The sequence below is a fragment of the Amphibalanus amphitrite genome, unplaced genomic scaffold (genome assembly GCF_019059575.1).
Source record: "Amphibalanus amphitrite isolate SeventyFive unplaced genomic scaffold, NRLGWU_Aamphi_draft 000552F_arrow, whole genome shotgun sequence".
NCBI classification, from domain to species: domain Eukaryota; kingdom Metazoa; phylum Arthropoda; class Thecostraca; order Balanomorpha; family Balanidae; genus Amphibalanus; species Amphibalanus amphitrite.
In genome coordinates, this window is record NW_024882046.1 from 254,043 (window position 1) to 364,108 (window position 110,066).

At 47.3% G+C, this 110,066-nt stretch overlaps 4 protein-coding genes and 1 long non-coding RNA gene across 7 annotated transcripts; 2 read left to right on the plus strand and 3 right to left on the minus strand.

The window, feature by feature from the left end:
• Window positions 1-29,249: 29,249 nt before the first annotated feature.
• LOC122393761 (procathepsin L-like) lies at window positions 29,250-31,232 on the minus strand. 2 transcript variants are annotated; one of them, XM_043390097.1, is made up of 3 exons: window positions 30,701-31,102; window positions 29,509-30,301; window positions 29,250-29,466 (listed from the first exon to the last, which is right to left on the minus strand). In XM_043390097.1, the coding sequence occupies exons 1-2, from the start codon at window positions 30,944-30,946 to the stop codon at window positions 29,510-29,512; spliced, it is 1,038 nt and encodes a 345-aa protein (XP_043246032.1). In that variant the 5' UTR covers window positions 30,947-31,102; the 3' UTR covers window positions 29,250-29,466; window position 29,509. The 2 variants fall into 2 exon arrangements, with proteins under 2 accessions (XP_043246032.1, XP_043246031.1); XM_043390096.1 differs by having other exon boundaries at window positions 29,250-30,301; window positions 30,701-31,232.
• A 20,243-nt stretch (window positions 31,233-51,475) lies between these two features.
• Window positions 51,476-87,136, minus strand: LOC122393759. 2 transcript variants are annotated; one of them, XM_043390094.1, is made up of 12 exons: window positions 86,843-87,136; window positions 85,849-85,974; window positions 85,245-85,325; window positions 84,582-84,725; window positions 82,196-82,393; window positions 81,922-82,026; window positions 79,037-79,272; window positions 78,036-78,308; window positions 75,551-75,892; window positions 74,332-75,084; window positions 73,567-73,768; window positions 51,476-51,884 (listed from the first exon to the last, which is right to left on the minus strand). In XM_043390094.1, exons 1-12 carry the CDS (start codon window positions 86,844-86,846, stop codon window positions 51,838-51,840), a joined length of 2,511 nt encoding a protein of 836 aa, XP_043246029.1. In that variant the 5' UTR covers window positions 86,847-87,136; the 3' UTR covers window positions 51,476-51,837. The 2 variants fall into 2 exon arrangements, with proteins under 2 accessions (XP_043246029.1, XP_043246028.1); XM_043390093.1 differs by lacking the exons at window positions 51,476-51,884; window positions 86,843-87,136 and adding exons at window positions 71,565-71,853; window positions 86,385-86,580.
• On the plus strand, window positions 57,690-60,670 carry LOC122393762. The gene is made up of 3 exons (XR_006258744.1): window positions 57,690-57,713; window positions 59,077-59,198; window positions 60,510-60,670. It is a non-coding gene; the product is annotated as an uncharacterized LOC122393762 (long non-coding RNA).
• A 1,014-nt stretch (window positions 87,137-88,150) lies between the features above and the next one.
• On the minus strand, window positions 88,151-92,040 carry LOC122393760 (cathepsin L-like). Its single transcript, XM_043390095.1, has 3 exons — window positions 91,834-92,040; window positions 89,784-89,912; window positions 88,151-89,395 (listed from the first exon to the last, which is right to left on the minus strand). Exons 1-3 carry the CDS (start codon window positions 91,948-91,950, stop codon window positions 88,688-88,690), a joined length of 954 nt encoding a protein of 317 aa, XP_043246030.1. The 5' UTR covers window positions 91,951-92,040; the 3' UTR covers window positions 88,151-88,687.
• Window positions 92,041-104,781: 12,741 nt separating this feature from the next.
• LOC122393754 (procathepsin L-like) lies at window positions 104,782-106,165 on the plus strand. The gene has a single exon (XM_043390086.1). It carries the CDS (start codon window positions 104,880-104,882, stop codon window positions 105,939-105,941), a length of 1,062 nt encoding a protein of 353 aa, XP_043246021.1. The 5' UTR covers window positions 104,782-104,879; the 3' UTR covers window positions 105,942-106,165.
• Window positions 106,166-110,066: the final 3,901 nt, after the last annotated feature.

The window sequence follows — 110,066 nt, forward strand, 5'->3', positions numbered from 1 at the left end:
TCCCAGCCTGTGCCCGACTGCCACTCGGGCCACGAACATCCCAATGTCTAATTCTACTATTTTACGTTAAGTTACAATGCATCGTGGTACCAGTGTGAATCACTCCGCCATTTTGAGGCACGCCGCGGTTGGTAGCGCGCCCTTATGGGTTTAGGAGTGAAGCTCCTGGCCATTGATGACTTTACTAATGTACCGATAAAGTTAGACTCCGCTCAATCACCGTTCTCCTCAGACTCATCCCGTTACCAAAAGCATCTGGTCAATTCAACGCCCCATTTATTGTTCATAATTTCGTGATGTGGTCATAACGGACTGCGCTAATTTGACGTTATCATTTTAGAAACCTATTTCCTACCGCGAACGCAATCTACCCTAACAATACCCTAACGCCACGCATGCTAACCTAACCCTCCACCCGCTTGCTCCTACCTATCTATGGGATGTGCCTTGAGCCCGCACAGCATCCCTGCGTAGTCGGAACCTACCTTCGAGCCAGCTTACCAGCAGCGTGGATGAGGTCGGGTGCAGCGTTGCAGCCTGGTCGGCGTACAGGCACTGACCCCGTTCTCACTCCCCGCTGCGGTTATATACTCGCCCGAAGGTGGATAAGTCCTGTCACCCGGTCTGAGGCTAAAATCGATCGGGCGACAGTGACTTACGGTTCTGACTACGCTGACCTCGACGTGTTTCTAAATGTCAAAAGGCGAGTCAAAAGGCGAGCGAAAACATAAAGAACATACCGCTACACGAATTTCTAGCTATAAACCAAAAGGCACATACCGCGATACACCTTAACAAACACACCGCGACACACCTTACATAAATGCCCCCCTCTTTGGGCCTGGGGTTAAATCCCCTTACTTTGGGGCGGCTCGGCAATCGTGTGTGTGTGTGGTTTTTTTTTTTTTTTTTAGCGTCACGACTTCCTCTGCCGCGACGGCACCGCGACGTTTTCCTCTTCGGCGACGGCTCCGCGACGGTCAGCTTCCGTAGCTTCTCCTTCGTCCACATGTCCCTCAACATCGTGCAGCGGCGTCCACTACTGCAGCATCTTGGCGTTTCCGCAGCATCGGCATCCCCGCGCGGCATTTCGCTTTTGCAGCCTCATTATGTCCTGCAACACTGGCGCGACGGTGTCCTCTTCGGCGACGATGTGCGCGGCGCACCAGCCTCCACGGCATGTCGGGTGCGCGCGCCTCCACGGCGACGACATTCGCGGCGCACCAGCCTCCACGGCATTGGTGGGTGCGCGCGCCTCCACGGCGACGATGTGCGCGGCGCACCAGCCTTTACGGCTTCGGTGGGTGTGCGCCTCCACGGCGACGATGTGCGCGGCGCACCAGCCTCCACGGCGACGCGCACCAGCCTTTACGGCTTCGGTGGGTGTGCGCCTCCACGGCGACGATGTGCGCGGCGCACCAGCCTCCACGGCGACGATTTGCGGCCTTCACGGCGACGATGGGCGCGGCGCACCAGCCTCCACGGCATTGGCGGGTGCGCGCGCCTTCACGGCGACGATGTTCGCGGCGCACCAGCCTCCATGGCATGTTGGGTGCGCGCGCCTCCACGGCGACGATGTGCGCGGCGCACCAGCCTCCACGGCATTGGTGGGTGCGCGCGCCTCCACGGCTACGATGTGCGCGGCGCACCAGCCTCCACGGCATGTTGGGTGCGCGCGCCTCCACGGCGACGATGGCGCACCAGCCTCCACGGCATTGGTGGGTACGCGCGCCTCCACGGCGACGATGTGCGCGGCGCACCAGCCACCACGGCATGTTGGGTGCGCGCGCCCCCACGGCGACGATGTGCGCGGCGCACCAGCCTCCACGGCATCGGTGGGTGCGCGCGCCTCCACGGCTACGATGGCGCACCAGCCTCCACGGCATTGGTGGGTACGCGCGCCTCCACGGCTACGATGTGCGCGGCGCACCAGCCTCCACGGCATGTTGGGTGCGCGCGCCTCCACGGCGACGATGTGCGCGGCGCACCAGCCTCCACGGCATTGGTGGGTGCGCGCGCCTCCACGGCTACGATGTGCGCGGCGCACCAGCCTCCACGGCATGTTGGGTGCGCGCGCCTCCACGGCGACGATGTTCGCGGCGCACCAGCCTCCACGGCATGTGGGGTGCGCGCGCCTCCACGGCGACGATGTGCGCGGCGCACCAGCCTCCACGGCATTGGTGGGTGCGCGCGCCTCCACGGCTACGATGTGCGCGGCGCACCAGCCTCCACGGCATGTTGGGTGCGCGCGCCTCCACGGCGACGATGTTCGCGGCGCACCAGCCTCCACGGCATGTGGGGTGCGCGCGCCTCCACGGCGACGATGTGCGCGGCGCACCAGCCTCCACGGCATTGGTGGGTGCGCGCGCCTCCACGGCTACGATGTGCGCGGCGCACCAGCCTCCACGGCATTGGTGGGTGCGCGCGCCTCCACGGCGACGATGTCCGCGGCGCACCAGCCTCCACGGCATGTTGGGTGCGCGCGCCTCCACAGCGACGATGTGCGCGGCGCACCAGCCTCCACGGCATTGGTGGGTGCGCGCGCCTCCACGGCTACGATGTGCGCGGCGCACCAGCCTCCACGGCGACGATGGCGCACCAGCCTCCACGGCATTGGTGGGTACGCGCGCCTGCACGGCGACGATGTGCGCGGTGCACCAGCCACCACGGCATGTGGGGTGCGCGCGCCTCCACGGCGACGATGTGCGCGGCGCACCAGCCTCCACGGCATTGGTGGGTGCGCGCGCCTCCACGGCTACGATGTGCGCGGCGCACCAGCCTCCACGGCATTGGTGGGTGCGCGCGCCTCCACGGCTACGATGTGCGCGGCGCACCAGCCTCCACGGCATGGTGGGTGCGCGCGCCTCCACGGCGACGATGGCGCACCAGCCTCCACGGCATTGACGGGTGCGCGCGCCTCCTCGGTGACGATGGGACGGCGCACCAGCCTCCACGGTATGTCGGGCGCGCGCGCCTCCCCGGCGACGATTTGCGCGGCGCACCAGTGATCAAAAGCATTGTAGTGCGGCGCCTCGGCAACATCTTGCTCTGCAGTGGCGTCCGCCTACGCAGCCGCCTCGGCCCTTTTGCGTAGCATCCGTTTCTGCAGCGTCATCGTGTCCTGCAGCATGTGCTCTCTTTCCGCGCGGCATCAGCTTCCGCAGCGTTTCCATTTGCGGTTCGCTGCGGCAGCTTGGCTTGCGGTACAGCAGCTCAGGATGCGACTTCGGCTTTGGCTCGGCCGCTTTGGGACTCCACATGGTGGTACTCGTTGCTATTGTCGGTTGCCAAGTGGTCGCATGCGATACAGGTGGTGGTCCTGACCGTCACCCGGGCTCACCAGATGGCAGTATAGCTCGGCGTGTCGTTTCCAGGATGGTGCTGCCGTAGTTGCTGAGGTGGACACACGGCAGCGTCCGTGGTGGCCTCGTTGCCGCCACAGCAGCAGCAGCGTTCGCAGCGTCATCACGTTCTGCAGCTTTGCCTTGTCTTTCCGCACGGCATCCGCTTGTGCATTCGAAAGCAGCAGCTGGGGCCTGTGGCGCTGTAGCTGAGTCCTGTTGCGATTTCGGGGCCCCTGGGGCGGGCGTGGAGCCGTCGGTTCGTTTGCTTGGGCACGGGGCGTTATCTGGTGCCCGTCGCTTGGTGATTGCCGTCAGTCGGATGGGTACCATCCAGGTGGCGGTCTGGTCGGCCCACGGGCTGAACAGTTGGCAATGTAGTCTGGTGGTTCGCGCCTCGGGATGTCTCAGCCGTCGGCGACCGGATGGTCGGCCGGTTCCGCGGGGTCGGTCCAGCGTGGTTGTTCGTCTGGTCGGTGACCGGATGATCGGCCGGTTCCGCGGGGTCGGTCCACCGTTGTCGTTCGTCTGATCGCCGCCGTGCTTGCCGCCGTGGACGTTCATGTGATTGCCGTCGTCCTTGCTCTCGCCAGTGCGGTACGACGCACCGGAGGTGTTCGGCACGCCATTAGTGCTCCGGGCCCGTTCGCCCCTTTGCTTGTCCTCCGTCACTGCTGTCCGTGTCACCGCTGGCCTGCCAGCATACTGTTACCTACACTCATACAACCGCTCGTATTGTTTTAGCCGTAAGCGCCACGCATGACGGTATTACGACGGCAATTTTCTTTCATCCACACTAATATACATGGCGACATACATAATACATACATACATACATACATACATACATGCATACCTACATACATACATACATACATACATACATAGTTACATACATCCCCGCTACAATTTTACATATTGGCATTCATGCAGATGCAAGTTCGATTAGTTACATACATCCCCGCTACAATTTTACATATTGGCATTCATGCAGATGCAAGCTCGATCTACATGCAGTCAAATTTTATACCTATAGTTGTCCAGTTACCAATGCACTGTAAAAAATGTTAACTAACTTCCGTGTTATCATGGCAAATCTCACTAACCTAAAGCGTGTAAAGCTTACACGCATCTACTGGTCAAACGTGTTTTATATAACACGTTTTTAAGAAAAAACGTGTTATGAAACTAAGACATTAGTTTTTGACGTGGTGTTGACCTACACGCCTTTTGCGTGTGACCGTGTTACTTAACTAATATCTACCTGTCAATGTACTAATATTATGCGTGTAAAGTAACTAAAAAGTTAGTTATCCTGGCAAATCTCACTAGGCAAAAGCGTGTGAAGCTTACTAGCATTTTGCGTGTAAGCGTGTTTCCTTTTGTGCGTGTTATGTAACACCGAAGTTAGTTATCCTGCAACTAGGCATCGCCTAGTTGCAAGATAACTAACTTCGGTGTTACATAACACACACAGAAGAAAACATGCTTACACGCAAAATGTGAGTAAGCTTCACAAGCTTCTGCCGAGAGTTGCACAACGTGCACATGTTATCCAGGCAAATATCATTAGCCAAATGCGTTATAAACTTCGGGATGCAGTGTGTAAATACAAAGTTTACACGCATTTGGTTAGTGAGATTTGCCAGGATGACTCGAAACGTGCAAATATGTTTTACAGTATACAATATGTTTGTATATACATGTTGTGCGTTTTCACACACCGTGTTGCGACACGCGTCGAAATTTTTATTTTAAAAAAGTATCATATAACAGACGAGTATTTAAACACAAAGATGTTTATTCAAACCAACGAATGAAGCAACGCAACCAACCTCAAGCCAACCAACGTCATAAATCAGTCGGTAATCTGCACCGGTCGTGGTGACAAATCTGCACTGATTCACACCTGCAACTATATATATAGCCTGCAGGAATCCGCACCAGCCATGACACCATACAGGCTCCAAATAACTATCACGAAAACATTGAGAATGCTTCATTTCTGTCGATATGGGTAAACTAAATTGCAACAAAAGGGCAAAAATTCCCTGACCGAACAATGGTGGCTCATGTGTCTACAAAAATTTTATTTGACATGGGTGCAGTGACAGGAATTGCATAAAACAGCACCTCACCGCGTTCACTGGTTGAGTGCCCAACCAAAAATTAGGTACATTTAATTTCTTGTTCAAAGCTTAATGCGGTTTTAGTGTGCAACATACTCATTGTTCAGTCCGTTATATGTACTTATAGACGTCAATTGACAGTCAACAAATGAACAGTGAGTGTCTCCAACCTGAGATCCTATAAAGCCTGGTTGGAGGTTCAATTGAAAAGAAAATGAGTGACATAGGTACATAAACCACACTAAAACGCCAGCAATATCTGCACTGATCTTTCCCATAATCACTCACCATACCAGTAAGGATGAAAGCCATTTCCAACAATCCATATTATTTCACTGTTTGACTTATTATTATTCTTATTCTTATAACATCACAGCAGCTCCTTATATACCGCACACGCAACACTTATACGCCACAGCTCAGCTCCTTCACAACGCACACGTCCTCTCCCTTCTCCGACTTGGCACAGACTGAACATGGCGGGCGCAGAGGGGCGCACAAAATGGCGATTTTTTTTCAATGAACTAAGGACTTTGTAATGCTACAACAAAAAGGGTAGTAAGAAAACTAAGATTGTGAGTTTCAACATGCGTTTGATTTGTTAGTTAACACGTTATCCAGAAAAAAAGGCAAAGGAAGCATAAACAAACATGTTTGTCAAATAACACGGCATGGTTTGCACGGATAATATTTGTCGGCTTACAATGATGTTAGCTTTTCTGCTTCGATGAAATGGATGTGGTGTTAGGTTGCAAACATATGTGTTATCTGACCCGTTTTTTGCAACAACGTGTGTTTTAATACTAGATTTTGCTTGAAGAATTAACTAACTGGTTTGTTAGCATTTTTTACAGTGTGGTGTCATAAAGCATGTGTTGCCACTACATCTATTAGGCGTAGTGTTTGTCCACTGGTCGTGAACTAGGCAGGGTTTTACATCTATGTGTCAAGCTAGTGTATGCATTTTGCGAAATCTGATTTCGCTATTTGGAGGTCACAAAAGGATGCACGAAGGTGAATCCCAAATCGATACCAGCCGGGATGAAGCCAAATGGTAGCCTCTGGATAGTTAACTTCGGCAGTTCGCCGGGGTCGTTCTTGTTATCCATCACGGCTGGCACGACCGGTCTGATCTCCCAAATAGCCATCCCAATTTGCACTGCTTTGGCCGGATCGAAACGAGCATTTGGAACATTGGGCTTCGTCTCATCGAAGATAGCAGCACGCTGCCATTACATGTGTCAAATCGGGTATTCATGGTTACAGCAACAGGCCCATTGCTCCAACACCATTATAAGTGTGGCGGCAGCTTGCAAAATGTAATAGCAGCGTGGTAGCATTGTTACATTTCCCTGTGATAGAAATTGAGACCAAAGCTATCGCTTACCTTTGACGTTGATTGTTTCCTTCCATTAAATTAAGTTGGTGGGGGTTTTCCCCATAACTAAATACTTGCCTTATAAGATGTACTGTATACTCACCCTTTAGGGGGAATATTTCCCCATATGATTTATTGAAATAAACTTTACGGTATGGAGGCCCAGTCATATCGAGACTCCCTACCCTTTTTTTGTATCATGATCAACTGCCCGATGTTGTTAATGGTGGTAGTTACCATTCCTAACTCATTCTATCTGTGGGGCTCTTGGGATAACGTGACGCTAGTTATTGTCTTGCTCGCCGCTGCGGCGGGTCGGGTGCTCCGCTTGCAGAAGGTTCGTTTGACATTTGTAATGAGTGGTGTTAGCTTTCGAGGATTTATCGTTGGCGTTCGGTTGGCCGGGGTATCTGGTGGCACAATGCGACGTGGCCGACGTATCTGGGACGCAATGCAACACTAGCTGCTAGATTCGGCACGCCTCTCACTAGAGGTGGGGCACTGAGCCAGTTGACAGTGGGTTTTCTTTGAGCGCGGTGTTGGTCACTCCAGAGAAGTGTTTGCAAAATGTCGATTGTCGAGCAGTGGGGTCGTTGCGGTCTGGTGATCGTGTGTATGCTGATCGTCGGCGCAGCCTTCAGCGGGCTGTTCCATCTGGTTTACCAATTAAGCACCGACATGAACGCGTTGGTAAGTATTGTCTGACGACACGTTTGTTTGACCGGACCTTTCACTGAAAGAAAAAAATACCACCCTAGTTAGTTTTTGGGTGGTGGTCATATTTTGAACAGCCTTTTACTTATGGTAAACCAGTTTACGATCCAAATACTAGGCCCAATATCAAAGGAATACTATGCAACTACCAATGCTCATCAAAATACCATGGTCTTAGTACGGTAATATTTTTTCATCATACTACCTTGAAACTAAAGCATAACTAATAAGAAACCAAAGCTCTACTAACGCTAGTATTATCCTGGTACCGCCTACTAAGAAAAATACCACCCTAGTTAGTTTTCGAGTGGTGGTCATATTTTGAACAGCCTCTTACCTATGGTAAACTAACTTACGACCCAAATACTAGGCCTAATATGAATGTAAAACCATGTGAATACCAATGCCAGTAAAAATTACCATGGTATTAACACGGTAACTATATGTCGTCATACCATGCCCAAAAACCCACGTGATACTAGCACGAAACTAGGACTTTACTATCGTTAGCTACTCCCTGGTAATGCTTACTAATGACTTATCATGGTAAAACCATCCTTTTGTCATCTGGATACCAGCTTTGCTTTGCTGGCCAACCATCGTAAAACAATAGTTTACTATGTGACATTTATTGTGATATTACCAGTCGGTTAACAGGATCTTACTAGTCATCAACCAGCATGCTTCATATGCTGTGCTTTAGCCTATCCATGCCAAATTTGTTTATCATTACGACAGCCACTTACTGATGCACAACAGCATGCATGACAGTATCTACCTAGCAGTCGACAAAGCAGCTCTTCACTTTTCCAAAGCATCTACCTAGTAACCTACATGAAATATTTCACACATAAAAAGCATTTGGCCACAAACAAAGTTACGTCTGCACATAACCAAACAACGCGCATGAACAACAATTATTACAGTTCACTTTATCATCACAATGCAATCGGTCTCTTTTCACACAATCGTTGAATGTCGCCCTTCCAGCGATTTATCACGCAACACCTTCTCCAAGGGCATTGGTAGCCATATACCGAAGGTTCGAACTTCGAAAGCCAGCTCTGGAAAAGAGCAGGCATTGATATAAGATAAACCAATGGAAAGATTGATTGTGTGTGCTGCAGTGACACTCTATCTCCTACCCCTCCCACCTTGACTCGCAGTGTCCCGTGACCTAGCTCCCAGTTTGATGAAACAAGGATTTAAGATAAGTTGTTTTAAAAAAAATGGCAGCATCTAATAGAACAGGGGATTTGTAGGGTGAGGAATTTAGCAAATTTGGGACATTAGGCCAGAGGCTGGTTCAGGTAAAATGCCCTATAATGAATTAATTGCCATGAGGTGCAGTGTTGAGTGTTGGCAATAATTCAAAAATTCTACTCTTAACCAGCGCCCCACTGGGGTATGTTCTGTAACGCACTCCACTGGGGGAGGCGGGGGCTATTTATAGAACCCCCCCCCCCCCCCGCTCCAACTCCGAAACTACTGGGCCGATTGTCAAAACTGAAACGGCGTCTGATAGCCTTGGAAAAACTGTCGAGCAAAACCTAATTTTATTGACCTCGAGATCACCGTTGACGTCACAGGTCAGATCAAAATAAAAATTAGCAACGTTTTGGCTTGTTAACCCTCCCCCGTATAGGGGGGGGGGGTCGAACGGACTCCCCCTCGGTTTTTCGCGAATACCTCGCGTAAAAAGCGGCCGACCGCAACGAAGCTTTCAGTACCCTCGAGTTATAACCAATTTTACACCTACCCTAAAAAATGTAATGGCCCTGACTAATGACCTTTGACCTGTGACCTACTTTTCGAGACCATGTTTGGCCGGAATCGCGATTCGGCGTATGTCGGCTCGCATTTGCCGCGCGTTTGCAGTCCTTTCGTGGTTTCAAGCGTTCAAACATGGGATATGATGCTGCTCCCATGCATTAGGGTGGATGTCAAGGTCACCAGAAGGTCAGGTCAGTTCATTGACCTTTGATGACCTCGGTTTACTTTTTCGAGTTTTATCAGCATCTTTCTAGGCTAGTTTTTTTTAGCTGATTTCGAATTTAACAACCATATATGAACATTTACGAAGTAGTTTTGGTGCCTTCGTAACATGTTACGAAGCTGTCAGAGGCGGTTGCCACCTAGTGCACCTACTACGAATACCCGGCAAAACCCTTACTGGTTGACCTGACCTGACCTGACCCGACCTGGCCTAAATGCATGAAGACATCATCTATGATCATAGCTAACATGATATTCGTGATCAGTTCCCTAAAAAACCCAATAGCAGCCACGTTTTACGACGTTCTAACAGGTCCCAGTTTTCCCCACTTTTGGGTCATTGACCTGACCTGGAAGGTCAACCGATGACCTAGGACCGACGACCTAGGATAAAATTGGGTACCATCGGCTTTCTCTCGTCACGGGCAGCACGCTCGTTTTTTCCGCGAAGCTCTAGCTCAATCAGGGGCGAAACGGCAAGGAGGGGGTTCAACGGACCCCCCCTTAAACGTTCGTGGCTGGAAAAACACCAATACGGGCGAGGGTTAACCCCCACCCTACTGTGGGGAGGGCTATTCATAGCCCCTCTCGTGTTTACGCAATATCTTTAAAACCGCTGGACGTATCAAAACAAAGCTTTTAGGACCTTCGGCTGCATCAATTTATTTGACACCTTGTGCACTAATAAAATTTTCGTAGCTACTATAGATCGGCCGGAAATGACGCCAGAGTGACATCATGTTCGGCCGATTTTGATGCAAAGCATTGAACAACGGTAATCGCTCTCAAGATCTGAGTTTTAACCCGGCAAGCGGTGGGCCTCCCGGCTACCTTCCGCGCGGTGGGAGGGGGGGGATTTTTGACCCCCCCCCCCCGAATCTCCGAAGCTACTATGACGGATCGTTAAAATTTAAATGGCGTTCGATAGCCTTGTTAAATTTGTCGAGGGAACTTCAATTTCATTGACCTCGGGGTCACCGATGACATCACAGGCCAAGTCAAAGATAAAATGTTTCACCGTTCACGGGTCTTTTAAGGAATGCGCTGCAACATCGAGTAAAGGGCATTTTGTCAAAAATCAGCGATAGGGCGTGAGTTGCCTATTATACGAGCATATGTTGCTATTGGAGGTCACTGATAATACCAGGTCCGATCACCAAGGGTCAGCACATGAACCTATCTTTACTAAGTAGGGTTGTGCGATGCATGTTTTATGGCCAATTTTTCATATTCGCCTCAATGGTGTTGGTTATAAGACCATCAGGGACGGTTTTTTGGTCACTTTCTGGTGGAGGTCAGGTCAATGTCAGGTCAAAAAGGTCAAATTTCAGGTCAAAGTTGATAGTTTCGCATAAAATTGGTATTGATTCGATGCCACTCGTCACGGCGAGTCTAATGGTGGTCTTTGTTTTGCGCTTTGTGGTCTAGAATTGCCAAAATCGAGTTTGAAAATTTGACGTCATTAATTTTGAACAGTTTTTTTTTGTTATAACTTGGCAAGAAGGAGTTATCGATCTAATACTTGGAATGTGAATAGAAGTCCATAGTGGCTATTACATATATTCCGTTTGTTTCGAAAATCGAAAAACTTTTGGGATTTTTTGGCTATTATATCTATTTCTTTTTATTTTTGGGGTCAACTTCAAAAACAAAATCGAGAGAACAGTATAGTAGCCCTGGTAATTCTACACATTTCATGTCTTGAACATTTTTATGCATAATCAAATTTATAGACCTGACAGCTCTTCCCGCGAAGCTTTTTTTTTTGGTCGACAATGGCAGAAATGACGTCACTCCGACGTAGCGGCCAACTTATCATAGCCTTTGGAAAAAAAATTTGGTCACAATGTGCAAAAGGGTACTGAAAGTTTGGTGAAGATCGGCGCAGCGGTTCTGGAGATATATCGAAAAAAAAAACTAAAGATGGATGCAAAAAATGCCCCCCCCCCCCCCACCGCCTTGAGGGTTAAGCTAGATCCTTTTTTTTTGCATGGGTGGACTCTACAGGGCTACCAAACTGATTTCGGACTTTCGAAATGTTGAATATTTTGAAAATTATAAATATAAAAACTCAGAAATTGTATTTTTTATTTTTTTACATATACGTTTCTGAATGAAAAAAAGCAGAATATGACCACGTTTCCATGGGCATCACTGATCCGGATCAGTAAAAATGGATTAGCTAATCCAGTATAGTTAGACAATATATGAAAATGAAAATAAGGGATTAACTGATTATATAAGCCTAATCCACTTGGAATTATATCATGTAACGAAGAGTTCGAGAAATATAATACGATTTAAGTTTGCTGATCCGGATCAGTGATGCCCATGGAAACGGGGTCTATATGTGTTTGAACACATATGCGTTGAATATATGTGAACTTCATCTGACAAACACCTTTTTTGTTGAAAAATGTCAACTTCAAAATTTGACCATTTTTGACCTAAAGTGACCTGACCTGACCTCAGCTATATTCAGCTAAAATGGCCTAAACTGACACATACAACACTGATTTCGATATATATGGCCTACATGAACCATAAAACATGTCTCACGTCACCGATGCACGATATAAAGCTTTCGTGACCTGGGATGAGATGGCCTTGACCTGAAAAATTCGAAGTACAAGTTCGGTACCCTCAGGTTATGTTACGCATATATTCACGAGTGTGCAAACAAAAAATGAGCCTGATCTGATTTGTTGGCCGGCGCCCAGAGTGCCAAGACGCTGATATTTTTACTTTGACCTGACCTGTGACGTCATCGATGACCTCGAGGTCAATGACATTAGGCTTCGCTCAACAATATTTCCAGGGCTACCAGGGGCCGTTTGAATTTTGACAATCGGCCCAGTAGTTTCGGAGTTAGGAGCCCCCCCCCCCCACTGTAACGTGCTGTAACGTGCTGTGGGGCGCGTTAGAGCACATACCCCAGTGAGGCGTGGGTTAACAAATAAAAAAACACGTTGATTTCCGACGCTGGGAAATGCCCGCAATGATACCCACCCCACCACCCTCCCCCTACCCGGTCCAACAGGGTCTCAAGGAAATTCAACAACATGAACCGAAACAAAGGCTGCGATCTTTGCTGGAAATGGCACTCGTGAGATAAGTATTATTATGCTGAAGATACAACGACTTACTTGTTATTTCCGAGTATCCTCCACCGTCAGCTACGCTAACCACCCACACAATCACCGTTCAAATATTTAAAACCACGGAGCACCTTCACAACGCCGGCGCGCGGCCGGAACTGACATGGCGGCGCCGCTGCAGCAGAGTCAGACGCACGTGGATTGTTAGTAAGGGTGTAGTGTTGTCATGGTGTTGCCATGGTATACCTTACCATAGCAGCAGAAGCACACCCAGGGAACTGTTGCAAGAAATTTCTGGCCTTTCGTCCATAAAACTATTAATTGCTCAGGGTCTCAGCTAGTCCTTGGATGACGCTCCTTCCAACATATCAAAAATTGGCAAACACCTCTATGGAAAGGAGGAGACTTGATCGCCGAATTCACCTGCTGGATCCGCCCGTGGAAAGGTTGATTTTACTATGGTAGGGAATATTAGCTTACGAGGGTATCTACTAGCCTCAGGTGGTTACCACCTTGTAAACTGGGGTACAAAACCACCCCTGATAAACGTAACCATGGTAATATCAACATGTCAAGGCAGGATAGTATTCAGCACCATAGTAGGCTGGTAGTAATATGATGGTAGGCTGATGGTAAAATTTACCAAAGCTAGTAACTTAGTAAATTGATGGTAAAAACTTTTTTCAGTGTTGAGATGCCCCCGTTGAGCCTAAAATGTCGTTAACACATGCCACCCCATTGTGTAATCATGTTTGACCGGACCTTTGAGATGCCCCCTTTGAGTCTAAATTTTTGGTATCAGAGTGAATATGCTGGATCCTCTGTGTTATCTAACGTTCGTTGAATGAGGATGTGTTGCCGTTCGACAGATGACGGCTGTAGGTCGGGTGGAGACGGCCTTGGCCGGGGTTGCGCCGGCCGTAAACGAAAATGTTCTCGAAGAGGCCGTGTTCAACCAAACGGAACGTCTGGTTGACTCCATCCGCAAGGCTTTGCAGTATTAGGTGAGTCATTTCGACAAATGTGTGAGTTATTCCAACAAATTGCATTACCGAATGATTTCAAAGCCTGTGCTTGCTTTATTTGAAACGCTCAAATTATATTTTCGATGTGTATTTAGATAATTAAATGATTATGTAAAACCATATTCCTAGCTCTGAGTTTGGTTTAGCTCTACCACTGGGATTCGACTGTCATTTCATTTTAACCCTCCCTCTTTCTCTCTCTCTCTCTCTTTCACTCTCTCTCTCTCTCTCTCTCTCTCTCTCTCTCTCTCTCTCTCTCTCTCTCTCTCTCTCTCTCTCTCTCTCTCTCTCTCTCTCTCTCTCTCTCTCTCTCTGTCTCTCACTCTGTCTCTCTCTCTCTGTCTTTCACTCACTCATCTTTTCCCTTTCTTTCTCTTACTCTCTCTATCTCAATCTCTCTTCTCTCTTTTTTTTTTACAGCTTTTCCGCCAGACCGCTGTGCGTCCGGTGGACCATGCCACCGAGCTTCGGTATCAAGAATGTAACTTTGGCACCCGTGTATATCCTTTTGTTCATCATAGCGGTGTTCATACATGCCGACCTTTGGAAAGGTATTCTCACTTAAGCCATGATTTTGTTGATAGTGTTGTTTTGTGAGGAACAATATATGTTAACTTTTTACTTTGGTGTGTTGCATAATATTTTTTTTTTGAAATCTTTTTTTTTTTTAGGGCTGGGGATGCGCAGTAGCTGTTCTGGTTCGTCGCGAGCGGGAGCGCGATACCCGAGTCATTGGGTCTGACCTATGTTCAACAGTCGATCGTCTGGGTGAGTGCTCCTGGTACTCCTCTATTAGAAGCGGTGGATCCGTTCGTACAGCCACGTTTGATGGTGGGGCAAAAGTGACCATGGGCATTAACTGTGGAGTCGGATTGGGTTGGGGATGCCGTTTCTGGCCGAATTTGCGCCAGCAGCAGCGTCCCAGGCAGCAAATGGTAGCGACTAAGATGGCGAGTAAAATGACTGTGAGCAGAGTGCTGGCGTGCGGAGCGCCGTGCTTTCCCCTCATGAAATGGGTCACGGCGTTTTGGTTGATTTCTGAAAGAACCTCATCCACATGGGTTTTGAACTTTTCCAAAGGCATGGACAGATGATTGGACTTGTCTAGGGCTGCTTTCACCTTTTGAATGACCTCACCATGTCGGTCGTTAGTTGGAATCGGTGCACTGGTGATCCAAAAGGTCTGGTTATAATTTTGCCGGACCAGGTGATGTGTTCCTGATAAGGTATAGTGTCGAACCGTACTTATAGTCGCGGGTAGGTGAAATTGACCTGTTAGTCCTTGACACCCCCGGGGCATGAATATATTTCCGCCTTCGGGGTGTAACTGCACCGGAGGAGGGCTGGTGGTGGGACAAATAAAACGCAGCAGCCCTGTCATTCCCGGATCATAGCTCCACACATTTCCCTTTAGATGCTGGAACTGGTTGTTGGTATTTAGTTGTATCTCCGTTTTACATGTCGAGGGTAGTGCTCGGTCAGTTTTCTTTTGATAAAACAGTGATGCCACACACGAAGTGAAATTGCCTGTAGTCTGAAATGCTATTATGGGTCGGGGTGTTACACATAAATGTGACTCCTCCATAAAATCTTGAATTTGATATGAGATGTGTTTACAATCATACAGGTCGTCTGAAGGATTAAAGTGTATAAATTGATTTCCAGACACGGCTATGTAGCGATTTTGTAATATGACCACTTCCTGCACACCCGGTACATTTTGATGTCGGACGGGCACAGGTAAGATTTGGTACAATTGGAACGTAGTTTCATCATGAAACATAGGAATGGTGAGCTGTGCATACAATCGGGCTTGTTTGGCATCTTGCAGCAATTTTACTGACATTTGCGGTAGTTCGGTTATCGCAGTCCCTCCTGGCGGTTGGAAATAAAATTTGGTGCCTTGAGTAGGCGCCTCCCGTAATATCTGACTGTACTCCTCGATCGTCAGCAAATTTGGCGGCATCTGCCCTGATGCCAACATATGTAATTGGCGGATGTCTTCCCTCATGTGAACTTGCAGTTCTCCGGTGTAATATGACACCACCGAAGTCCCTTGTAATAATGTCATTATCAATTCTAGGTACTGTGGTGATGACGAAGTCTCTCGTTGTAGTGAATGCATGGCCTTTTCCCATCCCAATTCTATGACAGCAAGATCATTTAACCTATCTTCTTGTAAATTTAGTCTTTTTGCTGTGCGGTTAAGATAGCTCAACATTTGTTCTTCTGAGTGTGCTAACTTGGTTTCGGAGTTTTGTAGCTGTGTCACCCATCTATTCAATTCCGCCATCTCAGCTGTACTGGCTAACCCTACATAGTCAGCCAGGTCTCGCTTATCTCGATTTCCGGTTTGTAGCGGTGTTTGGGACTGGGCTGGGTTTGCAGGCATTTCTTCTACACCTTGCAGCCTCATTAGTTCCTTTTGCATGTTTTGAAATTCCGCAAGTGCTTGCGTTATACGTTTTGTCAGATCATGGTACATTAAGATAAGTCGATCCCTGATGTTAGGGGAAGTGTGATTTAATTTTCCATGCATTTCCTTTAACCGGGTCGAGGCTGCTTCAGTCGTGGCCGCATATTTGCTCATAGTCGCTAGCTCTTGCGTATAATTATAGCTTGACAGGTGAACGATGATACGATAGCTCCCTTGACCAACGCTCACCTTTGGTCCGGGGACAAATGTCACCCCTGGACGGTGGGTGAGCAGATTGCTGCCCTCTTTACCACTTTCCCCGTGGGCTCCTATCAGGATGCTCACGGCCGCTAGCCAGATTGTCGCGGCCGTCATGTTGATGACCCTCTCGCCCGAGCAGACGGACAGCTGCCACGATCGCTTCGATAACACGATGATTTCTGAAATAATTTTGTTTTATCAATGTAACGTTGCTAACTACTTGCTTTTGATCTTAACTACAGTAATATGTGGACGATTTCTCTGGCGTTTTGATTGTTTTATGATGGGGAAAATCGTTGTGGGGCAGCACGATGACGCATGGGATATCGGCGTGGGGGTGCCGCCGCAGACTCTATGTCAGGCTGTCCATTGTCTGTCAGCGTTGCATTTTCGTCACTACTAGATAGTGTTCTATTGGCGGATACGTCTGATAAGAATAGGCCATCCGTAGATAGCAAAGACTCGGTTTCCTGGTCTTTATTCTCAGGTGGTGGAGTGCTGGCTGGAGATGAGGTTTCGCTGTGCTCACCCCGGTAGGGTTCTGACTGCCGGGTTTGTGAATCTGCCGGAGAATTGTTCACACGGTAGTTTTGATGCAAAATAGGCGTCGTGGAGTCCTCCCAGCTCCATTCCATTCCAGTGGCTTTTTGCGTTTCGCGCATCTGAGTGCTCTCCGTCTCTCTTTCGTCGCTATGGACGGATTCCCCCTAGCGGGTTTTGTTCCAGTTTGCTTTTGATGTGAGAGTTCCTCGGTACCGCAAGCTGCTGGTTCAGAATGCTGAAGCTTTATGCGATCTATATGGACGAGCTGCCGCTGTTGGGTTTCTATTTTTTCGATTAAATAGGTAACATTTCCGAACCGTTCAATGACTATGTACCCGGGTTGCCAAAGCACTGCCAGCTTTCGTTTTTCTCCCGCTGCCAGTTTGGGCGTGTAAAGCATCACCTTTTGCCCTGTCTTGATATCTCTGAGCCGAGCCTTTGCATTGGCTCTGTTTTGGTTTTCTGATACCATTTTCCCAATGTTTTGTTTAGCCTCTGCAAAGGCCACATGAGTATTTTGCAGTAGCTCTGCCACATAAGGAGCATAGCCACTCCATGTTATCGGAGGATTGTTGAGGAGCAGGGCCTCCGGTGGAAGGGTCGGGTGCCTGCCATGTACTAAGTAGTAGGGTGAATACCCGGTTGACGAATGTATCGCCGAATTGATCGCCATTTGGCACGCTGGCACAAACATATCCCAGTCGGCCTGTCCCTCCGACACGTATTTGGCCAGGATATCCGAAATGACCCGATGCGTTCGTTCGACTTTCCCTTGGCTTGCCGGGTGGTAAAAGGTGTTGGTGCGCGCGTCGATACCCAAAATTTGGTAAACTTGCTTCATCACTTCCCCTACAAACTCCTTTCCCGAATCGGATACTATGCGACAGCATCCGTGGCGGAAGAATAAAGTGCGAGTCAATGCCTCCGCCACGCCCTTCGCCGTCCTATCGGGCAGGGGTACGAGCTCCACCCACCGGGTGAAACAGCAAACGGCGGTAAGTAGCACCGTATTCCCCCGGTCCGTTACTGGAAGTCCCGTCATAAAATCGATACTGACTTTTTGAAATGGTTTTGTCGCCTGGTAATTGTCTTGAATAGGTGCTTTCCCTTGAAATCCCGTGTTTCTTTGTTCACACTTGAGGCATGCTTTGACATGTTCCTTGACTTCCTGACAGAGCGACGGCCAAAAATACCGCTTTTGAATGAGCGCCAACATGGATTTTGTTCCTCTGTGTCCCCCCATACTTCCCCCATGATACCCGTTGAGAATCATCTCACGCCAGATTTTTGGCACCACCCTCACGGTAGGCCCCAGATTTTTATACATTAACATTCCTTCGGAAGTTAATTGAAAATGTTTATGCCTAATGGGCCCCTTTGCGGTATGGTCTGTCTCCATCTCGGTAATGATTTTGCTCAACTCTTCGTCGCGTCGTTGCTCCCGCACCCATCCCTCTACGGAAATGGCTTCTAATCCCGTCTCCATCACCACACACACCGTCTCTTTGACCGCGTCCATATTGATGTCCGCTTCCAACCCTGTTTCCTGCTTTAAAGTTTTCCAAGAGACCCGGGTGAGTCCGTCAGCGTGGGTGTTTTTAGTTCCCGGCACATGATGAATGGTGAAATCAAAATCCAGCAGGCTAATCGCGTCTCGAGTCAAACGGGCGGACGCGCTTTTTGGGCTCTTGACCGATTTCAATAGGTGGGTTACCGCCGCATTGTCACAATATAGAGTAAACGGCCGACCATGCAAATATTTGCGAAATTTTTCGGTAATGGCAAACACCGCAGCCATGGACTCTCGTACGTATATCGGCTGGCACATCTCGGTTGGCGTGAGCACCCTGCTGGCATATGCTATGGGATGTGTGCCGTCTGGAAACACCTGTTGTAACACAGCCCCAATGGCCCTGTCACTCGCATCCGTGTGGACTTCGAAAGGATACTGTCCGGAAAAGTCCGGGTATCGTAACACAGGAGCGCTGGTCAGGATAGTTTTTAGTGCTTCGAACGACTCCTCACATTTCTTGTCGAAAAGAAAAGGTACATTCTTCTTCAGTAAGTTGATGAGAGGTAGCGCGATTTTGGCATAGTTTGTTACAAAACGTCGGTAGAAGGCAGTGATTCCCAGAAAGGCCCGAACTTCTGTTCTGTTTGTTGGGGCGGCGATCTTGGTGATGGCGGCGATTTTGCTGTCATCTACCTGAATCCCGTCAGCCGAAATAATGTGACCCAGCAACTTAAGGGAGCGATGGAATAACTGCGTTTTGTTTGGTTTGTATTTAACCCCGTGCTGTTCTGCCAATTGGAAGACTTGTTTCAGTACCTGCAGGTGCTCGGATTCACTTTTGGTCGCACAAATTAAATCATCAAGGTAACACCGCACTTTGCCAGTGGCTAAAACGGGCGCATAAATTTGGTCCACTACCCTTTGTAGTGTTTCGCTGGCCCCTTTGAGGCCCATCAGCACCACTCGCGGCGTGAAGTCACCCAGCTCTGTTGTGAACGAAGCATACTTTGCGCATTCTGGTCGAATCCTCAATTGCCAAAAGGATTTAGTCATGTCCATCGATGAGAAGTAGCCCCTGTGACGCCCCAAATCTTCTAACACTTGCTGCATGTTGGGTAATGGATAACGTATTGGTTCCGTCACGTCATTTAATTTTACGAAGGACTGCACTAGCCGATATTGATCGGTGGCTGTTTTGGCGCCCGGTTTCTTTACAAGCAAGACCGGGGATCTGTATCCTTCGTAGGCAGGTTCGATAATGCCGTGTTCCAGCATCAGCTCTAGCTGACGGTGGAGCTCGTCACGCTCCGACTCTGAGCATCGAAATGGGCGGCAATATACCGGGGCCGTGTTCGGCCGAATGGTTATCGTGTGGGCTGCTATTTGGATCTGGCCCAAATCAAAGTCATGTGAAGCGAAAATGCTTTCATGTTCGCAGAGTAAGTTTTCAATGTCCACTCGTATACCTGGTTTCAGATGTTTCAAGTCAAACTGGCCTAAAAACGACTCTCGGCTAGACCAGCGGCCTCGCCATTGTTTAGTAGGCTCCTGGGTTTTTTTGGGTGTCATCTTTGAATCTTTCGAGTCTTCAAATGATACAGTAGCTACGATTCCCTCATATCGGATGGTCGTTCCCAACACAGCCCCATTCGAAACGTGAACTGATTGGTCGGTCGGATTTTCTAGTACGATTTGGAATTGTCCGTCTTCATCAGTTTCGCTAAAGTTTGCCTGCGTTTTTACTTTTGGATGATCACTGGTTTCCTCACACAGTGGAGTGAACTCCACTACCTGTTTCCCCTTTTGATGTAGACCGGATCTCACCGTCACCACGGCCCCCTGCCAGGGCTCCAGTGTAAGTGCCTGGATGGACGTCACAGCTCGTGGCCCGTTATAATTTCCACTTTGAGACGTGAACGGCACTCGCTGATTGCCAATCTGCACACAATTTTCGGCCGCCCGGAGTATCATGTTTGTCTTTCGGATAAAATCAATACCTAATATGCAGTGGAATGGTATTCCTGATATAATTTGGACTTTCATGGTCGTTGTCTGGTCTCCAATGGCAATATTCAAGTTCGCCTCACCGAGGTGGGGTAGAACGGTTCCTGACACTGTGCGGAGCTGTACGGCATCACCTGGCAGCAAACATGGTTTGCAGTTCAATTGTTCCCAGGCGATATTTGACACGATCGTTACCGCCGACCCCGAGTCAATCAAAGCCGGCAGCTTGGAGCCGTGTACGGTTACTGGAATGTGAGGTAATCCGGACTCCCGTTGCATTATGCTGTTTATATCCATTGTGCATGCCGGTTGTGCCGTTTTTTCCGCCAGGTCGGTATTTTGCACCGTCTTTGTAGGCGGCCTCAAAGACGGTGTTGCCCGTTTAAAGCCGGCCCATTTGGACGCGGTGGCTGCATCGGGTAAGGCTGACTAACAGGTGCACTTCCGCGCCACATGGCTCGAGGCGGGAAAGCGCCGGTTGGCCGCGGGGGCCGAGCCAGATATCCCATGGGCCGAGCACCAGGGTACGGCATCCTACTGGGATACGGAACCCCAGGGTTGAATGAGGGACCGTAGGCCAGGCGTGGACACTGCCTCCACGCATGTGCTCCTCCACAGTAATAGCATCCCCCCCTTGGGCCATACTGAGTTTGACCAGGCGGCAGGGGTGGTCGAATGATCGGGTATTGTGGAAGACGGGGACGGTAGTCAATGGCATTCACCATTTCCATACCGACTGGCCCACCGGGCGGAATCTCATCTGTGGACATCGTTGGCATGCCACATGCGCCTTCCCCTATAGTTTCGGCTGAGTAATACACTTCTGGGGCGTAATACGCCCAATCAGTATATTCGTCCTCCATCCCCACCGGTTGTGAAGCTGTTAATTGGTCGCGCACTATTTGCGTTGTTTCTGCCATGTAGGCGGTAACCGTTGACTGCAGGTTTGCCATCTGGGTTTGGAGGCGCGACACGGCATCGTCCGCTCCCCTGGCGTTTTCTGTTATAGCGTTCACCGGAGCCCCATGATAACGTCCTTGTTGGGTTTTATCGAACGACTCCTTCCGGGATAGTTCCACTACGGCCTGATCCATGTTTTTGACGTCCTTTAAGTTTAGATATTCTAGTAAATTTGGCCGCAGACCCTTTTGAAAGTGTTGGTACACCAGGGTATCTGCAATTTCCTGACTGCTGGGATTTTGAGCCTGCAAGAGGGCAGGCCACAATTGGATTGCCAAGGCCTTAACTCTTTGGGCATACGCCCGCACACTTTCTTTGTCGCCTTGTCTACAGTCGGCCAAATTCATCAGGGTCGACATTGAGTCTATCGGTCGGCTGAATCTGTCTCGCAAGGCTTTGCTAAAATCAGCCCAATGCGTTCCTAGTGCTGGGGACTGCAAGCTTAGGCCTTTGCCTTCCATATAGGTGCGATAGAAAGCTTTCGCCGCTCCCTGCAACCTCATAGGCATGATTTGCATGAGATCTTTGGAATCGAGATTGCCCAGGGTTAGAGCTCCCTCTGCTGACTCTAGGAAGTCGCGTATGGTTGGTCCACCGCGCTCTTCCCGCTCTGGATCATAGGTAATTACTTCCCGGAGGGCTCCCATATTTTTGGGCTCTGATACCGGCAACTGTCCTGTTTGGCGCGACAGTCCTTGGCCGGGACCTTGAAAATGGCGGATGCGCGCCGCGGATCCCATGTACAACGGTGTCGGTAATCTCGAGCGGGCTCCCAGGCCGGGTGATCGATCTGGAAGGGGTGGAGCCGAAGCCTGAGTTACCCCTGTACGGTTCATCGGATTTACATGGTCCCCTTCTTGGTAAACATATGGTTCATATTCGTATTCATTTTCGTCTTCCTCCCTTGGACGGGCCAGACTAGGATCTCCTGCCCCCTTGTCAGGTGATAGTTGAGGCTGATCCGTCGGCATCTTGTTCAGTTGGATACTCCGATGCCGACGTATCCGACTCGTAGATCTCTGGGTTGAGCTCAGATACTCCTCGACTGACAGCTGATTGCCAGCTGATCGATTTCTTGTGACAGCGAACTCTGCGAGAAGAACACGTCCTTTAGGGTTCTGTTTTGTTTTCTGTTGTGTTTACAATGGGTTCACATAAGCAATTTCTGGTATGACACATCTAGCCTTCACCCGAAATCCGGTACTTTTCGTCAATTTGTCAGCCATGGCGGAGTTAGCCTCTATAACGGCTTGGTGGGTCACCGGGCCATGTAGTAGGTATAGGATGGATAAGGCTTTATTTTATTTGCGCCTCGTCAACTTGATAAGTTATCTAACAGCCCTTTTTTTTGGTACTCTAGCTAGTGAATAGTGTCATTTCGCGTTAGTAGTTACTGACCCATAAACGCTTGCCTTTGTATAATCAGCCGTGTATCAACCATTCTCCCCGACCGTTTTTCAGTCGTGTCATATTGAAACCATGTGTTATGAATTTTCGTCCCCTTGCCTGAAAATAAATTTCCTTTGCCTACCGATAGCAAAAATCCTTGAAGTATCAATGTACGCCTCAGCATAGATGTATGTTTGAGTAATTCCTACACCAGTGACAATCAGTCGATGATTTTATTTGCTTAGCTATTGATTCAATCAAAAGTAAAATTACATACATGCTTTTGAATTTACAGGAATGCAACTGTTGATACTTTGTAAAAGGTCATTCGTTTGCCAACTGGCATCTGACAGTTCGCACTTGCAATTTGCAACAGGTTGACCACGAATGACTGACGTGGGGTTCTGCACCTGACAGTTCGCACTAGCTATTTGCAACAGGTTGACCACGAATGACTGACGTGGGACGTGGTTCTGCATCTGACAGCCCATATGGTTGACTGATGTGTTTTGCATCGGACAACCCATATGCATGGGTAATTGACGTGTTTTGCATCGGACAAGCCATATGGCTGACTGACGTGTTTTCACATTTGTACGCACTAGATGTCGATCACTCAAATTCACGCCGCGATTACCATAAATCTTTTTACGATCATCACCAATATATTAATTTGGTACCAAGAGTATATTTCACTAAAGCTTGTAAATGCCGGAATTTACACCTTACCATTTATAAGCCGCATGCCAACTATGTATAATTCGATCTTACATAACCTCTGGCCCTATTGGTATATGTAAGTAATTTTAACTTGCAACCAGCCAGATTGTTTGTAGGTAAGATCGATATTATGTGACTGGTATTGCATCTTTTCTCAAATCATGTCTCTATTTTGTTCATTCCTGGAAATGATACTTTTATTCTGGCAAAATAAGATTAATGACTGTTCATAAATCACAATTTCTTATTATTGAAATTAGCGCGCTCGCAAATCATTTGATGGTCGAAAACAGGTGAAAATAATTGTCGCACATGATTGAGAAAATGCTACATCTATAGACACTGAATGTCTTTGATAAACTTTGGTGATTATTTCCTTTAAATACAGATTTAATTTCATTTGTTCGTGAAATAGGCCATTTTAGACGTAAATCATGCGCTATTCTCGGGCGATTCTGAGAACGAAAGATAGCAGTCACTTAGTTTAATCAATAGCAATATTGGAGCTTTGCGTTTGTTCTAGTGTGTTCTGCAGCCATCGTGAGAAACCTTTAACGTATCTATCCCCTTTATAAGCCGAATATTGACAATTGCAACCTCCGATTTTATACTCTTAATTGCATGATGAAACCGTCAAATTCTGAATAAAAAAAACCACTACCAATTATTGAAATTACAACCAATGACAAACCCCTTTTCATACTTCAAATATTAACGAATCTTACGTTCATTTTTATGTACCTACATATTTAACCGTGTGATAAAACGTTATATCCAATCAATATTAGGGGGAAATTTCACGATTGCATTGAAATACACAACTTTTTTACAATCTTTTTGATAAATTAGATGATATGATGTGTAATCTGAAATTCATTTGGCAGATGTTTATGTCCCAGCCGTTATAGTTTCATTTGGTGATTTATCATTGTAGCGAAATCTGATTGAGTTTTCCGATAATTTAGGATCTTTCGCGACTGCGAAGTTGAATGAACACAAAATACTCTACCTTATTTTTAATTGGTCGGGAAGGCGTCAATAGCGGAGGTTATGCTATACATATAATATATCATTTCATATCTTTATGACCAAGTCCTTTTTAACATGGTTATATCTAAATTAAATTTTAGTCTTTCAATCATCGAAAATTTCCGCGACTGTTAGGTTGAATAGTACACGATTACTTCACCTTATTCTAATTTGTCACAAAGGCAATATAGCTGACACATGTTAAATCAAGTGTCATTTCATTACAATTTTGAAATAGAATGGCGGGCAAAACAAAGGAACCCAAAACATGCATCAACCGTACATCTAAAGTTTCATGCAGTACAAAGGTATAATTTAAACGAATAATTTTTATGGGAAGGCAATAATTTATCTAATTATATACATTATTGAGATAAGATCAAAATGAGGTAATGCACGTATTTGTAAATGAACAATGCACACATTACTGAGTTAATCAAAACAAGCCTCCCGCTAATCGTAAATATGTGAATGTTACGATCGAGATGGGAATTTACATATTTTCATTGCATGCTAAGTTCACTCACTATTCACTCAACTTCAGATAGGCATTGTCCATCTAATATCAACATACTCACAACTCGCATTCCATTTTCATTCTTTCATTCAGCTTACACTCTCCATTCTAGAAATGTATCATTCATTCATTTAACATACTCTCATCAGCTCGAGATACTTTTCCTTTTCCATTTACACTTAGCGACTCGCAACATTCTGCACTCTCGCTTCTCACCAATACAACTCGTTACTCACTCTTAAAGTTTTCATTGTTTCTCATTTTTATTGCAGTCATAGCAAGCTTTTGCCTAACAATTTTGGCTGCTGGTCTGGCTCGATTGTTCCTAGAAGTTCGGATATTGAGCGGTGTAAATTTAATAAATTTAAAATAATGGCACATCAACCGTTCTTTCAAGATTCATTCGATCGTTGCGACTTACTATCAGCCGTTTGATTTTTACAATTTATGATTTACAAAATCTCGTACTGAACACGCGCGCTGGATTTACTGTGGGCCGTCTCGCCAAATGCAGTTTAAGTCTTACGTTAGCGTCGTACCCCATACCAAGATCCTATTGCTCAGGATTAAATGAAAAACGTTTTTACGACTTACTGTTAGCCGTTTGTTTACACAGTTTAAGATTTACAAAACCACGTACTAACAAGCGCTTCGGAGTTATTACGGCAGGGCGTTTCATTAATGCAGTTTAAGTCTTACGTAATGGCGTGCCTGACCAACCGGATGAAAAACGTTGTTCAGTCCTCGAATTTCACTTGAAAGAACGTTTCCCGGCCGATGCACCATTTATGTAGGGGGGGGCTCGTGCCGGTCCTTTTGGCCTTTCGCAGCCTCCCCTCTGATTGTATAACTACTACTCTACATGATGTCCGTGTTAGGCTAAGACGTCTCCCAGCCTGTGCCCGACTGCCACTCGGGCCACGAACATCCCAATGTCTAATTCTACTATTTTACGTTAAGTTACAATGCATCGTGGTACCAGTGTGAATCACTCCGCCATTTTGAGGCACGCCGCGGTTGGTAGCGCGCCCTTATGGGTTTAGGAGTGAAGCTCCTGGCCATTGATGACTTTACTAATGTACCGATAAAGTTAGACTCCGCTCAATCACCGTTCTCCTCAGACTCATCCCGTTACCAAAAGCATCTGGTCAATTCAACGCCCCATTTATTGTTCATAATTTCGTGATGTGGTCATAACGGACTGCGCTAATTTGACGTTATCATTTTAGAAACCTATTTCCTACCGCGAACGCAATCTACCCTAACAATACCCTAACGCCCGCATGCTAACCTAACCCTCCACCCGCTTGCTCCTACCTATCTATGGGATGTGCCTTGAGCCCGCACAGCATCCCTGCGTAGTCGGAACCTACCTTCGAGCCAGCTTACCAGCAGCGTGGATGAGGTCGGGTGCAGCGTTGCAGCCTGGTCGGCGTACAGGCACTGACCCCGTTCTCACTCCCCGCTGCGGTTATATACTCGCCCGAAGGTGGATAAGTCCTGTCACCCGGTCTGAGGCTAAAATCGATCGGGCGACAGTGACTTACGGTTCTGACTACGCTGACCTCGACGTGTTTCTAAATGTCAAAAGGCGAGTCAAAAGGCGAGCGAAAACATAAAGAACATACCGCTACACGAATTTCTAGCTATAAACCAAAAGGCACATACCGCGATACACCTTAACAAACACACCGCGACACACCTTACAGAACATTAATTTCCAGGTTCGATTCTTTGTTTCCCCGCTAGAGGGGGTGGGGCGTCTTTCCCACCCTGGGCATCTTACCCCACTCTCCCCTACAATTCTTACAGAGTTTAGAGCCTAGCGGCTAGCCTATACATAGAATGCATGGCGCTGATGCATGGCCGTGGGTTATGTATCCATTTCGGTCGATTGCCTTTTGATGGTTAAGCATTTTGGTTTGGGAAAAATATCTATCGTATCGAGGTGCTCGTGTCTATAACCATGCGTTCTACTATAATTTACACGGCTCCGCATCCCTGCTTTGCAAAGTAGGTAACTAAGATACTCATAGGCGTTTGTTTTCGGAGGGGACGTCTCTACCACGGTATTTCTACTGGGAGACGCCTCCCCCAATCCCCTCGCTTTCCGCTTTCGACGCCCATTCCCCAGTGCTTTTCAATTCCTCGTCTAGTCTTGAGTGACTGGCAGAGCAGTGTAAAGAACCATTATAACGCCTTTTGGGGGCGACTAACGGAGTGAGCGAGAGGATGGGCCTTGCACGTGCGAAATTGCGAGGTGGTAGGGGAGAGTGGGGTAATTTGGCCGGTGGTGTAAATTGGCCGCCCCCACCTGTACGAAAGCTGATAAAAGTGAATGAAATAACTTTAGTCTCTATTCATATGTCATCGGCAGAACTAACTCGAGAACAAATATCAAAACTTTCCCCCTCTTAGTTTTATTCAAAATTAATAAAACGTGAATTTCAGTAGAAAATGGTAACTTTTACTTCCGTTTTAAAATTTGTATTACATGTAGTATTTGGGCTGTAAACGAATTCCAACATTATAGCGCCATTCTTGAGGGTGTTCAGCGGTTTCAAGAGCAATTTCATTTAGTTCTGTACAGCCATGACGACTTTATAGACAAAAATTTTCAGAATGGCAATGTGGGGTTATTTGGCCGGGACTAGCGGGGCAGCTTGGCCGGTGCGCTCAGAGTCACTATGCTGGGACGGCCGAGTTGTCATGGTCAATTATACAATAAAGGACATAATTCATGACCAACTTTGACTACTTTGATGCCATATTTCCTATTGGACAGCAGTAAGGGCATGTGACGTCATCAACGGTTACCTAACGCTTTTTTGCTAATAAATACTTACAGAAAAAAGATACAACCGCGCAAATGGTCTCATTGTGTTCAGCTCGTCAAGGCGCATCGAATGATATACATGATGACCTTGAACTCACGTAACCTTGAGGTCAAGCGACCTGAGGTAACGTGACCTGAAGCCAACCTTTGATCTTGACCTCTCGAGGTCAACACATACATGTTTCGATGCGGAATGACGAGAGAATTACGATGGTACTTTTAGTTTTGGCCTAGCTTGATTACTTCAAAAGCTATTCATAAAAAACTGTCATCGCATCTAGAGCCGCTATTTTGACTATTTTCGACCCCTGTGACGGCTGAGTCAACCTCCAAAATGCTTCAAATGCGTCGTAGGACACGCGTCATCGCTGAATGTGAAGCTGACTCGCCGATAACAAAAATCATGGCCTCAAACTAACACCGGCCAAATTGCCCCACACCCCCGGCCAAATAACCCTGCTAGTGGGGCAATTTGGCCGCTTTGCAGACCTTTGTAATACGTCACAATTTCAATATAAGTAGTTACCCGATCATTTCAAGTTTACTGTCCAGGAAAGTAAAATGTATGCCACACCTGTCAGCGTTGAGAAAATGCAGAAATGTGTTGTCAATTTTTAGTTAGGTACATCGTTTTCTAAAAAAAGCGGCCAAATTACCCCACTCTCCCCTACACCCACTGACTTGTGCACGGCACCCTTCTAATCGGTCTCTAGCGATGTGCCAAATTTGAGCACAATCGGCCTGGCCGTTCTCAAGATCTGGAAGCGGCACCCTGCACGTGCGCTCGTGCAAAATGGGTCCCAACCGACTTTTGCACTGCATCCTTCTAACCGGTCCCTAACCACGTACCAAAGTTGAGCGCAATCGGTCCAGCCGTTCTCGTGATCTGGAATCGACCCCTGCACGTGTGCACGTGCAGCAGCATCCCAACTGTGGCACATGCAAATGAATTGCCTAGTGGGTGCCTACCAACATGCCAAGTTTCAGCACAATCGGCCCAGTAGAGATATTGCAATTGTTACAAAACTGACACCTCTTCGTTTTCATGCATCGGGAATAGTCCAGTGCTTGGTAGAAGGAATTAAGCTACCCTACAAAAATTACCGCATGTAAATCGGTCAAGTGGTTGCTGAGCTATACATACGTGTAAGCGTCGCAAAAGCGTCCGCACGGCCGGCCCGCTCACACTCCGAAATTTCCGTTATTCTATATACGACTCCGACTACGAAGACTCCGCTCGCTTCGCTCGCTCCGTAAAAAGCAATGCGTCTAAAATTTCGATTTTTGGGCAAAACTAACCGCAGTCAAAAGTATCGTCCTTTTGACACTTTCATTTTTCACCATCACTCATACTGAAGAAAAGATGCCTACGGACTACAAATCTGGGTTACGACTCTGTTTATTATTCGAAATTAAGAAATGCAATTATTGACATTGCATGAGCATTGGACGTGACAATATGAATTGTAACAAGTGAATTACCGCACGTTTAAAGTCAAAACATGACCACAGACTTATCTCTCAGCTACATTCAAACGGCACCACATGCGCAGCGTTCACGAGGTACGCGCGGCCGGAGGCGCCCGTGCCGTGCCGGTCTCAGACGCACGCGAGGGCGGAGGCGCCCGTGCCGTGCCGGCCTCAGACAAGCGGAAAGATGGCGTTGTTGGCCACGCCGCAGGCGTTGTGGTTGCGCGCGATGCGCACGTAGCCGTGCTCTCCCCACCGGTCGGACCAGCTGTTCTTGACGAGCCAGAAGTCGCGGCCGTGCTCGTCGGTGCCGTAGCCGACGGCCAGCACGGCGTGGTTGAGGCGCGCCGCGGAGCACGCCGGGTCGTCGTACACGCCCCCGCCGTAGAACTGGAACGTCGGCCGGCTGGCGTCGACGGCGACGGAGACGGGTCCGTACACGGCCACCGCCTCCCTCAGCGCCTGCTCGTCGCCGCTCGGCAGCGCCACCGAGCCGACGTCCGTGGCGCCCACCGCGCCGGCGGCGGCGCTGTACCGGCACGCGTTGTCGTCGTCCGCCTCGTACGGGTAGGCGGCCTCCGTGTCCACGCCGCCCTGCGCGTGCACGTAGGCGAAGGCGGCGCGCATTCGGCCGCCCTGGCAGCCGTAGGCGCCGTACGGGCCGGCGCAGTCGATCAGGTTCTGCTCGCTCAGGTTCACCAGCCGACCCGTCTTGCGGAAGTGCTGTCCCTCGAGCGCGCCGTTGGCGGAGAAGGCCCAGCACGAGCCGCAGCGGCCCTGGTCCTGGACGGCTGAGACGGCGCCGACTGTGCGCCAGTCGACGGCGGCCGGCAGCTCGATCTCGGCGGGCAGTCGGAGGAAGGTGGCCGCCGTGCCGGCCGTCTCCGGCGCCGGGTGGCGGCCATCGAACCCGAGCCGCTGCGCCGCGAACTCAGCGGGGAGCAGGTCGGCAAACTGGTTCAGCTGGGGGCAGCGAGGGGCGCCGGGTCAGCACACAGGGCCAGCGGGTCAGCACAGCACACATGGACGGGGGGTCAGTGTACGAGGACGATGGCGGAGTCGGGTCAGCACACAGGGACAGCGGATTTTATTTTATCAACTAACACCAATTTGCCTTTGTCTACTTTTGGTGACCAATGGGAAAGGCACCTACTTTCTTTATCATCGTTGAAGAGCTTTCCAACATCACTTACTGCTTATCGTGACGTTATCGAACCCCGGAGCCTAGCTTTGTTTGTTTATCTGCCTGCCAGCACCCCTGAATTCTCCTATAATTCACCAGACAAGCAGAAGGCAGCCCGTGCCGTTCAGCAATCGTACCGTTCTGCCCTCGGGCGCGCTAGCCGATACGGTATGACTGACCTCCAGGCTGAAGCCGTGCTCGCCGCGTTGGAAGGCCTCGTTGTGGGAGTTCACCAGACGCTTGTTGGCCTGGAAGATGTAGAAGCGGAGGTCCTCCTCCTCCTCGGTCTCGTACTTCTTGTCGTGGGCCTGCTTGAAGTCGTGCCACTCGCTAAACATCTCCTCGCTGCCTAGGTCGTTATCTAACGTAAATAGGCTAACGGCACTCGCCAACGGAACAAGCGACATTAGAAATAGCCAATGCATTTTGAGCTCTGATGGACCTTTTACTCTTAGATATGCACAAACAGTTGATATCCAGGACCGGTGCGGCCGCCAGGTCGTCCGAACACACAGTGAACGCCGGCGCCTCCACCGGCACGCTCGCAGACGCTGATCCAGCTGTCCTCCAGCAAGGTCAGGTCAGGCGGCGGTCTCCCATTGGCTGACCGAAGCGGCGGATCGATTTACGCATGCGCGGCGACCCCACCGGGCCGGGGTCACCCCGGGAGGTAGACTGTGCCGCGGGACTCGCCGTCTGTCCCACCCAGCGCGGCGGGTGAGCTGACCCCCCCCCCCCATTCCCACCACGATCGGGGAAGATGACCCGCGACAAATATCTGCAGGCTCCTCGGCTGAGAGGTGCAAGGGCCGTGCGACTTCAACCATACCCTGTTCAGATACAGATACAGATACAGATAATATATTCATGACAAATCCATGGTGCATGGTTTTTCATTGGCACACGTCAAACATTTACAACACAAGTAAAAGACCAGGCATAAAAAGCAGCACTCAACCACTCGACCTGAGCTAACCATGCGCCTCACACTGTTCTTTCAATAGATGCTTTTTGAGCTGGCGCCGAAAGTTTCGCACGGTGACGTCAAACGGCAGAGAGTCGTACTCACGCACTGCGCTATAACAGAGCCGCCGGCGACCGGCTTCCGTGCGGATTCTCGGCAGCGCGTGGTCGGCAGCTCTGCGCGTCTCGTACGAGTGACGCATGGTGTCACCGATGGTTTGTGCGATCGCTTCCGGCTTTCCAGTCGTAGTGACCCTGTGCACCAAACTGATGCGATGGTACTTAGCAAGGTTAGGGGCATTCAACCACTCCAAGTCGCACAGAACGTCACTGATGTGGTCGTATTTACGACGGCCGCTAATAACTCGAGCACCGAAGTTCAGCAGTTTCTGCACACGATGAATCTGAGTAGCGGTGCACGTACCGTATAGCGAGAAGCAATATCTGATAACGGAGTTCACGAGCGCTTCTACTACCACAGGCAGAGAGGCCTTCGGTATAAAGTGCTTGGCGTGCATCAGACCGATTAGGACACCAGTACACTTAGCTGTCACATAATCGATGTGCGACCTGAAGCTGAGATGATTGTCCATGACCACTCCGAGATTTTTGACAACTCTAGAGTCCGGAATAACAGCACCCATGGCAGTCAGTGTGACAGGCGGCAGTCCTCGCAGCATAGCGGGGGTTCCTAGTACAAGGACCTGCGTCTTAGCGGTGTTTAGCTTCATAGTGTTTGCGCAGAACCACTGGAAGAGACACTCTAGCGCCTGCTCCATGCGTTGGATGACCTGTGCCAAGTCACGCTTTTTACCGCTCACAAGAAGTTGAGTATCGTCTGCAAATTGCACGATTGTGACACCGTCAGGCAGGTACAGACACATTTCGTTTGCAAACACCGAATACAACATACAACTTAACGATCCGCCTTGGAACACGCCAATTGTGTTTGACTTGACACTCGACCGCACGTATCCACCGTCACCACTGGCCATCTGCACCTGCTGAGTGTGTCCGCTTAGGTAGTTGCCGAACCACTCGGTATCATACCCCATACCCACCCACCCAGTTCATTGTGGTATGCGGTCGACGTAATCATAAGTGGATACCATCTATACCTACTGGCTCTTTCCGTGGAATTTAAGACCCTCGTCAAATAACGCACCAGCAGGTGACTTCATAAAGCTTGGTGTAACATTTCATATCAGGGTGTATTTTACACAAAAAAAAAACTCCCTTTGGTTATTTTGGACCTTATTTACAGCATGTCTGCTACTTGAATCATACTTTTCCCGCGCCGATGATGAATAAGACCGATTTTTTTCTCCGGAGCCGGAGCCGGAGCCGGAGCCGTCTGAAATTTCCACGGCTCCGCATCCCTGGGAGCATAGGCGGCGGAACGGGGAGGGCTCTGAGGCACCGTGCCCCCTTTTATTTTGGCTTTTTAACATTAGCCCTATGGGCGTTGCGTGAAAAGAATGAGACCAAAAGTCGGCAGTGCCCCCCCCCCTTAATTGAAGGTGTTCCGCCGCTACTGCCACCTACCCTCCAAATTTCGTCTTTCTAGCTTCAGTGGGAGCTGAGATCTTAGGGGGGGGGGGCACATCCGCCCCTCCCCCTTCCACTGGGCGTGGTACTCGCAACCCTTCCACTGCGCGTGTTAAGAGGAAGAAAATTAATTGACCTAGTTCGGTTCGACAGTACAGGCCAGTAAAACATGTGGTATGCCATGTGCCATCACGTGAATGAAAAAAGCTGATTACGTATCCCCCCTAGTGTGCCACAGTACGCAATCAACCTCCTGTCTGCTCCTCCCTCCCCATGTCTTCTGCATCCCCAGAACCTGAGGACCGGTCATTGCAGGTGAAGGCCATTGTTTTGAAGCCAGTGCAGTGGACTGCGACTCCCAGCACCGTCTCTCCCCTCCCCCTCCCCCCCCCCCCCCCCCCAACGCAGCCGAGACGGAGCCGGAGCCGGAGCCGTCATGACATTTCACCTGGAGCCGGAGCCGGAACAAATGTTTTCTTCGGAGCCGGAGCCGGAGCCGTCTGAAATTTACACGGCTCCGCATCCCTGCTTTGCAAAGTAGGTAACTTAGATACTCATGGGCGTTAGTTTTCGGAGGGGACGTCTCTACCGCGGCATTTCTACTGGGAGACGCCTCCCCCAATCCCCTCGCTTTCGACGCCCATTCCCCCGGTGCTAGTCAGCTCGTCTAGTCTTGGGTGACTGACAGATCAATGAACAGAAAAGCAATGCGTCTAAAATTTCTATTTTTGGTCAAAACTAGCCGCAGTTAAAAGTATCGTCCTTTTCGACATATCACCATCACTCATGCTGAAGAAAAGATAGGTAAGTATGGACTACAAATCTGGGTTACGACTCTGTTTATTATTCGAAATAAAGAAATGCAATTATTGACATTGCATGAGCATTGGACGTGACAATATGAATTGTAACAAGTGCATTACCGCACGTTTAAAGTCAAAACATGACCAGGTGCTTTAACAGACTTATCTCTCAGCTACATTCAAACGGCACCACATGCGCAGCGTTCACGAGGTACGCGCGGCCGGAGGCGCCCGTGCCGTGCCGGTCTCAGACCAGCGGGAAGATGGCGTTGTTGGCTACGCCGCAGGCGTTGTGGTTGCGCGCGATGCGCACGTAGCCGTGCTCTCCCCACCGGTCGGACCAGCTGTTCTTGACGAGCCAGAAGTCGCGGCCGTGCCAGTGTCAGAAAAGTGGTTTGGGGATCTAAGTTCGCAGACTAAAATTTTGAAAAGGTCGCAGAACAAAGTTGGAACTCAACTATGGTTCCAAATTTTTAATGCAGCTACCGCATTATATCAGTTTCTTTTTAGCATAATGGGCAGACATTGTTGAAATGCAGCATATATCAAAGTGAAACACTTGTACATGACCAACAAGCAATGGTAATCATTAAGCAGGCATCTCATGAGATGCCAGATCTGTCTACAATAGCAAGGTAGGTTGTAGGTTTGTGGATGTAAGGAACCCTAAATCCTAGGCAGTGTCGCATCCTGGCATCCTAGGCAGGCAGTGTTGGTAGGTTGTAGGTTTGTAGATTGTAGGTTTGTAGGTTGTAGGTATTAGGCTTGTAGGTTGTAGGTTAGTAGGCAAGGTTAGATCAGGTTAGATTATGTTTCAAATCTGGCATCTCGTGAGACGCCTGCTTAATGAATACCCATGCAATCTCGTATCTACTTAATAAGCAGGTAGGCTACATTGCCATTGCTCAAGCATAATGATGCATACCTATATAAATATTAATACTCACATTTGCCTAATTTAAACAAGGGAAATCCAAGAACATATCATAACTAAATGCAAGAAAACAATCTGAACCCACCAGAAGGCTACTAGTGTGAAAGCAGCTACCCTTGAATATCAGTTTCTTAGCCTAGGTAGAAGTGAAGGTATAATCAAGAAGGAGAGAAGTTAAGACAAAACACATGGTTTATGTTAAGTATTACCATTACCTGAGCTTGTTACAAAAATTGACATGAACAATCCCACCTCAGATTCCTTGAACGAAGATGGTCGAAGTCGAATGAGTCATAGACTCAGTATCTCAGCCTTTAAACAAAAATCGTATTGTTGAGTATGAAAAAACGAGAAAAATTGCACATGAACATTTAACTCTTAAATTACCCCACGAAATTATACTTCTTTACAATAACTCACGCAAATCTCGAGACTAGCCCGGCGCGTTCGCGGAAAAGCAAGCGTAAAAGCGCGCGAGACAGCGTTGCCTAGTCTGAGAATATATTTATTTTTTAAAAATGTATTTGTTGCTGGTTAAGTTCATTGCCGAATGACAAAAACGATTTTGATGTTCAATTTATTTTAATACAAAATTTAATGAATAATATGCAGCACAAAATAATGCCTTCGGTCGATTTATTACAAGTTAAGATATCTTACTGCCATGAGTTCGAGTAAAATAACAAAAAATCAATTTTTGAGTAATTCAGATGGAAAAAAGGCATCAAAAAGACAATAACTGTTTATTTTGTTCATTTTAATATTATTCACAAAGAATTTGCCATAAATTCGTCCAAGCTCTCTTATGCCGGCACCAAAAAGGTGATACCTCAAAAGACGCTGTCACTTATTATCCCCATACGCATTTTTTGCTCATTTTTACGAAACAAAAACTATTCTATAACTTTTAGCAATTAATTTCCATTCTAGCAATACCTTGTTTTGCAATGAATGATGTCTAGGTGTCTTAAACGATCCAAGTGAAGCTGACCTTAGCAGGCCCGGAACGACCCCGCAGACTATCGTAAAATATGGGCAGCACACGTTATAAAATTGCTAAATTTTGACATTTTTGAAAAGAAAAATCTTTTTTACATCTACTGATATCATTTTTTCATACTTTACTGCAATTGGGAACTTTTACCAGGGGATAGTCTGCCACCACGGAAACACCAAATATAGTCTGCGAGAATCCAGAACAAGTTTGCGCCCGGTTGCATTATGAAGCAACACATCCTCGAACATAATTGGTAAGGATGTCTACCAAGGGGGGAAGGATTCATTGGTGCGATGAGCGACCAATGAGGGAGCTCGTTGGTGCCCGATAGTACCAATGCGCAGAAAGCCAATGGGAGCGGATAGGATGCGCATGTACCGCAGAACGATACGAAATATGCGAAATAGTGGCGGGCGGCGGCGGCGCAGGTGCGGTGTAGGGTGTAGAAACGTGGGAGAAATGGTAGGTATGGGGATTGTGCATTGAGTTACGGCCTACTTCTCTCCTTGCTTTTTTGCTGCTGGCTGTATATATTTCTTTTGCAGGAATTCTGAGAAACATAAATTGTACCGAAAAACGGGGTGAAGTGATGCACTTTTTATTTTCATACCTCGGTAGTTTTGAACTTTTTTTAAGAATGTTCCAAATGTAGAGTCGTGGTCTCTATTAATGATTCGTAATGATTGATGGTGGGCTTTTTGGACTACGTTAACCTGGACGATGGTGGGGGGGTAGGTAATTCGGCTACCCTTTGATATCTTGAAAACTAAACGTTCGATCTTGATGGGTCGAAGGCCATTCGATTCCTCTCATTGTGAACTTTCAGATTGACTAACAAGTAAAAAAGGGCTCCTGGAAACCAGAAAATTCGAAAAATTGCATTTTATACCTCATCACTAAAAATGCTATAAATTCTTCCTTTTTTGACTGTTTTTGATGAAGTTTTAGGGGACCGTTCTTCATGAACAGGGTCTTCATAAATATTCCAGTATTTTGGATATTTTAGAAATCATAGGTGGATTCAGGTAAGCTAACTTGGGATGATGTTTTGAGATTTTGTCATGGGTCCGGTGTTTAACCGGTGATAGCAGCACGCCGTACGGCGTACATTTTGTGCCTACGTTGCTTATTTTACGTGATATAAGACACATCATGTCATAAGACACATGACATACCAGGATGGTGTTTCAAAATTTCAAACAGCGCTAACATCATTTTTAAAAGGAATCAAGACGTAACAAAATATGAGATCTGACTGCCTGAATACAATTTTGTAGGTGAGGACGTATAAATATATATACATATATATATATATATATATATATATATATATATATATATATATATATATATATATATATATATATATATATATATATATATATATATATATATATGCCCTAATTAAATCGAGGGAATTATGCAAATGTACCTATCCCTTTAAGTGGCAAGGGGGTGTTATGTCCCCTAAGTGCCCATGCAGTGGGGACCTCTCAGACCCCTGAAAGCCCTATGCAATCTGATTAACTGGCCTTAAACATCAGTACTTAAAAGACTGCTTTTTAATAACATTACAAATTACGACATTGTCCTAAATATGCCCTGGTGCAATACATAGGTATATGTGGGCGCAATTGAGAATTCATCACATGACGGGAAAATATTGATAATCCTGCACATGAAGAATGTAGGTGCTGTCTTGTCCTTTGTCTTTCCATGCTTGACATACTTACCAAAACACCTTACCTTACCTTACCTTACCTTACTGTTAGGGGGACTTTGGGAGGCCGGAGGCCTTTTGGACCCATTCTCATCAAGCCCTTTTGATCTCAGTTAGGTATTGCTCTAGCTTAAGTAGGAATGTGGTAGATATGATTGGACTAGTGACTATCAAGCTGGTTCTTGAACTCCTTTGCCGAGGTCGCCGCCACGACGTGGGAAGGCAGGAAGTTCCAGTCATTTAGCGCCCGGATGCTCCCAGTGTTTTCTCAGAGCTCTTGTCTGTGCTGTTGGTTTAGCTAGCTGCATGGAGTAACCTCTTGTACCATTAGAGAGAGAGAGAGCCGGCTGGAAGAAGTTATCATTTGTCATGTTGAGGTGGTTGTTCATCAGCATGTACACCATGACGTCCATTCTGCGTCGTCTGTGTAGAGGAGAGTGTAGAGGAGAGGTGGAAGTTTCAGTTTGCTGAGGCGCTGCTGGTACGGAAGATGACGGACCTCCGCGACAAGACGGATAGCTCGATGCTGTACTCGCTCCACAAGAAGCTGGTCTTCCTTGTTTAAGGGTCCCCAGACAATGTTCCCGTACACCAAGTGGATGCGCACCAACGTCTTGAAGAGAAGGTGTAGGTAATGTCTGAGTGTCCAGTTGCTCAAAAGAACGCCTGATGATCCCCAGGATCTGGTCTGCCTTCGTCATGACATGACCGTAGGCGTAGCACCCTGCTTTCGAAACTTCAACTGTTCATCGACAATGACTCCCAGGTCCTTCTCATCCACAACTTGTGCTATGGGGGCTCCGAGTAGGGAGTACTCGTGTATGGCATTGCCAGTCGCAAGATGCAGGACCTTACATTTTTTTCTGGTTGAATGGCAACAGCTAGGTAGCGGGCCAGTGTTCGAGAGTTTCTAGGTCCAACTGTGTCTGGCTGCTGCCCTGGATTCCTTCCAGCCAAGACTCGCATACAGGGTGTAACGAAATTATCTGGACGTATATTTTTTCGCCATATCTCCTTTTTAACCCTCGCCGGCACAGGGGGGGTTGATGCAACCCCCCCCTAAGTTTTTTTCGCGAATAACTCGCGTAAAAAGCGGCCGATCGCGACGAAACTTTCAGTACCCTCGCATTGATCAATTTTACACGTTCCCTGAAAATTTCATGACCCTGACCCCAATGACCTTTGACCTGTGACCTCTTTTCCGTGACCATGTTTGGCCGAAATCGCGATTCGGCGTATGTCGGCTCGCATTAGCCGCGCGTTTGCAAGCTTTTCGTGGTTTCAAACGTTCAAACATGTGATTTGATGTTGCTCCCATACATTAGGGTGGGTGTCATGGTTGAAGGTCAGGTCAGGTCATTGACCTTTGGTGACCTCGGGTGACCTCGGTTCACTTTTTCGAGTTTTACATGTTTCTAGGCTAGTTTTTGGAGCTGAATTCGAATTTAGCAACCATTTGAACATTTACGAAGTAGTTTTGGTGCCTTCGTAACATGTTACGAAGCTGTCAGAGGCGGTTGACACGCATTACGAATACCCGTCACAACCCCTACCGGTTGACCTGACCTGACCTGACCCGACCTGGTCTAAATGCTTAAAAACATCATCTCTGATCAAAACTAACACGATATTCGTGATCAGAACCCCGGAAAACCACATAGCAGCCACACTTTACGACTTTCTAACAGGTCCCGATTTTCCCGGTTTTCGGGTCATGACCTGACCTGGAAGGTCATCCGATGACCTAGGACCTTAAAATTGGGTATCATCGGCTTCCTCTCGTGACGGGCAACACGCTCGTTTTTTCGCGAAGCTCTAGCTCAATCAGGGGCCAAACGCGAGGGGGGTCGTACCACCCCCCCCCCCCTTGTGCCGTCGAAGGACGCAAAATGGCCTGTGCCGGCGAGGGTTAATGTTAGAAGCTGGAAATTGGATGAATGCGTGCCTTTGGTATCTGCTTTCAACTCAGCAGTGACCTGACCTTGCGAAATGACTTTTGCTCTGAGTAAGAGTCGAGTCGCCGACGGGCGACGGGTTCATTTGATAGTTTTCGTTTAAGGCAGTGGAGAGAAGGGAGTACAGTCTCGTTTCGTAGTAAGGCTACGTGTTGCTGGCATGGTGATATGAGGCAGAAGCTGGTCTGTCAGCAGCTGGACATCAGCAGCAGCCAGTAGCACATCTATCTGAGGCGTAATAAGCTGGGACTTGGTGGCAGACTCAGCCCGTCCTCGATCGCAAAAGCGCCCTTTGCCAAGTGGTGAGGAGAGTTGTCGAGATAGTGACAAGGAAATGGCACCAATTAATCCGCAATCTGACTCGAATTCTCACCAAGGCAGATAATAATAGGTCCCACATCATGATTCACCGTTACCCGCCCTGTAGCTTGGTTTTACTGCCCTTCAAACTGAAAAGATAATGAAATTTACGGGAAAAACAACCAGTCCCACCACCTTTGGCCTCAGGCCAGGGCGTGTCAACTGGTCGAAGGAAGACATGAATGAGGTGGCTTACTCGGATGGGAAGCTGTTCGAGCTGCGATATCCGTTGAACCGTCAAATCGGCCATGTGTGGGCTGCCAGCAGCTCGAACGTGCCGGCCGTCGCCGGCGTAAAGAAAAAATCCGGTCAAAATCCAGACCTGGAGCATGTTCAGGTGCTGTGTAATATTCAAGCTGTTCATGACGCCACAGAAAACCACTATCAGTGACGAGTATTACCGGCGCAACATCATGGCTAGCGATTGGTTGGAGCCATTCAACCAGACGGCACAGGAGGGCTCGGTTTCTGAACGTGTACCGATGCCTGATTCAAGCCGCGCAGTCTTCATGCGGGGCGGCGCACCACCTTCAAGTCCCTAGCAGAATGAGAAGTGATGCCGAGAGGACGTATTTTTCTTCAGGGCTAACGGGCTATGGCTTGGAAATAGTTCTCATCCCAATTCCATCGATATCTTATGGACTATTGTCCAGCACGAGATGAACGAGGGGACGCCCGCCACCAGCGCCGTCTAACTGTGGGCACAGATTAGTAAGGCGCTACTCTACATGAAACCCACTGTGCTGGAAAACTCAGTGGCTGGAATGCTCCAAAAATTGAACCTGCGCTCTTATGAAAGGTGGCGAAAATATCATATTGTTTTGATCCTTAATTACAGCGCCAAGAAAGATGTCTGGATGATTTCGTTACACCCTGTACAATTTCGTGTCGTCCGCGAATAGTTTGATGCCATTTGATACATTCAAGGAGGTCATTGACGAAGACAACAAAGAGAGTCGGACCCAGGACCGAACCTTGTGGGATGCCGCTCCTTACGGCACAAATTGTTCATTGTTCACAAACTGTTCACAAGCAGGAGCAGACCTGGCCCCGTTCACGACTACTTGCTGACTGGCGACTGAATCCAGTGAGGAAGACCTTGATCCATTTAAGCAGATTCCCACAAACCACAAGGTCGTGCAACTTCTGAAAGAGGCGCTGGTGGGGGAAATAATCGAACGCCTTTTGGAAATCGAGGTAGGCGACTTCAGCTGACTCCTTATCTTATTCTCAATCAGTCGCTTCCAGTCTTACAGGGATGACAGGATCTGGATAGCATATGATCTTCTTGGGAGAAAACCGTGCTGAGCATCGCTCAGCTGTCCCGTTTCGGTTAGATGCTGAACAAGCCTGTCACGGTCTATTCCTTAAAGTATCTTTGACAAGACTGATGTCAAGCTGATTGGCCGGTAATTTGTGGACTCGTGCCTGCTGCCGCTCTTGAAGATAGAGACTACAGAACCCTTCTTCTACTCGGATGGGAGCTCACCGCTCTCCAGCGGTTTCTTAACCCGCGCACCGACGGGGGGGGGGGCGGATATCCGCCCCCCCCCCTGAGGTTTTTCGCGAATAGCGGGAAAACCGCGGCGCGAAATTTAGTATGACTATAACCTCATCAATTTTACACATGATGTGCAAGTTTGAACCTCCTACCTTTTAAGGTCAGGTCACCAGGTCACTTTGAATGACCCAACCTCAAGTCACTTTTTTGCAACTTTGTCACCGTGCCAGAGCTACAGTAGATGTCCGAGGCCTTTGAAAGTCGCAGGATATTATTAGGTCATTAGTAGCTACAATTTGTATATCTCGGAATTTTGATGTCGGTGACCTAAGGTCAGGTCAATTTCGCGACCTCCCCATTATAAGACAATGGGGGAAAAATCAACTCCCTGTTTTTACCACTAAAACGGGTCGGAATGACCCCATATACCATACATGACTTCATATACGATCAACCTTCACTACCTTGAGGTCTGTTTTGCTGTTGGGCAGCTGTGAGGTCATGTGACGTCATCAAAGGTCACCAAAGGTTTTTGGCCAATAACTCCGTACAGGAACAAGATACAGACGCGTGGATGGTCTCATTGTGTTCAGCTCGTCAAGACGCATCGAATGATATACATGATGACCTCGAGGTCACGTGACCTGAGGTCAACCTTTGACCTTGACCTTTCGAGGTCAACATATATATCATTCGATGCGGATTGACGAGAGGATCACGATGATGTCCTTAGTTTGTTCCTATCTTGACTAATTCGAAAGTTATTCGAGAAAAACTCTCTCCATATCTAGCGCCGCCATTTTGACTTTTTCGACCCCTGTGACGTCATCTTTGACCTGACCTGAAAATGACCTTAGTAAAAATTGTAGATCTTGGCCGTGCGTATCCGATGCCGTTTACCGCTTGTCGCTATCTTGCTTCGTTCTCGAGATCTCAGGGGGGGGGCGGTCATCCGCCCCCCCCCCCCGTCGGTGCGAAGTTGGCGCAGACCCCCGTCGGTGCGCGGGTTAAACAGTGAGCTGATGGGAACGCGCAGTAGGGTCGCTAGCTCACGAACGACCCTCGAAGGGATCTCGTCGGCGCCCGGAAAAGTTGAAGCATTGAGATTGAGGAACTTCCTTTCGACCATGCGAGGAGTCACCTCTGCTCTCTCGAGGAGAGGACCTTCCCCTGGGATGCGAGGCCAGGAACATCCGAGCAGTTTTCACTTACGAACACGCTGGCAAAAACTCAGAGAGGGCAGCGGCTTTCTCCTCTTCAGAGCAGGTCAAGGAGCCATCAGACTTCTTGAGGTCTTCGATCCACTGCGCCAACCTCAAGCGGAAGACTCTCTTGCGCACCGCCCAGCTGCGGAAGCTCACCGGGCACTCATGGGAACTCCGAGAGCACCCGCTGCGCGCGGTGGCTAATGGTTACGTCCGTAGCGCCATTGAGTATGCGGCGGCCGCGTGGCTCCCCGCGGCGTCCCGCTCAAACGCTCTCCAAAATGGACCAGCCTGTCGATCGTGACCCCTAGCAGCTTTACGGGGGGGGGGGGTCGCGCGGACAGGTACGCCAGACACCTTGATGTTTGGGCTCGCCCAGCAGCAGAGGATGGCCCAAGGAGAACAAGGGTGCGCTCCCGCTAAAAGTGGGACGCACCAGGAAGAACAGGAGCGCCTCTAGCAGAAGTTGAGCGCTCCAGATAAGTGGACCGTCTTACAGACAGCAAATTGGGTGCCCTTGGAAGAAATGAGGCGACGTAAACGTGGGCCTCCCCATGAGGCCCACGTTTACGTCGATCCACGATCCAAGCAGAGGTTGGGCGCCCCCGGGAGAAGAAAAAGGGATAAAAAGGGAGAAGAAAAGGGAAAGTGAGTCATCCCATCATACTCGTATGTGAGACGCTTCCGGAAAAAGAGGGGCATCACCGGGAGAAGAAGGACGCACAAGCAAAAGAAGGGCGCTTCTTTTTCAAACCTCTTTTGCTGAGTGGCACCGCTCTACGACTTTATTACACTCTCACTACGCTTCACTATGCTTCAAGCCACAGATAACAGTAGTACTGTTATCTGTGTTCAAGCTATTAGCAAACACGTAGTTTGACCCCATTTTAACCCACGAGCCGCTGGGGGGCATAAAGTTGCCCCCCCCCCCTTTACGTTTTGTGGAATATCTCCGAAACCTGATGAGCTACGAACGTGAAACTTGGCATAGCTTCTATATGAATACCTAGGCAATATTTGAGGAAAGTTTGGTTGTTGTAGCACTCAGCATGACGTCATAAAGTTTTGTCGTTTTCCGATATGGACCGTTTCTGATGTCGCTCAGCATGAAACTCAACTGTAAATGAACTAGACAGCACCTGCTCTAACATCTAGTTCCTGACCAATAATCGGCCCTTTATATTCGGTCCCATGTACAGGGACCCGCAGTTGCTTCTGTACACACTAGTATTTCAGCGTATTCTTGGCCTGTGACACCGTTGGAGACGAATTGAGAAATGATTGTGTGCTGATTGAAACCACCATCTGAAGGGCTTTAAACTGATGTGCTGCTCTCCTAATTCAGTGAACTTTTTATGGCTATATCAGCAAAACATTGTTTTCAGCGCTTTTTCCTGCCCCATTCCTTCTGAAACCTGGAACCGCTTATTCCATTCACTCCTGCCATCTGACGATGGTCGTGCTGATTACTAGTTCCGGCGCTAGTTACTGCTCCAGTTTTGCACCCGGCACAAACTCAGGCGGCACCGGGCCGTGGCTCGATCAGTGAGGGTCGGACCGAGCCGACTGCCTGGGGCGCGGTTAGATCGGACGCCCTGCTGGGGAAGGGGACGGGAGTGAGGGGGAGGGGAGGTGGTCACGTGGTCCGTCCAAGCTCGCAGACGACCTGTCCCGCGCCCAGCCATGTTCCGTGATCCAAAATGGCACTTGAGAGAGCTGTGGAATGCCTGGAGGAGACTCTTCGAAAGCGAACCTCAGCAGCACTAATTTAACATATTCTGTGGCGATAAATGAACATTATCTTAACCCCGCCCAGATGGGGTCTGCCGAGCAACGCGGTCTGATGGGGGGGGGGGCCATTTTGGCCCCCCCCTCAGATCTCGAGAACCACGCAACATAGCGACAAGCGGTAAACGGTGTTGGATAGCCCCAACGGGGAACTACCTTGTGCCCCAATTTCATTGACCTCGGTCAAACCGATGACGTCACAGGTCAGGTCAAAGGTCGAATTTTCACCGTTTACAAGCATTTCAAGAAATGCGTTGTAAAATCGTGTAAAATGCATTTCATTGAAAATCATCGATGGGAAAATGTTCTTCAAACACATATTTTGCTATTTGAGGTCACTGATACCAGGTCAGGTCACAGAGGTCAGGTCACTGGGGGGTCACAATATGAAAGTGTCATGTGATACATGTTTTATGGTCCATTTTACATGACAAATGCGATTATGTGGGTCAGACAGACTTTAGGGCCAGCTTAGGTCACGTTTTGGTCAAGGTCAGGTCAAGGTCAGGTCAAGGTCAGGTCAAATTAGGTCAAATTTCAAAGTTGATATTTTTGCATAAAATGGGTATCGATTCGATGCAGCTCGTCACGGGGAGTTCAATGGTGGTCTCCGTTTTGCGCTACGAGGTCTAGAATTGCTAAAAATTGAGTTCAAAAATTTGACGTCATCAATTTTTAACAGTTTTTTTCGCTATAACTTGGCCAAAAAAAGAGGTATCGATCTAAAATTTGATATGTATATCGAAGAGCGCAGGGTCTATCACATATATTTCAGTTTTTTCGAAATTCGAAAAATTTTTGGAAATTTTTTGAGTTTTTCTGAAAAAATCAATTTTTTTATTTTTGGGGGTCAAAATCCGAAAATTTCGAAAATCCGAGATAGCAGTTTTGTAGCGCCGTCTTTTCTCTACACAACCACATAAAGAACTTTAAAATTGCTTGTTAACTGTAGAATTGGTGAGCGTTTCAAGATGTCATGTTTTTTGCTCATTTTTACTCGAACATGACCTCAGTTTGACCTCAATAACTCCTGACCTGAGGTGACCTGTGACTTGAAATTTTGTGTGAAGGTGTCAAATTGATGTCCGGTAAGGTACCCAAAATTTGGCGGCGCTGCGCGCCGCCGTTTTCTCGCTATTTAAGAAAAACCACAGGGGGGGGCCAAAATGCCCCCCCCCATCAGGGCGCGGGTTAATGCAGAATAGAAATTGTACGCCTAAGCTGTATCTTTTAAAAGCTGTAAATAGGATTATTTTGAGGGACTTATAGGTTTCGTATACACAGTGAAGTGTTACATTAAGCCGTTATGCTCTTATGGTTACTAACTGAAGAGTTATCCTTTTTTCTCACAGGGAATGACAATACAATAACAATACGAATAAAAACAGACGTTTCGCACAAAAAATGCCTCCGTCAGTGGCAAGAAATAAGTAACTATAAAGGCATAGATGTTTTCTTTCGATAAAATCGGTGAAGTAGTTAACTTTATTTTTTTTAAGATACCTATATTTTCAGCAGTTTTTTTAAAGCACATCATGGAAGCTTATAAACATAAATGTGTATTTTATCGGCAACCCGGCTGGCCAGACCGAGACGGTGCCGCATATAGTTCTCATCGATGTTAAACCTACACTTATTTTTTTCCACTGACGAAGGCACGTTATTGTCCGAAACGTTTGGTTTTATTCGCATTGCTTCTACATTGTCATTGTCCGTGAGAAAAACATACTCATATGGACTGGTCTCAGTTCATGTGGAAATTGTCGCACATTCATCAGCACAGATAAAATGAATATTAACCCTCACCACACATATAAGTAGAGGTAAGTTAGACCGCGCCCCCTGTTTTTCACCAATATGAAATCCCGGCAAAGCGAAGGATTGCATTGCGACGATTCTTTGGTGCCCTGGAGTTAATCAATTTTACAACTTCCCGGAAAATTTAATAGTCCTTATCATTTTTGCATCTTCTCCGAGAATTTTAAATCCCTCAACCAAATTACCTTTGACCTGTGATTATTTTTCTCAAGATCATGTCAGGCCAGAATAGCAATTGAAAGTCAGCGCACATCTTCTATGTGTTTCCATAGTCGTTTCGTGATTAGGGGCGTGACAACATGTAAATATACTATTTAATGTTTGTCTCATTGATTTTTGTGGGTGCCAAGGTCACGTGAAACTCAGGTTAAGGTCATTTACTTGAAATGATCTCCGTTAACTTCCTTTAATTTACACCTTTTTACCGTGGTTTTTAGGAAGTGCTGGTTTGAAATTAGCACCCATTTTAGCATTTGAAAACTAGGCATAGTTTGGTATCAGGTATAGTGCCTATGCAACATGTTACAAGGCTGTCAGTGCTGGTTAATTAACATTCTATGGATAGCCGGCGGAACGCCTAAATCCTAATGGATGATCTGGCGTGACCCGTCCTACCCGAAATGCTTTGATACATCATCTTTGAACAAAGCAAGTGAAAATTCGAAGTCAGGAGAAAGCCAAGTCTCAGCAAACTTCACTTGGAGAAATTCTAGCAGGACCCAATTTTCCGTGCTTTTGGGTTACCGACCTCCTGATCTGGGAGGTCGACCTAGGATCTCAACATTGACCAGGACATAGGTAAAGATAATTGGCTTTCTCTCGTCAGCGATGACCAGGACCCTAAAATCATTGGATTTCTCTCGTCACGAGCAGCACGCTCTTTTTTTTTCTTTTTCAGCGAAGCTCTGGCTCTATTATCAAGGGCCGAACAACTTAATGTTTCTACGCGCCTCCGCTACATGTTAGACGCTGAAAAATGCCTAAATTGGTGAGGTTTAAATATCGATTGTTTTTTAAGTGCCGAAACACTTTAAGTTACTTCGATAGCAGTTTTTAAGACCAACGAGCTCGAAAACAGCAACTTCTTGAATAATGTAAGCATCATATAAAATTAATCGTGAGAGAAGCGGCTCAAGATTGAGGAGCTATAAGACACTTGATAAAAAACGGCATAGATTAGAAACAGCACTTAACCCGGCAGTTGCTGGGGTATTTCGCCACCCACCGTTTGCTGGGGGGGGGGGGGGCGTTAAACGCCCCCAGCCGATAACTCGAGAACCAATAGGCGCAGCGAAACGCACGAGGCGGCAAACGAAAGAGCGCGACGAGACGCTTCAGATGAGTACTTCAAAGTTGAATTTTGAGGTCACAGGTCGGGTCAAGGTCAGGTCAAACACCTGAAATCGGGCTTTCAGTAGCATGGACTTCAGGACTTCGCAATGGGCGCCTCTCGTCCATAAACTCTGTCAAAACGGTGCACAATCCATCTATAAGGCCTACAAGAGTGTCAGCTCCATATAGGGGTCAGTCAAGCATAGGTCAGGGTCAAGGTCAGGTCAATCGGGTAGGCACATATCCCCGAAAATCGAAACTGATATTCGCAGCCTGTGACACATGTTTTATAGGTGAATTTGGGGCGTAGAACACGATGGTGACATTCATTTTATCATATGTGTACGTGTTTGGCTCAAAAAGTTCAATTTAAGAAATTCATGTATCATGGTCGTGAAGTAGTCACGAAAAATTGCCAAGATTCGGTTCAAGATTTTGGAAAATGCGGAACGATAATCAATAATCGAAGATAGCCATTTGATTGATCATGGTATTGGCAATCTAATGGCGTTACGGCATGTCTGTATGTCTGTTGTGTGATTTTATATGATTTTTTGAACATATGCCGTTTTTGGTCGAAAACTCAGAAATCATGACGTCACTAAAACCTCGATATCTCAAAAATTTTCCGACCGATTTTTTTGAAACTTTGTCACAATAAACTTCAATCAATTCCCTACAGGTACCCAAAATTTGGCGCGCCTGCGGCGCGCCGTTTTTATGCTATGGCCCGGCGAAAAAAGTGGGGGCGTTTAACGCCCCCCCCCCCAGCAACTCGCGGGTTAACTTGCGCTGCCGTTTTTAAACCTTTCCGTTGCAGACTGGTAGATCAAATTTTAGGATGGATTTCATCTGACACTCAAATGATGTAGAGCTTTTCATTCTTTCATTCATGCGACCATCCATTCATAAAAGAATTAATAATAATAATAATAATAAATCAAAGTTGAGAGCCCCAAATACGTAACATAATTGAGGGCATTTTAGGCCATCACAGTATTTGTCAACAATTGTTGCTGTTGGGGGAGGGGGGGACTTGGGAGGGTGGTTGCTGGCTCATAAACTGTAAAAAAACGAACCGATCATCCGCGAATGAACTATTGAGCTCGAGCCGAGCTGACGAATCGATTTATAGGTATGCAACATGACTCACGATGCCACTTTTTGACTTCTTGTGTCGGTATAAATTCCATCATCTGGATAGCACGTAACATTCTATTTGACATTTTGCAATAACGTATACTATTTGGCGCGATTAGCCTCAGAAATGTTCTGAAACTAAAACCGTTTCTTTGCAATTAACTTTGCCCACGTCATTCCAGCTTATGCACTGCAAAAATAAATAATGTTTCAGGGTCACTGCGGAGTAGCCAAAAGATCCTTTCATTCATAGAAGAAAAAATATAGAGACTGGGTCCCGGAAGTTAAGCTGTGCCGAAGAATGGATCCCCGTTCATTATCGAACTACACGTTAACCCTCGCCCGTATTGGTGTTTTGCCAGCAGTAAACTCTTCTGGTTGGCGGTGTGGATGATAATGTGTCTTTGTGTGTACCTGATTTCTGACAATAATTGGCTTTCGAGCGTGCAAATACACACACTCTCTCTCTCTCTCTCTCTCTCTCTCTCTCTCTCTCTCTCTCCTCTCTCTCTCTCTCTCTCTCTCTCTCTCTCTCCTCTCTCTCTCTCTCTCTCTCTCTCTCTCTCTCTCTCTCTCTCTCTCTCTCTCTCTCTCTCTCTCTCTCTCTCTCTCTCTCTCTCTCTCTCTCTCTCTCTCTCTGTCTCTCTCTCTGTCTCTCTCTCTGTCTCTCTCTCTCTCTCTCTCTCTCTCTCTCTCTCTCTCTCTCTCTCTCTCTCTCTCTCTCTCTCTCTCTCTCTCTCTGTCTCTGTCTCTGTCTCTGTCTCTGTCTCTCTCTCTCTCTCTCTCTCTCTCTCTCTCTCTCTCTCTCTCTCTCTCTCTCTCTCTCTCTCGCTCTGTCTCTCTTGCTTACAACTTAACTTACCTCCATTACTACTCTCGACCTGTGTATGGAATAAAATTGTGGATACGGACCCACCGGTATAAATACAAACAACGTTGCAACTACTTTGTCTTGTTAAATATGTAAGAGGGATTGTATCCGGCATACTGCACTTCTATTATGCACATTGCCCTGTCTAGATGATCTGATTTGTTCAAGTAGGGAAGAAATAACATTATGCGTCCGCTGAAGAGGAAACACTTCCTGTGCTTTTACAATATGTACAGCATTTTAGAGTTTGCGGAGGGAATTCCGGCGTCGTGGGACCGGGCCAGTCCGCTCGGCGCGCGGCGGGTCGGGAGTCGGGACCCGCCTGGCCCATCAACGCGTGGGTGACCGAGCGTCGCCGCGGGAGGTCCCTCGCCGCGCCGGCCGGGGCAGCCGAGGGGACGGACCCCGCCGCTGAGCCGACCATCGTAGATGCGTCCTTTGTACAAGGGACCAGGCAGCAGCGCAAACCTCGGACCCGCCACCTCATACCTCATCAATCACAGACGACACCCCGGCCTCACGCATGTCAGGGGCTGGGGAGGCCAGCCCCACCGAGAGGACCCGACGCAGCTTAACCCGCTCGGTGCCAACCGCGCAGCCGGGCCCCTTCAGGTCCGCTCCTTGGTCACGTATCGACACGCAGTAAGCGGCTTTCGAAAGAACGTCCAAACTCAGGACGAAAACACACCAATCATTTTATTATTCTGCATCCTGATCTTGGCTGAAGAAGCATTAATTCGAGGAGGTCAAGGTCATGGCAGGTCAGGAAAGGTCACCTTATGCTACGTCGGTATGCGACACATGGCTTAGAGGTTATTTTTCACTCACCGTCTTCGTAACAAGCTCTGTGGTATCGCTGCACTCTTCAGTGTCAACCATGGTTTGATCTGCAGCGGTAGCCCACGGCTTACTCGCACAAACAGCGCGGTGCAGTGGCTCTGGACCGACTTCTCCGTACGTCCCGGCGTCGGGACGGCCCCATTCACGATGACAGCGACAGGAGACGCCCCTCGACAGAAGATATAAAACGGAATAATGTTAACCTTCAGTCTTCACAGCAGTACGAGAAGAATCATAGGTATATTTAACCCGGCGGCCGATGGGCCTCCGCGCCACCCGCCGGCCGTTAGGGGGGGGGGGCATGTAGTTGTCCCCCCTTTGTTTCTGTGACGATAGCATCGCAATTAACGCGACGAGATAGAGAAACGAAACTTTGCACACATCTTCCTGTATACCTACTCAAGATTAGGGCTGCGGAGTCGGAGTCGACGGTTCTTCCCGGAGTCGGAGTCGGACTCGCCAAAATCTTACCGACTCCGACTCCGGAGGCGGAGTTAACGCTGTACCTATGGCTCAACGTCATGCGCCGTGCACCTGTTTTAATTGACGATACTACGCTCGAAATAGATTTTGTCGAGAAAAGGGCAGTTTGCTGTTTTGGACGAACGTTTTCAGCGAAAGAAGCAGAAGACGGTGAATTCCACAGAACCTGCTTTTTTAATTCTGCGTGTTATCTTTAACGCATATTAACAGCGCAAGCTGTTAATATGCAAGGTTAATATGCAAGGTCAGCTGAGCCAGCTGACCTTGAAGATATCGTGGGAGCCGACGCTTTTCGGGAATTCCGACCACGGGAGACCGAGCCAGCCCGCCCGGCGCGCCGCGGGTCGGGGCCCGCCTGGCAGGCCACTGACGCCATCAACGCGTGGGTGACCGAGCGCCGCCGCGGGAGGTCCCCCCGCCGGTCGGGGCGGCCGAGGGGACGGCCCCCGCCGCTGAGCTAACCAGCCGACCATCGAAGGCACTATAAGGACGGTATGCGCAGCTGCGCAAATACTCGGACTCAGGCAACACCTCATCGATCAGCTGCTCACCCCGCCGTCTCCGACAGTGGGCGTGTCGACAGGGAACGATTCCCGAACGGTGACCGTTGGCGAGCCGGGCCTACGCTCTGAGCAGTGAGCAGTGAGCACCCCATCTCCCAGACGGGTCGGCACCCCCCCCCCCCCCGTCCTCCCGGCTGGGGCTGGGTTTCCGGTGCCGGTTCGCACAGCGCCGGCCGTACATGCGTCCAGTGTTTAACATAACCAAATAATCACTTTACATGACCTTGTGTATATTGCATATTGCCCATCATATATTGTCTTGTGCTCAGTGTGATATGATTTCCCACCTGACAACGATGCACGAGTTAACGATAGCTGTGCCCAGTCGTCGTAGTCATTTCTTCTATGCTTTAACGTTTCGGAGCTATCAATATGGGTGAAAATCAAATTCCATAAAACGACGCTGCTCAATTTATCTTCCACCGAACAGCACTAGCGACCGACAATCTCTCTCAATTCCTATGATTACTTGCCTGACTGTGTCCTTGAAGCTAATCAGCATAGTCCCGATCTTCTGGTCCTCGTTGGCGATTTTGTTGAACCTGTTGACAATACTTAATCGTAATCCATATAGATGCCATGATGCACGTAAAGTAGGATCAATCCGTTAAGACCAAAGACGTGTTTTATGCATCGTAGAGCGTAGATAGTTTTGGTAGGTATAGATACTTCATTCATTGTGCTGAATGCACGTTCATTTGTGGCAGTTTTCACAGGCAAGACATCAACTATGTGCAATAGAACGACTAAGTTGAAAAACATGCCAAAGGAGTAAATAAATGATAGGAGGGCAGCGATCAACGGATGTTGCCAATAGGTAGAAGGGCTGCGATCCACAGGAGGGCACTAATAGGTAGAAGAGCCCCGATCAACATCCCGAGTTTCGACAGTAGGGCACCGATAGGTAGGAAGTTGGCGAGCAGCAGGAGGGCGCCAATGGATAGAAGGGCAGCGATCAACAGGAGGGCACCAATAGGTACGAGGGCGCCGATCAACAATCAACAGGAGGGCGCCACCAGGTAAGAGGGTGGCGAGGAACAGGAGAGCACCAATAGGAGGGTGGCGATCAACAAGAGGTCGCCAATAGGTGGGAGGGCGGTCATCAACTGGAAGTCGCCAATGAGCGGAAGGGTGACGATTAAAATGGGGTGGCAATGGTGAGGAGGGCGCCTTTGCTCAAGAGGATGACACGAACAGGAGGGCGTCTGTGCGGAGGGCGCTGGTCAACAGGAAGGTGCCAGTGGATAGGAGGGCGGTGATCAACAGGAGGGTGCCAGTGGTTAGGAGGGCGGCGATCTACACGAGGGCGCCAATAGGAGAAGGGCCCCGATTAACATTCAACAGGAAGGACTAGGGAACCAATAGGTAGGAGGGCGGCACTGAACAAGAGGGTGCCAAAAGGGAGAAAGGCGGCCTTCAAAATTTCACATGAGGGCTCAATAGGTAGGAGAGCGCCAATAATTATGAGGACGCCGATCAGCAGAAGGGCGGCAATGTGTAGCAGGGTGGCGACCTACAGGAGGGCGCCTTCGGGTGAGAGGGCGCTTATTTACAGGACAGCGGCTTACATAGGCGACCACCGTTACGCTTAGAGAGCTACAGCCTACAAATGTGGTTGGAGGGCGCCCGAGGGAGCCCTCCAACCGTATTTGGAGGGCGTATTTGGAATGGGCGTCCTCCGAGGGCGCCCTCCATCCGTATTTTCCCTGTAAACACATTCGCGATTGGAGGGCGCCCTCCAGTCGCGATTGTTTTTCGATTCGATTATATCACAATTGCATTTGCGATTGGAGGGCGCCTTCGGCGCCCTCCAATCGCAAAGGGCGCCTTCGGCGCCCAAGGGGGGGGCCATGGCCCAGTGGCCCCCCCCTGCCTACGCCCCTGACACTATCCGACCAGAATTATGCTGCTGAGGTCATTTCAGGTCAAGTTAGGTCAAGGTCAATTATATGTGTTTGTATGTCTGTGTGTGTCTGTGTGTATACTGATGTGTGCACCGATTGTTTTTGGGTCCATATCACATGAAATCATGATCTGAGAAGCTTTTACCAAAAATGCAGTAAAAAAACTTCACAAAAAGTAAATTCAGCTTGCCTAAAACGCAATTATCTTAGATGCCCTAGGTTGACCTTGACCCTGACCTTGACCCCTGTACATCGTCGAACAACATGTTCCATGATAGGTGGGAGGTAGGGGAAAGTGGGGTAAGACGGACACCTTAACTTTGGAGCCATTTTTCGGCCGGTTAGAAACATCATAGAAACGGGAAACTGAGTGAAAACCTCTTTTAGACATTTTACTTCCATTTGCCAGAAGATGAGACTTAGACCTGATTCAACAAATAAACTGCAGCTATTTTTGCAAAACCTTGCAAAAACCCGTCTTACCCCACCCCATGGGGTAAGACGGTCACATGGGTAGGGCAAGACGGCCAGCTTCTTTCACCGACCAGTACAGCTCGCAACAAATGCCCGAAATTAGCTGCATTGATACAGTCGCTCGTTGGTCTCAAGTGCCTCGGAAATGGCAGTATACAAGATTTGTGCAGAAGGCGTATGCTCGTATATAGGCCCTAGATCAGAAGTCATGTAGAACCGTTTTTCACATTCATCATTCGAGAATAAACTGTGCCGAAGGAATATTGCTAACATGTCTGTGAGTATCGGAATCGAAGATATTCTTATAAGAAATGCTTCTTTTTTTCCTACAGCAACAAAAATATTTTCACCATTACAGACCCATTGGATTCATAGTTGCCCGTCTTACCCCTAACTCAATGTAAGAAGTTCAGCACAATTTTTCTCTGTGGACAATTTGATGCAGACAAAGCAAATCCGCGGTAAATGAACACTGGTGGCATATGAGTGTACCACAAGTGATTGCGAGTTTTTAGCTGTATAGTGCTGCACACAAAAACTTGCACAATACATTATGGATGTTTTCAATGAAATTAGTGTTTTAAAGAAATCAAAATAAAAGATTATCGACTGAACACAAAATCACCAAACTTCAATGGTGGTGTGTAGTGGGAAAGACAATTCTGGTCCTAATTTTTCTCGCTCGTAGCGCTATTGGTTTGGTCTGCAGAAGGGGTGCCCGTCTTACCTACCCTGACCGTCTTACCCCACTTTCCCCTAAGACTGGCAAAAAAGGCCGAAATCAGGGTGTCAAAAGCTCACAAGGCCCATGGCAAACGCAAGATGTTGAGAATTGGCCATTTGGGTCATGACATGACCTGAAAAACAAGGTCATATCTCCGAAACCAAAAATCACAGACACTTGAAATTTTCAGTGGACATCAAGAAAGGATAGACGAGCAGCTATACGAAAAATCAGCCTTCTAGCTCTAAAAATGTTGAGTGCAGAGCAGAAAGACTGCCTGGGGGGTGGCAACCCCCCCCCCCCCCCATGTGCGGGCGAGGGTTAACTTGGCCTGTGACCTGACCTTATGTGAGCCGGGGTCGAAAATATTACTCACGATGCGAAATTGATGTACAGGGTGATTTTTTTTACTTGTTAAAAAGTAATGAGGTCTAGTGGCATTGAAATATAAATATATATTGCAAAATTATATACCAGGATGACAAGCATTCTGGGACATTTTGATTTCATGCAGACACGATGTGAAGGAACGTCCATCGTGTATTTTACTTGTGCTTGAAGTTGCCCCCTCTCAGTCACCGACACGAATCAGCCCGCCTGAGCACGTGTTGAACAGCACCGTGGACTCCTAGACCCTTTAGGCGGACTGAAAAGGCTCCTATCACCCATTTTTAGCTCTGCCAGATATTTCCAATGTTTTCTTGTGCCATAGCTGGGTCCATAATCTGCCATAATGGTCCATAATCTGCAGATTGTGCCATAATCTGCCATAGCTGGGTCCAAAATCTAGAAGTCTATGAAGGGCAGGTCGAGGATTTCGATACTGGCTGCCCTGGTGGTGTCTGATTCGCTGTTTTTCTTTCTCCCTGAAGACTGATTCTTCAGAGGCTGCACATACGCCAGATGGACCATTTGAAGGTTATTTATGACTACAAGCTTGTTCGTGCATTATTTAACGTCTTTCTGGGATATCTCCTCGATGATCGCATGCTTCGAACTGCCTCAATGCTTTAAAATCATCGTTTTGTGTCGTTCCTTACTGAACGGCGGTGGACCATGCGTGCCCGATTGGTGGGACATTTTCAGGCACCAGGGGCCGAGGCCTTCGGTTAAAAGGGGCAAATCATGACACCATACAAAATGTCCCAGATTTATCTATCACGTGCATTGCTTTTTTGCACGCGATTTTTCGATTTAGGGACCACCATTGACATTTGCTTTTTAACAGTTAAAAAAAATCACCCTTATTATAAGCTATACCTACCAACTTTCGCAGCGCTGCTGGCCGCGTTTTTTTTACACTCGCAAAAAAAAAACTGGCAGGTGTGGCATACCCTCCCCCCAACCCCACCCGTGCGAAAGTTAAGGTGTGTATCATTATGCCGTTCATTCATGCACTTTGTCGTTTACTAACATTATTTCCTTCTTATTTCAGGCACGGACCAGGAGAAGTTGGACGCTTTTTAGAATTTCCTCTCGTACCGCTAGTGTCATGGGCATTGGGCGGAGGGAAGCGAGGCTGCCATCTCCGAAGACAACACGCCTCTGAGTGTGCGCCTCCTAGTTTGTGCGGCAATGTTCCCCGCGTTCAATGAGAAAATCCAATGCCCCAGCGCTCAGAACTCCCATCTAGTATTGACGCAAGAGCTCTCCCAAATGTCGACCGGAAAGTCGTTAAAAAAAGTTGCGACGATCGGCTCGACAAGCTGAAGACCCCGCCAGTGAATGCATTTGAAACGACACCTGTACTCTCCCATTGCCAGGCCCAAAGTCCAAAGAAGTGTTGTTCATAGGTGTTTTTCACAATACCAGTGTTGCTGATCGCGGAGGACCACTGTCCACTGCTCGTCCGCCGTGACGTTACTGCTGATGAGGCTCAGAGCGCATATTTACTGTGAACATTGAACAGCCTGTTGAAATATATACCTAATGAATAGATTTGTACTCTGAGACTTAATGAACTTGGCTAACGAGGATGTTTGTTAAAGCAAAACGAACTGTGTTACACGCCTCAATAATAATGTGGAATTAATTGTATGAATGTATACTTCATGTCGATTTATTGCGATTGAAGACGTTACCTCTGTTTAAACGCGACTCGGCCTGTTACAGCCCCGTTTGCATCAAATAATACTTCACCGTAATAATAAGTCCACATGAATTATATATTTATATATTCATTCAACATGATCATTGAATCGTGTAATGCAGCTCAATTTGAGTTAATATGCATTCTAAAAGGAGGTACTGGACGGGAAGTATATGAACACGAACCGAGCTACGAAACACGTTACACGTTTTTAGCGTGCTCAATAACATCTTATAGGTACTCCGATATGTCATAACACAGGATTCCGAAGCAGAGCACAGTAACACGAGTGTAGCTAATTAACACCTTACATGTTTAATGTGAGTATTGTAGCACGCCTTTCAATACACTAGAAAGTCAATGACGAGTTATCAAACTCGTAGCACGTCTTAAGCGAGTAGCGGAACACTGCAAACGATAGACTTAGAACTCGTCCTAGTGTTACCTAACACGGCCTTTCCGTGTAAGATAACATCACTAAACGTGTAACATCACACGGTTATACCGAGTCGTTTTTGTCCAATAACATAACACGAAACGTGTTATGATTTTTTTACAGTGAGAGTCTCACGATATTGACATTACCACTATTCGTCTATCTGTAAGCGTTAAGCTAAATATTAGCCGTTTTCACGACGGCCAGATCTGTTACACATTTGGTGCACATCTGGTGCAGACAGGTACAGATTTGGTCAAATCAGGTTCAGTGTGCCTCTTAGTAGCTATCAGCTAGGGTTGCACTATTTGCTTATATGCCTGCTTTGTCATATCATCAAAGAGTATCATCGATTAAAACACTGAAATAAATTCATAAAATAAAGATATTTGCTGTAAAAGAAATTAGGTGCAGATTTGGTCAAATCAGGTTCAATCAGGTGCACTCGCCGGATAGCCCGTCCTGAAAACGGCTATTCTGTAGGTACCTACCTATACTCTCGGAATGAAAACTTGAAAAATGATCTACAGTTTGACCAGAAAGTTACCTATAGATTGAAGAGCTGCATCGGTATTCCACACATTGCATGTAGCAATACATTTATTCACACCAGTCGTACAACTTAATCGGTGTCCTCCGCACCACAGCGGCATAAGCAGTGGCGGAAAGACGAAGTAATTGCGCAATAAGTGTACCAAGTGGAAAACTCGAACCCGACCGCACCATCCAAGCTACAATCAAAAGGTCAGTACCCTAGACAGAGTGACCACATACTTTTTTTAACGGTACCTATACTTGGCACGGCTGATGAAAGCGGCAGCAGCTCCCGAAAGAATATATTGATATACCTAAGTTGATCTGTTTTAATGTTTGTTGAAGGATCATTATTAATGTAAATAACGAGGGGATACTTCCAACTGACTTGTGCTCGGCACCCTACTAACCGGTCTCTAGCGATGTGCCAAATTTGAGCACAATCGGCCCAGCCATTCTCGAGATCTGGAAGCGGCACCTTGTTTTAACCCGCGCCCCGCTGGGCTATTCAGCCATACGCGCCCTGCTGGGGGGGGGGGGATTCTGCCCCCCCCTGTCTAACTTCCGAACCGATGGTCGTAGAAAGACGGGGAAAACGGCAATCGAAAGCTCTCAACAAGGCGGATCTTAAGAGCCCAATTTTTTTGCTGAAGTAGGTCAGAGGTCAGGTCAAGGTCAGGTCAAGGGTAGGTACAAGATGCAAGTTTCTACAGTATCAGCCTTGCACCGTAGTTGCCGAAGAATGGATTGAGACTGATTGCCCAAAACGTGTTCTTAGACTACCAAGACAATATTCGTTGCATACAATGTCATTCAAAGGTCAAGGTCAAGGTCAGGTCAGGTCATATCAGTTCACCAAAAACAAAATATAGAAAAGGGCATGTGCGACACATGTTTTATGGGTCATTTTACTCATAGAATTCAATAGGCACACTCAATAAGTGATATGGACCACCTCTGGATGAATTTCAGGTCGAGGTCAGGTCAAGGTCAGGTCAAGTGAGGTCAAATTTTGAAGTTGGTTGTTAAGACCTAAACAGGTGTCAAAATCCAAAATTTTCAAAAAAAACGAGATAGCCATTTGATAGACAAAGTAGAATCACGTATAACCTTTTTTGTTACGTCTTGATTCCTTTTAAAAATGAAGATGTTAGCGGCGTTTGAAATGTTGCCATTTTTGAGGCGAAAATGGCGAACATGACGTCACTAAAACGTCAATTTCTCAAAAATTTTCCGACGGATTTCGCTCAAATTTTCAGGGAACGTGTCAAATTGATGTATGATAAGGTACTGAAAGTTTGACGTCGCTGTCGTAACGCGTTTAGAAGTTATTGGCGAAAAACGGGAGGGGGGGGGGGCAGATTCTGCCCCCCTCCAGCGGGGCGCGGGTTAAAAGGTACCTACATGGAAAATAATGTCAGAATGAAAAAACATCGATATCTTCATATTTCACGAAGGTAGCCCTTTTCCGCGTTACCTGTATCAGTGACATACGCGTACCTAATAAATATATACATTTTAGCTTACATGACGTCATAAGCAAACATTCCGTGACGTTTTTCTCTCTTCGCAGTGGCAGAGTGGGAATAACTCACGTTGTTCCAATCATTCGCCAGGAGTTGGGATAAGCGACCGGATCGGCAATGTCCGCAAGATCTACGCCGGGCAGTCAGATGGGGAGCGAACCCAAACGAGGTAAGTAACATAGAGGCTTATTTACCGGGTGGTCCAGGAAATAAAACGTGTCCAACTTCTTTTTGAAATTTTGGGGGTCAAACCCCCAGAAATTTGATAATCCGAGATAGCAGTTTTGTAGCGCCGTCTTTTATCTGCATGACCATATAAAGAACTTTGAAATTGCAAGCTAACTGTGGCTTTTGTGAGGGTTTCAAGATTTCATGTTTTTTGCTCATTTTTGCTTGAGCATGACCTCAATAACTCCTGACTTAAGGTGACCTAATACTTGAAATTTTGTGTGAAGATGTCAAATTGATGCTCGGGAATGTACTAAACATTTAGCAGGCGCTGCGCGCCGCCGTTTTCTTGCTATTCAGGAAAAAACACAGCGGGGCGAGGGTTAACAGTTAACACGCGCAGTGGAAGAGGAGTGGGCGGATTCCGCCCACCCCTCCTGTTTTTCGCCAATAACTCGCGCCAAAAACATGATATTAATGTGAAATTTCGGTTTCCTGTCCAGAATTGAACTGCAGATCTTCTCGTGCAAAAAATTAGAAAATCGGGTCACAACTTTTCTTTTAATAGCGGTGTAAAGCAAACATCCTGCCGCCGCGGCGGGGCGGCGCTCGACGCTAGCCGTTACGCGCCGCCTGAATTGTAGACTGTGCCGGGGCGGGACGGTTCCGTCTTTACATCGCGCTCCTTATCGCTGATTACATTCGATTCACGTCAAATTTTGTGGGAAGACTAAGAAATGTACAGGCAATCTCATGGTTAAAGAATTTTGAAGATCGGCCGGTAACAACTTGAGTTATTGAGTGTGTAAACACAAAATTGTGATTGCCGCATTCCCCGCGTCGGCCGATCCCGCTTCAGCCGGCGACATCTTACCCTTAGCAGGCTTCTAGCTGCCATATTTATTGTTAGATTAACTAGAAATTCACCATTCATACTCACAAATGTATATTCTTTCGTATAGTGAAAGAAAAAAGAAAATCGGCCGGTACCTTTTTGAGTTATCGGCGTGTAAACGCAAAAAAAGTCGCTCATATGGCAGATTTGATCACATTTGACCTCATTTGACCTTGAAGATATTGACCTAGGGTCATGAAAGTCACACACAACAGAGTTCCCCAGGGCCCCCACCTATCCTCCAAATTTCGTGTTTCTAGCTCCAGTGGGAGCTGAGATCTTAGGGGGGGGAGACATCCGCCCCCCTTCCACTGGGCGTACGTAGTACCTAGATACTCGCAACCCTTCCACTGCGCGTGTTAAGGATCTGAACTTCACAGAAAGTCCCCATCCCTGACCCGTTCATTCTCGTTTCAGCCGGGAAAGAGTGTGCATCCTGTGGACAACGAGTTCGGGGAAGAGAAAGGATATGCTCATGTGGGCATGATTTGGAGGCACAACGGCAAGCTCTTCGTGTAGCACGTCAACAAGAGCAGCGGAGGAAAGGCAAGAAGCTCCGCGATGACAATCAGGACAAAGTGTTCGAGGCTATTAAGAGGAAGGTATGTAATTGGATTGGCTGTATCAACGAATTTTGCGTGTTTGTCTGAACAATGAACGTCCCCTCGTTAAAGTCGGCCCCCATGCACCGCGTATTGACACGCGGTTAGCGGCATTCGAGAGAGCGTCCAAAATCGAGACGAAAACACTTCGCTCATGTTTTAGGTCATGTCAAAGATCAGGTCGTCAAAGGTAAAATGTTGCCTGTTTCAACATTTTTCAAAACACCGGCGCATAACTCGGTAAGCCAATAGCTACAGCGTTGCGGAAAAGCGCATTCGATAGCTCTTTTCATTCCGGGACGTGTCCTCAGATTTGACCTCAGGTCAACAGTTTAGCCTCCACTCTCCAGAGAGCAAAAGGAAAACAAAAAGCTTTATGAACAATGTTTTTTTCTTACCTTTGGACTAATGCAAGGCATAGCGTTTATTTTGCCAGCATCGTGTTCCCCTAATCAAGACGCGTCGAATGAACTATAATTTGACGTTAAAAGGTCATTTTGGAAATTCAACCTCAGGTCAAGGGCATGACCTGACCGTTGATATCAGTCGATCCGTACCGTTGACTTGAACGCATCTAAGGTGTTTTCATCGCTCTCGCATGTCTGTCAAAAGTTATTGCAAAAAGGTGTTGGAGAACTTGAATGACTTGAGATGACCCCAGGCATAAAAAGGGTCACGGATGTAATTTTTCTACCCATGGTCGCAATACCTATGTGAAAATTGAAATTGATGTCCGGAGAGGTCTTGAAAGTTTGCGGATCGATATCTGCAATACTTGCAGAGTTGGCCTGCGCTACGCTACGTTACGCACTACGTTACGCTACGTTTGCTTTTTTGGCCAAAACTACGATACCGAATTACGATACGTTATATATTGCTACGTTACTGAATTACGGTATTTGTTAATTAACGCAGCAAATTATTTTATCGTACTACGTTATGCATAGACCACTATATATCTGGACTGTGCACGGATTTTGCCGACTGCTATTAGGGCCCTGCTGGGAAATTCGACGTAGCACGCGGAATTGTGTATTGACGCTCTAGTAAGCCCATTTAAATGAAAGTAACTTCTTAAATGTGATGTATATTTTAATAAATGTATAATTTATAGCATGATTTTTAACACGATAAATAAATAAAAGCACTTATAGACAGGTATATCACACTGTATTAAGTTCAAAGCATCAATAGACAGGAACAATCCGTGATCGGTCGTTTTTGACAAGAGACAGTCTGACGACATATTGGACACACTGCAGATTAATTTGCCTGTCTAAATCAGACACGCACCCGGCTCAATGCTTTGAAAGCCCACACGATCTGCGCCACGGAATTACGAAGATTCCTATGGGTAAATAACAAAGCTGCCGGTGCTGCGTTTTTAGCGAGACCGTCCGAGGTGACCTGCTGGACCACAACTGTTCCCTGCTTCCACTGAGGCCGATTTCATGCTCAGCATAGGGACAGACGGGTTCTGTCATCTGTCCCTCTCGAGAGAAGGGGACTTTTGAACACCGTTGTCAGTGACGGTGGCCGCATTTTGCAGCGGGTGATGGCGATCGAGATTCGAGATTTAGACGGAGTCACGAGATCTCGGTTCACTGGACACTGCAGCAGAGCTTCGCACTTAGGAATGCACTTTCTTATAGTTCTTGTGCTACATTTGCCTTTAGTTACTATTCGAATTGTAAATCCACATCTGAAATTCTCAGCCATGTAGGTATCTTACACATCGACGAATAGGATCGTAGTTATTGATTGCATAGACAAACTGATCCCAGGAATGTTGCATTGTGTTTACGTCCTGCGGCTCAACCTTTCTCATTTTCATGAAGCTTTCTTATTTCATGAAGCTCTGTTCGCGCATCGCTGGTGTTGAGTGACGGTATACTGTCCATATTGACTCCATGAATTGCAATGTTTGTTTTTCGCTCAACTATACACATCAATGTGTTGAAGGAATGCAGGTCGTAGCGTTGTAACTTGAGGTGCTTCTCGACAGTGTGACTCCCTCAGCGAGCAATGTGAAGAAAGTTTTCGTTTTCCTTTACAATGGTAGTCGCGCTGTCTTGAAACACACGTTTGAAGCTATACGTGTGCCGAAGAGAGAGCGACTCGGCAGCTGTTACCTACCAGAGCAGGACCCATTGCTTGCATGCAGGAGCGGAACACAGATTGCTGATGTGGGCACGCCAGCTCTCCGCAAGCCATAACATATGTGACCATCACTTGACCAAATTGCAAGACTTTAGCTAGTTTTGGGCTTCACTTGTGACTGATATTATAGGAGCCGCCAGTCTGGAAACGGATCCGCCACCTCTCCTTACAGTTGTCTTCTGCTCAATTTTTCGGTCTCGGCCAGCGTCACAGCATGTAATAAAACTCACAGGGAGCCCAGTGGTCAGAATTCCAAGACATTTTCAGCTTTAGGGCATATAGAAATTGACTTCATATTGATGCTTTAGCCAGGAACCGGAAAACTGACATTGTTGCATGCACTGTCTTGGCTCTTTGAATATGCTCACTCCCTGTTCTGTTCATAGGATATTCTGAAGTGATTATCACTAGCGGCACATTTTACTGTATTTCAGTGGCATGTATGCATTAAAAGGTTTCATTTTATTTAAAGACAAAAGAGAACTATCCCGCATGTAAATGATAAACAACAAACAACAATAATCGTGCAAAAATCTTCGCTACATGTCTGTGAAAATTTGCTAATTCTCGTGAAAATTAGCTGGGAACCATCATCCACACCATGTTAAATCATGGAAGAAATGGGCAGAAAATGCCCTTCTTTTTTCGATGATTGCGCTAATATTATATATTTTTTGCTCAATGTAAGATATAACTCAGATTACAAATTGACTAGTGGTGATGTTTCCCAAAGCACATCATCATATGGCGAATAAGTTGGCTGTGACGACCTTCGAAAGTTAGGGCCCTACTGGCAGGGCCCTAATTTCCGTGCACAGTCCAGATATATAGTGGTCTATGCGTTATGCAATATGGAATCATCCACTGCCCAGTGGAAACGGTGAGTCTCTAGTAAGCCACTAAATACTGCACGCACAATCAGGGACGTATCCAAGGGGGGGGGGCGACGGGGGCGGTCGCCCCCCCCTGGGCCCTGCCGGGCCCCAAAAGCGGGCCCGGCAGGGCCCGCTAGGCAGCAAGAAAGCGGGCCCGAAGGGCCCGCTTTGGGGCCTAGTCAGGAACAATTTGGGGTCGGCTGGGCCAAAAAGCGGAAGGGCATGTTCAGAAGGATTTGTTCGAATTTTTTGGTTCGCGGATGGGCCCCTGGGGCCCTGCCGGGCCACAAACAGGTCCGTAACTGGGCCCTTCGGCCCACTTTTGGGCAGAGCGAGGGCAATTTGGAGCCCGGCAGGGCCCCAAAAGCGGAAAGACCCGTTCAGAAGGATATGCTCGAGCCTTCGAGCTTGAGGAAGGGCCCCTATGGCCCTGCCGGACTCCAAACGGGTCCCTTATCGGGCCCAAAGGTATCGCTTTTGAGCTAATTGGTCCCGGAGAAGTTATGGTTAGCGGATCCGAAAAAAAAATCCTCTTCCGTGCCCAGTCACAGGGCCTGTCTGTGCCCTAGATGTGGAAGGGCCCGCTGAGAAGATCTTGCCCAGGCTTTCGGGTCCAAAAAGGGCCCATAGGGTCTTGCCGGTGCTCATATGGGTCCCTAGCCGGGCCCCACAAGCGGACCGGGCCAAGCCAATGACAACCGGGGGCCCGGGAGGTCTACAAAAGCGGAAGGGCCCGCTCAGAAAGCCTTGAAGCAGGCTTTTGAGCTTAAGTATTGGTCCCTCGGCCTCGACAACGTATCAAGAAAGCGAGATACACTTCCGTGCCCAGTCTCAGAAACAGCTTGTCCTGGCCGGGCCCCAGAAACGGAAGGGCCCGCTGAGAAGGCCCTGCCCAGGCCATGGGGCCCGAGGAACAGGCAACAGCCGATGATGGGACCCTTTCGACTGACCTCATGGGGCTGCTCCTGTTTACAGTTCTCCGAACAAAATGAGCTCCATGGTTGCGCCACGGATGGCGTTTGGGACAGGCGGTGGGGGAGGCGTTTGAACACCCTCTCTCTCGGCTCCTGGGCCACGTAGCGACACGTAAGCGTACGTGGCATTCGGAAGAGCGTAAAAAATCATGCCGAAAGTAACTCGGTCATTTTCTAGGTCAGGTCAAAGGTCAGGTCACCATAAGTCAGCAAAGGTCACATTTTGCCTATTTCAACATTGTTTGACAACTCCGGCGCATAACCCGGGTACAAACAGAGCTGCAGCGCCACAAAAAAAAACGCATTCAATAGTTCTTTTAACGTTTTTTCCGTAAACTGTTCTCAGAATTGACCTGCGATTAACCCGCGCACCGACGGGGGTCCGCGCCAACTTAGAACCGACGGGGGGGGGGGGCGGATGACCGCCCGCCCCCTGAGATCTCAAGAACGAAGCAAGATAGCGACAAGCGGTAAACGGCATGGGGTACGCACGGACAAGGTCTACAATTTTTAATTAGGTCATTTCCAGATCAGGTCAAAGATGACGTCACAGGGGTAAAAAAGTCAAAATGGCGGCGCTAGATATGAAGAGTTTTTCTCGAATAACTTTCGAATTAGCCAAGCTAGGAACAAACTAAGGGCACCATCGTGATCCTCTCGTCAATCCGCATCGAATCATACTCCGTTATCTACTGTAGCTCTGACACGACGTGACAAAGTTGCAAAAAAGTGATTTGAGGTTGGGTCATTCGAAGTAACCTGGTGATCTGACCTTAAAAGTTAGGAGGTTCAAACTTGCACACCATGTGTAAAATTAATGAGAAAATAGTCATGCCAAATTTCGCGGCGCTACGCGCCGCGGTTTTCCCGCTATTCACGATAACCTCAAGGGGGGGGGGGATAACAGCCCCCCCGTCGGTGCTCGGGTTAACGGTTTAGCCTCTTGAGAGAAAAAACTTTTAAAATAGTCGTTTTTATGAAACACTTTTTTTCTTTAACAATTTTCGACTCAGGAAAAGGCACGACATTTCTTTTGTCAGCATCGTGTTACTCTCGTCGAGACGCGTCGAATGAACTACATATAATTTGACCTTATCAGGTCATTTAGAAAATTTGAACTAAATTCAAGTTGACCTGACCTGAAAGGTCATGTTGCACATCCGTCAAACCGTATCGTCGATAAGGCCTGAACACATCTAAGGTGTTTTCAACGCTCTAGCGTGTCTCTAACAAATGCTATTGTCAAAAGCTGTGGAGACGTTTCGTGACCTGAGATGACCCCATAGACATAAGGGTACAAATTTCCGATTTAGGTTGTCATTTTTTTATGTAACCAGGTGATTGAGGGTGCCTAGGATGACGTTTGCCTAAAAGAGGCACCTTTCGATTTTCTCCCATTTATAAAACCTAATGGAGAAGGCGCAAAAATTGACTTGACCTTATGTCACCACCGGTATGCAAATTTCGAGATAATCATTTTATACATACTGCTACTCTTATCAATCGCTAAAAGTTTCAAGCCGATCGTTCAGTCGGTGTTGCTATGGAGAGCATTCTAACCTTTTCTGAGGTGAGGTCACTTGACGTGGTCTGGTGACCTGACCTTGAGCGACCTGGGTGTAAAATTTTCATATCTGTAGATAAGATTCATCCCTCTTTTTTATATCCACGCAAAACCGCAAAGAGGAGGTGTTCAAACAGCCCCCCCCCCCCCCCGGCCGGGCGCGGGTTAACGAACTTCAACGGAAGTGAACTGCAAAAACGAACTTCAACGGAAGCTAACTGCAAACATGTTATCAAGGTCGAGAAACGCAAGACAATGCATTTTCATTTACAATGCCAAATTCTATCGTAAATTTGCTGTTTTTTTCGACATTCTCGAATTTTTACACGCCAGGATAGGCAGTCGCTGTGGGGCCCCTTTTGGCTGACCTCCGGGCCCTTCTCGGCTGTCGCCCCCCCCTGAGCGAAATCCTGGATACGTGCCTGCGCACAATGATCGCCGGCTTTGCAGCATCGTCGGTGCGGCGGTGCCTACGCGCTACTCGCTAGATGCGCTGAACTTCCGACAGGGAATTAATTCCCTGGGACTCCCCAGTGGGAAATCCCCGGTGTCGGTCCGGCCGGAAGAAAGACTCAGTGGTATTCATATAGCAGGCGTCTCACATCCGTGTAAACGGCCGGAGGTCTGGTGACGATATGAGTAAACTGAAAAAAATTATGCACCTCAGTTAATAAAAATTATGTACAGCTAACCTGTAATTGCTACGGAATCCATTTCGTAGTTCCTACGTTATTCTATTATTTTCCGTACTAGCTACCGAAACATCCCAATTATCGCTACGAAACGGTACCGACAGCTACGGGTTACCGAAAACTTCAAAATAACGTAACGTAGGCCAACTCAGAATTATTGAGAACGAGGGACATGGGCTGTGTTGACCCCCTAGGGGCTAGGGGCTAGAACAGCGGATTCTTAAAAAAAAAAAAAATAGGCCGTATGGGTGGATGATAAAGGGGAAAATGTATGCATGTGTAACGAACGCCTGAATCTTTTGTTTAAGGTGCACATCCTACAAGGAAGTGGTCATCACATTGCACTTCTTGGCGTACGTCTTCACCCCAGCTCTTCAAGGCAAACGTTCCGTTTCGAGACGTTTGCTGACGAAGTTTTGGAAGACGCATTCACGGACTCTGTGATGAACAAGCGCGTGCCTAACGAGTACCAGGAGGCGCTGATGCGGACGTTCGCTCGGAGTAAGTTTCCTGGACGATTATACAGTTATTGTGTGTAATTCAACCTGTTGCCTGCATTATAGTGAGTTCTGCCATTTATTTTCGCCACAAATAACAATCGGTTGTGGATGTGTGTCACTGTACCTATACGTTTTTTTGCTAACAGTCAATCCTAAGAATGCGAAAGGTATCCAATCTGGCACCGATCAGCCTGAGATGCCATATGCTTGATATTTTTTTTTTTGTAACGCAGCTTGTTGTGACAGTGTTGGTACCTACCCACTCAAATCAAGGACGTTCGGTAAATTCTAATAACCGAAACTTTCCCCTCAGGGATCTTACAAGTGCACCCGGCCCAGCCCAAGGAGCCCAAGAGCATCCTGGGAATGAGGGGCTTTGGTAGCTTCCGGTGTGGGCAGTGCAAGTGCGCCTTTGCCGGATCTGCAGTCAGGCCCGTCGCAGCCGCCGCTACAGCCGCTACAGACACCTCTGCCACCGCCTTTGTTACCTCCACCGGTGACGTGGATCAAGATGGTGACCAGTCCCCCCCTCAAACCCATCTCGATCAAGCGACCGAGCTCCTGGCACCGCCACCCTCCCATTTCGAGACCATCCCTAACCCATTTGTCCCTCCAGCCCCCCAGTCCAACGCCATCCAAACCCCACCCGTCCCTCCAGCCCGCCACTCCAACGCCATCCAAACCCCACCCGTCCCTCCAGCCCCCCAGTCCAACGCCATCCAAACCCCATCCGTCCCTCCAGCCCGCCACTCCAACGCCATCCAAACCCCATCCGTCCCTCCAGCCCGCCACTCCAACGCCACCCGAACCCCATCCGTCCCTCCAGCCCGCCACTCCAACGCCACCCGAACCCCATCCGTCCCTCCAGCCCGCCACTCCAACGCCATCCGAACCACATCCGTCCCTCCAGCCAGCCACTCCAACGCCATCCAAACCCCATCCGTCCCTCCAGCCCGCCACTCCAACGCCATCCGAACCCCATCCGTCCCTCCAGCCCGCCACTCTAACGCCATCCAAACCTCATCCGTCCCTCCAGCCCGCCACTCCAACGCCATCCGAACCCCATCCGTCCCTCCAGCCCGCCACTCCAACGCCATCCGAACCCCATCCGTCCCTCCAGCCCGCCACTCTAACGCCATCCAAACCTCATCCGTCCCTCCAGCCCGCCACTCCAACGCCATCCGAACCCCATCCGTCCCTCCAGCCCGCCACTCTAACGCCATCCAAACCTCATCCGTCCCTCCAGCCCCCCAGTCCAACGCCATCCAAACCTCATCCGTCCCTCCAGCCCCCCAGTCCAACGCCATCCGAACCCCATCCGTCCCTCCAGCTGGTGTTACTGCTAGTACTGTTGTGTGGATAACTGAGGATGGCCGCGTTCTGAAGTGCCCACGAGTGGAAGGGCTCTGAATGGCTGGTAGTGTAGTGCCAGCAATTTGGTTGCGGTTTCTCCGCATTGTTTACATTCAGTTCAAGGTCGCGCCGCCTCGAAATACTCTTGGCTCGCAGCTCGCGGCGCGGTGTGATCGTTCGGCTGATTAATTAGTTTCTCTCGCTTTTATTTGTTTAACCCTTTTCGGACTACACTACTGACTACATATACTGCGCTGCCCGTGACGCCTACCGCGCCGCCCGTGACGCCTAGCGTGCCCTCCGTGACGCCTGTGCTGCCCGTGACTCCTGCCGCGCCGCCCGAGGGTCAGCCGCCCCTCCCGGCGCGTGCCCCCCGACCGCCGTCAGCACCGCCCCCGGCGCCCTGCTCTGTGCCGGCGCCGCGTTCGATTTTGCGGACTCGAGCTGGACGGGAGGTCAAACGACTCGCTCGATACCGTGTGACGTTTGTTGGACAGTGACGTCTTTCGTTGTGTCGTGCAGGCTCTCCTTTTTTGTCGACCGGCTCCGATTCGTGTTTCTCATCACCGCTCTGGGGGGGGGGGGGGGGGGGGCCTGTAGTGCCTGCAATTTGGTTGCGGTTTCTCCGCATTGTTTACTTTCAGTTCAAGGTCGCGCCGCCTCGAAATACTCTCGGCTAGCAGCTCGCGGCACGGTGTGATCGTTCGGCTGATTAATTAGTTTCTCTCGCTTTTATTTGATGTGTGTGTTAAGTAAATATATCTAAATTGTATTTAACCCTTTTCGGACTACACACTATAGTAGTATCATATGGAATGGAGCCAATGATTAGCTCCTGGGGCTCCTTTCATTATCGCGTTATTCGTTATTCGCGTTATTCGTTATCCAAGGGATGATTGAGACGGTTAATTACTTTCCTGGCATTGTTTTAGTCTCTGTTCTGGGATACATATCCCAACGGTATTTTCTTTTTCTTTCAGCGTGTATTAGTGTTTCACTTTGTTTCCATTTAGCTTCCTAGCATTGCCAATATACGTATCGTTTCACGTGTTTGATGGTTTTAATCCGCAAAGAAGGAGAATTATGTTGATGACTTTTTCTCGCACACACACAGCAGAGGTTCCTCGAAAACAACGTGAGCGCAGCTGCACGCTGCCAACTTTGGCATAGCTCAGGAGAGCCAAAAAACACCGATACTGTCTCTCCGGCCTGCTTTGTGGTGCGATTGAACCATCCAAAATGCGACACTATCACCACCGGTCTCGGAGAAAAACGTGTCCACATTTGATGAATTTCACTCGAGGCAAATATCCGGGGAGAAGTCATTGCCAAACACCGCAAGACCGAGTACACTTTCGAGTCACAGATGCTTAAAAACACGCCTCGTATCTTCCACGGAGGTTTGACATTGGACACGAAAAAACACGCACACAAAATACACAAAACAAACACAAAACAAAAACTGTTCAGAACGTCCGTAGTACCTATTCATCGAAGTCACCGTCGCTCAACTAATCAATGCATCCATCAGCGAGGTAGCCATATATGACAAGCACGGTTCGCTATTATTAAAAACAACTAATGAAGAACCCAAGGAACCATATGGCCTTGGGAAATGGGAACCATGTCATTCTCGTAGCCAGTTGATAAACCCGCATAGACTATTAAATCCGTGGGAAACGCAAGGAGTGCACTATCACAACACTGTATTTTCGACTGAATCTTGGACTATCGTCGATGCTTGGACGCCTCGAACACTGGCACATTATACCCTGGTTAACATGAACCACAGCCAAACGAATGCTCCCCGACTCGCATTCCCCGTCCGTCCCAAGCTGGAGCATTCCACGATAGATCGTACCTACCACTTTTTTCTAATTTGACACCCTCATCTCTTGGATTTTGACGACAATTGGTCTAATCAGGGGCTCTGAATCCTCCAGTAACAATTTCAGTCTTATCAGATGAGTAGTTTTTGAGTTATAGTGTATAATTGGATCTTGCGTTGCAGCGCGAAGTTGGGCAGTACCCGGTGCGCGCGTACCAGGTGTCCAGGATGGCAAAGCTGCAGAGCAAACCGACCCGCAGCAGGACAGAGAACCCCTAACAGTAAAACTTGGGTGAGAACGAACTTAATGAGACGCCCTGTAAATGCGAGGGTTAAAACATATCGCGGCACTGACTTTCTAACACTCCACTAGACAGCAGCGGACGTCTGCCCGGCCCGTAACACTGCAATAGGCAGCAGCAGACAGACTGTCCAAGTAATCTTGGACTGTCCGGCCCCATAATACTACCAGTAAAACGCCTTTTGGGGCGACCAACGGAGCGAGCGAGAGGGTGGGCCGTTCTCGAGACTCTGCACGTGCATACGCGCAAAATGTGTCCCAACTGACTTTTGCACTGCACCCTACTAACCGTTCCCTAACCAATAAACATGTACCAAATTTCAGCGCAATCGGTTCATCCGTTCTCGTTCTCGAGATCTGGAATCGACCCCTGCACGTGCGCACGTGCAGCAGCACCCCAACTGTGGCACATGGATATGCATTGCCTAAAGGGTGCCTACCTACATGCCAACTTTTAGCGTAATCGGCCCAGTAGTTACTGAGATATTGCCATTGTTACAAAACGGACAACTCTTCGTTTTTGGACGTGGCACGTGCATAAGGGGTCACCCACATACATCGGGAATAGTCCAATACTCGGTAGGAATGAAGCTACCCTACAAAAATTACCGCATGTAAATCGGTCAAGTGGTTGCTGAGATATAAGCCTCGCAAAAGCGTCCGCACGACCGGCCGGCCGCTCATACTCAGAAATTTCCGTTAATCTACGAATGACTCCGCTCGCTCCGTAACCAACAGACAGGAGCTAGGCATACGTGTGACGCCATTCTCCTGAACGTGAGTCACACAAATAGCCTATCCAGCGTGGCGGCGAGCAAGGCGAGGAGTTCGTTGCCGCTAACGCACAGAAGCTGGATGATCGGCAGTAGCCCCCGCCGCCTCTAAGCAGTCAGGCATGTTCTTCTGAATGTTCTGAAACAACATTGAAAAGTTGATGTCAATCTGTTCAAATAAGTCAGGTGGTTGCTGTATTTTCAGTATTATCCCGCACCGAAGACGGTGTTTACAATTGCCTCACGTGCTAAGAGAGAAAATTATTAGATGTTGTGTTATGTGTAACTGATTTGTTAAACAGGCACCTATAAGTTTGTTAAACGTCTGGTGACGATAACAAACTGTTATAGTTCGTTTTTTTTTTACTTGCCCCTCACTGTAAACGTCTTTTTGAACATAGCCCGAGAATTGCTAGCTGAATTACTGAGAAAACTGGTTGGCGCACATTGTACTGGAGATAATAATATTTTCAAAATAAGTTTTGAACACCGACGATGTAACGTTAATGTTAAACGCCGTGCAATTTATCAATTAGTTCAGACATAATTCCTGAGAAGTCGTCTATCACTGTGGAGCTGTAGGTATGGGCAAATACGAGCTATGAGTCTGTGAAATAGTAAACAAATATGATGAAATTGATCGTCTGTGAAATCTGGTGAAATCAATGTGCGCCCAATGTGCGCCAACCAGTTTTCTCAGTAAGTCAGCTAGCAATTCTCGTGCTGTGTTCAAAAAGACGTTTACAGTGAGGAGCAAATTAAAAAAAAAAAACGAACTATAAAACGTCTCGTAGACATTTCAGTCATTTGACCGCCTCAAGATATTTTCGCTGGTGTTCGCAGTAAAACGCAGTAAAACATCACTTTCCGTTTTTTTAGTTGACTTTGAGACCTCATCTTCGATGAGCTTGTCAATTTCAGACATTACTTTGCCTTGATCGTTTTTTCAAAGCTCTATCCGTCACTACTTCTCTTGGCCTCTGCTAAAATATGTCATACTTTTTATGTACGATGTATTTTTACCCTTAAGCGCCTGAAAGATATCGGCGGTACCGGATAAAATTAGGTAGGTAGGTTCGCTCTAGGTAGAAAGATATTTTAAAAGTCGCACCTATCGGCTCGACGTTTAAAAGATTTGTTTTACCTACTTGCGGTTTAACATGTCTTTTATATAGCCACCCTTTAAATATAATCCCTTCCCGCTGAACAAATCATGGAGCAGAAGTGAATGCCTTCTCCACGTTGTATTTTAACTTGCTAAGCCTGAAGTTTATTATATATTAAACCGCGAGTAGGTAGAACAAGGCGAGACGTTTACAAAATTTTTCTACCTACGAACGGTTTAATAATTTTATCTCGTACCACTGATATCTTTCGGGCGCTTAAAGGCAAAAATATATTTGATATAAAAAAAAACAAGAGATAACGTTGAACAGTAGGTATGTTAATCGTCTAGACGTTTAACAGATCGTTACACGACATCTGATGATTTTATCTCTTTGCATGTGAAGGAATTGTAAACACTGTCTATGGTGCGAGATAATAACGGTTCACTATTTCCTCTAGAACGCAAACCAATAGCCAATTGGCTTTAAGTGGTTGTGCTCGTATGACGATTATCTCCGCCGGATCAGAGTCGCTGATGGGCCAGCATACTGCTTGAATCGTGGGCTGGCACGCTAAAATTAAGAGAAAGAATGCAGGATGGTGGAAAATATGTCATTCCATTTAAAACGCAAATGTTTTTGGATAAAGGTGTCCACTGTTTATGTTATATATATGCTTAAACAAAACATTTTGTAACTATCATAGGTAATAAATAATGAAAAGCATATTAGGAACAGAACAATACCTGGCGTGAGGTATGTTCGTAAGACAGAAGAGGCCTCTTCCAGGTAGAGTCCCCGCTGTATGACGGCTTCAGTTAATAGGGCCTGAAGACCGTGCAGTACAGGGGTTGACTCAAGCCTGAGTGAGTAACGGTCACCAGCTGCGACCGGCTCCAGGACAGCCTCTCGCTCTTCTTCTGGGCGCGCAATCTGGTTCGTCACGACCTGGTAACGAATGTGTGAAATTGAACCAGACACGACAACAATGGGATATTATATGAATGTTGTAGGGGAAACGGGCAATAGTAAGAATCATTGTCCGATGTGACGTCAGAGTAGCCCGAGGGTGAAGACCTTCGCCTCGTGGACGAGGGCAATAATGCTTGTTTAGGTCTTCGCCCGAGGGCTACAGTGGTGTCACAGAGGGCAGTATTTTTAATTGTCCCTATCCCATGCAGTATTCGTTTTATTCCATGGCCTATCCCAACTCGCTGATAAATATCGTTAAATATGTTGCCACTAAGAAGAAAATTGAAAAAAGATTCAAACACGCACCAATTACTTTGGCCGTTGCCATGGTGTCACTAACAAAGATATGTATTCCTTCAGAAGGAAATTAGCTCTGAAAATTGCGACCAAAAGTCAAAATCATTACACACCCCGTTATCTTACGGGTCATGTAATAATATACATTATTCAATAACAGTAGGATGGCGCGATCCAGCAAGATCTAATGTAAACGCCACGATATGCACAGTTAAAGTACCTGGTAGCCAAATAAAACGTACCGTGAGGGTATGGCAAAGCCGGTCCACGACGTCCTTTGAATGAGCGACCAGGTTAAGCATTTCTTCTTGAACGATTTCTAACTCCTCGCGTGATCGTTCCAGACGCATGTGCAAGTCGCAGACGGCACGTTTCGCTGACAGTGAAAGCGCAATTCCACTGGCATTTCCAGTCTGGACGTGCCAGGGAAAGACGCCCTCAACAGCCTCCGTCATCTCGATGGTCGTACCATTTTCCCGTTCGTATTGGGCCAAGAGCTTAGATAGCTTCAGCTTGTCGGCAGATACGAGCCTGCGGTATCGCGCCCTGCCCTTCGCAGTGCTCGCTGCGTTCGTTGTGGCTGCGTGGCGAACTCTCACGCTATCGCTTACCATCTCGATGGCATTTTCCAGGTTGCCTCCGTGTGACTGGACGTCTCTGCTGCTGAGAGATGCTGCGAGGTTTCGCAGTTCGTCGACCAGAGAGTTGATATGGTCCGAAGAGATGCCGTTTTCTCGCAGGGCGGTGTCGAGCTGGGACTGGAGCATCGGGATCCTCCTTTCTGCCTCCTTCATCTTGCGGATCAAGAGGGTTGGCATGCGTCGGTGCTTTTCCTCGTTGTATTTCAGCACCATGTCGGTGAGCGCGTCGTTCCTCTGTGCTGAGGTCATGTACTTCGTCGTGTTGCACGCTCGGCTCAGGAACGCGTTTGCGATTTCGGTCGTTTCCATGACCGACCACCCAGAGCCTTCACGCCAGAAGCCGCCAAATGTGATCTGAAGAAAAACGAAACAAAATGTTTTGAAAAGGCTACAAAACATAGTTTTCTCAAGCCAATTCGCAGTCAAACGCTGCAGCTGTGTATTCCAGGTGAGCATTACTTTGCTATTTGAAATTCGGATTAAAAATAGCATTCGAGTCATGGTGGCGATGCGAAAATGATCATTAAGACCAACACAGCAAAAGAGGAAAATCAAACACATACATTTTTAAAATGTAGTCTGGCTTTAAAAAAATAGCGTACTGATCAAACATGAACAAGATTCCAGAATGAGGGGCTTTATGGCATTCGTGGGCATGCCGAATATTTGTGCCAGAAATAGTAAAACTGAACAATGTTTGCACAAGTGATGCTGGAATCCATTATGTTGGTGCTGTAAACCTATTCTCGGGCAAACCAGCTATCTGGCGTTGGTTGGTAAAGCGGCAGTGAACAAACAGAGGAAATAAAAATCCACAAACCTGGCAGTAGTAAGCATGGCCAGTAGCGTGCATGACGCTAAGGAAGGGTTCCGAGCCATGGGTGTCGTATTCAGGCCAACGCCTCGAAACACGCTGAGTCCAGGGCCAGTATTTACACACTATGTCGCTTGCATAATACTTGACGGCTGGGAATCGCGATTGGTGTAAATAATGACTGTAGGCATACGACTCCCCGCGATACATGTTGCATCCCGCCAAGATGACACTGTGACGGCAGGTCGCCACAATCAGTCCAGTTTCGTCTTGAGACCGTTTCGACGGCGGTTTTTCAGGGTTGTTCCGCCCAGCAGCCCACGATGACAGCCCACAGCGGTTACTGGTCTGCAAAACATACATAAATGGTAATAAAAACACCTCAGTTCCATTTCTTTTTCTTTTTTATTGAGCAGTGTTGCGCGATTGAAGTAACTATAAAAATAGTATTATAGTCTTCAAATTAAAACATGCGAATTTGTATTATGGTGATGAAAAATGACCTTATGCTCATGATATAATATGGTGCAGTTGAATTGAAATGACAAAAAAAAAAATATTTCTATACTTCGACTTGCGTCGTCTTCGGAATGTACATTTTCATAATTGTCGACGAACAAATTCAAATCACATCAAATAGCGTGCAACATTTTTGTTACGGAGCGAGCGAAGCGAGCGGAGTCTTTCCTTAGATTAACGGAAATTTCTGAGTATGAGCGGCCGGCCGGCCGGCCGTGCGGACGCTTTTGCGAGGCTTATATCTCAGCAACCACTTGGCCGATTTACATGCGGTAATTTTTGTAGGGTAGCTTCATTCCTTCTACCAAGTATTGGACTATTCCCGATGCATGTGGGTGACCCCTTATGCACTTGCCACGTGCAAAACGAAGAGGTGTCAGTTTTGCAATTGTTGCAATATTTCGGTAACTACTTGGCCGATTGCGCTGAAAGTTGGCATGTAGGTAGGCACCCACCAGGCACTGCATATCCATGTGCCAGAGTTGGGGTGCTGCTGGGGCCCATTCCAGATCTCGAGATCAGCTGGACCGATGGCGCTCAAATTTGGTACACGGTTAGGGACCAGTTAGTAGGGTGCCGTGCACAAGTCAGTTGGGACCCATTTTGCACGTGCAGGGTGCCGCTTCCAGATCTCGAGAACGGCTGGGCCGATTGTGCTCAAATTTGGCACATCGCTAGAGACCGGTTAGTAAGGTGCCGTGCACAATTCAGTTGGAGGTACCCCCTCGAAATTTCGCACGTGCAAGGCCCACCCTCTCGCTCGCTCCGTTAGTCGCCCCAAAAGGCGTTATACTGGTAAATATTAGGAAAGCACTACCTTTAATAGATATGATGAAAAGTTATGCATCATTGCTTGAATAGTACATATCATAAAGAATATCTATAAGCATAACATTAAGACAAGTGTTCTTTGTTTGGCATGTCGAACTAATATAAACACAAACATTTGCTATTATGTTTATATTAGTTTTAAGTTTATAACATTTATGTTTATAACATTTGCTATTTGTTTATATTAGTTCGACATGCCAAACAAAGAACACTTGTTTTAATGTTATGCATTATAGATATTGTTTATGATATGTATGTACTATTCAGGCAATGATGCATAACTTTTCATCATATCTATTAAAGGTAGGTAGTGCTTTCCTAATATTTATCATAGCTAGAGATGTCACAAAAAAGTTGCACGCTATATGAAGTGATTTGAATTTGTTCGCCGACAATTATGAAAATGTACATTCCGAAGACGACGCAAGTCGAAATATATTAGATGATTTTTTTTTATCTTATTTCAATTCAACTTCACCATATTATATCATGAGCATAAGGCCATTTTTCATCACAATAATATTACTAACGATGCTTAAACATACCATTGCTTACATCCAACGACATACGAATTTGAATGAATTTGTGAATTGACGAAAGATATAAATTACCAAAATTAATGATATTGAGCAACGTTACCACCAAGCACAATACGCTATGGGGGGAATCCACAAAACGAGTATATTCTATACAAATTTTCAGTAACTCAACCATTTATAACCAGAAAAACGCCTTTTGGGGGCAACGAACGGAGCGAGGGAGAGCGTGAGCCCTGCAGGTGCGGAATTGCGGGGGGGGGGGGTACTGGCTTGAGCACGGCACCCTACTAACCGGTCTCTAGGGATGTACCAAATTTGAGCGCAATCGGCCCAGTCATTCTCGAGATCTGGAAGCGGCACCCTGCACGTGTGCACGTGCATAAGGGGTCACCCACATTCATCGGTAATAGATCAGACGGAATGAAGTTACCCTATAAAAAATTACAGCAAGTAAGTCGGTCCAGTGGTTGCGAAGATATAAGCTTCGCAAAAGCGTGACCATGGCAGGCCGGCCGTCCGGCCGCTCATACTCAACATTTTCTGTTATTCTACGTAAGACTTCGCTCACTCCGCTCGCTCCGCAGAAAGTCTGTTTCACTGACCTTTGTCACACCGCTCAGCTTTGTTACATGTGCATCGACGGCCGTTTTGTCCGCGATGAACGTTCCCACATGGTAGGCTGACGACACTTCGCTGCTTCCTGATGACCGATACCGGTACAGTTTAGCGTTGCCATCTAAATGGACGCACTTGGGATCCGCTCCGCAAGCTTCACACTCCATGTAGTCTGAGCCCTGGAGGCCTTGAAGCTCAAACTGCACGCATGTCCATTCGGTGAATGCCTTCTCCAGACGCTCAAGGTCGACGGGTCCTCGCTGAAAACAAGCAAATTACGTTACTACATTTAACGTTGTGTGACGAGGTGTGGTGAAGACTGACAACTGTCTCACGCGAATTTAATCTACCCGTGTAACCCGTGTAGTGGAGTTACCTTGATACGCATTCATAGATGTATAAGGACTCGTAAACTTGGAATTGAGCGTCAAAAAGCAGCAATAACCGACTCGTGGTTAACCATGCACCGAGGGTTGGGTGGGGAGGGGGAGGTGTGTGCGTGTGGGTGTGGGTGGGTGGGGGGGGGGGGGTCCGCCCCCCTGAGGTTTTTCATAAATAGCAGGAAAATCGCGGCGCGAAATTTATCCTGTCCTTAAAAATGACCGAAAATTTTCCGCCATTATTTTTGACGCACTTTCGATTGCCGCTTACCGCTCGACACTCTTTCGATTACCGCTTACCGCATGTCGCTACGTGGCCCACGTGCCGATCTAGACAGGGGCCATGGTGTAAAGGCATCGATTAGATAATAGTGGATTGGTGTCTCGTGAAAATTACCACAGGAATCCGCGACATTGGGATCAGGCCTGCAGAGAATTATCGTTAGGTAGTGGCAAGCTGGATGGGCATTCGGAACAGGCCTGCCATCTGAATTATCGTTAGGTAGTGGTAAGCAAGATGGCAAGCCTGAACTCGTCGCAAAAAAACTGCCAAGACACCAATCCAGTATTACTTCATCCATGGTAATGGTCTGTATAATTTTACTTACGCAGCCATAGCGTTTCCCGAGTTCCTGGAGCGCCGCGACGAACGCAGTAAGCGAAGTTCCTGGAGAGTGGCTCCTTAGTTCCTGCCACGTGATGAACACGGCTTCATGGACGACGGTACAGAGCCGGACAGGGGATGCTCGATAAAAGCCGCATCGCACCAGGTCGACGTGCTCGACTTCTTGATCATTGTTGCACAACGAGCATGACCACATCGGAAGGTGAAGATCAAATCGACCTGGAAATAAACATGGAAAATATTAAGACACATGTCTGCTTTAGAGTGGGCATGTAAATAATATAAGCTAGACATAGACTGATACAGTGATGTACGCAGACCGAGTTATACGATCCCCTTTTATGGGTTTTATTTTGGCCTTTTGCTGTAATGTTTTACCGACCATCAACTATGTGTTCATACCTACTATTTCTAGCCAACGGTGGTGGTTTTTAAAATGGCAATTAGAAGTCGGGTTTCTATTTTTAATACTCTTTTTACAAGCGTGTTTGCTAGTCTCACTCTGTTTACCTTTGTCTGTATGTAACTTGACACGGTGGTGGTAAAAGCCAACATTGTTTGGATCCCACAAAGATATCAATACAATACAATACAATACAAGCAAATAGAGTGTCCTTAAAGTTCGTTCTCAGCTAAACTTTACTTTTAGGCGCTCTGTTGTTTCACGACACGCTCAAAATTATTCATGGTTGGGCCGATTGAATTGAAACTCGGTACACAGCCAGGTCTCCATTAGATAATTCATCTGCATGTGTTAAGGTTGGGGTGCTACAGCACGTGCGCACGTGCAGGGGGCGCTCCCAGATCTCGAGAACGGCTGGGCCGATTGCGCTCAAATTTGGTACACGGTTGGGGACCAGTTAGAAGGGTACCGTGCAAAAGTCAGTTTGGACCCCGCTTGCACGTGCGCACGTGCAGAATACCGCTTCCAGATCTCAGGAACGGCTGGGCCGATTGTGTTCAAATTTGGCACACCGCCGCTAGCGACCGGTTAGAAGGGTGCTTTGCACAAGCCCGTTGGAAGTACCCTCTCGCCCTTGCACACGTGCAGGGCTCACTATCTCGCTCGCTCGTTCTTCGCCCAAAAGGCGTTTTACTGGTCAGTAAAACGCCTTTTGGGGCGACCAACGGAGCGAGCGAGAGAGCAGGCCTTCCACGTGCGAAATGCGAGGAGGTACCTCCAATAAACTTGTGCACAGCACCCTACTAACCGGTCCCTAGCGATATACCGAATTTCAGCGCAATCGGTTCAGCCGTTCTCGAGAACTGGAATCGATCCCCGCACGTGCGCATGTGCAGCAGAAACCCAACTGTGGCACATGGATATGCATTGCCTAGTGGGTGTCTACTTGTATGCCAGGTTTCAGCGCAATCGGCCCAGCAGTTACCGAGATATTGCAACTGTTACAAAACTGACACCTCTTCGTTTTGCACGTGTCACGTACACGTGTACAATATAACGGGTCACCCACATGCATCAGAAACAGTCCAATCCTTGGTAGAAGGAATGAAGCTACCCTACAAAAAATACCGCATGTAAATCGGTCAAGTGGTTGCTGAGATATAAGCCTCGCAAAAGCGTCCGCACGGCCGGTCGGCCACTCATACTCAGAAATTTATGTTTAAGAAAGAATACGCTCACTTCGCTCGCTCCGTAAGAAAGGCAAAAATGAGTTTGGTGATGCCTGAGGCTCAAAAAGACCGCTGAGATCAGTCACTAAGTCAGGTCATCCGGCCTAGCTAGCTCATATCCGAGATAAAGTACTCGTCTAAACCCCAAAAGGGTCTCAGGGAGAGGGGAAATGCCTCCGTTTCATACTGCAAGAAAATTGACTCAGATGCGAGAGAACGCATTGCGTGACATTTAATTATGCAATTTCCGCAGTGTGGCTCAGCGCATCCGTTTGCACTAGATGAATAGTTTTTGGGCACCGCCAAGGGCATCGCATTCTCGCATTACCGCAAAATTGCACGGAAAATCGCATAGTGGAGCCTGGGCATAACTCAATGACGTGACATAACACGGACATTTCTTTTCGGAGGACATGTCAAATCGATCAACTTGCTAACTAGTACTGAAAGAGTCGCCGTGATCCACTGCTTTTAACGCGAGCCATTCGCGAAAAAAAACGAGAGAATTCATACGACTCCTTACAAGACGTGTGGGTAAAAGATAAAAGCTAAAAACACAGCCCCAGTTCAGACCCTTGATCGGACGCAACAGAGCTGATATTTGTGTCAGACGGAAAGGTCGCGCATTGGAGAACCCGTACAGGGTGCTGAGCTGAACGTTACATGTACATGAACTTCACTGCTCTTTAATTGACGACTTATTACGTACGTTATCTGTCACTGGAATATCCCTGGCTCAAAAAATGTCATTCACTTAAGTGGTGTCAATCGGAACTTGGTATCGGAAACAAAATCGTGAATAGCATTGATTGACAGCTCAGCTCAGGCTCTCGATATGATAGCTTCTGGACGGCTAAAAGTACATTAAAAAGAACTTTAATGACAGTGCTGAGTGTTAATTATTGCGTTGTTTTCGAATATCTTTGGACAAATGGCTGGCTTGAACATTTTTTGGACAGAAAGTCGACGAAAATGCCGTAATGCAGTAAATGCAGTAAAACATTAAATATTTGAAGGCCCGGAGCCAGACACTTGCCCCTGCCTATTATGACGTCATGGACCCGAATGACCCATGGGCTAGGGTTGCAGATTTCGATGAGAAAAGATATTTTCAATATTCAGTTGGTGTTCGTCGTATGCGAGGCACGAATATTTAAACATAACAGTTGCATTGATGCAAACTCTCTTCAATGTAAGACAGCCAATGTGAGCACGCAGACAGCCGCGTTAGCGTACCTTGCAAGGTGATGACAATGACTGTTGACGAAGAGGCTCGAAGGTCGCATTGCCCACTGCAGCGGAAGCACTGTTTCTGTGATCCATGCAAGGGTAGAAGAGGCGCTGAAAAGAAAAAAATCGAAAGACGTCACTACGCCATTGGATTTGATCCACAGCTTTGATTTGATTATCCACCCCCCCCCCTAAAAAACGCAAGTCTAGATCCGCCAATGACGATATGATGCAAGGGATTCTTGCGTGAAAGCAAAAAACACATAAAAATGCAGCTTACCAAACTCCGAGTATTCACCAGTTGCCGAGACAGTAACGCTAGGATGCAATGCCTCCAGAAATCCACGCGTCCAATGCCGCCGACGATGGAACGGCTGTGATGTATGCCGCCCTACATCACAGTCTCGGCACAAGGCAAGTACGGGACAGTTGTCGCACATCACGCTGGCACCACTACCGCAGATGGAGCACAACGATCCTGGAAAGCATGACATAATGAGACATTGCTACTTGTATCAGTAGTACGAGCAGCGAGTAAATTAAGGGAAGATATATCGCCATAAAAATATCTGCAGGTTATATACCATGACAAATCAACTCCAAAATTCAGAACAGCAAGTGCTTCACTCAGTTGTCATTTCTTTTTCAGCCAGGCAATACTTAAACATTGTGAATATTGACATAAATCGCATAAATAAGGTGTTGATTGAAGGAGGTAATCACTATCAGCATATGAATACACAAAAGTGGGTCATTGCAACAACGAGTTAAAAAACCTGAAATCATTTACATCTGTTTTGAGAAATGGTGGCAATGCTGGTGAACGAGTGGCACCTGTTCCATCATTTCTTTCCTCAGGATAATCAAATCTTTCTCCTCCACGCCGCAACCCCCGATCTGGGCTAGACAGGCAACTTAATCCAATGCGGCCGGCTCCCATTGGAGCGCACCGCAGCTCCTAAGGCAGCACACCCGTAGCCGGGTGCATTTGTAAGGGGCTGGTCGGCCGGTCCTTTGGGACGGGCTCATCCCCGGGTGACTCACTAGGCCCTAGGGAGCCTGCCCAGACCAATGTCTCCCCCTAATTCCCATCATCCTTCCAGCTCTGCAATGGTCTCAATGAACCGCAAGGGCCTAACCCAACAAAACGAACGAGTGCAATGTGCATGCTGTTACGGGCAGAGACGTGCAGCGGGCCGGCCGGCCTACCCACCAACAACCACCACCTAGAACCTACAATGGGGAACTGGAGGTTCAGCGAACGGCCGCAGTGGCGCTGCCGTCGCCACAACCGACTAGTCTGGGCCCTGTTTCACCGGTGATAGCAGCACGCTACTATCAAATTGCGCGAGCTGACGTAATGTGATGAGGTCACACTAATGACGATTTGTGTAATCCGTGAGCTGCGTTTGGAACAGAGTTGCTGTCTCGTTGAATTGCGTTTGATACATTTGTTTGATCGCACGGCCGTGAAGATGTTAGCAGCAATATTTGATGACATCACACAGATTGACGGCGTCATGGTTTGTTGATGTTTCCATGGAAACCCAATTTGACACGTGTAATCTGCGTGTAATAGCAGCGTGCTGCTATCACCGGTGAAACAGGGCCCTGGTGTGATGGCTGGATCTTCTGCTGTGGTCATATGACAGCGGTGAGCGGACCGATCATTAGGACGGTCTGGTTTGATTGACTTTTAATTTCAGCTTGTATCAATATCCTAGGATCAGGGAGGCATACCTAGTTATCACAGACCCGATTTATCCCGCTCCCCATAAGGGGGGGGGGGGAGTGAAACGGCCCTCCCCTCTACTTTTCAGTCGGTATCTCCATAAGTATAGCAGATATCGCCACCAAACTTCCAGGACTTATCCGAGCATCAATTTCAAACCCTGTGACGAAAAATTCCAGACCTTATGATAGGTTGGTCACAAATGACGTCAGAGCGACGAAATGTCATGCCATTTTCGACAAAAAAAGGATTTGCGGGATGCGCTGTCACACTTACAGTTTTGAAAAATGGAGAAAATGTTCAGCATCAAAAAGGTGCAGGATTAACAGGGCTGTAAAAATTATATCTCAAATTCTTATTTTGACCACAAAACTTGAATGCTTTTTTATTTTGTTGGACCCCAAAATAAAAAAATAAAAAGCTTGAAAAACCGGAATTTTTTCCTAGCTCAAATTTTGCATCTCAATAGCATACCAATATTTCTGTAACATATAGTTACAGAAATATTGGTATGCTATTGAGATGCAAAATTTGAGCTAGACAGCATTTTTTTGGCAAAGCTATTGTGAAAAAAAAAAACTACTCAAAATATATGACGTCAAATAGTCAAACTCAATTTGTAGCCGTTCTAAACCACGCAGCAGTGTTCCATTTTTCAGACTTTTTGGTGGCAAATCACACCTAATGGGGAAAATATTTTCATCCCTAAAATATGAATGACCGACTTTACAGTTCCCCGTGGGGCTATCAAACACCGTTTGGATTTCCTAGTCGGTCGGTAACTTTCAGAGATCTTAGGGGGGGGGGGGGCGACCTCCACCCCTCCCAACCATGGGACCGGTAGGGTCCGCCAAATTATAGCCCAACGGGGCGCGGGATAACTGACGACAAAACGGCTCTAAACTTTGGAAAATATTAGGTGCAAGCAACTCACCAGGTGGCGGTACCGCATGAGCAGTAACAACATCCTGAAAGATTGCACTTCTGATGCCATCCCAATTTTCAGCTTCTGCTGCTTGGCGAGTGCTCCATGTTTGCACCCCTGGTACTTCATCAGTCTCAGGTAGTTGGTCCTGCTCTGTGAAGAAATGGTGATATTCACTTTGTAACAATCTCATAAGGCAATTATCAATGTGGTTGCCCCACCACCAAAAGAAAAAAAAACCTATAGGTGCTTATGTCAAATGACACGTACAGTTATGGGGATAAATGCAGCTGTATAATTTGATGGTGACATAAATTTTATCATGCTAGTGCTTATTTAGAAAACAAGTTCAAATTTACTAGCACATCTATCATGGCTGTTAAGTGATGTTGATCAATATCCAAGATTCTTTATTTTTTAAACTGTCACACTAAGCTTCAATAAATGTACTACAGGTATTCATTTTATTTTCACGAGCAGCACACATTTGTGAGTTTTAACAGGGTGAAAAGGCGCAAGCATATAACACCTCCATGCCCCTCTGCAACAGCAATTTGCAGGTTTCGAGTCAGTCAAACACTGAACATATCAATAGGAGCCAGACACTGGCTATCTCATTTGCCAAAATCTCCTGCCACGGGCAGGGACCATATCATTGGTTGGTAATTATACCTGCACTGTGAAGCTCTGTACTCGCTGGAGCAGAAGCTCCAATGGAAGCACCAGCATTCGATTTGCATGCTTTGCCACGACCTGTAAAAGAAAACCTCTGTAGTTTCTTGACAAAGTGTTTTATGTGTAAAGAGAGAAAGATACCCTCTTGGTGTGCCAGAAATGGAAAAATATAGGTGCAAAATGACATCATGTCATTATAAATATTCCACTCTTTCACAAGTCGCATCAGCTGTTTAACAACTTAGCTTTTTCTATGTCGCCACCAATGACCACATACCTACCTCCTTCCATCCCAGCAACACATAGCACCTTACATTATGCTAACCTATATCTTAAAATTTCTGAAGCTTATAGGTAAGGTACCTATTTTATTTATATTGGGTTTATGTGAGATATAGGCAGTTATGCCGTTAACTGGAATGATAAATTTCCAGATTTACATGTTAGGTAACCAATGTATAATGCAGAATCATTTCAGGGCACAATAAATCTTTCTAAACAAAACTTGACATAGTGGTACATACCATCTGCTCCAAATTGTTACAAAAAACAGAGAACTCAGGACCTTTCATTGCAAGACGTTGCATAATCATCCACTTACCTTTTCTGGCTTTTCTTTTGGAGCCTTTCCCTGCCTTGCTCTTCCCTTTTCCATTATTTAAGAAGACGCCACAGCTTTGCATGGGTTGGACATTGTCATCCTCCGAGTCACCAAACAGGAAAGTGTCTGAAAGAAAAGAAAATTGGATTGAATGTCAAACCAGCAATGGAAATGATACATGAAAATGGAATGGATAACACAAGTATGAGTACACTCTTTGCTCATGACTAAGTTTTTCTTTGTTTGACATTCTTTTTCCCGGATGGGTCAGGTCAACTAATGTAGTGTGAGGTTAATGCATGTTTTAGCCAGTAACTTGCTAACAAACTAAGCTAGAGCCTAAAAAATGGCGTCTGTATGCAATATGATGTACAGGTGCCTGCAGCCTGAATCAGCCTAGCTGAACAAAAACGCATATTTTGTGCCTACATTGCATATTTTACATGATATAAGACACATCATGTCATAAGACACATGACACACCAGGGTGGTGTTTCACCGGTGATAGCAGCATGCTGCTTTTCTGCTGACGTCACCTTGTGGTAGCGTTGGAGGCTGGAGCATTGGGGCTTGTTGACGTCTCCATGGAAACCCAATTTGACACTTGAAGTAGCAGCGTGCTGCTATCACCAGTGAAACACCACCCTGGCCCACCCAACTGAGAATACACTTCCATTTTCCAATGGGATAGAATGCAGTGAGCGAAGACATGACGAAAATCGGCAAATTCACTTAAAAATAGCAATTGAATCATTATAACAAATCATCAGCTAACTCTTTCTATTACTCGCTGACCTTCTGTTTGATCCTTCCACTTATATCATGCCATACTCATTTGCGCCCTTGAAGCAATCCACCATCATTGCTACAACAGACCAAATATTTTAATATTCTTGTAAAATCTTAAATTTGCGATCATCCATCCTACCTCCAAAGCCAGGGTATCACACCCCATTCCTTACACCTGATTCCTTTCCTTATTCTTATGTCTTACCCATAGTAGCTTGTCAGATCAGATATGAGATTGAGATTAGGATGCAACAGATGCAGCGATGAAACAATACAACAATTTTCAACCGATCAAACTTCAACCAAGCAACCGATCTTGTGGCACACGCTGCCCTAGACTTCAACTTCGTCCACGGTATACATATAAGGCCTTGCACGGTATATAGAGAACTTGACTTGGTCTAGGCTGAGACGCTTTTGAGCATACTTTTGAGGACAGCTAAATATTCAAATAAATTTAGAGGAGGATTTGGTCGGACCACTATCAGAAAGAGGAACCCTATAACTTATACTTAAAAAGCGATAAAAAATCACCTTTAATAATAAATTATTGAATATAATCCCAGTTGTGGTCACACTATGAATTTGGATTATTTAAGATGTTTTATGCATAACAGCGTTAATAAATTCCCATTACTATCACGGAGCAATCCGCAAAGGTACATGCGCGTCCTCCTCCTTTTTGGTTTCTGCGCATTGGTACACCCAGGCACCAACGAGCTCCCCCATTGGTCGCTTATCGCACCAACGAACCCTTCCCCCCTTGGTATACCCCGGTACCAACCAGCTCCGAGGACGTGTTGTATGAAGGGAGCCGGGCGGGGAGCGAACTTGTTGGTGCGGCGATGGCAGTGTTTTAGACGTCAAAAGGCCAAGACTCATGACTCGTCTCCTACATGACTCGCGTGTTATTTTTGTGATTTGGTACCTATATTGATGTAGGGCCTTGGTTGGGCCTTGGTTTGATTTGTGTGAGAAGGTGATTTTAAAGGTAGGATTGGTTTTGCTGATATAGGTATTATGGGTAATATGCTTATCCAGTACCCATAATTTTCTGATAGCATTTACTACTCACTAGCTTGGTATATGTGTCATTTCTCAGAACAGTGTACATGTAAATTAATCAAGCTGAGCTTTTCAGGTTTATCTCACCTGACTACGTTAAGTTTGCATATCCATTTGGGGCATTGCCCATTTACTACGCACTAGCTTGGTAGTGTTGTTTCTCAGACCAGTGTACGTGTAAATTAATCAAGCTTTTCAGGTTTATCTCACCTGACTACGTTATTAACTTGAACTGCTGTTGCCTGTCAGCTAAGTTTTTTTTAAAGCATTCACTACTTTGTAGGCACTGCATGCTAATATGGATATGAAATCGAGCTTTTCAGGTTTATCTCACCTGATTACGTTAAGTCTGCATATCCATTGGGGCATTGCCCATTTCCAGCTCCTGCATGCTGTGTAGTCCTTCATTCATATCATACATGTTGAACCAGATGTTGAAAGAGTGACAATATTTTCAACATTTTTATTAAAAAATACAGGATTAATTGTTAATGCACGCACACACTGTGTGATCACCATTCACAGATCACCTGTTCATAACACATCACAGTTGATGGGCTTCAGGCTGCCAATCTAATACCAGTTATTGTGAGGGACAAGGTTACCAGTGAAAGTTTTGCCAACAGCTGTCAGCTGGTGAACTTAGAGTAGCAGGCGGTGCTGGTTCTTGGGAGTAGGTCAGTAGTTTGTACTGCATTCTATTCAGGAGTCCAGGTCTTCATTCAGTAGCCATGGAGACTGGAGAGAGATGACTAAATCTGCTGAAGAAGAAAAATCAGTCATAGTGGGCAGGCAGTTGGGTTTTTGTTAAGTGACCCATTGTGAAATGCTCCATCAAGCCTGATAGTGCCTAAGTGCTGACATAGATGGGTAGAGGTACATTGTTACACAAAAATCATTGGCCATCTGTTTAGGGAACGTTTGCTCACAGAACAAAAATTGCTTTACTTTAGTCAAGACTTTTCGCAGAACAAATCTTCCGAGTTCAAGAAAACTTAGAAACGGGCCACTTTTCTGACACTGGGCCGTGCTCGTCGGTGCCGTAGCCGACGGCCAGCACGGCGTGGTTGAGGCGCGCCGCGGAGCACGCCGGGTCGTCGTACACGCCCCCGCCGTAGAACTGGAACGTCGGCCGGCTGGCGTCGACGGCGACGGAGACGGGTCCGTACACGGCCACCGCCTCCCTCAGCGCCTGCTCGTCGCCGCTCGGCAGCGCCACCGAGCCGACGTCCGTGGCGCCCACCGCGCCGGCGGCGGCGCTGTACCGGCACGCGTTGTCGTCGTCCGCCTCGTACGGGTAGGCGGCCTCCGTGTCCACGCCGCCCTGCGCGCGCACGTAGGCGAAGGCGGCGCGCATTCGGCCGCCTTCGCAGCCGTAGGCGCCGTACGGGCCGGCGCAGTCGATCAGGTTCTGCTCGCTCAGGTTCACCAGCCGACCCGTCTTGCGGAAGTGCTGTCCCTCGAGCGCGCCGTTGGCGGAGAAGGCCCAGCACGAGCCGCAGCGGCCCTGGTCCTGGACGGCTGAGACGGCGCCGACTGTGCGCCAGTCGACGGCGGCCGGCAGCTCGATCTCGGCGGGCAGTCGGAGGAAGGTGGCCGCCGTGCCGGCCGTCTCCGGCGCCGGGTGGCGGCCATCGAACCCGAGCCGCTGCGCCGCGAACTCAGAGGGCAGCAGGTCGGCAAACTGGTTCAGCTGGGGGCAGCGAGGGTGCCGGGTCAGCAGTCAGCACACAGGGTTAGCGGGTCAAAACACATGGGCGGGGAGTCAGTATACGGGAACGATGGCGAAGTCGGTGCAGGGACAGCGGATTTTATTTTATCAACTAACACCAATTTGCCTTTGTCTACTTTTGGTGACTAATGAGAAAGGCACCTACTTTCTTTATCATCGTTGAAGAGCTTTCAAACATCACTTACTGCTTATCGTTATCGAACCCCGGAGCCTAGCTTTGTTTGTTTATCTGCCTGCCAGCACCCCTGAATTTTCCTATAATTCACCCGACAAGCAGAAGGCAGCCTGTGCCGTTCAGCAATCGCACCGTCCTGCCATCGGGCACGCTAGCCGATACGGTATGACTGACCTCCAGGCTGAAGCCGTGCTCGCCGCGTTGGAAGGCCTCGTTGTGGGAGTCCACCAGCCGCCTGTTGGCCTGGAAGATGTAGAAGCGGAGGTCCTCCTCCTCCTCGGTCTCGTACTTCTTGTTGTGGGCAGGGTTGTATACGACTCAATCAATAGCAATCAATTCAATCACGACAAATTTGGGAAACCAATCAAATCAATCAAGTCAGAGCAGTTTTCGGGAATTGATTCAATCGACTCAAACGCGACAATGAAAGGAATCAATCAACTCAATCAAACGACTCAAACCAAGACATACATTAGGTTTTTTGCCCCACCAACTTGGAAAAGTGTCCATAGCAGTCTGGTGTACCTACCTACCTACCTACCTACCTACCTACCTACCTACAGAAGAAACATAAAAATATTGCCATTTAAAATTATAAATTGCCATGCCATTCAAAGTTTCTATGTAATACGGAAGGATACCTAGTGATGGACAGGTGGATCATGATATTGAGGTTCAATGGGTAGAATTGGAGCAGAAGTTTCATTTAATGGGTGCAAAATGACCCAGTAGTTGACTCGCCCCTTAACCCAAATCACCACCTTTCACCTAAAAGTTGTCAATTTAATTTTGGCCATATTCCAACTCCATTTACACTAAATATCAGATATTGCAGTTGAAAGTTGGCTGCTCGGATTTTGGCAGTAATCGTGATTTGGCCATTTACCCTACACCATGTCTATTTTAATGGATAATATGCATCAATAACATATTAACCATAGGGAAATAGAAATAAATATCTTACCTGCATCATGCATGTGACGGTTTCGGTTAGACAGAGACTGACGGGCAGCCTGAAAAATCATTCCACACAATGTGCATTTGAGACATGGGATGTTGTCAGATTGGGAAGGAAGAGATTTGAAGTATTTAGCGGTCCACGATTCTGGACGTGGTATGTCAATGTTAGGTACCTATGTGAAGAATTCAAAACATTTTATTGCAATACAATTTGAAACTGTTAGGACTGGGGGATAGGGATGAGGATTAAAAATATATTTAAAAGGAAATGGAGAGGACAGGGACTGGAAAAACGGCACGGCGCGACTGCGAAACCAATGCGAAACAACGAAAACGTTTGGTTTTGCCAATAAGTATGCTAAGCTTTTATAAATCCTTATTCTACTTCTTTTGACTTTTTGGTATGATGACGTCATTGATTATCATGTAGTATAGTAGATCATCATAAAATAAATCGGTTGTACAGCACCAATTTCGTTTTAATTATTATTTCATTTGAAATAAAAACACTTAATAATATTCGGTAAAATATTTTAAGGAAAATGAAATATATTTAATATGTTATGCTTAGGCTCTCAGGAGAAAAGGATCAACAAACGTTCTGCTGCAAATTAAACAATGCAGCAAATTAGCTATTAATTGTACGTAAACGTAATCAGCGAGACGAAAACGGCGCTTTTGCTTCAGTTATTTTTGTAGGGGTTTCAGATATTTATAGAGTTCAGTGGGTTGTTTCTGAGGAGATGTGGAGATGTGAATTATAAATTAATCACACTTTATTAGTATATAGGGCCTTGCACTTTATCATCTGGATTAAAAAAAAAGGTTTCCTGCTGAGTGCAGAAAGGAAGGTAGGTGCATCGCCAGGTTCTATCACCAGGATTGGAGCAGTTATTGCAGTTGAAAGTCAATGTTGGCTGTTCATGTTGTTTAGGCCCTGTTCTTTATTTGGCCATCTACCCCATATTGCAGTTGTGATGACAAGCAGTTTGCAGTGTAGTTTTGTGATCTTTGGTGTCATCAATTGGTGTCATTATTTTTCGTCAACTAAAACTTATTTGAACTTTCCATTCAATCGACTCAATCATACGAGTCACTCTGATTTTCGGGAATCAAATCAGTCAACCAGTCGCTAAAGTCAAACGAGTCAGTCAACCAGTCATCTCGAAAAGTCAATCGACTCAATCCAATCAACTCAAAATACGCGTTGAAACAAATCAATCAATTCAATCGACTTGATTGGTATACAACCCTGGTTGTGGGCCTGCTTGAAGTCGTTCCACTCGCTAAACATCTCCTGGCTGCCTAGGTCGTTATCTAACGTAAATAGGCTAACGGCACTCGCCAACGGAACAAGCGACATTAGAAATAGCCAATGCATTTTGAGCTCTGATGGACCTTTTACTCTAAGATAAGGCACAAACAGTTGATATCCAGGACCGGTGCGGCCCCCAGGTCGTCCGAGTACACAGTGAACCAAGGCCATATAACCGTGAACGCCGGCGCCTCCACCGGCACGCTCGCAGACGGTGATCCAGCTGTCCTCCAGCAAGGTCAGGTCAGGCGGCGGTCTCCCATTGGCTGACCGAAGCGGCGGATCGATTTACGCATGCGCGGCGACCCGACCGGACCGGGGTCAGCCCGGGAGGTAGACTGTGCCGCGGGACTCGCCGTCTGTCCCACCCCGCGCGGCGGCGCGGGAGAGCTGCCCCCCCCCCCCCAATCCCCACCGCGATCGGGGAAGATGGCCCGCAACAAATATCTGCAGGCTCCTCGGCTGAGAGGTGCAAGGGCCGTGCGACTTCCACCATACCCCGTTCATTGTGGTATGCGGTCGACGTAATCGTAAGTGGAGACCATCTATACTGGCTCTTTCCGTGGGAATTAAGGCCCTCGTCAAATAACGCACCAGCAGGTGACTGCATACCTAAAGCTTGGTGTAACATTTCATATCAGGGTGTATTTTACGCAAAAAAAAACTCGCTTTGGTTATTTTGGACCTTATTTAGGTACAGCATTCTGCTGCTTGAATCATACTTTTCCCGCGCCGGGCCGGGGGTGTTCGGACACCCCCTGTGGTTTTCGCAGGTATTGACACACGTGTTCATGCATCTGCTCGCACAAGCTTGAAAATTTCAGATCCAAGTCGCTTAACCCGCGCCCCGCTGGGCTATTCAGCCATACGCGCCCTGCTGGGGGGGGGGGGCAGATTCTGCCCCCCCCCCGTCTAACTTCCGAACCGATGATCGTAGAAAGACGGGGAAAACGGCAATCGAAAGCTCTCAACAAGGCGGATCTTAGGAGCCCAAATTTTTTTGCTTAAGTAGGTCAGAGGTCAGGTCAAGGTTAGGTCAAGGGTACAAAATGTAAGTTTCTACAGTATCGGCCTTGCACCGTAGTTACCGAAGAATGGACTGAGACTGATTGCCCAAAACGTGTTCTAAGGTTACCAAGACAACATTTGTTGCATACAATATCATGCAAAGGTCAAGGTCAAGGTCAGGTCAGGTCACCAAAAACGAAATATGGAAAAAGGCATCTGCGACACATGTTTTATGGGTCATTTTATTCATATAATTCAATAGGTACACTCAATAATAAATATGGACCACATCTGGATGAATTTCAGGTCGAGGTCAGGCCAAGGTCAGGTCAAGTAAGGTCAAATTTTGAAGTTGCTTGTTAAGGCCTAAAAAGGTGCCTATCTGATGAAGTTTTTCACGGCGAATCGAATGATGCTATTTTCGTTTCCGTACGAGGTCTAGAACTTCCAAAAAAATGATTTCTCAAAATTTTTGTGTGTCGTGACGTCATAAAATTTTGAATAACTCCCACATTTTTGAACCGATTTTTCTAAAAATTGGTATGTAGGTGCACATAGACCTCTGCTCTGACATATATTCCGGTTTTTTCGATATACTCAAAATTTTGGATTTTATAATTATTTTCCCAAAAAAGTCAGTTTTTTAGAAAAAAAAATTTGGGCCAAAATCCAAAATTTTCAAAAAACCGAGATATCCATTTGATAGACAAAGGAGAATCACGTATGTATAACATTTTTTGTTACGTCTTGATTCCTTTAAAAATGAAGATGTTAGCGGCGTTTGAAATTTTGCCGTTTTTGAGGCGAAAATGGCGAACATGACGTCACTAAAACGTCAATTTCTCAAAAATTTTCCGACGGATTTCGCTCAAATTTTCAGGAAACATGTCAAATTGATGTATGATAAGGTACCGAAAGTTTGACGTCGCTGGCGTAACGCGTTTAGAAGTGACCTCACCTAAAAAAAATGAATGCTCGTCATAGCCGTCACAGCTACACCGACTGAACGGTCGTCTTGAAACTTCAGCGATTGATTAACCCGCGCCCCGTTGGGCTCTGCCGAGCAACGCGCCCTGTTGGGGGGGGGGGGCATTTTGCCCCCCCCCTAAGATCTCGAAAACCACGCAACCTAGCGACAAGCGGCAAGGGGTGTTGGATAGCCCTATCAGGGAACTACCTTGTGACCCAATTTTATTGACCTAGGTCAAATCGATGACGTCACGGGTCAGGTCAAAGGTCCAATTTTCACCGTTTGCAGGCATTTCAAGAAATGCGTTGTAAAATCGAGTAAAATGCATTTCATTGAAAATCATCGATGGGGAAATGTTCTTCAAACACATATTTTGCTATTTGAGGTCACTGATACCAGGTCAGGTCACAGAGGTCAGGTCACTGGGGGGTCACAATATGAAAGTGTCGTGTGATACCTACATGTTTTATGGTCCATTTTAGGTACATGACAAATGCGATTATGTGGGTCAGGCAGCATTTGGGGCCAGCTTAGGTCACGTTTTGGTCAAGGTCAGGTCAAGGTCAGGTCAAATTAGGTCAAATTTCAAAGTTAATATTTTGCATAAAATGGATATTGAATCGATGCAGCTCGTCACGGGGAGTTCAATGGTGGTCTTTGTTTTGCCGTACGTAGTCTAGAATCGCTAAAAAATGAGTTAAAAAATTTGACGTCATCATTTTTGAACAGTTTTTTTTCGCTCTAACTTGGCCAAAAAACGAGATATCGATCGGAAATTTGGTATGTATATAGAATAGCGCAGGGACTATCACATTTATTCCGGTTTTTTCGAAATTCGGAAAATTTGGGATTTGCTTAAAGTTTTTCTAAAAAAAAATAATTTTTGGCATTTTTTTTTTGGTCAAAAACCCAAAATATTGAAAATCCGAGATAACAGTTCTGTAGCGCCGCTTTTTGTCTACTACACCATATAAAGAACTTTGAAATTGCTTGATAACTGTAGAATTGGTGAGCATTTCAAGATTGCATGTTTTTTGCTCATTTTTGCTCGAACATGACCTACCTCAATAACTCCTGACCTAAGGTGACCTAAGACTTGAAATTTGGTGTGAAGATGTCAAATTGATGCCCGGGAAGGTACTGAAAATTTGGCGGCGCTGCGCGCCGCTGTTTTGCTATTCAGGAAAAGCCACAAGGGGGCCAAAATGGCCTCCCCCAACGGGGCGAGGGTTAAGAGTAGCAGTATGTGATGTGACATGTATCTCTCTGAAAATTTTATATCGGTATCCTAAGGTCAGGTCCATTTTGCGCCCTCTCAATTATAAGTCAAAAAGAGAAGCAAAGGACAAGTGTCATTCTAAACCACAGACTCGTTGGACAAGCGTCTTTCTAAACACTCAAACATCAAGTTGTAGGTAAAATTGACACGCTGAACCAAAAAATTACACCCTTGACTCCTCATGCTCCTGAGGTCATCTCAGGTCATGAAAGGTTCCCAATTTAGGCAGTTTTTTGGCAATAACTTTTGCTAGAGACCATATACAGCGCTATTGATTCCCGAGTCATGCGCCGGGTTTTCGAAAAAAAAATGTTGTAGTAGGCCACATTTTACCTTTGATGACCTCTGGTGACCTGACCTTTGATCTGACCTAAAAATGACTGGAGTATTCTCGTCATGAGTTGCTACGTTCTTTCGAATACCGCTTACCGCGTGTTGCTACGTGGCTCAGGAGCCGAATTAAAAAGGGGGTGTTCAGACCCCCCCCCACACACACACACACCCTCCCCGCAAGGCGGCGCGGGCTAATCATTCGTATGCGGTTGCATACACGATTCGTTTATGAAACCGTTTGGGCGTAAAATGCAACCAAATGGGTGGAAAAGTGCGCCAGTGGTAATTTAACCCATCTATGAAATCGGTCTGGCCACAGCCATCGGTTGAACTGAGGCTTAAAATATTTGTTTCATCTGTTTGGAGGCGGTAGCGATGTTGCGACTCAGATTGAGACTTAACCCGCGCACCGACGGGGGTCTGCGCCAACTTCGCACCGACGCACGGTCTTGCCGAATACCAGATTAGCGCGAATTTAATAAAAAAACCGACTTTCGATAAACTGTTATTTATACATATCAGTGGGTAGGAAATTGTCTGAAGTTATCTGATAGAACCTTATTTTCAAGCCACTTTACCATTTGAGGACTTATATCCCTGCCGAAAGTAGACCCACGCTCCGGTTCCTAAAATCGGACTATGGTACTGATAAATATGTCCAGTTTTCAACGTAAATTTTACGGAAGTTTCGAGAAGATATATGAGAAAATAGCATATCACCGGATAGCACAATTCATGATGAAGCTGTTTCTGCTATCATGGTAGCTTTTCAATGAATGGTTTTTGAGTTTAATGAGTTAGAACAAGAGCCCTGCATGTGTATCGTTCTCACGATAGTATTTAATAAAGAAGTTGAAAAATGTCAAAATGGATAAAAATGGATATGACGAATAGGGCATGGCTGAACTCTCCGCACCTTTCTGAACATAAGCGAGCAAGTTTCAGCTGCCAGTTTTTGCCTATTTGCCGTCAACTCAGCTTTGAACATGTCTAGTCGGCCGCCCTATGTGACCTGACCAAGGTCGGGGGCGGCGCGGCCGGACAGGCTCCAGCCTAATAAACTATCTCAAGCACACGAAATCGTGATTACATGCACTCCTTGCAAGGTCCGATGCTTCACCTATGCATTGTTCCGTCACTAGGGTAATAAGAGTTTTTCGTCAATAACTCCCGATTAAATTGAGCTAGCGAGTCGAGAAAGCCACCAATGGACTCAGGAAGACTTGCTGAATCGAATGATATGCAACATGACCTCCTTCAACCAACTTCGTGATCTGGAGGACTCTGACCTGACCTTGACCCATGGTCAACACCTTAAGTTAACTTCAGCCGAACAAAAAGTATACCATTCGACGCGCCTGAGTGAGGCGAACATGATGATACCAAAATTGCGGCTCTGCGGCATTTTTTCGCGAAGTTATTAATAAAAAATGAATCCGCGCCTGGGTCACTTGACCTGACCTCAGAGGTCACAGGTTGGCCTAAGACCTTAAAATCGGATACCAGTCGCTGCGTCTCGTAACGGCGCACACGCTCGTTTTTTCCGCGGGGCTCTAGCTCCATCAGGGGCGAAACAGCGACGGGGGTCGTACCAACCCCCCCCCCCCCTTCGGCCGGCGCGTATTTTGAAAACCAATAAGTCCGGCGAGGGGTAAGTGTCAGTTTTGGAACCAGAGAACCATTTTCAGTGGATCCGAGGAGCAGCGCTGGGATTAAATTCGCGCTAAACTGGTGTTCGGCCACACTGTGCGACGGGGGGGGGGGGGGGGGGAGCGGATGACCGCCCCCCCCTGAGATCTCGAGAACGAAGCAAGATAGCGACAAGCAGTAAACGGCATCGGATACGCACGGCCAAGATCTACAATTTTTACTAAGGTCATTTTCAGGTCAGGTCAAAGATGACGTCACAGGGGTCGAAAAAGTCAAAATGGCGGCGCTAGATATGGAGAGTTTTTCTCGAATAACTTTCGAATTAGTCAAGATAGGAACAAACTAAGGGCATCATCGTGATCCTCTCGTCAATCCGCATCGAATGATATATATGTTGACCTCGAGAGGTCAAGGTCAAAGGTTGACCTCAGGTCACGTGACCTCGAGGTCATCATGTATATCATTCGATGCGTCTTGACGAGCTGAACACAATGAGACCATCCACGCGTCTGTATCTTGTTCCTGTACGGAGTTATTTGCCAAAAACCTTTGGTGACCTTTGATGACGTCACATGACCTCACAGCTGCCCAACAGCAAAACAGACCTCAACGTAGTGAAGGTTGATCGTATATGAAGTCATGTATGGTATATGGGGCCATTCCGATCCGTTTTAGTGGTAAAAACAGGGAGTTGATTTTTCCCCCGTTGACTTATAATGGGGAGGTCGCGAAATTGACCTGACCTTAGGTCACCGATATCAAAATTCCGAGATAAACAAATTGTAGCTACTAATGACCTAATAATATCCTGCGACTTTCAAAGGCCTCCGACATCTACTGTAGCTCTGGCACGGTGACAAAGTTGCAAAAAAGTGACTTGAGGTTGGGTCATTCAAAGTGACCTGGTGACCTGACCTTAAAAGGTAGGAGGTTCAAACTTGCACACCATGTGTAAAATTGATGAGGTTATAGTCATACCAAATTTCGCGGCGCTACGCGCCGCGGTTTTCCCGCTATTTGCGAAAAACCTCAGGGGGGGCGGATATCCGCCCCCCCGTCGGTGCGCGGGTTAAGTTTTCTAGACGACCCCTACTCCTGACTCGTAACCACGACTCCGGGCGACTCCGACTCCGACTCCGACTCCGACTCCGACTCTTACTCCGAAACCATGCGTTTTATAATTGAGTTTGTCCCATGGCCTGCACCAAACGAGTTCGTGTGTCTCAAAGTGAGGCCACAATCCCGCGACCCATTTCGAGATTTCTTAGGTCCGGTGAAGGTCATCTTCCCAGACTACAAGTATAACTATATAGATAGGTATGCTATCTTGATTCTTTAGCGACTAAGCAATAGCTTTATGTTAAATTTACGACAGTCAACAAGCAGGCAGCAAACTTTGTCGCGCTGCAGTCATACAACATTGCAATCCTCAAGCTTTAGGTACAATTTTTACAGAGTTCAGAGCCTAGCGGCTAGCCTATTCATAGAATGCATGGCGCTGATGACAATTGGCCATGTAAATACAGCGATAGGCTGCTATTCGATGATCAGCACTGACAGAAACATGCTCTTTTAGGGATGATTGTAACCCTAAATATAATGATAATAAATATGAATGATAGTGACCCTAAATCGGCTAACGGCTTTACTTCTACAGGGTGTTTCACTAAAAGTGTCAAAAAGTAAATGCTTATTAAAGATATATAGAATCAAGATTACTAGAACATAAGGTTGGACAAATTGTGACGTCACTGGTGCTTGGAATATTTTTTTTTCTAGTATCCCACTAGACAGGCCTAGTTTAAACTAAATTTGAAGGGAGGGCAATTCATTGCCAAGTATCTGATTTTGTGAAAATAATTGTTGGAAATGTAAAGTAAGACACCATGGAGTTGTTTTCAATTGGGAACAGATGATATAAAAAGAAAAATAAATGTTTTACGATACTACTAAATCAGATAATTTGGTACAAATTCATAGACGTATAAATAAACTGGACTGGCAATTCGAAGGGACCTCCCATGGAAGATAGCGGCGACGACAAAGCGGCGCCAAAAATCTGTGCTGTGAAACGTTGTAAAGCAAATAAATTTGTAATTATTTTTAAATGGATGTTCGGATCGAGGTGATGGTGGTGCCGTTTGACGTGCCATTTCTGGAGGCAGGTGATGGTATAGGTCCCGGGTAACTCGCTGTCACGTGGCGCGTATGACTTGCCGACAAACACATTGAGAACAAAAACCTTTTATCTACGCTTTAAGCCAATCCAAGGGAGGTCCAGGTGCCAAATTTGTAGGTCACATGTCCCGGTACCAAACCACTGACATATGGAATAATCGGCACCGAGAGATACATATTGCACATGCTCGGGACGAAAAACATGTTTTGATGAGGCATTCTCCGACGTCCGAAAACTTTGACCCAAGCACCTAAAACTCGGCACAATGGCACAACATGGACAAACGCTTGAAGGCGTTGTACGAATAGGTGTGCTGAGGTGCACGGTCCACATGCTTCGCACGTGAAAACCTTTTGATATTACACGAACATGCAACGCATACGTGCGGAACGATATATTTATATTTCCGAAGCTAAGCATCGTAGCGACACGTGCCAGGTGGCGTTGGAAAAGTTTCACCGTGGCGCATCAGAAGTAGGTATGCCCTAAAATTCCGAATTTGAGGCAACGTGGTGTGGTGAAGGTCAGATAAAATTGACCGGAAAAAGTCAATTAAACCCTCGCCGTTTGGCCACTTATTGAGCTAGAGCTTCGCATAAAAAAGAGCGTGTTGCCCGTGACGAGAGCAAGCCGATGATACCCAATTTTGAGGTCCTAGCTCATCGGTTGACATGTCAGGTCAGGTCAATGACCCAAAAGTCGGGAAATCGGGACCTGTTAGAACGTCGTAAAGTGTGGTTGCTAAGAGGTTTTTCGCGGTGCTGATCACGAATATCATGTTAGTTTTGATCACAGATGATGTCTTCATGCATTTAGGCCAGGTCAGGTCAGGTCAGGTGAAGGTAACCCAGCAGGGGTCCAGCCGGGTATTCATTGTAGGTGTCAACCGCCACTGACAGCTTCGTTACATGTTACGAAGGCACCAAAACTACTTCGAAGCTGTTGAAAGAACTGCTAAATTCGAAATCAGCTCCAAAAACTAGCCTAGAAACATGTAAAACTCGAAAAAGTGAACCGAGGTCATCAAAGGTCAATAACCTGACCTGACCTTCAGGGGACCTTGACACCCACAATAATGCATGGGACCAATATCATTTCACATGTTTAAATGTTTGAAACCACAAAAACACTGCAATCGCGCGGATACTAGCTGACATACGCAGAATCGCGATTCCGGCCAAACATGGTCTCGAGGAATAGGTTACAGGTCAAATGTCAATTTGGCCAGGGTCATGATTTTCAGGATAGATTTAAAATTAATTACATCGAGGGTACTGAAAGTTTTGTCGCGATCGGCGACTTTTTACGCGAGTTAGGTATTCGCGGGTCCGGTCGACCCCCCCCCCCCTATAAGCGCGTGGGTTAAGAATTTGACCTCGGGTCAAGGTCACAGAAAAGGTCATGTTGGATGCCATTCGATTTGTATTGTTGAGCTGAACATATTAATGGTCATTTCAGCTCTCTAGCATATTTCTATCTTAAGTTATGTATTGTCAAAAAATGTTGGAGACGTATCATGACCTGATATGACCTCAGGGGCATAAACGGGTCATAGGAAGCATTTTTGGTTCAGTGTCTTCATGTTCACCTGTGTTCCTTGATGTTTGAGGGTGTTTTAAGCCAAAAGAAAAGCATTTCAATTTGTTCCCTTTGATTTACGCATAATGGAGAGGTCACAAAATTGATCTGACCTTAAGTCACCGATATCCAAATTCTGAGAGAAACAAATTGTTGGTACTGATTCCCCCATGCAATACCTACCCTGAGTTTCAAGCTACTGGAATGTTAAATGTAGGAATGACTGAATCACAAAGTTTTTAGATTCATGGTCACTTCACTTTGCCTGGTGGCTGGTGACCTGACCATAAGTGACCTGGGGTCAGACATTTTTACACACGTTACGAATTTGATGTATCGTAAGCTTTAATAAGTATGGATTTTATCAGGATTTAATTAATATCACAAGTTATTTTCACAACATAACATTCATAAATTTCATTTCTTTGTTGCTGACGAAGTTAGCTGACGATCGTTTGTTGAAGGTGCAACGTCTTCACTTTCGGTTGCTAGGGACGCTCGGTTGCTAGGAATGGCGTCATCAGTAGCAAAATGCCGATGCCTGTTCATGAACCCCGGCGGTCGCTGCGGCCGCTGCGGTCGCTGCGGCCAGCCGGGTTGTTACGTCACAAAAATGGGCGGGGCTCATGTAGTATGACGAATGTATGACGTCACCTTGCTGCGGCCGCTGCGATCTCTGCGGCCGCAATCCAGCGACCGCCGAGCCGCAAGAAAACTAATGCACTGAACTTGGCGCACTGAAGTCAAATAGGCGCAAGCCGTGTTGTCATGGAGACGATTTTGTAAACAAATTATCCAGCGGTGTGCGTCAGTTGTAAACAATTGTCGGAAACTATTTCGGCAGCAGACGCTGTTCATGGAACGCTGCTGCGGCCGAGTGAGTGATGACGTTTCAAAAATGGGCGGGGCTTAGAGCCTGCGGCCGGCCGCAGCGGCCGCAGACTTCATGAACAGGGCCCAGATGAAGATTTGGTGGGGGCTGTATAGAATATGCAAATCACGTGGCTGCGCACGTGGCTTTGTTGCAAATTTTTGGACATTTATAATTTATCCATTTAAAGGTAGTGTGCCACCTTTGAAAGATTTCCCATTTTATTTTTCCTAGGATAAGAAGCTTCTGTTTTTACCTAATATCGCAAAAAAAAAATCAAAAATGGGCCTGGAATAGTGCCTTTTTCGCCTAAAAGTTTTTCGGTTTTTAGATATGTATAACAACTGTAGTGGGCTCACCTGCAAACAGGCGTCGGGCAACAATCGCGAATGCGGCGCACTTGTGACAATAAGCAAAGGTCATTATAGTGTTACGACCATACGACGTACGGGAATGAGTTATCAGCTGTCTAATCGTAGACAACACAATGTCGAGCCTTAAACTGTAAGCCCGTATTGGTATTGTTTCTTTTATTTGGCTGTCGAACATTATTTATGGTTTGAAATATGATTTTATGTAAAATAATTGATATGAAAAAGCCGTCTTATAAGTTATGACCCCATTTCACCACACGCAAGTGGCAGAAATGACAATGATCAGCTGACGCATTTTTCTTGGCCGAAGTCAGAGCGCGCGGCCCGACGCACCACGCGTATTTGGAAATTCCGACCTCGACGAGCATCAGAAGCCACCTAACAGGCGTGTTGGAAACCGCAGGAGATGATGATGAACGGGTTTATCGAAACTTGATTGGATGAGCATATCGGTAATAGCGATTTCAGTGTGTGCATTTATTGTTCATAGTGGTAAGAAATGTGGTTGGGGTACGACCGACAACCCGTCGGGGCGAATTTCGCACTGGGGTACTCAAAATTTGAAGAATTTAAGACGTTTCCATGAGTTTTGAAGGTATGGATAAGTTCTAAAAATCCGGTTCTCCTTATCTGGGCCATTAACTCCCTACGGTCCAAGAAAGCTGGCACACTACCTTTAAGATATATTTTACACTCATACGGAGCGAGGGCAGGAGGACAAAGTTACTAGTCATTTTTTCCTTATGCAGAGCAAGAACAGGTTATTTACACCGCAACAGGAGGGGTGAATTACACTTACATTTGGTGCCATCAGAAACATTGAAACCGTATGCCGACTTTTCAGGAAACTTTTTGCTCTCTCACCTCGCTACGTTCCAGATTATTAAAGTTTCAAAGGGCTTGTTGAGAGGTTTAAAAGGGTTCCTTCGATGCCGGTTTTAGTCCAAAAAAGGCGGGGTTGCCCCCACCTCTCGGCGGAAACCGTTGAGAAGGTCAGGGTCTTTTTGAGGGCCTTTGAAGATAACAAGAAGCTAATTCCAACATCAGAAATAGCTAGGGCCTTACAAGTTATTAAAATCAACCACTGTAACGGCTGTAGCCACCAGGAACTGACTGGACCAGAAGCTCCTGGGCCGAATAATCAGCTGCCTCGCCGCCCGCCCCTGGCCAGCGCGAAGCCCCGATCTGTCAAGGCTAAGCATCTGGTTTGGTCAGTGACTCAGTAGCTCTCGCAGAGCTGAGGAAGACTCAAGTCGCATCACTTCGGGAGCTAAAGAGCACAATTCAAGGCTTTGCCGACAGTCTGGACGCTGAAGATGAAAACGGGCTGTGAGTCACCTCCGGACACGTGCCGAAACGGTGCATCAAAAGAAGGGGCAGATGTGTGGAATAGGTTCGAGTGACGGTGATATCGTTTTCATATTTTCAAATGTCCAACAATTGCGGATGAAATGATATGCAAATTTTCTTAAAAAACATTGTTATTATGTGCATTATGACCTTTTACTTTTTGACACTTTTAGTGAAACACCCTGTAGATGACATGGTCAAAATCATTCGAAAGCGCTGATGGCGACCACAGGTCAATGAAATGGTATTCTCGGTCCCCAGGCATGTGTTAGTTCTGTATGCGGCTATGCCCGTGAATTCTGAGTCAAAACTGCTGTTATAACACCTAAAGAAGACAATCCATTGAACTCCGCCGACCACCGGTCTAATGGACGCCCAGCTACACGGCGAGCTTGGCTCACCACATCACGTCGACGCTTAGCGCGGCGGCGACCCGTCGAGCTAACGAGAAGTCGGGGGAGCCAGTGCGACGGTATGGTATGATGAAGAGAGCTGCAGGGCTCAGCGGTTTGGCCTGAGATTCACCTTTAGCTACTTGACAGCTGAGGGTAGTGCTCGAGCCTCGAGAGAACCCATAACAGCGAAAAATTTCAGACAAAAAAAATACAAACATGCCTGCAATGTGGGCTATTGTTCACTGTGTAGCCATCGAATAAACAAACAATTGTTATCGTCGATCATTCTCTGACGTTTTTCTTAGCAGTCTTTTTCATCTATTTATCATCAAAGGAGTAACAAATGACTCGTCTTAAATAGGTCTCTGTCATCTGTGGTTTATTAGTCCCTAAAAATCCTTCTCTGCGTAAATTCATCCACCCGTACTTTGTTTTTTGTTTGTTTTGTTGGGTTAGGCCCTTTCGGTCTGACAAGACCATTGCAGAGCCGGAAGGATGATAGGAAATAGGGGGAGACATTGGTCTGGGCAGGCACCCTAGTGAGTCGCCGGGGCTGAGCCCGTCCAGAGGACGGGCCACCCAGCCCCAAGGCACTCACTGCACCCGGCTACGGGGTGCGCTCCCTCAGGAGCAGCGGTGCCGCTCCTAGGGAGCAGCCCGCATGAGATAAAGTTGCCTGTCCAGCCCGGAGGGGGGTTGCGGCGTGGAGGAGAAGGATTTCAGTATCCTGAGGATAGAAGCACGGAACGGTGTCCACCCGTACGATGGACAGATCGCTTTTGAACGGCTCCCCACCAACAGTCGCCGAGGTCCATCGCCGGCTCACGTCGGGCGCTGCGGGTTCCGCCGAGTCTGGGCCAATCCGCCCAGACTGGGGCTGCCATATGTGCGGTTCAAGGTCACCTGAAGTGCGGCTCCCACAGTGGGACCGGCCGGACCGGTCCGGCGCCAGACGGGTGCTGTGAGTCGGAGAGTTCGCACCATACGCCCGGGACTCCGCTCGCAGACATGAAGTTGCTGGTGGTGGCTGCGCTGGTCGTGCACGCGGCCAGTGCCGTGAGTTTCTTCTCGCTGGGCCCGAACTTCAGCCAGCTGAACCGGCTGGAGGCGGCCGCCGACAGCTGGGAGCAGATGGTCGCCTTCCAGGAGTGGTACGAGTTCAAGGAGACGCACGAGAAAGCGTACGGCTCGGAGGAGGAGGAGAGCTTCCGGCTCTCCATCTACAACCAGAACAAGAAGCTCGTCAACGACCACAACCTGCGCTACGAGCTCGGCCAGCACAGCTACAAGCTGAAGCTGAACCAGTTCGCCGACCTGACTGCCAGCGAGTACGCCAAGATGATGAACGGCTACCAGCACGAGCGGAAGCGTCGCGGCGAGGCGCCGGTCCACCTCCCGCTGGCGCCCGAGATCCGGCTGCCGGCCACCGTCGACTGGCGCAACAAGGGCGCCGTCACGCCCGTCAAGGACCAGGGCCAGTGCGGCTCGTGCTGGGCCTTCTCGTCCACGGGCGCCCTCGAGGGACAGCACTTCCGCAAGACGGGTCGGCTGGTGTCGCTCAGTGAGCAGAACCTGGTCGACTGCAGCACCAGCTTCGGCAACAACGGCTGCGACGGCGGCCTCATGGACGACGCCTTCAAGTACGTCAAGGCCAACGGCGGCATCGACACGGAGGCGTCCTACCCGTACGAGGCCGAGGACGACACGTGCCGCTTCAACAAGCAGGACGTGGGCGCCACCGACAAGGGCTACATGGACATCCCCGAGGGCGACGAGCAGGCGCTGAAGGAGGCGGTGGCCGTGCACGGACCCATCTCGATCGCCATCGACGCCAGCCAGTCGTCGTTCCAGTTCTACCACAGCGGTGTGTACGACGACCCCAACTGCTCCAGCATGCAGCTGGACCACGGCGTGCTGGCCGTCGGCTACGGCTCCGAGGGCGGCCGCGACTACTGGCTCGTCAAGAACAGCTGGTCCGAGAACTGGGGCGACCAGGGCTACATCAAGATCGCCCGCAACGAGAACAACGTGTGCGGCGTGGCCTCCAGCGCCAGCTTCCCCCTCGTGTAGGGCGACGGCGCCAACTCCTGAGCGTTGCCTGTCTTCTCGCTGACAAGGATATAGGCTAGCGCGACGACTGGGCGCCAGGGAAGATTCTCAGCATTGTATTCCACGATTGCCGTCACTTCAGGTTCATTCATGCATGGGCTGTGTGGTTTTTGTGCCAGTGACAAACCTGATTATATGCGACACACTCTGTATCTCAGTTGAATACACGTCAATATTTTTATGAATCGTTCTTCCGTTTCTACAGCTACATTCGAATCATCGTCCAAAACCATGCCTCACATGTAGGAAAATTTGCTTTGTGACGTTGGAATTCCTGGATTCTTTATGATTTTCCACGCTTACCGGCTACCGCCTACAGACAGAAAACTAGCATAAAAACATTACTCTATAGCATTACAAAAAAAAAACTTTCGATCGACGTAAAGTGGAAATTTTAGCTCAATTACAAAAGATGGGACGGGCCATTGCAGGCAGTGCGGCACTGCCAGCATTTAGGACGTTGCCTACTGCACCCAGCACCGTGCCTGACAACAGCCTCAGACAAACGGTCTATTTGCCCCGACTTGCCCAGCAGAAGCTAAAGAGCTCGGATCCGTATACCCACCACCCGACATAGAGCACCTTTAGTGGCTGCTAATTAGTAATTACAGACCAGCGGCGGACCCCGTGGCGACATTAATATCGTTATTTAGGCATGAGCCACATGCTGCTATGCTATGAACTTCGGAACAACAAGCCCTTGCACAGCAAGACCCTTTCAATAACGAGACCGACCATGTATGGGCCCCTACAGCCCCACCTGACAAATCGCTCTTATACATAGATATATGCTTCTTTAGCACTTAGAAGCACCAAATTTACATGATGGATTGTGTATGTAGATAGGTGGACCCGTAGGAAATCTCGCTTTTGTGCTAATTTGGAGACTTTATGTCAATGTTTCGGGACTTTCAGGGATATAAATGTAAGAATTATATGAGACCGTGATGGTTATGCCCGAAACTGATGGCTATTCTATGGCTATGCCCGAAACTGTTATCTCTTTTTTCTCGGTCATAATTTAGAATACATTCATTATTATGAGGCTTTGGTTTTCTTTGATCATTATACTTGTAAGAATTCTGTAACAAATCGTCAGTTTTGGGTTGATAAAGATCGAGCAAATTAAAAGCGCCAGAGAGTTCAGCATGTTGAACGAGTTCAACGACAAGCGCATCGAATGATATACTCCAGTTCTGAAGCACACCTAAGTGCTTAAAGTCGCATATCATCCTACTCGGCTGCTCGAGGGGAATACACTACTGACACATCTTCTAAGATCTATCTTTACTTTGTGTCATGTTAAAAGCTAAAATGTTTTTGACCCCATTTGACCTCATTTGAACCGACTCTTGCGTTTTTGCACCCAACAAAGACAAACCAAGTCACTTAATGATATAAACAACAAAGTACCTTGCATACATACCGCACAAAAAGAAAATAGAGCGGACATTTCCAATGCTATCAGAATTGGAGCTCTTTGACAATGTTCCCTTTTTTACGTTACTACCCTGCTATTTAAAAAAAGCCTTCAAGCCAACAAAAACAAGTAAACTGAAATATACCTTGGTATGTAGTGAAATTTCGTGGGCTTTGCATAGAATGGAAGTCTGAATGAAATTGATGCAGAACTCTGGGTTTTATATTATAGCAAAATCATACGCGTTATTTCAGCATTATCCTGGCGATGTGCCGGTTAATTCGTAACCTGGTAACTTGACATAAAAAACATACTTGAGGGCAAGGCCGTACTTATACTAGGGTTGAGGGGGTTGCACCAAGCAATGGCCGGGCGGGAGTTAAGTGCCCTCAATGTTTTCCTTTAGCTAATACAATTTGCAAATCAACTTAGATGGTTTCATGAGTCGTCTTTCCATCCAGATTGCCTTGCACGGCAATACAATTAAAAAAGATCCAAACTGGACAAACCAAAGGATATTCCTTTGGTTAGTAAAGCTCATATTTTTGAATTGGCCCAGCATGACAATAATGCAATTTGCAAAGGAAATGACAGTTCCAAGCAAAAGTTGTTGTTAAACACGAAAAGTTCACTTTTTATTTCCAGTTCACTTCACACCATCATTCATGTATGCGCGTTCCACTCGTCAGCCCACACCGCTGCTGTGTCACGGTGTCCCTGCCCTATACTTATAACGAGGGCACTTTGCCTGTTTACAGTGATGAACTGAGCTGGACTGATGCGAGAGTGATCGAAGCACGCCTGACCAATTATAATCCGATATCCCATCCAACATCATCAGTATTCAAAGCACATCGCATGGAATTTAGGAGCTTTGAACTTGATGGGAAAAATAAACTATTAAAAAAGTTGTGGCAGACCAGCAATAGAAAGGTATCGGCCGTCGCCAGTGGAGCAGAGCAGAGGGCTGCCGTTCCGCCGACACCGCCAGCCGGCCGTCCGTGCGGCCGGGGAGGGGGGAGGGAAGTGGAGGGGTCACTCCGAGCACCGGCGCCGCCGGCGGATAAACAGCCTCCAGTCACGTGCCGGCAGTGTGCGCCGCGGTCCCTCTGCAGCTGGCCTCAACAGACGGACTCGGCGGGTCACGGGGTCAGACTGGCGTCACGGGGACAAGGGGGACACCAGGCATGACGGGCAGGGGGTCAGTCTGACCCGTCCTTCAGCTTCACAGAGCGCTGTGTGATCTGGCCTCAGCAGAATGCATTGTGGTAGCCAGGCTGTCCGAGCAGATAAAAACATGGTCTAACCGAGGCGCTCACTCTGCTCACTGTCCATTGACGTTAGGGGTATATTCATTGGCTCTGATAGAGGAAAACAAACAAATCCCCCTACCGTCGGCTATAAGGTGGCGACGATTTCCTGTATCCCATCTTATTGTATTTTATTACCTAGCTTTGTCCTGTTTTCAAAACATGATTTTGCAAGTCGCTGTTGACCTCGGGAGCCTGCATAACAACTTGCTATGACTAAGTTGTTTCCGCGTCATACGAAGCTGTACGGTTTCTATGCTCCACGGCGTATGCCGTATCTGTTGAGTGAGCGAGTGTTTACAAGGTTTTACTGCCAAACCATGGAAGAAAACAAGGACGAAAGATTCCTGCTATATAGTGGCCTGTGCGATTACATGCACAAAACACATTAAATCAATTATGCTGAAAGCATAACTGAGCCGATCCTGTAGTGTTGCGTTAAAAAAAAAAACGTAGGCATTCCAAAACGAAAAATATTAGCGGTGTCTGATAACTGGAATCGATGCTCGTGCACGCCAAAAATGACGGCCTTTTCCCAGCTGTTCGGAATTCATAGACACAGAATGATGACAACAAGGCGACAATGTATTCCATTCGCGAATTTCCATCACTCTGTCACGGACACACTGAGCAGAAACTGACACTTTGACCTGTATGTTGGCGGGCAACTCTGTCCCGAGAGCGCGTCCAGACTGCAAATAGCAGGCGCAAATGGCATCGCTATATTGGGGCTATAGACCGCGTTCCACCCCTGGCGAGTCAGCTGTCTTTGGCACAAGCAGCGCGCGCATAACGACCATATCCCACCGAAAATATGATGCTCCACATACATGGTAAGCGCAGCGCACAATTTAACCGATAAATGTCGACCTACACATTGGTAAACGCCATATTGAATTTAGAATTTAGCAACCAAATTATTATTACATGTTTGGGTGGTAACATATCAGGAGCGAAGCACACTGCGTACACAAAACATTTACGTCAAAATCAACTCGAAGCTTCTGTCAAAATATCACATAACCGAACACCATCAATGGAACGTAAACTGATCACAGACACACGGCTGTCCAGTCCCCTATTCTGGCGCCCACGTATCCTGGCGCCCACGTATCCTGGCGCCCACGTATGTAGGGGAGAGCGGGGTCAAATGTAACACGGGGCAATTGTAACAGTGTTAATAATTCATAAACTTACCAATAGAATGAACTGATGTTCAGACCGAAAATGCGTAATTCTATACTGCCTTTCTCAACGGAGTTTGAAGCGAAAGTGCCGGGTATGTCGATGGCTGTGCACAGTAATATGTTTTTGAGAGCATTTTGTAAATTTTTATACCGTTATATTTGATTAGCT

Excerpts from the sequence above, each read along its gene's own strand:
- LOC122393761 (XM_043390096.1), bottom strand. The coding sequence starts at position 30,946 with ATGCATTGGCTATTTCTAATGTCGCTTGTTCCGTTGGCGAGTGCCGTT. Across the intron at positions 30,302-30,700 it reads AGCACGGCTTCAGCCTGGAG|CTGAACCAGTTTGCCGACCT; the intron begins GTCAGTCATACC and ends CGCTGCCCCCAG.
- LOC122393759 (XM_043390093.1), bottom strand. The coding sequence starts at position 86,559 with ATGTCTTCGCTCACTGCATTCTATCCCATTGGAAAATGGAAGTGTATT. Across the intron at positions 85,326-85,848 it reads CAAAAGAAAAGCCAGAAAAG|GTCGTGGCAAAGCATGCAAA; the intron begins GTAAGTGGATGA and ends TTTCTTTTACAG. Across the intron at positions 78,309-79,036 it reads TCGGGAAACGCTATGGCTGC|CGAGGACCCGTCGACCTTGA; the intron begins GTAAGTAAAATT and ends GCTTGTTTTCAG.
- LOC122393760 (XM_043390095.1), bottom strand. The coding sequence starts at position 91,950 with ATGCATTGGCTATTTCTAATGTCGCTTGTTCCGTTGGCGAGTGCCGTT. Across the intron at positions 89,913-91,833 it reads AGTGGAACGACTTCAAGCAG|GCCCACAACAAGAAGTACGA; the intron begins GCCCACAACCAG and ends GTATACAACCCT. Across the intron at positions 89,396-89,783 it reads AGCACGGCTTCAGCCTGGAG|CTGAACCAGTTTGCCGACCT; the intron begins GTCAGTCATACC and ends CGCTGCCCCCAG.
- LOC122393754 (XM_043390086.1), top strand. The coding sequence starts at position 104,880 with ATGAAGTTGCTGGTGGTGGCTGCGCTGGTCGTGCACGCGGCCAGTGCC.